At 45.3% G+C, this 143,073-nt stretch overlaps 5 protein-coding genes across 7 annotated transcripts in view; 2 read left to right on the forward strand and 3 right to left on the reverse strand.

The window, feature by feature from the left end:
- Positions 1-3,424: 3,424 nt before the first annotated feature.
- Positions 3,425-29,206, forward strand: LIN9 (lin-9 DREAM MuvB core complex component). Of its 3 annotated transcripts, none has more exons than XM_033144658.1 (15): positions 3,425-3,539; positions 13,191-13,223; positions 15,009-15,103; positions 15,476-15,580; positions 16,855-16,988; positions 18,104-18,229; positions 19,979-20,136; positions 21,686-21,819; positions 22,061-22,180; positions 22,344-22,445; positions 22,720-22,800; positions 24,433-24,558; positions 26,729-26,911; positions 27,342-27,439; positions 27,903-29,206. In XM_033144658.1, exons 1-15 carry the CDS (start codon positions 3,461-3,463, stop codon positions 28,006-28,008), a joined length of 1,680 nt encoding a protein of 559 aa, XP_033000549.1. In that variant the 5' UTR covers positions 3,425-3,460; the 3' UTR covers positions 28,009-29,206. The 3 variants fall into 3 exon arrangements, with proteins under 3 accessions (XP_033000549.1, XP_033000547.1, XP_033000548.1); XM_033144657.1 differs by lacking the exon at positions 3,425-3,539 and adding an exon at positions 4,773-4,817; XM_033144656.1 differs by lacking the exon at positions 22,344-22,445 and having other exon boundaries at positions 3,426-3,539.
- Positions 29,207-35,200: 5,994 nt separating this feature from the next.
- Positions 35,201-82,566, reverse strand: LOC117044645 (extensin-like). The gene is made up of 7 exons (XM_033145453.1): positions 82,482-82,566; positions 82,210-82,379; positions 80,377-80,940; positions 59,720-59,797; positions 38,556-38,958; positions 36,241-36,352; positions 35,201-35,369 (listed from the first exon to the last, which is right to left on the reverse strand). The coding sequence occupies exons 1-7, from the start codon at positions 82,564-82,566 to the stop codon at positions 35,201-35,203; spliced, it is 1,581 nt and encodes a 526-aa protein (XP_033001344.1).
- Positions 82,567-104,746: 22,180 nt separating this feature from the next.
- LOC117044646 (protein AMN1 homolog) lies at positions 104,747-106,254 on the reverse strand. The gene is given in 3 exon segments (XM_033145455.1): positions 104,747-104,951; positions 104,953-105,564; positions 106,237-106,254. Coding segments are annotated over 3 exon segments (798 nt in total). The 3' UTR covers positions 104,747-104,783.
- Positions 106,255-111,281: 5,027 nt separating this feature from the next.
- Positions 111,282-112,887, reverse strand: LOC117044647 (homeobox protein prophet of Pit-1-like). The gene is made up of 3 exons (XM_033145456.1): positions 112,797-112,887; positions 112,485-112,690; positions 111,282-111,529 (listed from the first exon to the last, which is right to left on the reverse strand). Exons 1-3 carry the CDS (start codon positions 112,885-112,887, stop codon positions 111,413-111,415), a joined length of 414 nt encoding a protein of 137 aa, XP_033001347.1. The 3' UTR covers positions 111,282-111,412.
- Positions 112,888-137,464: 24,577 nt separating this feature from the next.
- The window catches only part of ACBD3 (acyl-CoA binding domain containing 3), a 20,110-nt gene continuing 14,501 nt past the window's right edge, over positions 137,465-143,073 (forward strand). Inside the window, exon 1 of the mRNA XM_033144659.1 lies at positions 137,465-137,929. Within this exon, the coding sequence (XP_033000550.1) occupies positions 137,587-137,929 (343 nt within the window). The 5' untranslated portion in view covers positions 137,465-137,586. The remainder of the gene's footprint in view (positions 137,930-143,073) is intronic.

The raw sequence follows: 143,073 nt of genomic DNA on the forward strand, positions 1-143,073 counted from the left end.
GAGGGAGGTGACGTAGGTGATAGCATATGTGTCACGTGACTAATCAGGCAAAATGGCTGTGTCTGCAGTGGAGAAGGTGTGTTCTTGAACTGAGCAGAAAAGAATCTAACTTGTGCAACTGCATTTTTTAACGCGATTTGGGGAAAAAACATCCAAGCAGAAAATGTATCTGTGACTGTTTCTTAAAAAACTTTAAACATTCCCGTACAATTCTGTTACAGGTAACATAAGATATATTACATTCTTTTTTATAGTGCTTTGAAACTGTATACTTCATTATGAATCACCCTGTATAATCTTCCCCGTCACTCAACATGGGTCAACTATTGGATTTATCTTCACAACAGTAGTAGTAGCGGAAGCAGATAGCCAGAGGACATTGAACAGCTGTGATCTTATCCTTGCCTGTGCTTTAGGTTCTCATTATTAAACACTGGAAAAGCCACCACTATCTGCAAATAAGCCAACTTTCAACAAGTGATAAGTCTATGTACACTGTAAGGCATGAATGCATTCTAGTGGGCTATTTCTGATATGATGGCAAATGGTGATAGCAGTTGGATACCACACCTATATCAGTATGACCAGCAGAGTAGTCGTCCATCAGTGCTTCAGAGTCTTCTCCAGTTGTCAGCCTTTCCAGAGTTGATGGTGAAGAAAACTCATTGCCCACACAATTCAGTGTAAAGTGTTTTATTGCCTCAAGGCACAATACAATCCAAACACACTACATACATAAAGTTAAAAGATGCTGGTGCATCATAAACTATGCTACCAAGTACAGTAACCTGCTCTTAAGAGGGTAAACTAAAGAGATCCAATTTGGAGAGAGGTCCACCACTTTCACCATTTACTACCAGGTTGCTGCATGCAGCCTTGGTGGAGGGTTGATAGTCATGCCTGAACACTGGACATGGGGGAAGTGTAACTGAAGACAGGCTAAGCAGCTAGTGCAATTTCACACACATTTTCAAATTATACAAACATGAGCATCCCACTTGCCACTGTTGGCTAGGCAGGAAAATCTACATACCACAGGTGAGCTCTGTGGGAGGAGGGGTAATTTAGATTAGGAGAAATGATACAGCGGGAAAGGATTACATAATTGCCACAGCCATTCAATTAACCCCTCTTTCAGTTGTTTATTATTATTATTATTATTATTATTATTATTATTATTATTAAATAATGGAAATGGAATGAGAGTGGTAACACCTATTTCCAGAACAACCCTGTAAGGTAGGTTAGACTGAGAGATGGTGACGTCACCAAAGTGAGCTTAATGGCTGAGTGCAGCTTTTAGCCTGTGTCTCCCCAGCCTAACACAATTTGTATGAGATATTTATATAGAGGTGCAGGTATTTCAAATTTCAAGGAAATCAAATGAAAAAATCCCCACTGCTGTGACAGCAACATTAAAGGCAGAATTTGTTGTTTAAAAAATATTATTTAGGAGAGACCATCCCGGCGGTTCCCTGCCCCTGACCCTCGCAGGGCTTCCCCACTGCCTCTTCTCCTTGCAGGCATGGCTCCTTCCCGGCCCTACTTGGCGCAGAAGCAGCAGCCAAGGTTTCCTCCCATTAAAACCACATCCAGAATTATTTCAGAGACTTTGGCTGCTGCTTCTGTGCCTGGCCAGCCGGGACAGAGCTGAGACACCCGTACAGAAGAGGAGAAGTGGGGAAAGCTCATAAGATCAGCGAGGGAAAGGTTCAGCTTGGGAGCCGCTGCATCCCAGGAGGGAATGGAGCCGAGAAGAAGGCCTCTCGCCTCACAGGATCTCGCTTGTGCACTGCTGTGGTTGCTGCCGAAACCACCACACAAATAGAACAGGAAAGAACACCGGAGTTTTCTGGGTGATCAGCATGAAGATTACATGGCTGGATTTTGGGAAATGATTATCAGTGTTAGTGTAAAGTTCTGTCCTGCATATTGTTATCAGTGTGGTGTGAAGCTCTGTTCTGCATTTATTAATTAAAACTGCCTTTATGTTGCTATATAGAGAGAGTTTGATTAGATGACCCTCGGTGTTCCTTCCAACTCTACAATTCTGTGTTTAGTTACAGCTCCAATTTCTAGTTCAACTTGAAGACCACCATAGGCAAGGCCCCCAATATTCAATTGAATACCAGAAATCATTGATGTAACTCTTTCCCTTGCTCCCTATCTAGTATAAGGGAGGGAAGAGAAATACCTTGTTAAAAATATATATATATATAATGCTGTAATTGCATTCTTTATCAGATTTCTCCAAAAACGCAGAAAGCTTGTATGTTTCCCCAAGGAGATTCTGTATGCTAAATTTCATAGTGAGGACAAATTACATCCATTTTATAAGGAATAGAACTCTCATATTTTATAAACAAAGTGCTCAAATCTGGTCACATCTCAACTATGGTTACTTACTACACAGCTGCTGTCCCCTCCCATATTCCACAAAGACTGCAAATCTATAGTCACCCTAGTTGAGCGATAGGGACATTGTGTTGTTAGACTCCAACTCCCATCAGCCCCAGCCAGCAAGTCCAACGGCCAAGGATGATGGGAGTTTGAGTCTAGCAACGGAATCTGCCCTGTGACTCCCCGGAGAAGTCCTGAAGAAATGTTACTAGCATTCAATGGCAGCACGCATTGCAGAAAGATCTACTCTAGGCAGTTGTCGTTACCATGATGTTTTTCTTTCTTTCTGGGAGATGTCAGAGGAAAAAACAATGTTGGAGGGGCGATGAAGAGTGAACTGAATCGCTCCTACAGTCGGGAAATTCTTCCTCCGGATTATTCATAACATCCTTTCTTGTCATTTGAACCCAACACCTATGGGGCAGCCTTTCAACGTACCCCAAGATGGATATCATGCCGTCTCTTAATGGTCCCTCTTCTCAAGGCTAAATATATACCCAGCCTCGTCAGACACGGTCTCCAAGTCCCTCACCATCTTTGGAAAACAAAACCCCGCAGCCTCCTTAAAATGCGGTGCCTAGAAATTAATACAGTCATCCAGGACTGTACAAAAAAACCAAAATGCAACAACAAAAAGCACCCCGACGAGTACCTATAAAGGTGTTTGGGGAGGGGGCTTTTATTACGCCCCGCACCACGACACCCAACTTCCCCCGAGAGCAGAGTACGAGATGCGGAGTCCGGTGGCTCTGCGCATCATCAGCCACAACCATGCCCACGACTGCAAGACGCGTGTCGGGGGGGGGGAGCCCTTGCACCCGGGGCGACAGGGAAGCCAGCGCTCTTCCCAGTCCTGGCGCTGGGAGTTCTCACAAGCCGCTACGAAACAGACAGCCGCCCTGCCGCGCTGTGGCCAAGCGGAGCGCGCTCCCGGCTGCGCCTACCTTCGCGCGGGAACCTCGGCGGTGGCCCGGGCGGGCTGCTTGAGCGGCTAGGCGCGCCCCTGCCGCCCCGGTTCCGCCAGCCAGGCGGGCTGGAGGACTCCGTCTCCTCCCCCACAATGCACCGCGACAGGCAGCCTTTGAAAAAGCGGCGCGGCTCCTTCAAGATGGCGGAGTTGGATCAGCTGCCTGACGAGAGTGAGTAGCGACCCGCGGCGCCCCTAGCTCCGTCCCGCCGCTCGGCCCCTTCCTCCGCCGCAGCTCCTCAAAGGGCGGTCCCGGGGACAGGACCTTCCGCCTGCTCCCTTTCGCCCGGCCCTGAGCCGCCCTGGTCGCTCCTGCTGCCGGCGGCGCTCGCTGCTGCTGCTGCTTTTGCTGCTGCCGCTGCTGCTGTTGTTGTGGGAGCTGTGCGGGGCCGGAACCACAGTCTCCTCCTCCCTCAGTGCCCGGCCTAGTGCAGCTCTCCAGTGGCCTCCCCTCTGCCCGCACCCCGGCGCTGCCGTCTTCGGGAGGCGGTGGCGGGGAGAGGCCAGCAGAGCAGGGCCGGAAGCCGCTGTTATATAACCTCCACTTCTCCTGTCGGGGGTGAGCCGCACCCTGCACCCCCAGTCTTGGTGCAGGCCGGGGCAGTGCCCGGGGCTGAAAGGGAGGCTTGGAAGCTTCCCTAGGCCGGGCAGCGAAGTGTTGCGTGTAGGGCAGGTGGCTGCCACTGACATTGCACCTCTCCGGGAGAGGCAGTGGAAATAAAGGGTACAGCAACCACCACAGCGCAGTTGGGGAGGTCTCTGACCCGCCATGGGCATCCTGCTCCGGGGGTTTGACATGACACTAGCCTTCGATGCTTTGCGGGTGGTTGAGGTGCTCACCCTTTTTCACTACGGAACGTCCTGCTGCTTAGGAAGATAGTTTCTTAACTTAACCAGGATAAATAAGGCATTGTTTTTCACTCTCCTCTTGTCCATAGCAGCAGGATAGTGAAAGTGACATAGGCGAGGTCCATATTGTAGTTTCTCTTGTGTATGTCAACTAGTAATTTAGCAACCACTGAATTTGGAACCAAGGTAGTGGTGAGGCATTGTTTTGTGCAGTGCTTTTTTCTGGAGGGTACGCAGGGGTACGCATACCCCTAAACATTATGTGAATCTAAGTTTGGCCTCATTGAGGGGCAGTATTTCAATATGAGTAGGAAAATGAGAGTACCCCTAAAGATTTTTTTAGAAAAAAAGCACTGGTTTTGTGGCTGATCACTTGGCAGGGTTGAATATGCTTCCTAGAGCTGGCTTGCTATGTATGATGCACCATGGAAAATTGTGGCATGGTATATTGAGAAGTTCCATGTATGTGGGGGGGGGGGGCATTCAGGTTGTCCAGGGAAGCAAAAACAAGTATATAGCTTCATGAGGAAGCATTTTCGTTGAATCTGGCAGATGGAAGGCACAGTGTTTCTCAGCTCAAAAGTGTAAAGCAACTTCACAGGTAAACTGCTCCGAGAGTTCTACTATAGGGTGGTGTGCCAATGTAAGCAAATAAAAAAAGAGTGAGTAAGCACTCGATACAGAAGAATGGTGGCTCATATTATCAACATAAAAATAATGCATGTCCTCTGATGCATTTCTTATATGAAGGATTTGGAGCTGCCACAGAAATTCACCCTGAGACCGGTCAAGATTCACTTGACCTTTTGTTGTGTTTATGTAAAAAGGTAATCAGAGTATTAACAGGAGGTGTTACATACTGTGGATGTCACTGTAAACTTCTTTCTAAGGTATAGGAACACTTGGGTGACCTCCATATAGTGTTCTGTGTTGAATTGGTGGAAATTGATGTAGCTTTGCATGTATACATAAACTGAAAATTACTGTGTATATGAAAACAAGAAAATGAATACAAAACATGAAATCTTACTGCATATGAATTCATTTAGTAGTTATGCAGGTAGTGGCCAAAGATCTGTTCAAATGTGTGAGAAATAATGCAAGGTGATATACTGTACATACTATACACTCAAGTTCACAACTGTGTTGATGTTGCAAAAGCTGAAGCTTAAAGAAAAACAGTGAATTATATAAAACTGCATTTATGGACAAACTATCAATGACTTTGAAGTGTGTTGTGAATATAGGCTATAATAGTCAATGGTATTTGTCTAATGTGCTATACAGTAAATCATAAACTAAATCAGTATGTGGGAAAACTGTACAATATTAATAAAATTATTTTGAGTTATATTTGTACATTTGAAAGCAAGGAAGTTGGGTTATTTTGGTTACTGTTTACTATGATTGGTAAAACTTACTCAATGTATTAGGTGATATCAAATGTTAGTCATTCTCAGTAGGTCCATTGGTTCAACATGACAAGCTGTAAGGGTCATTTTGAAAGGTATTTTCTAGTCTGATATGATTTGGGGCTATCATTTAAACTTACCGGTACTCCTTTTCATAGGTCCAGTTACAGGTAAGTAGCCGTGTTGGTCTGCCATAGTCAAAACAAAACAAAAAAATCCTTCCAGTAGCACCTTAGAGACCAACTATGTTTGTGCTTGGTATGAACTTTCGTGTGCATGCACGAAATGTGTATCTGAAGAAGTGTGCATGCACACAAAAGCTCATACCAAGAACAAACTTAGTTGGTCTCTAAGGTCCTACTGGAAGGAATTTTTTTATTTTTATTTTCTTTTTCATAGGGTGAGACTAATGAGTGGGAATGCACAATGTTTATATACAAGCATTGTGTACTGGGAGATGCATGTATGAAAATGACCTGTATGATAATTCTTTAATAATGAGAACATGCAAGGCATTTGTTTGTATGTTTAATACTGAATCAGGTACCTATTATTTGCACTAACACTAACACTAATCTATTAACTTGCATGATCCCAAGTATAAACACGTGCATCAAGCAGAAGGCATCAACATCATGTGCATCAACCAGAAGGCATCAACATCATGTCAGAAATGACCACTTGCTAAGGAATTGCACAGTGCATCTATATACCAAATATCTTGAGAAACTTACCCAAATATCTTGAGAAACTTACCCAAGCCAGATGTTAGAGGAAGGCAATTACAGCTTGTTGTCTGCTCTGACATAGAAGAAATTTCCTCCCCACTCCAAGCATGATAATCAGAAAACTCAAGATATATCTTCATTAGCACATGCAACCACCTTCCAAACATCATGTCATTAACAAGGTATGAGCATATATTTAGATCATTGGCCTTCAGCTGGTAGGCCAGGACCCACTACCAGGTTGCAGCTTGATTTAAGTTAGGTCACAACAGCAGCACTACCACCATTCAAATATATGGGGGAAATTAAGATCTGGGTTTCCAAATGCATGTTTGGGTTAACGTTGGTCCTTGGTCTGAAAAAGTAGAAGACTACTGATTTAAGACTGGCTGATTTGTCAACCTATTGCACAAATCATTTGGCAGTATGGAATTGAACAACATAATGCTTTATATTTTTTTTAAAAAAATGCAGGTTTCTGCTCAGGAAACTGAAATTTATTTATAAGGACACATGGTTCCAGGCCAGATATTCCCCAAAGAGCATTCTGAAGGACACAGCCACCTGGAGGAAGTAATGTTGGTGCAGCCATGCTGATAAGTAGTTTGTGTGATGGCTGCATTCACATGAATAATAACTGCTAAGTTATGGGTAGGCAAACTAAGGCCCGGGGGCCGGATCCAGCCGAATCACCTTCTAAATCTGGCCCGCAGATGGTCCGGGAATCAGCGTGTTTTTACATGAGTAGAATGTGTCCTTTTACTGTATTTAAAATGCATCTCTGGGTTATTTGTGGGGCATAGGAATTCATTCATATTTTTTTTCCAAAATGTAGTCCGGGGCCCCCACAAGGTCTGAGGACAGTGGACCGGCCCACTGCTGAAAATTTTCCTGACCCCTGTGCTAAGTGGTACTCATAATCATTCAAGCCAAAAGTTCCTTCCTCTACAAAAGATGCATCTGTTAGGATGTTCTGCATCAACATCTGAACAAAGCTGTCAATTCCCTTTAGCCCAAGCCAAAAAAATGATGCAAAATAGGTTAAATTAAGCTACATAAACTAAACTTAATTAGTCCACTTGGGAGGAGTGGGGTTGATTTAGAATGCTTATTTTTTAAAACACAAAATGCAAACAGTGCTGAGATTGCCTTCTTATTCAATCATTTGTGGTGTAACAGCTTTCTATTAAATTTCCGCATCCCACTCTCCATCAGCTTCACAAAGTGATAGGCTTCTGTAGTTAGATAAACGTTTGTCAACCACTTTCATACCTTGACTCTAAAAACATTTATTTGGAAATAAGTCCCAATGGATCATAATCTGGTAGTGTGATTCAGTAGTGCTGGCAAATAATGACTGTTGTTCTAGTACAGTTCTTGCAGTATTGCATACCAATTGTTACTGCCTTCCTAACTGGTTTCATCTGGGTCTGAACTAGACTGGTGTGTGGACTATCTGCTCAGCCATGCTTCTAGCTCAGTGTTTCCCAACCTTGTGCCTACAGATGTTTTCAGACTACAATTCCCATCATCCCTGACCACTGGTCTTGCTAGCTAGGGATGATGAGAGTTGTAGTCCAAAAACATCTGGAGGCACAAGGTTGGGAAACACTGTTCTAGCTTACTGCTCTCTCTCTCTCTCTCTCTCTCTCTCTCTCTCTCTCTCTCTCTTCTGTTTGTGGTCTGTGAAAATACAGGTGTGTGATGTATTGCATTATAACATCTGAGTCTTGGGACCTGTGGCTAATCTTTGAGAGTAAAACCAATCTTTTATCGTTACTGTACAACATTGCATAGGGACAGTGGGAAAATCAATGTTGTCAGTAAGATTTTGCTTTGTGTCATCATCGCTTGCATCCACAGGGATCTTTACTCCGCTGTTACAGTAATGACTCTCAAGGGGTGTCCAAAGCACTGTCTAGTCCTATTGTGTTGGATGATTTTCACTTGGTAAGGCTTGAGGATGTGGACAAGTACATGGATCACTCAAGGAAGCCGCTTGAGCTCTTGCCCCTCTTGATTAATAAAAACTAGCAGAGAGGGTACTGTGATGGGCGTGGTCCCTGCCTGCTTGAAAGAAACCATTGGTAAGACCACTACTTAAGAAGCTCTCCCTGGATTCAGAAAAATCTAAGTAATTGCTGGCCAGTTGCCAGTCTCCCCTTCTTGGGCAAGGTTCTTTAGGAAATAGTCACAGACCAGATGCTCTTGGAGGAAACTGATTTTCTTGGTCCATTTCAATTGGGGTTTAGGCCTGGTTTTGGCACAGAAACTTCTTTGGTTGCCCTGTATGGTGACCTTTCTTGGGAGAGAAACAGGGGAAATATGTCCCTGTTAATTCTCCTCGACCTCTCAATGGCTTTTGATACCATAAATGATAGTATCCATCTGGAGCAACTGTCAGAGTTGGGGGTGCGTAGCACTGCTTTGCATTGGTTCTGGTCATACTTGGATGGCTATTTCCAGAGGGTGATGCTTAGGGAGTGTTCTTCTGCCCTGTGGAACCTTCAATGTGGGGTTCCTCAGGATTCAATTTTATCCCCTATGCTATTTAACATCTACTTGAAGCCGATGAGTGGGAGCATCTGGAGTTTTGGAGTGCATTGTCAGCAATAAGCGGATTGCACACAGCTCTACTTCTCCTTTACATCTGCAGGTATGGCAGTAGATGCAATTGGACTATTGTATTGCCTCAGTAACGGACTGGATGAGAGCCAACAAACTGAAACTCAATCCAGATAAGACTGAAGCACTGTTAGTGGGTGGTTCCCTAGACTGGATGGATAGAGATTGCCTGCTCCTAATGGGGTCACACTCCCTCTGAAAGAGTAGGTACGTAGCTTGGGGGTAATCCCGGATTCTTTGCTGCTACTTGAGCCTCAAGTGGCCTTGATGGCACAGGGTGCCTTCTATTAGCTTTGTCTTGTCGCCCAGCTGTGCCCCTAATCTGGACAAAGATAGCCTAACTTCTGTCTTCTATTCTCTGGTAATCTCTAAATTAGATTACTGCAATGCATTCTACATGGGGCTGCCTCTGAAAATGGTTTGGAAACTTCAGCTGATGTAGAATTTGGTGGCCAAGTTGCTCACCAGGGCAAGACGGTTTGAACATACTACACCAATCTTGGCCCAACTGCACTGGCTGCCAATTGGCTCCCGGGCCCAATTCAAAGGGCTGGTTTTGACTTGTAAAGCCTTAAATGGCTCAGGACTGCAATACTTCAAGGGTTGCCTCTCCTCATTTGAACCGACCCAGACCCTGTGATCATCATCTGAGCCCTTCTCCATGTGCCCTCTCCACGAAAGGACCAGAAGGTAGCAACACAAGAACAAGCCTTTTCTGCGGTGGTTTTGCATTTGTGGAATTCTCTCCCCAGAGAGGCTTGCCTGGTGCCTTCATTACATAACTTTAGGTGCCAGGTGAAAACATTACTCTAAAACCAGGCCATTGTGTGATTAAACATTTAATGGCCTTTTAAATGTGTCTATGATAAGGGAGGTTATTGGGGTTTTTTATGTATTATGTGTTTGCGATTTGCATTTTTGTGTTGTGAACTGTTCTGTGATCCTTGGATGTAATAACTACTACTAATAATAATAACATTTGCCGTTTTTTGCTTCTGGTGCCTACCTTCTCTACTCAGATTTGGCCCTTGTGGTCTCTTCCAACTCTATGATTCTATGATTCATGGGACACCTAAGACTTTAATTCTGTCCCACTGGAGCACACTGTCTTGAACTGCTGCATTATAGTAGAGTCTGATAGGTTTGGGGTATATTAATTTATCACAACTGTTTGCAAATTTTCTGTGGACCAGCATCCCATAGACCTGGTCCTATTCTTTAGCTTTGCACAGGCAACCATAGCACTGGACTGTTGGAGAGTTTATATGAACCCTTTTATTTTGTAAATTACAGCAGCTTTGGCAACAAAGCATTCTTTCCCCTAAAAGCTGATGTGCATCTAGAAAAGTAGCAGTTTCTTTTACTATCCTGTAAATGTACTGGGATCGCTCACTTCTTGTCCATGAAGGCAAGCAAATCAGTGATGTTATCCATCAAAATAGGTTCTTAACCGGTAGAAATATTGCCATGTTCTGTTTTTGTGTCTACCGGTATTTGGAGAACTGCAGTGGTGATGTAAAGCTTTTAAAGCATTTTCTTCTGGCAACTCACATGTCTACTGTAGTTAAGGAGGCAGTGAGGAATGTCTCCATTCTTATCACTGCTTTGCAGGACATTTTCATACATGCATCTCCTAATACAGAATGTTTATATACTGCCAAGGCCTTCTGTTAGAAAGGAATAACCTTGACTGATTCTGTCATAACTATTGTTCATAACTACAGTTCAGAATGATTGTAACACTTCGTGTTTTCATCTTACATTTGGTGATATCCTCAGGCATGGCCAAACTTGGCCCTCCAGCTGTTTTGGGACTACAATTCCCATCATCCCTGACCACTGGTCCTGTTAGCTAGGGATGATGGGAGTTGTAGTCCCAAAACAGCTGGAGGGCCAAGTTTCACCATGCCTGAGCTAAGTCATACTCATAGTAGACTTATCAAAAGCAATGGACTTAAATCCATTCAGTGACCAACTCGTAAGTAAGACTAACATTGGTTATCACCCAGTAAGTTTAGAATATGTTTTATTCACCACAGTAAATAGGTTTGCCATATGTCAGGAAAATTCCTGACATGTCTTGGTTTTCGGGTGTAAAAATGGCGTCAGGGGGAATATTGCCTAATTGGCAAAATGTCAGAGAAACCTTGAATGTATGACAACGCAATGGAAAAAGCAGCAGAAACAGCTCCCAAAACTTACAATCACTATTTTGGGGGGAGGTTTCCCCAAAAAAGCTCAATAATTTTGGTGGTGTCCTAAAATAGTAGCTGCAAATCTTGCTTTTCTTTGCAAAACATCTGAACAGCTAATGCTCCTTACTTTCTAATCTGCTACAAATATTATACTTGTAACAATTCTATTAAGCTTATTCCCTGCTGTGTGTTTGTTTTCCTGGCCTACCACCTTGTCACAGATATAATTAAAACACTTTAAAAGAATGTATATTATTTTATAGTTTTCTTACATCCTGAAGTTATAACAGGAATTGAGGTGATTATCAAAGAATAAATAACATTAATTTGCCAGTTCTCATCCTGTTAGTTGTCCTTCCTATTCTGTACATATTCTGTACATAAGACATAGTCATAAAATAAGCCATAGCATGATTTCTATGCATTTGCGAAATATAAGCCGTTCCCCGAAAATAAGCCATACCCCGAAAATAAGCCATAGTGATGCGGCACCTCCCATTAAAACAGCCTGGAGAGGTTCCTATGATATGAACTAAGACATGATCTTCATACTCACTTCTCATAGAGCGAGATGAGCGCCGCAGCCTTAGAGTCATCTGCGACTGGACCTAACGGTCAGGGGTACCTTTACCATGAAAAAATGTTCACACTGCATAAATAAACTCATTATTTCAAACTAAAGAAAACAAGGTTTGAACCGTTTCAGGTCCCTAATGCAAATTGTTTATTAGGCCAGTTTTACTGCTAGCTGCTGGTGCTGATGCTTACATATTGAAATTGTAGTAGTGAAATAATGGAACAGAGGGTTACCAGTTTAACACATCTACCAACTTAGCTGCATGAACAGTATATTACTGCTATGTTGCATTCTACTGAAAGCTTTTCCTTTTTTTTTGCTTACTTTGACTTTATAGTTGAGGAGATTGTATTCATGCAGAATAGAATATCAGGAAGTTAGTAATTAGGGGATTAGCAAAGGGACCAGGGCAACGGAGCACAGTCTGTGTTCCTTTACCATCACACAATAAATTGACATTATATGTGTGAAATAACCCTAGCGCTAATGTGCTTTTGGGCTGTATCTAGTTGGTGTTCCTCCACCAAAAGAAAATTCTTTGATCCAGTGGGAACTTAAATTAGTGGATGAGGAATTGGAGTGATTTTCAGAGATTTTCCCTTCAACCTAGGCCCATTGGCATTTACAAAGATGTCTGCAAATGTGACATGAAGACTGGCAACATTAACCCCACCATGTGGGAATCCCTTGCAGACAACCACAGTACCTGGAGACAGTCAGGTTGTGTGTCCACAGCAGTGACCAGAAGAAGAATGACAGCTGCAAGAAGCACAGAGAGAAGAAATGTCATGGTGCATCTGCAGCAGCAGCACATCATCTGCCCCAGCTGCAACAAAACATGTCTCTCCCGCATCAGTCTCTACAGCCACAGCAGGCACTGCAACCTTCCAACAGTTTGACTTCACCCCCAAAGGCACACACTCTCCATTGTCTCCCAAGACAGACAAATGCCAACCCCCTTCAGCGCCATACCTGCTCAAATCTGCTATGGATCCTTCAGTACAGTGTGAGAGATGGTGTGGAATATGCAGGGCGAATTACCAAAGATCACCTCAGTTCTTATTCTGTTGATGGCAGGTTCTGCTGGATCAAAGAGCCTTCCTCTGTGGAGGGATACCAATTGGACACAACTGGTATTTATACTTTATACTTTGAATTTGACTTAGCTGTCATAGCTACACTTCTCTGGTGAATACTTTGTGAGCGTGCTGAGGATGTTTTCACAGAGAATCCTGACCTTCCCAGAAGTACATATTCCCTGAATTAATACTTCCTGGGTTGGAAGCCATAATAGCTGATCAGACTGAAGCTTGTTTACATTTGTAAGGCATTTCCATATTAAAAAAAGAAAAATAAATTAGCTATAAATGCTGAAAGAACTGTGAATCCACTGTCAGGAAATATTGTTCACTTACTGGATTTTTTTACTTATTTCAGGTTCATCAGCAAAAGCTCTGGTTAGTTTGAAAGGTAGGACATACCATTTATTTTTAATTTCTTGTACTTGTGGGAGTAAAAGTTCAGTCATGGTGTAAATGAATATCTAAAGAACACTTCATTCTTAGGTGGGAAGTCGGATCAGATTAAAAACATTCACAGACAATGGCATTGGGTCCAAAAGGATTGAGGGGAAATTGCAAAGAAAATCCTTTGTGCAGCGCAGTCAGATTTATACATCATAATAAGGGATAGTCAACTAAGTTACAATCAACAAAGAGTCATTGAAATCAATAGATGTACGTCCATTGATTTCAATGGGTTCACTTTGCCTAACATTGAATATCACCCAATATGTGTACATAATATATTGATTTATATATTGATTTATTCTGCTGTATGTGTGCAATGAAATGTGTTTTTATCAAAACCACATGTTTCCTGCTCTTCTGTTAAAAGAAACATCCAAAGTAGCTAAGAAGAATCAAATATACATTATAGCATCCAACAAGATGAAGCAATAATAAAATAAGCCAGAATAACTAAAGAAACTACTGAGAAGTCACACATCAGCTAAAACTAACACAGGAAGCCCTCTGGTTTTAATTTTATTTTTAAGTTTCAACCTTGTCAGAAGGCATGGAGTTGTATCTGCATTTCTTGTACTTTATGGTTCTGTGCAGTTTTGCTACACAGAAGTAGAGATGTCAACCAGAAAAAACAAATGGTCCTAATTGTGGATCAATACTTTTATTTAACATCTCTTGATAGGGTGACTTTCAAACTATAGTTTTTCTATATCTCTTGTATGAATCTGTTCTTCAGTGTCAGGTCGGGAAAGAAGTGTCAGGTATCTGAAGAAGTGTGCATGCACACGAAAGCTCATACCAAGAACAAACTCAGTTGGTCTCTAAGGTGCTACTGGAAAGAATTTTCTATTTTGTTTCGAGGTCGGGAAAGAGTTATTGTTCTGTATAATACCTGTAAAAGATAAATAAAAAGTTTTAAAAAAACCAAACAAATGATCCTGAAATGGAAAAATTGGGAATTGGGAATAATATCTATTCTAAAACATTTGTATATTGAATCTAAGAGATTTGCAGCAGTGTAAATAGACTATAATTTTATTTGTTAATTTATTTTAAAAGCATTTTACTTACAAAAATTAAATTTTCCCCAAAATTTCTAATTCTCTACCCCATACTCCCAAAAAGGGGGGAGAGGAAACATATTTCCCCATGGAAGCTTTAAGTCTGAAAAGATGCAATACATCTGTAGGAAAATTGCCTCGAGCTAAGTCGTCCTTAGGTGAAATCATAAGTTGATATATTTTGATATACTGAAAGATCATGTTGAAAACTAATTAAGATAGAGTTTATCTTAGCTGGATGTTGGTCACTGTGGGGTGAAACTTAGAGACTGGTCTTTAAAATGTAGTAAAACTAAATACTATTTGAATGCTATTCTATTTTTATATTTCATTACTTTCCTATGGATTTTGGCATAGAATGCTCTGGCAGAAATGGGTTCATAGAAAGATAAAACTATTTTGAAAATGAAACATGCCAATTTGAAATTAATGGCTTTCAGCATGTAAATAATACAAATTGGCATGCTGCATTTTCAGAATAGTTTCATTTTCAAAATAGAAAGATAACATAATTTAAAAAAATTAAACAGAGGTTTTTTACAATGTGGTTATAACTTTAAGGTTAAGAATTGTAAACTTTTAAATTTTGATTTGTAAAGGATTTTTACAGAACATTATATTAATTTTACATAGGAATAATAATATTTATGATTTATAACTTAATACAGAGGGAAGTTTATCAAATACATGGAATGAAAAATTCAGTTCCTTGCAGAAAACACCCATTTGGAAAGGCAAGAATGCAGGAGCTACTGTAGAAATGGTAAGGAGTAACATTGACCTATATTAGTGGTCTTCTAATTTTCTTTTCTCTGGCCGTTAAATTATTTAAGAATAAACATTTTTCCTAGTTTCGTAAGCACACAGTAGCAGTATAAAATATGACATTACATGAATACTGTACAGTTCAACGAAAGGAAGCCAGCTGTTTAGGTAAATTTGCTTTCAGCTAAGTAAAATAAGCGAGGTGAGGGAAACTTGAGGCCACAAAAGGCTGTAACTGTGCTACATAGATCAAAGAAGATTATATTAAAGGAAGCATCTTCTGCATTTTTATCATGGGTTTGCTGTATTGCAGGAAAGCGTGTTGTGAAACTTTTCAGTTGATTGAGTCAGATTTTTCTTTCTGCTCCAGCCCTTCAGAAGTTCAAAACGAAGTCGGTCCTTTTGTGAGGAGGAGGAAAGGCAAATGAATACAAGATCACCCAAAAGAAATCAAAGAGTTGCAATGGTTCCCCAGGTATGTTAATTTGTAAAGTTTGTTGCATTCATTGATAGGTAAACTAAACCTTCTCAGTTTCCACTTTATTGCAAAAATCCAAACACATTCAAAAAGGAGAAATATAGTAGTCATTTTGGATACTTCAACTACCACAATATCTGTTAGAACTCAAACTCTGCCAAGAATGTAAGGTCCAACAAATTCCTCCATTGCCTCACTTACAAGTGGAAGAAGCAACAAGGAGGTCATCTGTCTTGGACCTGGTCCTCACCAACAGGAAGGAACTGATCGAAAAAGTGAAAGTACCTGGAAGCTTGGGAGGAACTGATTATGTCCTCTTGGGTTTCATTATACACAGGCATGCCAATTTGAACTTTAAGAAGCCTGATTTCAAAAAACTTAAGGTACTACTTGCTGAGATTCCATGGTCAGAAATACTCAAAGAGAAGGGAGTCCAAGTTGGATGGGAATCTCTTAAAGGTGAAAAATTGAAGGGACAAAGGCATATAATTCCAACAAGAAAGAAAAGTGGGCTGCACTTAAAGAAACCAGTGTGGCTGCATAAGGAGCTTACAGATGAACTGAGATTTATGAAGGGCATGTAAAAAATGGAAGAAATGAGAAATCACGAAGAAAATAGTATTCACAAATAGCCAACAATTGCAAGGAGAAGGTCAGGTGGGCCAAAGCTCAGAATGAACTCAGGTTTGCAAAGTGGATTGGTTGTATTTCTATGCTGCTTTTCATTCAGATGAATTCCACAGTGGCTTACAAACAATAAATAACAATATCATAGTAGAGCTTAACAGAACTTCATAAGTATGGCATAAAGCATATGAAATAATTAACAAATAATCAGTAAAACAATTACAATCTGTAAATCACTATTAACAAAGTAGCAGCTAAAAACTAAGGCAAACAGTTCAGCTAGGACTTGAACCAATAGATTCAAGTTACAAGAAAAATGATTCCAACTAAACATCAGGCAGAACTTTATGACAGTAAGAGCGGTTTTAGAGTGGAACAGACTCCCAAGAAGGATCGTGGACTTTCCTTTCTTGGAGGTTTTTTAAGCGCACAGCACTGCCCTTAAGACTTGTCCCAAGTTTCTTGGAGGCTTTTAAGCAGAGGTTGGGTGGCCATCTGTCATGTATGATCTACTTGAGATCCCTGCATTACAGGGGGTTGGACTAGATCACCCTCAGGGTCACTTCCCACTCTATAATTCTGTGGTTCTGTTCTTTTAGTATTTCTATTAGTAATCTCTGGTTGTTGTTTTTATTATAATCTAGAAGTTTACTGCAACAATGCCTACACCAGACAAAAAGGCATCACAGAAGATCGGTTTGCGGCTACGTAACTTACTCAAACTTCCTAAAGCACACAAATGGTGTATTTACGAGTGGTTCTACTCAAATATAGATAAGTATGTATGACTTTTCATTTGTTAGTTTAAGATTACAATCCTGTGCAGACATGGAAGCAAGTACCATTTACCTCAAAGGTGCTTTTTCTGTGTAGGCATGTATAAGATAGCATTGTAAAGCAATATACTGGCACTGTAGTCTAAACCACGGAGCCTTGGGCTTGCCAATCAGAAGGTCGGCGGTTCGAATCCCTGCGACGGGGTGAGCGCCCGTTGCTCATTCCCAGCTCCTGCCAACCTAACAGTTCGAAAGCATGTCAAAGTACAAGTAGATAAATAGGTACTACTCCGGCGGGAAGGTAAACGGCGTTTCTGTGCGCTGCTCTGGTTCGCCAGAAGCGGCTTGGTCATGCTGGCCACATGACCCAGAAGCTGTCTGCGAACAAATGCCAGCTCCCTCAGCCAGTAAAGCGAGATGAACGCCGCAACCCCAGAGTCGTCCACTACTGGACCTAATGGTCAGGGGTACCTTTACCTTTACCTTTTTATTTTCATATGGCTGCTTCATAGCTGTGCAATGAAACTTGTTTGTTTTTTTAAAGCAAAATGGGGCAAAAATGGTTTTGTCGGATTTTAATACAGTTACAATAATTAAATATTGCTCATCAGTTTCTCTGCAAAATGTTTTGCAATAGCAAGTTTTTTAAAGAGAGATAAGAAAATAGTTGCTATTTTCTTGCTAAAATATACCTTGGCCTAGTTCTTATCATCATTTTTGCCTACCATATATTGGTGACAACCTGAATAGTAGTTACTGGAGTCATAAGAGTAATAATGACTTTAATGGTTCTGTAAACTATTATGCAAGGCAGGGTTTTAAAAAATAGGAAAGTGTATTTTTTGGGGTAAAAATGCCTTGTTCATTTCTAAATTGACTGCATTAGCTTCAAAATATTTTTCAGTTATAACATTTTAGTTTTCAGTTGTAACATTTTTCCTGTAAAATGAAGAAATTAATATTAAGCCCAAGTTGACAAATGACTATAATTTAAACGTTTAAGAAGCAAAATTCTCTAGTCTTAGGTATATGGAGGTAAAATTGTGTTTGCATGTCATAATACATTTTCTGAATGTACTTGAAAATATAATGACAGAATACCAATTGTTTTTAATAGGCCACTCTTTGAAGGTGATAATGATTTCTGTGTTTGCCTGAAAGAATCTTTTCCCAATCTGAAAACCAGAAAATTAACAAGAGTTGAATGGGGAAAGATCAGACGGTTAATGGGGAAGCCACGAAGGTAAAATATTAACTTGAAAGACTGAAGGCCCATTAGCCTGTAGAGTTTTTGTGGGGAGTTGGTGGTGGTGGTTTTTGTTGAAGGGTTTCCTGAATGATTCATTTTTTAAAGTTGGTGCTTAATGGGTAATTTTAAGAACGTAAGATATGTTGCATAATCGTAATTGAGTATGTAGCCAAGTTTCAGCCTGATGATGAATGCAAAGCACTTGAGGAGTACACCTTAGCACATATAAGGACATAAGAAGAGCCTACTGGATCAGGCCACTGGCCTCCTCTAGTCCTACACCCTATTCTCAAAGTGGCTAACCAAATGCTCCACCCCTCCCCATACTGGACTGGGAGAGCACAACCATGTTAAGTATCTTGGCAGCTTTCAGTGCCATGGACCATGACATCCTTATGCATAGGGCTGAAAAATGGGAGCACAGTGTTTCCATTCATACCTAGAAGCTTGATTCCAGAAGATACCACTGGAAAACTACTTATTGGCTTCTTGACATTTATGTTACGGGGTTGTGTAGGGTTCTGTATTGCTCTCCATTTTTAAACATCTACCTGAAACCACTGAGTAAGGTAATTCTTATTTTCGGAATAGGTTCTGTCTCTTACGTTCATCTGATTCAGGTATCAAGATGAGTAATGGACTGAATGAAGACCAGTAAAGCTTTATAAGAAAGCATTACATTTTGATGTTAAATCTGTATCCAAGTCAAAAACAGTATACTAATATACATAAATAACAGACAACCAGTATAGATGCTAAAGGATTAAACCATTTTCCCTAGCTTCTTTAGGATGTGTTTTATTATTTTTATTATTATTATTATTATTATTATTATTATTATTATTATTATTATTATTATTATTATTATTCTGTTGAGCCTGGAGTTGATAAATTGTTTAAGGATGGCCCCACAAATCAACTACCGGTAGCTCCTGCTGACTTGAGGAAGAAAGCTGCAACCAAGGAACAGGGTCTGTTTGCCATATACGGCATTCAGAAAGAATTTCAGCCATGGGCAAGGCAAGGCAAAAAAAAAAAAAAAAAATGCATTACCATGGGATAACTGTTTCTTGTAACTGTAGCACGCTTCTTTCTTCTTGCAGTTGTTCTAAGACAACTATCATAGTACTTTACAGCTCTAATGGTTAGAAACCTTCTCTAGGAATTTGAATCTAGATACCTTGGGCTGCAGTTTTATGTACACATATTCTGGGAGTAATCCCCATTGAATGCAGTGGACTTACATAAACATGCATAAGATTGCACTGTTGATAGCCAAATTGTATGCATTCAACCTCATAACCACTGTCTTCTGTCTGTACAGATGTCAGTTAGCTATTACTTCTTTCTCTTCAGTGCACACTTGGTTTTGACAGGCTTCAGTTTTGCAAAGAAAGGATAAACATGTTGCATCTAACTACATTTATTACTGACAACCATCGTTTCTGTGTGTTAGTGTTTAGACACAGGGATGAACTATTATTTTCAATACTCCTGCAGGGGACCTTTCCAGTCTGTGTACCACTTGCTTTCTGTTGTGCTGATTTCCCCCCTCAATATAAAGTGTATAAAAGCAGTTGGTTTTATCCAACCAAGTCCTGTTAGTGCAAAACTCCCATTGCACAAGCGGATGTCCTTGTGTGACTGTTGGTTGCAACCCAATCTATCATACTTTTCAAGGATAAAGCTATAAGATGTTTGAATAAATGAACACAGAGTAAAGAAATTGCAATTGTTTTGCAGATGCTCTTCTGCATTCTTTGAAGAGGAAAGGTCCGCATTAAAACAGAAACGGCAAAAAATTAGACTGTTGCAACAGCGGAAGGTGGCAGATATATCCCAATTTAAAGATCTTCCAGAAGAAATTCCGTTGCCACTAGTTATAGGAACAAAGGTTACAGGTACCTTTTCCCATCTCTAAATTACACTACTGTTGAATTCTGAAGATGTACCGGTAGTTTATTAAAAGGAGTAAAGCTTTTACATCTTCACTGCTAGTACTACACCATCTGTAAACAGGATTACCTTCCCTAGGTTTGGCATTTCAAATGACCCAAGTAGTCATAAGATACAATTCACACTCTTGCAAAACTTCTCTAGTCTTTGACAGGACCATGTACTTTAAATCAAGGGCTAGCTTCCATCATTCCTTTTAACCCCCCCCCCCTGTCACTTCCATGACTGTTGTCTGCCACTATTTTCTTTAACACAGCATGATGATATTACATCATTGGGAGTTTTCTGCTTGCTGGTTCCAGCAGTCTTTCTACCAGCCATCTAGAATGGGCTGTCCCAGCCTTGTCCAGAATTATAGAACAACAAGAATGCAGCTTTGTTTTAAATGCCCACCATTTGAGGTTCTAGTTTCATTTGCTTCCTGCCATGTTTATAATAAGGGCTTTGTATTCTCTGATTCCTCAGAAGCACATAATTCCACTTCCTCATAATCTAATCTTCCATTTTGAAAAATGCAGGCTTCTAGCCTTCGTGGCTATGTGAAATCTTAGAAGCCAGAAAGGATTCTCTGGGATAGGGACAGGGGTCATAGTCCTGCACCTGCCTTTTCCTCTCCCATTTAGAAAATCAGACTAAATTGTGCAAAATAAGAAAATATATGAGTTTAAAACTTAATTTGCAATACTATACTAGCTATAGAATTCTGCTTTCCTGGTACAGAATTTGTTGATGCAGAACTCTGATTCTGTCATTAAATAGTAGATTCTATCATTAAATGATTCTTTCATTAAATAGTAGCCCTACTGTACCCATGGCTTTGGGGACAGATGTCTTGTTCTTGGGAGGAGGTAGTGTTATGATCAAACTTATCCATCCTTAAAGAAATCAGCCCTGAGTGCTCACTGGAAGGGCAGATCGTGAAGTTGAGGCTCCAGTACTTTGGCCACCTCATGAAAAGAGAAGACTCCCTGGAAAAGACCCTGATGTTGGGAAAGATGGAGGGCACAAGGAGAAGGGGACGACAAAGGATGAGATGGTTGGACAGTGTTCTCGAAGCGACTGGCATGAGTTTGGCCAAACTGCGGGAGGCAGTGAAGGATAGGGGTGCCTGGCGTGCTCTGGTCCATGGGGTCACGAAGGACTGAACAACTGAACAACAACAGTGTTATGAGATGCTGTATGCCTGAGCCACCCTTCTAATTGCTGGATCCAGCATAGGTTCAATTGTTAGAATAGCCAGCCTGGTAATGTCCTGTTAAGTATGGGTCATTAAGGAAACAAAGCAAATGGCTCTGTGCCACTTGGGTGGGCCTTTCTCGCTCAACTATCTGTTAATTAGAAGGACAAAATACCAGAGTTGAGAGTTGAGTGATGTGAGCTAGAAACTGGATGCAACTGCTGCAGGCTGGAAAGGCAGAGGGAGCCATGCCTGATTTCTATGGCATGCAACAATATTATGCTCTGATTAAGACTGGGGGTTGTTTTTTATTTTAGCACGGTTACGTGGTGCTCATGATGGACTCTTCACTGGACAGATAGATGCTGTTGACACTCTTAATGCTACTTACAGAGTAACCTTTGAGAGGTCAGGGCTTGGAACGCATACAATCCCAGATTATGAAGTTCTCGTAAGTAATATCTACTTTTTTAAAAAAAAAAGTCTGCAAACATATGAATTATTTTCTCCCAGATGAATGTCATAATTTTATTTTACAAGACAATTCAAGAATAAAAGGCATATAGTATTTTTGTCAACTTTATTAATATATCTAAAATACATGTTCTTTTTCAATATATTACTAAAACTTTAGTTCATTCTCTTAATCATAGTGAATGCTGCTTAACTTTTCTTCCTCTTTCTAACTTAAGAGTAATGAACCTCATGAAACCATGCCAATTGCTGCCTTTGGACAAAAACAGAGACCTTCTAGATTCTTTATGACTCCTCCTCGGTTACATTACACACCTTCCCTCCAGTCACCAATTACAGTAAGTATCGTGAAGTGAAATTTTTAATTCATTCAGTAAATTGCTGCATTTTAAACCATCTGAAGCAAATTAAAGTATCATTTCAATAAATTCTATAGTTAACTAATACATATATAAGAATTAATGAAATAAAGTGCTTAAGGCAACTTTCTTTGTTGTATAGGACAGTGATCCTTTACTAGGACAGTCTTCTTGGAAGAACAAATTTTCAGGCTCAGATAGTGAGACATTAGGTGGTTTTCCAGTAGAATTCCTTATCCAAGTGGTGAGTGTAAAATCCTTTTCTTTCAGTTTTATCTGTACTGATTTTGAGCATCTCCAAAAGTTAAAATCGATTTACATGACTGTCAAACATCTATAATGATGTTCCATAAATCTTTGAAAGCCAGATTACATCATCTGTACATTTAATTTGTATCTTGGTCATCTGATTTATATCTACCGTACAACAATAGTTTGCTAAGTTTCTACTTCTATAATGTATTTTACAATCCATTGATCTTACATTTATTCTGATATGCTTTCTTTGTTTTCTGCAGACCAGATTATCAAAGATTCTTATGATCAAGAAGGAACACATCAAGCAATTAAGGGAGATGAACACAGAAGCAGAAAAATTGGTAAATCTATATATACTTTTTCAGCTGTTTTGTAAAGGTTACATAGGGCTTAATGAGTTTTAAAGGTGTATGCTCCTTGTTTAAATAAGTTCAAACAAAGGAAGATCTCTAACAGAATTTGGATTGAAGGCCCCATTCCCCATCCTCCTGAACCTCCAAACCTCAGTTTGAAGGTTTTAATTCTCAGATCTATGTAAGAGTGGGAGAGTACTTGAAAATAATTTGTAATAATAATAATAATAATAATAATAATAATAATAATAATAATAATAATAATAATAATTTATTTATACCCCGCCCATCTGGCTGGGTCTCCCCGGCCACTCTGGGCAGCCTCCAACAAATATTAAAATACAATACAAAGTCACAAATTAAAAACTTCCCTAAACAGGGCTGCCTTCAGGTATTTTCTAAATGACAGGTATATCTCTCTGACCCCTGATGGGAGGGCGTTCCACAAGGCGGGCACCACTACTGAGAAGGCCCTCTGCCTGGTTCCCTGTAGCTTTGCTTCTCGCAGTGAGGGAACCGCCAGAAGGCCCTCGGCGCTGGATCTCAGTGTCCGGGCTGAACGGTGGGGGTGGAGACGCTCCTTCAGGTATACAGGACCGAGGCCATTTAGGGCTTTAAAAGTCAACACCAACACTTTGAATTGTGCTCGGAAACGTCCTGGGAGCCAATGCAGATCTCTCAGGACCGGTGTTATGTGGTCCCGGCGGCCACTCCCAGTCACCAGTCTAGCTGCCGCATTCTGGATTAATTGCAGTTTCCGGGTCACCTTCAAAGGTAGCCCCACGTAGAGTGCATTGCAGTAGTCCAAGCGGGAGATAACCAGAGCAGTAGCAGCTTTTCTAAGTATTTACATAAAGAAAGAACTATATATTTCTAAGATGTTCTTTTGTGGCTATCTTTTATTATTGTTTATTCAGTTCCTATACCATCCTTCAGCTGAGGATCGCAGGGTGGATTATGATAAAAACATACATAACATAATAACAAACAAAACCAATACTCCTTCCCCACCCCAGTGTAAAAGGCCATAATTGGCCAAGGGCCTTAGCAAAGAGGGAATGTTTTCATCTGGTGCCTAAAAAGATGTCATGAAGGTGCCAAGCGAGCCTCCCTGGGAAGAGCATTCAATGAACACGGAGCGACCTTATATTTGCTGTCACGGTTCAAATAAAAAATTGTAGCAAGTCCTGGTAGGAATCTTTCTCCATTTAAAACACCTTACAACACAACCCTATGCATGCATACTCAAAAGTAAATCCCACTGAGAACTGACAGGTAAATTGTGTGTAGCACTAAATCTGAACTCAGCCCAGGCTTATATTGGGCACCCATCAGTTAAATAGGCATGCAGTTGCTGCCCTGGACTTCTATAGGGGGAAGCGTGTAATAAACATTTAAAAAATAAGCAAAATGTAATACAGTTCAGAAAATATCTGCATCAGAAATTCAGATTTATTTGCAGGAATTGATTTTGAAAGGACCCTCTGTTTGTTTGTTGATTAAATTTTCATAGGAAAACCAAATTGTTTTGAAACCCTGCTTTAATTGCACAAGAAAGTTAATGTACAATAAACAAGTTTTTGCTTTGTGCACTTAATTCTTTCTCTTTTCTTTGCACAGAAATCCTACTCAATGCCTATTGGCATTGAATTTCAGAGAAGATACGCAACTATTGTCTTAGATCTTGAACAGCTGAACAAGGATCTAAACAAGGTTTTACATAAAGTTCAACAGTATTGTTATGAGGTAAAATGTTGCTATTCTATCTTCCCCAAATAGTGTTATAGCCATTGGGAGAACCCATAGCAACCTCAGAAACTGATGTAGTTCAGTTGTAGAGCATAAGTTTTACATGAAGGGTGTCCCTGGTTCAATTCCTGGCATTTCTGGGGAAGACTGTGAATATCTTCTGTTTTGAATCCTGGAAAGCTGCCGCAGCATGACTACCGGAGAAAAGGGTGTCTCTGAACAGATACAGAATTCAATTCACTATGTCCTCAACTCTGCCAACATCTGCAACTAGGAGTAAACACAGGGAGGCATAAACCACAGAACCTATCTCTCATTACTGAAAATTAGTGTTACATTGCACAGGGCTAAATAATTTAGGAAGCTAAATAAATATGAACCAAACATAAACCCTGCTCTCGAGGCCAAGTGAAGAGAGTGCATGTGGGCATGAGCAGAGTGCCCTTCTCACTACACAAATACCTACCTAGTATAATGCAATCAATATCTAGGTAACTAGTCTTGTTATTGCATTTACTGTATATCTCCTCTTTTCTCCAAGTTCCTCAAGGCGGCATATACATTTCCCTCCTCCATTTTATTCTCACATCAACCCTGTGAAGTAGGTTAGACAGAGATAGTGACTGGCCCAAGATAACCCAGTGGGTTTCATGTCTGAGTAGGGATTTGAACCCTGGTCTCCCAGGTCTACATCCCACACTCTGACCACTATGCCATGCTGCCATGACTTGCAGGCATGGGGAACTATTCTCTTTCATATTAGTAATTAAGGCATTGTTTCATACAGCACCACTCTCCAATGGGTAGACAGTGTTAGAAACTGAGATATGAAAGCTAGGAGCTAAATGGGACCTTAAACCTAGGTTATGGGCACAACAACGGAATGTCTAGGCATACAAAGATGAAAATGAATGAACTGCGGCTAAAATCTTATGTTCAGTTTTCACATGGTCTAGTCATCCCCCTGCCCACCCCCTAATATTCTTAAGAGGGTCTCTTCAGCAGTGTCAGTTTTAATCCAACATATTAGGCACAGTACTGCGCCCAGAGCTCAGAAACTGCTTGCGCTAATGAAATTCCCTGTCGTAAAATGCGCCTTGAACAATTGGAATTTCGGGCACTGTGGGTAGATACTACAAGCCTTGTGCTCTCCACCATCTGTAATATTTCTTGAGAAAAGAATGGGGGAGAATTAATATGGTAATAATTAAATCACTTCTGCCTGGATATCTGTTGGTATATGATTCTAAAGATTTCATTACTTTCTTTAGCAAAATTAGGCCACTGCAAAGGAAGAGAGCAGTATTGGCACACTCAGCAAAGCCTTACATTTGCAGAGGTCTTTAGTAGAAACCTTAAGAGAGTAAAAAAAAAAAACCACCCAAAACTCACAAACAGGATTGAGCATGTTCTGTAACCACAGAATACTGTCAATTGGGGGAATAGAACACAGAATCCTAGAAGAGAAGGGCATGGTCATATGAAACTAAGGGCTTGAGCATTTCTTGCTGCAACATTTACTTTTTGCAGTTCCCATTTCTCTCTCTCTCTCTCTCTCTCTCTCACACACACACACACACACACACACAGAGAGAGAGAGAGAGAGAGAGAGAGAGAGAGAGAGAGAGAGACTTCACCATGACTGATATTCCTTCAACTGTTTACAAACATCTTCACATATTTGCTACATAACTGAATGAAATACTTAACTGATATACACATGCAAGAGAATGAGGTAGCAAGTCTCTGATATGGCAGAATTGACAGTAGCAACTGAGATTGCAGGTGAGGGATGCTATTTAATTGCTTCCCCACAAATAAAAAGCTACCACAGCAAGGAGAGAGCTCCTATTCCAGCCTGCTCCATGTGAGTTTTCTGCTTGAAGGGATTTTTAAAGTGTAGGGGTCATTAAAAATTGCATGCCATATCTGCAGTCTATTCTATTCGTTTCCTACACTACCATCTTCTGCTACTGTCCCTAATGGTGTGGTGGTGTTTTTAAAATGTTCAAATGCAAAACTTGTTCAGTCATATCCTGTTATATTAGATAGCATAACCTCTCCATTTTAAACAGAATAAAAGTCATCGATAATGTTAGAATATAGAACCTGGATGAACTCTTGGCAGACGAAATCTAATTCGATCTATGTTCATTTTATCTCCCAGCTTGCCCCTGATCAGGGTCTACAGCCAGCAGACCATCCCACAGATCTGAGACGGAGATGTGAAGAAGAAGCTCAGGAAATTGTCAGACAGTCAAATACATCAACAACAGGACAGCCGTGTGTTCAGAATGAAAACCTGACAGATTTGATTGCTAGGCTTACAGCAATATTATTGCAGATTAAGGTAAATGGTACTGAATGAAAATGCATACTGTAATATGCTCACTCCCCCTGTTGAGGTGAGAGATGCTGCCAAGGCTCAGCCTGATCCCTGATGCTGAAACAGTAATGCTGGTCTCAGAAAAGTGTGGAAGTCTGCTACCCCTAATAACTAACTTCCCCCATACATACCACCCCAGCAATATTGAGAGAGGAACTTGGCTTGTCATTACATTTCCTTCTCAGAACCTAGTCTATAGTGCTCCCTTACTGTTTATGCACCCTCTGGGGACCTCATCAATGTCCAGCAACCTCCTTTAGTCTCCCATCCCACTCCCACTTTCAAGCAGGCTGCACAAAGTGGCAGAGCAATTTCCACAGTTTTTGGATTTTGTAAACAGCTGTAACATGTTTTATCTCCTGAACCTATATGTTTTTTAAAAAATTTCTTCCAGTGTCTAGCAGAAGGAGGGGATCTAAACTCCTTTGAGTTTAAGTCTTTAACAGATTCATTAAACGACATCAAGAATTCCATAGATTCCACCAACATCAGGTAATATCTTGTAGTATTTTATTTATTGGTGTGCTTATTTGTATTTATATCCATCTGCCATAAAAAGGGGCGCAGAGCCCAGGGTAGCTTATAATAAGTGAGCTGGTAACAATATTAAAATCCATACAAGCTTTCTGTAACACAACATTATAACAATAATTAGAAAAATTAAAACAGCAGCAAGAGTTAAAAAACATTTATATCCCCAAAGCCAGGACAGATTTAAAAAAGTCCTGAACACACCCAATGCTGGGGACAGTGAAATCTCACTGAGGCAGGGGCAGTAGAATATGTTTGAGATATATATGTGTGTGTGTGTGTGTGTGTGTGTGTGTGTGTGTGTGTGTGTGTGTGTGAGAGAGAGAGAGAGAGAGAGAGTACACACACACTGAAAGTCTTTAATACATTCAGTATGTTGAACATTTCAAAGATGCTGACAAATAAAAACTTTTTCTTTCTTTAGTTGCTTTCAAAATAATGTTGAGATCCACGTTGCACACATCCAGAGTGGCCTCAGCCAGATGGGAAATCTACATGCCTTTGCTGCAAATAACACCAACAGAGACTGAGAGAAACCTTCCCCTTAGTCCAAGTGTACAGAATGTAGTTATGAAAAAGCCTTCTTATATAAGCTTCACCAAATATCCTAACTGCTAGAAGAAATAGGAAAAGAGAAGGATATTTTGAGATCCATTGTACTGCTTCTGAAGAAACCAGCATAAAATTACCAGCATTGCTATAGACTTCATCACTTGCTATGCACATACAGTATCTTGTTTAACAGCTAACCTTTAGTTATAAAAATACATAGGTATGTTGTTTTTGAACTGAAAGTTATACAGACATGTTTTCTTATAATGTGAAGCAAGAATACTTTTATTTTAAACTTATTTGCAACTATTCTGTCAACTATTGAGAGCTGTTTTGAAGAAGGAAGTGACACTGAGGTTGCATAGCAATCTCTTCTTGAAAGCCTAGTATTAGTGTCTCACTGCCTTTTGATTTTAGTTTCTGAAGTGCTGTGATTGGTAAAAAGCAGTGTGTATTCCTGTTCTCGCGACGTGGCAGCAGGATATGCAAAGGAATGGGAGTGGGTAGGTAGCTATTGTACACTTGTGGATACTGGGAATCCCTGTAAATCAGTTAATATTGTTCGAATGTCTTTATTTATCATAACTTATAAAAGTAATCTAATGAAGGAGTAGAAAAGGACTGCTGAATTCCCAGAAATTGATATGACTTGCTTTCCCCCCTCCATAATGGGCAAAGTGTTCTAGTTAAGATATTTCACACAAATAACTGGTATTTTTCCATTGATTTGTTTGCACAAACTTAAACTAGATACCTGCTTATCAAGCAATTAACAGAGTTCACGATGCAGTTAGATAGCCAGTCCCCTGAACTGCCTAAAAAAAATAAAAAGCAAAGATCTGAGTACACAGAAGTATCAATCTTGTAAAAAGGGTGTATTGAGTTGTTTATTTAGAATAGACTTGTAAAGCTTCAGTGTAATAAATTGTTTCCAGATTTGAATTTTTAGATAGCTGTAGCAATGTTTTGATTCTTTCATGCCTCATAAAATGAGGTCTTTTGTATGTTAATGTAAAAAGAAAATGTAAACAATTATTTTCAATTTAAAATTTTGTATAGTTTTAAAAATGCTTCTGTATTCTGTGTATTTGTGCTGCTTCAAAACTTAACTGCAGAGTCTATATTTAGCAAAACCTGTTCTTTTAAGAAATGCATAAATCTTTTATTCTCATTGAGAGTTATGTAAGTTGTAATGTTTTACCAAAATTGCGAAACATGAGCATTAGGCCTGAAATAGTTTTAAAACGTTTTGTTAATATATTTTCAGAAATGCATTTTTGCCTGGTGATTTGAAAGGTGTGTGCACAGGTGGTGGAGAATGTTTAGATGGACTTCGAACTTCATCCAATTTGTGGGGAGTCAAAGGCTCCCCTGGTATATTTTTTACTGCAATTTATATATTTATTTCATAGAATGTATATGCTGCTAGATTGTAAAACAGCAGCAACCACATAGTAGACCTAGTACAGGGGTACCTTGGGTTACTAATGCTTCAGGTTAAGAACTTTGCTTCAGGATAAGAACAGAAATCATGCTCTGGCGGCACAGCGGCAGCGGGAGGTCCCATTAGCTAAAGTGGTGCTTCAGGTTAAGAACAGTTTCAGGTTAAGAGCGGACCTCCGGAACGAATTACCGGTAAGTACGTAACCAGAGGTACCACTGTACAATATCCCCAATTTTAGTCAGTTACCACATAACATTTTCATTATGGAAACAAAACCATTGGCGGCATAAAATAACCATAAAATTGAATTTTGTTATTGGGGTGTGTGTTTCCCTGAGCCAATGTTAGTGAATAGAACAGTAGTAAAATGCCTCTTCATTTTCTCATAGACAATGGGGTCAGGAAAAGATCAATGTGTATGTGGTTTCTTTCCAAGGTTCAGCTCCTCTCACAAAGAGGAACAATTTGTATTTTTGTACAATCCTATGGAAATCCCAGGACCTGACTCCTTATTTGGTTGTGAAATAACCTCTTTGATTTTATAGAATTTGTGCTTTTAATCTTCAATTGCTACTATAATTGCTGCTGTCGAGAGGTCTATGTCATGTACGGTATATTTCTCAAAGGTACCTCAGTATACACAATCTTGAGTCATATTCACAGTAGAATTTCTTCACTGTGTCTTTCTCCCAAGTCAACTCCAGGCAAACCAAACTGTAACATAACCACCACCAGTGGTGCTATTAACTGGAATTCCCTAACCTGGTGCTCTTGTTCTGGACTACAACTCGCATCATCCTCAGCCAGCCTCTGCATCCCCTTTTAATGGTGACAGCCTGGAACAACCCCTTTGTTTTTCAGTTATACAACACTAAAGGACTAAATGACTTGGGGGGGGGGACAGAGAAAAAGTAAGAATTTAAAGTGTATAGGCTAGACAGAATTATTTTATTATTTATCTTAAATATTTATAAGCCACACTTTCATATAAAATATCACAAGCCTAAAATCACAGTATCACAAGAAAAATATCCAACACATCAACTATGGAAAGACCTGTCTGAATATAGTTTTTACAATATTTTTGAAAAGCAAGCTAGGACAAATCATGCCAAAGCTCCCTTGAGGAGGGGGATGACCTGCCACGCTGAAGTCCCAACGCCTGCTATTATACCTCTGAAGCATCTAGGTCCACCAAATTTGCCCCATCAGAGTGTCTTAGTGACTGAAGCAGAACATAAGGAATCAGATACTCCTTAAAGTAAATTGGTCCCCAATTGGTTAGGGATCTATGAAGTAACACTTGAACCAGGCCCTGTAGCAAATTATTAAGCAAGCAATGTACCCCCTCACAGCAGTGGAGGCAAGTTAAACAGCTCAGTGTCTTCTGAAAACTTGGAACCCTATGAAGTGTTGGCAGGCTCCATCTTGTGAGGTGGCTACATGCTGCAGCTTGGAATCTCTGGAGCAGGTGGAAATTGGGTGGTTGGGGGGGCAATTCTGGGCATTGGGCCTCCACGCCTTGCCCCTCCTCTTCTTTGTCCAGCAGATTTTTTGTCCAGAGTCTTGCAGCAATTTCAAAATGCACACCTTTACTGTGGGCAGTATCATAGCCCATGAAGTCAACCCAGCTTTCCATTAACACCCCTCTAGATCTTGAAGAGAAGACTCCCTGGAAAAGACCCTGATGTTGGGAAAGCTGGAGGGCACAAGGAGATGGGGACGACAGAGGATGAGATGGTTGGACAGTGTTCTCGAAGCGACTGGCATGAGTTTGGCCAAACTGCGGGAGGCAGTGGAGGATAGGGGTGCCTGGCATGCTCTGGTCCATGGGGTCACGAAGAGCCGGGAACGACTGAACAACAACAACAAGATATTGAACAAGAGACCGCTTGCACCCTGCATCATAGGGAGACGATCGGCCCAGGGGTCCACAGTGGAGGAATCTCCTGGAGGGATCTTTCAAGACTTTTCCCTCGGCTCGATCTGCTCTGCAGTTCTGGAACCACACCTGTTGGGAGAATGGGAAAGAGAGGACCTTTGTGAGCCATGGAACCAGGACAGGGGAACTAACCCCCCCTCCCCACCCCCTGATTCACTTGCCCATTGAGCTCTGGGGGAATGACATCCCACTCCCAGGACACTGACCCACCTAGGCTTAAGGTACTGCAAGAGTCAGACCTGCCAGCTCCCAAGAGAGATGCTACCTCCCACCATGCCCCTTTATTATTTATTAAATTTGTATACTTGAGGGTGCAAGAAGAAGAACTTCCCAGCCAGGGATGCCAACGAATAAAATATGGGGGGGGCAGGTAAGCCCCGCCCTGCATAATCAGTCATATGATGCAGCATACACATCATTTGTATGGCAACGCCCATCAACTTTGGGGAAGGTCCTTATCCCATGGGTGTTGCCAAGGGGGGCAGCTGCCCCCTAAATCCAGTAAATAAAACAACTGACCAACTGTGTTGCAACTAACTCGGTTCTGTCCGCCGCTAAATGTGTTAGGGGGGCATGGGCGTGCTCAGGATTTCTGCTAGGGTGGCAGCCCAGCAGGCTTCATGTTGAGAGGGCAGAACCTCAGATAGCTAAGTATTCTTACGGATTTATTTGCGGGGGTACAGCTGCCCCCTACCCCCATGGCCACGCCCATGTAGCCGAAGGGACCTCAGCCCCTAGGAGTTGGCCCCTTGTTCCCAGCAGAACCAGGTCTTCCTCCACTGCCGGACACCCTCGCCTCGTCCCGAGTCTTCCTCACGCACCTGGATCCGGGCGTCGGCGGGGCGTGAAATCGTATTTTAGATTCTCATGTCCACGAACAGGATGAGATTGCATGATTGGAGACGGTATATCGGGCACAGAGTCAACTGTTGTATTCCGATCCTGCCTTGCAGATTCAAATTTCCCCTCTTGGGGAGCACCTTCGACTATGACCCTAAACCAGGTTAGTCAGGAGTTAATTCCCGGAAGTTCAACAGGCTTTGCTTCTCTGTACAGTATAGCTAGCTTGAGGAGCTCGCCTTTGGAGACTAGGATGCTAGGCGCGCTTACGTGGGAGGAAGGAAGCCCCTACGGACTTGCCTGCAATGAACCCCTTTGGGCTGCAAAAAAAGACACACCTGGGTGCAAAGACTGCATGGAGGAGGCAAAGCCCTCGTTCATTGATTGCATGCACAGCATCCACTTAAAGCGCCCCCCCCGCCCCAATCCTGGCACTCGGAGCTCTCGGAGGGGTCACCTGCCACTTTATCGGCCTCCCCTGAAAAACATAGGCGTCCCCTTCCTGTCTGCTGCAGGAGGGAGCCTCTCCCAGGACAAACCGGGATCCAATTTGGGTTAATCCGATTCAGCTGGAGCCTGGACCTAATTTAGGCCAATCCGGTTCAGCCCTTTATATTCTCCAGGGAGGATAGCTACAGACTCAACCAGTCTTCCGTTTGCGAAGAGGTTGCTGCGGGGGCGTCTCTAGGTTGCTGAGTGCACTGCGAGGATCCACAGTAAGTGTTGCCCGCCCCCCGCCCCTGCAATGGAAATGCTAAAGTTCTGTTTGCTGAACACTTTCGCTTTTTATTCTTGAAAATTGTGAGTTCCTCTAATCTCCATCCCTGTCAAACTATGGGGGTGTGCTAATGAATGTGGATTGGATGTGGAGTGAGTTTTCCTGCTCTAGCGTACAGCCCATCACCCTTTAAATTCCGATTTTCTTTCCCCCATGGGTTCTGTGGGGGCGCCAAGGGGGTGAGAGGAGTGGGGAGGGGAGAAATGGGGAGCTGCCTCTGAGACAGGGGTATTCGTTGGCGTATTCTGGTTCATGAAGGCGGTTGTAAGTGTGTGAGAAGGGAGTGGGGGTGTCTTAGGGAAAGTGGGACAGGATGGCTAGTTGGGGTGGTCCATTGTGGTCTAGTTGACCCCATCGCTCCCACTGGTGTGAGGGACAAGGAGGGCAGTGCGTGAATGTGGGTACAGGAGGAGAGGCTGAGGCACTGGAGTTGTAAGGGGGATCCAGGTTTTAGCTCCATGAGAAAAGTGGTGTGGCTTGGTGGCAAGATAGGGGCCCTATATTGGCATGACGACCACTAAGATTGAGGATCTGTTTGTGGAGAGGGCTCCCGTAAGGGGTCCCGAGAATGAAAGAGGGAATAAGCGAAAGTGCCAGAACAGCTTGAGGCGATACAGAAATGTGTGGTTTGATCTCCCCATCAGCAGCCACTTAGACTAACTCAAACTCTCTCTGTAGCCGTGTTGGTGACGCGGTCGATTTTTTTTTTTTAATGTCCAGTAGCACCTTAAAGACCAAGTTTGTTATTGGTACTGTATAAGCTTTCGTGTGCATGCACACTTCTTCAGATACACTGAAGAAGACCCTTATATATAGTGGGAGGATGGGGTGGGGTTTTTCTCGGGAGGGTAGTAGCAGGTGGGTGATTAACTCAATGGGTATGATAAACTGTTGACTAAACGAATGTAATTGGTCCTACAGGAAAAAGCAAGTGATAGTATGCAGATTATTAGCATATGTAATGAGACAAGAACAAACTTAGTTGGTAAGGTGCTACTGGACAATTTTATTTTTTTATATATTTCACCAAAAGAATGTGCTACTTAAAGGGAAGATCCACAGCGAAACAGACACATTGGGAACCTCACTTATGGTACAATTTAGTTCAGGTGCCTTGGACATGACAATTTAAGCAGTATGCAAAATGTCTAATTAAATACCATGTATTGATTATAGATCCCAAAGAATATGGGAAGTAAGGGTTTGTCCATCTGTTTGCATAGAAGCTAGAGATAGCTGTGAGGCTCCCAATATGCCTGTTTGTCCGATGATCTTCCCATTTTTTTTTTTTTTATTAAACTAGCTCAAACTTGGTCACTAACTTTCAAAAATTTTAAATGTTGAGGTGACCTGGATACACCTTTGGTCACTCTTCCCTGTTCTCTTTGTCGTCCTTTGCAGCATTGTCATTCTGTGACCCAAAGGAAGCAACAGAGGGTCTTGCAGCACTTTCCACCTGCACACCTTCACTTGAGGGATCAAACATGTAGTGGCAGAATCGTAGCCCTCAGCTGACTCTCAGTTATCGCGAACACAACCCCCCTCCGAAACTTTAACAAGAGGCAGCCTGCACACCCTTCCTTCATTCTTCTGGATGCGACCCTCTTGCAGCTTCAGGTGTTTTGCCAGGGTCGCCCGTTTCTCGTAGGTGGGATGCAGGTTTTTCTTGAAGGTGGATTCCAGTATTGCCCACCTAGTGGTGGCTGTAGGTCTGGATCATTTTTTCATTCCCAGCCTGACGGGAAACTGCGGCTCCCAAAAGCCCCAAGCTGCAAATTAGAGAACCTTGGATGAGCCAACACGCACCATTTTCAGTTGCTTTAAGTTGCCTGTCTTCCTTGCTCTTGAGGACTAGCAACTTACTCGGGCCATTGGCAACAGAAGGAGGGGAAAGCACGTCGGCGAAGATCTGGTGCAGGTCCTGTTGCTCCAGCGCAATGGGAAACGGAGTCTCCCAACAGCCTCCAGCTGCAGAAGAGAAGATTGGTTGGCAAACGGTGCTTTGGCTCGGTTTGGGGTTTGGCCCAGAGAACACTTTCAGAATGCAAGCGTTTATAGCAGGATTAAACAAGGTGCAGTGGTGGCATTGCAGTCCTCGAAGTTTATCAGATTCAGGCGCCATCATCATGATCTGAAAATACTCCTCTGGGGATTGAACAAGAAGAGTCAGGTTGCACCCTGGATGCTAGGGAGGCAGTTGGCCCAGGGGATCCACGTTGGAGGGATCTTCCGAGCATTTGCCTTCCGCTCTTTCACTCTTCGGTTCTCCACCAGCTGCACCAGACCAGTCTCCCTTGAAAGACTTGAACGAGGCTCTCCAGGACCGTCTGTAGACCTGTGATTATAGGAGGCCAAGGGGCAGGGTTCTTTTGGGATCTGGATCCAATGAACACACCAATGGAAGAAGAACAAATATGCTTTTATTTCTAGATACAATCAGCAGCAGACAAATATAGCATACCTGATAAAAGCCCAAGCACAATCTCCCCTTCTGCCGCCCAGGGCCCCAAAGGAGCGGTGAGAGAGACCCCTCACGCCAGGAAACCCACAGCACCCGGTACCTGGTCTGTGGCGAAGCCCCATCAGTCCCCTCCATTCCTTCGTTTATATAGTTACTAGGTTTGATTGTTTCCACCTGGCTATCAGGTACCATTCCCGACTGGTCAGGCACCTGGGTGTGGCTTGGCTAAGGTCATAGGCAGCTGAAGGTGTTCTCAACAAATTGTATCTTCCTCACCAGCAACTTTACTTGGCTAATTTCAAGACTGAGGATGGAAAAGGGAGGAGGATATGCAACCTGACTCCTCGTGATTACAAAGATCTTCCACGAGTTTCCACTACAGAGGCACTCTGTGCATCTGAGAAGCCCTAATAGGTCTGGATGGGACAGCAGACAGGAGTCATGTATTAACTGAGAAATTTGGGGGTTTGTTACATGGAAGAAATAGGAGAGACACATTGCACATAACTTTGTAAATCAAGAAAATCTTTAATAAAAAGAACAACATAAAAGCAATTTTGGGGTCTGGCTGGTTTTCACTTTCTAGACTCAGTCAGCCTCTGAGAGAAAAGGTCCTGAGTTGTTCTGGGCTGCAAAGGGGAAGAGGGGTTAGTAAAGCTCAGTTAACTGCCTTTGGAGATGAAAGGGTTTCAGGGCTCCAGGGGTCACCTCAGGATAAGCGACTCCTCCCACCCGCCCTTCTCACACTTCCTCTGTGCACCTGGAAGCAATCCTGCTAGTGAGGCCAACCGGCAGTGTGCTCTGGTGGTGATCTGGTTTGGGGACTTGCAGAATCCCTTGTTGTGGGATTCCCCGAGCTGCAGAAGAGAAGTGGGTTGTTATCAGGGTTCACTTTCCTCCCTCCCTTGACATGGAGAGGGCCAGCACTCTTGTCTTGAGGACTAGATACTGAATAGAACTGGAGGAACTCAGAGGTGGAGGGAAGAGAAACAGAGGTGAAGCCTCTTTTGGAACTGAGAAAATGTACGAATTCATTTCTCTCTCCTCTTGCCTGGTGGCAGAAGGATCGGGAATAGTGAAAGGCAACACGTAGACCAATAATTAGTAAAGGCACTAATACATTCAACATATCAAACATATGACATCAAGATCTCTGAAAATAAAGTGAGTCTTAGCCCTTTTTTAGCAATAACTGCAATAATGTTCATCTGGCGATACAATAATAAGTCTTAAGATGCACGTCGATGTACGTAGATACACGTGGAATGGTGCCAAGGTGATCGGGATAATTGCTCACAGGGCAGTTTACAAAACAGAAAACAAAAAAATACATAGCATAGTAACAAAAATAATTTACCCCAGCTCGTTACGTTACACATTTTTGTATTCTAAACCACTTTGTGATCCTTGAATAAAGGGTGGCATAGAAATTCAATAAAGTGCAAATTCTGCTGGTAATTTTTATGTCAATAAAATGGGCTTGCTTTAATAATGTTTACTACCTGTTCATTTTTGTTTCTTTTTTTGTCATGGTCATTGAGAGCTATGGAATAACAGACTGAAGTAGCTTCCTTCAGTTTCAGCGGAGGGCAGGGCGGCAGCTGGGTGGTGGGCAAGGCATGGCTTCTTGGCACATTCATTGGTACAAACAGCAACAGGGGATACAATAGCTATAGGTCATCTGCAGCCCCCTTCTCCCCGCTGTTGCCGCCATTGCAGCAGTGGGAGGAACTGGGAGTCTGGGGGCACTTTGAGGTGACAGTAGACCCAACCTTTGCCCAGTGCCTTCATTGTGGGAAGGACCTGAGCGGAGGGAAAGTTTCTGCACAGGGCGGCAGCAGCAGCAGCAGCCTTCTCTTTCGCTAGGACAGCCAGCACTTCTCCCGTGCGTTAAGTCAGGAAGGGCAAAGGAAGAGCGAGAGGTTTCTTCCCCCTCCCGTCCCGTTCACAAGCTTCTCCGGAACCCAGCCCAAAACCAAAGTTTGTCATAAAACACACAAGGAGTATCACAATATACAGGGGCTTAATAGAGAGGGGGAAAGGCAGTGTCAAAAAAAGGGGGGAAGCTGGACCAGGGGTGGTGGTGAATGACTCCATATGTGGAAATATTTCTATAAAATGTTGGCATCATCAGAAGAATAGGACACATACATAACCCAGCCTCCTGTTTCAAGGGAGGAAAGGTAAGATATGAAAGTACCAATTTTAAAGCAACATTTCAGAATCTTTGTTACGGGCTCATTGAGTTGCCTTAGGCTATTATTTCATTTCTGCCATAAATTCCCATCTCTCCCCCCCCCCCATTCTATTTTATTCACTTGTATGCTGCTTTGAGACCCTGAAAGGAAGGTCAGGTAAACAATGCAGGCAACAAAAAGCCAAGGTGTCTTAGACCCCACACCCAGCCCCTGGGATGATTATTGAGCCTCCCCTTAAAAGTTCCTCCCACCCCCCTTGAGTGCAAGATGAGGTGCTTCCTCCTCATGACCCTGCCGTGGGATGTAATCCATTGGAGCAGTCAAGTAAAACATTGTTTCCCTAGAGTGGACACACAGATAGAGGGCTGTTACTCCAGCCAAGGTAGTTTCCTGTTACACCTGGTCTGGAGCATCCTCCCCCTGCATGTGACCTTGCAGATCCTACCAGGGGGCCAGTCATGCAGCCATCTTTCTATTTTGCCACTCTCTTCCATTTTTGCCAGTGCTTCTGATGCTGGCTGCTGGTTCTGGGGTCCACCCATACAAGGATGTAAGATGCACTACAGTGTAGTGTAGTTAACTACAAGCATGCCCATTGGATTGTTTGACTAGAGAGATTCAAATGAATCAGCAACTGTTGAATCAATATATCCTCTCCCACTATCCACAACTTTCCCACACCTGCATGGTTAAAGTGGAGATGAGAACAAATAACTGCCCCAAGGACACCCACAAGATTTCTGACTGCATTTGGCCACTTCTGACATTGCTCCCCCTCTCACGCAACAAAAACATTATAGAGTCTTATGTTAGGCTAAAAATGACAAAATTTATTTTGATATAGCATTTGGGGGGAACTGACTCCATGCTTGGAACTGGTGAGATGGCTGCAGGCCAAAGCTTGGAGGCTGGACCTGGTGAGGTGGCTGCAGGCCAAAGCTTGGAGGCTGGACCTGGTGAAGTGGCTGCAGGCCAAAGCTTGGAGGCTGGACCTGGTGAAGTGGCTGCAGGCCAAAGCTTGGAGGCTGGACCGGGTGAGGTGGCTGCAGGCCAAAGCTTGGAGGCTGGACCTGGTGAGGTGGCTGCAGGCCAAAGCTTGGAGGCTGGACCTGGTGAGGTGGCTGCAGGCCAAAGCTTGGAGGCTGGACCTGGTGAGGTGGCTGCAGGCCAAAGCTTGGAGGCTGGACCTGGTGAGGTGGCTGCAGGCCAAAGCTTGGAGGCTGGACCTGGTGAGGTGGCTGCAGGCCAAAGCTTGGAGGCTGGACCTGGTGAAGTGGCTGCAGGCCAAAGCTTGGAGTCTGACAATATCTTGGCAGGTGACACGGCAGACTGCAGCTTTGAGGAATGGAAGGCACTGGCATGCCAACATTTGGAACCTGAGCAACAGGTGTGAAGCCGGCCCTGGAGGACACATCTTCTGGAGGGCAATTTTCACGATTTGCCCTCCGTGCCTTTGCCCGCCGGTTCCGGAACCAGAGCTGTGAGGAATAAGAAGAGGAGCATGACCACAGGGGTTCTCAAGAAACCAAGGATGGTAGACTTGAGCCTCTCCCCCTGCCACCATCTCTTTATGTTATTGGTCTTGGATTCCCACCAGAACGGGCCAGATCATGGGGGATCCAGTCAAGTTCCACACACTGAATTTGATCATGATAATATCCCTGGACCTTTTATCCTTTTCCCCATGTTCCCTCCTAAACCTGCCCAATTCCCCATGCGAAGAAAAAAAAAACCTGCCTTGAAATTCATCAGTCCCCCCCCCCCCACCGAAGCGAGGAAAAGACCTCGAAGGTGGCTCTGTGAGGGGGTCTCGTCAGGCCCCACAGAAAGGGGCCCTGCAGCCTTCCCGCCGCCATCTCCATGTCCTTAGAGGAGAAGCAGAGGCCTCCCTCCCGCCATATTTGCTTCTCCCTGGGCGGTTCCCCCGCTCCCCTCGAACAAAATGCCACGAGGAGCCTCATTCATTCCCCATAAGGAGGACGCTGGCCTGCAGCCCGGAAGAGGACGCGACCCCCGAGACCCAGCCGGGAGGGAGCGGGAAGGACACGCGGGGCCACGCCAGCCCTGGGAGGGAGCCTTCTTGCGAGGGAGGCGGGCCGATCGCGGAAGGAGAGCGAGCGCCACGAGAGAAGTGAGAAGGCGAGGCCGGGGGAGAGGAGCAGCCGCCCTGGGCGAGAGGAGCATCGCCTCCCCTGGAAGCTCTCCAGCCCTGCTCGCCTCGGCCAAGGAAGGTCCCCGGCGGAGTTTCCCTTGCCCGTCGAGCACAGGCAGGCCCAAACCGGGGGGGGGGGTCACATGGGCCTCCGATTCCAGAGGGGGCCTCCGGCAGCATATTCACAATCGCTCACCATTATATCAATGTTAATACTTAAAATAATCCTTTTCCCTATGTATTTTTTAAAAAGCACTATTGTATATCTATATTTTCCATTTTGTCTTTATATGCAGATAGGATTCAAGCCTTGAAACAATTTTTTTTAAAAAAGGGCCACATTATCTACCTGGCCCGGGCCTCTGCCTGGCTCTGCAAGGACCTGAGCACAGGCGACGGGCGTCCCGAGAAAGGCGCCCAGGCTCGAGGGTTGGCAAGACAAGAGGCAGACCTGGAAGATCGATTCTCCTCCTGTGCCCCCAAGTCTCTACCCGAGTCCCGAGGTCCTCCCCTCTCGCCTTTCTTGCCGGCAGAATCGGGTCCTCCCCCCCCCACCATCTCTCCCCCCGCAACGCACCTGGATGCGATCCTCAGGGATGTCAGTGAGGCATGCCAGCAACATCCTCTGGTAGTAGGTGGGGTTCGGTTGTACACCGAACCTTGTTTCCAGGACGTCCAGCTGGAAATCGGTGAACTTGAATCTCGTCCTCCGGTCCGACGAGCCAAACCGGTTGCATGGCGGGATCTCTGCAGAGGAGAAAAGCGGCGTGCATATAAGCAGGTTGCTTTCCCTAAGTTGCCCCCCCCCCCCAATCTAACGCCGCTCTTGGCCTCGAAGGTGAGATACTTACCGGAGCCGGAGGAAGAGGAGGGAAGAAAAGCAGGTGGCTCCTCCGAAGCGACGGGAAGGTCCTTCTGGAAGGCGCGGAAAGCCATCTTTTGCTGTTCTCGTCGGGTGGTGTGGATGAAATGTGGGCGCAGGCCTTGCGGTGGGTCCTTTTCTAGGCCGCCGAAAGGGCGTCGGCGGGATCTCCCGGCTCAGCCATTGGTCCCCCTTGGGTGGGGCCAAGGTGCGGGCGGGACCCCCTGGCGCTGAAGGAGAGCCTCCCTCGCCTAAGAACCCCTCGGGGAGACCTCCCCACCCCTTCCTCCTTATTTTTGAGTGTGTTTTGTGTATGTTTTGGAATCGCTGTTGGTTGAGCTGGCCTAATCAGCATCAAAGATGGCAATCTAGGAATGTAATAAATAGCAAGGATCACGCACGCACACGCATCCCTATATATCTCACACAGACACCAAAGCTAGGCTAGGTAGCTGTAAAGAAGGTGCTGCCTAGCGATGATGCTGATAAAAGCGCCGCCTGGGTTGCAACGGAATGCAAAGCGAGGTTCATGAAACCGAGCACAAACTGGCGAATGGGTTGTTGTTGTTTCTTCAAACAAACGGGGAACCTGGACTTTGGCCTTTCACTTGATGCGCCCCCGGAGTCCCGACCTGGAAGATGGGTGGGGAGGGGAGTCAGCAGAGAACAGCCCAAGGGACCAGGCTCGCTCTTTCGAGGAGGTGGCGGGGCAGCCCGTGGCAGGGATGCAGAGAGGGGGGTCTCTCCAGGTGTGCTTGGGCTAGAATTCCCATCGGGACCAGCCAGCATGACCAGTGGTCAGAGGCAATTGAGTCCCACACATCTTCAGGGCTCCAGCTTCGCCATCTCTTCCCTAGGGATTGGAAAGGGGGGGAGGTTGAGCTAAGGTTTAAATACGGAGGGGGTTACATTCTCTGTAAAAGACGCCGTGCCTTTGACTCTCAGTTTGCTGGGAATCGCCGGTGTGGTTGCTAGCTCTCTATAGGCCCCTGACTGGCCCCAGTGAGAAGAGGATGGTGCTGGCCTCGACGGGTCTTTCTTGTGAGGACAGGAAGGTGGTTTTTTTCTACCTGTCCAGGTTGGGTCAACTACTGTTGTACTTTATTCACACACTGCAATTTCATTGCTTTGGTGAAGGTTCGAGCAGTAGCAGCTCAAAAGTTTTGAAAGTTTTCCCGCTCCAATAAAGTCTAAGGCAGCAACGGGGGGTAAAATAAGGCAGGCAGGGCGAAAATGATTTTTGAAGCAAACATTCTGCCAGTACTCCCACATTTGCATTATATTCTCTCCCCCCCCCCCGCCAAAGGAGCTAAAAATTGTTCTTCCTTCTGCCATTTTATCCTCACAACAACATGGTGCGGTATACATATAAGTGGACCTTCGGGGTAATCCTTCTAAGTCACTGCTACAAAAGTCCGCCTATACTGTGTTCCCAAATTTCAGCAAGGTACAATTTACCATTTTCCTATTGGAAACAAAAAACCCACATTGGACATAAAATGCCCTCGAAATGCATATTGAGGTGTGTTTATTGAGAAGGTCAGTGAAAGTTCCATGATGGCACAAACCACATAACGTTGTTTAGGGGCAGTCTTTCAACCCACCCAGGGAAGTTCACTAACCAAGAACACATTTCTTGCAGGTTTTTAAAAATGTTAATGGTTGTTTCGTTAGTTATCAGTTGTAATAAAGATTTGTCTATTCGGTCCTGGTTTTCGGGTGTAAAATAAGCGTTGGGAGTGGGGAATATTGCCGAATCGGCTGTAGGGCAACGCGATGGAAAAAGCAGCGGAAACAACTCAAAAAGCTTAAAATCACTACAGTATTCTAAATGGGTTTCTTAAAAAACAAACAAAGCTCAACAACCTTTTGAAATATGGCAACCCTAGCTTAGTTTACAGAACATTATAACTTAAAGATATAGTTTCTGTTGTTGGTAATTTAAAATAAAACAATCGCTTATTAAAGGGATATAAATTGGGTTGTTTCTTTAGTGTGCTGTGGCAAGCGTTTACTGCACCAACTTAAGCGTCTCATCTTTTACCATATAGTCTATAAATCGGTCTCCCATATACAGGAACTATACAGTGTGTGTTCTTCCCGCGCTCCCTCCGATATTGGATGAAGGTTAAATAATACTCAAGATACTCAATAATTATTATTATTATTTTTAGTTTTCTTGTTAATAAATATTAACCAAACAAAATCAAGAGTGGGAGAGAGAACCGCCCTTTTGAATTTCTGCCTATCATCCAGGAGAGAACTCCCATTTGTGGGGCGTTTAAGTGTGGATATTTTTCGGAGGTTTGCAGCCATTTGCAATGCAGACTGCAGTTTTAAAACCACAGTTAATTGGAATAATATTCCAAGTAGACCTCTCTGAAACTGCAAATCCAGCACGTTCAAGATGGTTTTGAAGAATCACCTTTCTCTTAGAAGTTCTCTACCTAGCCCAGAAAAATAATTTGCTCTTCTCCATTGCATTTGGCATCCCTTATCCCATCACGGATCTAGATAAGACCAATTCAGGCCCATCGCCATCGTTCCATAGTCATGCAGAGATTTGGAAGTTGATTTATGTTGCAATGAGGAGTTGTTGTTGTTGTTTAGTCGTTTCCATGGAGTTAGTCAAGTACTAATTAGCAAGTCCTCAATCAGCTGCTGAGGCTTGGCAACGGGATGTGGACCATTCTGATTTGATTAGTGCAGTCTACCTCAATGAAGAGATAACAAGAGTAAAAAACCCTTCCCACCTGCTCCAAATATTCATTGACCCCTTTGATGTAGAGCTGGCTGAAATCTCTCCGGATAGACACGCCCAAGCCAATTTCATGTCCCAGAGAGAGCCGCCTAGGGCGAGAGACTTTTGAGGAGCACAGTTTTATATCGATTGCTTTTTGTTAGATCTTATAAATTTCTGACATTGTTTTATTTTTATTTTATATGAATAGGTCGAAGGCTTCGAAAGTCTATGCTGCCACAATGAGTACCACTTCTCACACTTTCAATTGGCAAGTGGTGGGCGCCGTTTCTCAAAGCTCAAACTTATAAAAACTTACATACGCTCAACAGTGTTACGAAAAAGGCTGATTGGCTTGGCAACTATATTAATGGAAAAAACAAAATAAAAAATTCTTTCCAGTAGCACCTTAGAGACCAACTGTGTTTGTTCTTGGTATGAGCTTTCGTGTGCATGCACACTTCTTCAGATACACTGAAACAGAAGTGGGGGTTTTTTAATTTAAAAATTTATTTGTTTATAAAAATACGTGCGTTGTCTCTTTTTCAAGTTGTGCTTTCTACAAATCAGTTTCTTTTGTTGTGAGACATTAGTGTTGCATACAGTGTTATGTTAGGAAAAGAATAAAAAAGAGGGGGAGGTGGGAATGGTGAGTGGGGAGTGGGGAGGGGGTCCGGCGCCTATGCTGCTATTCTTCTGCATACTGTATGTGTGGGGTTTTGTGTCAGCGTTACTTGTGTGGGTTCTTTTACTATTCGCCTGTTGTATTTTCTTGGTGGTGAGAGAGGTTGGGGGTGGCTTAGGGTGTGGTTGGTTGCCTTTGGTTTCCTTGAAGGAATCGTTTACCACATTTGCAAAGGAAAATAACATACGCAAAGAGATTTTGATATGCTTGGTAGTGAAACATTTATGAGACTTAAATTTTAACATCACAACTCACACGATTATTTGAAATTGTTCGTGCACTATTACATGTTCCTTTATGTTTGAGAAATCAAATATAATCATGATCAAAGATTGTCGTATTATTCATTATTGCAATTTAAAATACATTTAGCAGTTTCAAGTTTTGTGCTTTACATTTTTTTTCTGCAAGACCACTGTTTCTGAGAATTGAATTTCTATTTGGGGGGGGGGGCTGGGTGCAAGTAGTTAACTTTGCCTAGTAAAACAGTCTGGCATTGGTACTGAGTAACGTTCCACCCTTCCTACGAAGGGACTGCGCAAACCTCAGCATTTTTACTCCGAAGTAAGTCCGCTTGAGTTCCATGAGACTTACTCTCAGGTAAGCGCGCCTTGGGTGGCGCTGCAACCTTGACTCGTGTGCTTGTCTCCTGGTTCCTGGGGGGTCGTTTTCCCTGAGGTTAAAAGGGGGCGCTTTAAATGGGGATGAAGGAAGCCTTTTGGGAGCCCTTTCGGAAGGCTTTCATTTCAGGTGAGAGAACTTGGGTCCCCAAGGGAAAAAAATGTCAGAAGGAACCTGAAATGTTTGGCATTTGGGACAAAATGGATTTCAAGCACAGCGAGATCCAGAATTGGGGTGCAACTTCTACAGTGATCCGGTTTAAAGAAACAGAGACGGCGGTTACTACTCTAAATTATTATTATTTAACAAATTTATAAGCTGCTTCCTAGCATGAAGCCATCGCAGCGGCCTACAAGATAAAAAGAGAAAGAAACATAAAAAAACATAAGTTCTAAAAACAAAAAAACCCCTTTTATTTGGCTATGTCCTTAATATTCCATAAATGTTGGCATTTTAGAGAGAATGGGTTTCTTTCTCCTTTTTAAAAAGAGTTATTAAAAGATTTATTGGGTAACAAAAGTACATACTGCGTATTTGTTTTGAAAATGGGTTTCAAGCAAAGTGAGATCGAGAATTGGTAGTGGTTATTATTTTAAATTATTGTTAACAAATTTATAAGCTGTTTTGTAGTGTGAAGCCATCGAAGGGGCCTACAAGTTAAAAACATAAGCTCTAAATACGATAACGTTGGTTCAACAAACACCCAGGACAACAAAACCATAGCTGTTAACTTTTCCCTTTTTTAAGAGAAATTCCCTTAATCCGAATAGAATTACTCGCAAGAAAAGGGAAAAGTTGACAGCTATGAACAAAACCCTTTCTGCAGCTATGCCCTTAAAATTCCATAAATGACTGGGCCACACCGCAGGGAAAGATTCCTGAAACAAAAAGGCAGGATTCAGGCGCCTGTCTCATTTTCGTGGGTAATTCGTTGGTAAAAGAGGAAAATTCTGCACATTTCTTATTGACATTGACCCTGGGGCAGCCACCTTGTCCAGCACAGTGCAGTGGCGCTCAGAGGGTCTTCCTGCCAGATATGAGTCCTAGAAAACATGGAACTGGGGAGAACAATTAACTTCACTGGCTGATCTGGGGCCATTCCTGCTCTTCCAACCAACCCTAACTTACAGGGTCGTTGAGACTCCCGGCTTAAGGGAGGGGCGAAGGACCACACACACATACAAACACACCCCAATCTCTTTCTATCGCTCCCGACCCTCATTAAAATTCTCCTTAGGGAAATGCTACAAAGCGTTTCCAACGTAATACTGTATTGGTAAATAAAGGGGCAGCAGCCATCTTTCCTAGTACAATGCTGTCACCCTCAGAATGTCCTCCAGAGTTTATTTCATTTTCCTCCCGGGAGCTCAAGGTATAAACATGCCCTATTTTATCCATGCAACAACCCTGCAAGATGGCTGAGGCGCAGTGTCTGGCTATGGTTCACGCAGAGGGCTTCATGGCTTGGGGGGGGGGGAATTGAGCCCAGTTCCCAGTCCAGCACGCTAATAGCTACCCCACACTGTCTCAGGGAGACTGACTCCTAGGTAAAAAAGTATCATATTGCAGCCTTAGTGGTTTGGGCTGTGTGTACCGTGTCATGTGATCGATTACGCTGGGCGGGGCTTACCTGTCCCCCATATTTTATTCAATTTTACATCCCTGGTGCTGCCCCACTATTCTGAATAGAGTACTGCAGTCAGGGGTGCCAACTTGAATAAAATATTGGGGGACCCAGGTAAGCCCCGCCCCGCATAATCGATCACATGACATGGTGCACACACACTATTTGAATAGCAATGCCCATCAATTTTATTGGGACCGGCCACTTCAAATATTTCTTTCTGGGCAGAGAAAACCCCTTGACCCTAGGAGTTGGCTCCCATGACAGAAATAATTGACCCAAACTGGACAGGTATACATATAGAAGACACCTGTAGAAGAAGTTGCAGTCATGGACCTTCCTGCCTTCACAACAACCATGTCAAGTAGTCCAATGCCATTTTGCAATGGGGAACAGAGAGGCATGGCCTGGGTCAGATAGAGAAACCTTGGGGTGCACTTTCGACTACGACCCAAAACCAGGTTAGTCAGGAGTTAATCCCAGGAAGTTCAACAGACTTTGCTTCTCTGTTTAGCTAGCTGGAGAAGCTCGCCTTTGGAGACTAGGATGCTAGGCGCGCTTACCTGGGAGGAAGGAAGCCCCTACGGACTTGCCTGCAATGAACCCCTTTGGGCTGCAAAAAAGACACACCTGGGTGCAAAGACTGCAGAGAGGAGGAAAGGCCCTCGTTCATTGATTGTATGCACAGCATCCACTTAAAGCGCCCCCCCCTGCCCCAATCCTGGCACTCGGAGCTCTCGGAGGGGTCACCTGCCACTTTATCGGCGTCCGCTGAAAAACATAGGCGTCTCCTGCCTTTCTGCTGCGGGAGGGAGCCTCTCCCAGGACACACCGGGATCCAATTTGGGCTAATCCGGTTCAGCTGGACTTAATTTGGGCCAATCCGGTTCAGCCCTTTATATTCTCCAGGGAGGACACCTACAGACTCAACCGGTCCTCGGTTTGCGAAGAGGTTGCTGCTGGGGCGTCTCTAGGTTGCTGAGTACACCGCGAGGATACGCAGTAAGTGTTGATTATTTTTTTTCTCCCCGTGCTCTGCAATGGAAATGCAATAGTTGCCGCCGTTAACATTCTGTTTGTCTGCTGAATTGTTTTGCTTTTGTTTCTAAAGGAATTAATTCCTCTAATCTCCAGCCCAGTCAAACTGATGCGATAGGCCTAAGGAATGTCAGTTTTTCTTGGGGAAAACTAATTGAAATGAATGGGGATAGATGATTTAGCTTTACTGGTAGTTGCAAAGGGTCTACTATTGGAATGCAACATGCGTGTTTTCCCCAAGAACACTGTGGCTTTTGACCAAAAGTTGGAGTCGACAGGAGTTAGCTGTTGGGTTGGTATGGAAAGAGAGTGATTGACTTCTTCTGCTCTAGTGTTACGTCTTGAGCTTGGATCCCAGAACAATAGGCAGGTAGGATTCTAGAATGCAGTAACTTGATTGGCCCGTAGGAGCCGTCCAATCCGGCTCCAGGAGGGAAGTTTGAATCAGCCTATCAGGCTGACCGTTGGTGTCAATAAACTAGTATATATAACCTGGGGTTTGGGAGGGGCACGACGGACTCCTACTGGATGATTGACTGTTTTTACTATGAGTTGAAATAAACACAAGGAAACCGATGGCTCTACACTGAGTTTGTTTAATCTAGTGTACAGCCCGTCACTCTTTAAATTCCCACTTTTCCCCATGGGCTCAGTGGCGGTGCCAAGGGGGTGAGAGTAGTGGGGTGGGGAGAAATTGGGAGCTGTCAGAGACTGTGGAATTCGTTGGGGTATTTTGGTTCATTAAGTCTGTTGTAAGTGTGTAAGAAGGGAGTGGGGGTATCTTAGGGAAAGTGTTGTGGGGGGTGTATCGTTGTCTGGTTGACTCCCTCATTCACACGTGTATGCAGAAGGCAGTGAGTGAGTGTGAGAGCAGGAGGTGAGGATGAGGCATTGGCATTCCAGGTTTCACTCCTGTGAGAAAAGAGGCGTGGGTTGGGGGCAAAATATAGACCCTATATTGGCATAATGAACCCTGGACTGAGGATCTGTTGGTGGAGGAAGGGGTCCCAGGAATGAATGAGGACTGAGGGCATGGATGAAAATGCAAGAACACCTTGAGGCAATCCAGAAACCTGTGGTTTGATCTCCCAGTCAGCAGCAACTTAGTACATGTTTTTGTAAGTTTGAGCTAGTCTAGTACAACATAGGAAGATCCACAGAGAAACAGGTATATTGAGAATCTCACAGCTATTTTTAGCTTCTATGAAATCATGGACAAATCTTTACTTCCTATCTTCTTTGGCATCTATAATCAATACATAGTGACTGGAAGCCATATCCGATTCTTTTCCTTAATAATTTGTTTTCCTCTTAGGTGAACATGGAATCTCATATTCTCCTGGAATGTGCATTTAAAGGAGCACCAATTTATTTCTTCAGCAAATGCTGCTCTTCAGATGCTTCATTCCTGCTCTGCAAACTCTACTCCTTCAACTGAAGCCCAGAAGGCTGGAGACTGAGGTCTTGTGCATCTCCCAAGGCAGAGGGAGAATGAATTGCACCTCCATTCACCAGAACTGCACCCTCTGGAATCTCCACCAGCTGCACTAGTCTCCCTTGAAAGAAGTTCTCCAGGACCATCTGTGATTATAGGAGGCACTCTGCTTCTGAATATCACTAATAGGTCTGGCTGGGACAGCCATCTCTACTCACCCTTGGACAGCCATAATCTCTTTGAATACTTCCTCCAGGACATCCAGTGGGACGTAGACACTGGACCCCTCTGATTCCTGCCACTCTGGCCCAATGGGCTGTAGTGGCTCTGACTTGCCCAGAGTTGCCAGGGGCAAGCTGGGTTAGCAAGGTTGCCTTACTCTCTCTGCCTTGAGGACCAGCAGAACTGGAGGGGACTGTGTGAGGTGGATGGAGGAGGTGCTAGACTCTCCTCTAAGCAAAGGTGGACATGCTCTTCCAGCATGGGAAAGATACACAGCCGTTCCTAACTTCAGTGTCGTCAAAGGAATGGCAAACAGGAGTAATGTATTCTTAACCAGATATGTTGGGGTCCGGCTGGTGAGACTGGCTGACAATGTGCTTTTGTGGTGCTCTGCTCTGGGGACCTCCCTGAAGGTCATCTCTAAAACATCCGGCTGGAAGGGGCTGAAGGCTGTCCTCTTCCTCAGGTCAGATTATCCTGATCCACAGCAGTGCAGAATCCCTTGTTGTGGGATCCCTTGAGCTGCAGAAGTGTTGACTTTCCTCCCTCCCTTGACATGAAGGCCAGCCTCCTGTCTTGAGGACTAGATACTTGTCCGAGCTAGTGGAACCCTGTGAAGTGGAGGGAAGAGAAGCAATGTAGAGGTGGAGAGGATCCTCTGGAACTGGGAAGATGTGTGAATCCATTTCTTGCTCCTGCTGTCTAATGAAGTTCGATAGACCCCTGGAGCCTAGTTGGAAAAAAATAATTTATCTGTTGGTAGTACCAGTTGAATTAGATAAGTGGGTGGGCAACTGAATATTTACAGTTGAATTAAGATGGCAAATAAGTGGAAAATTCACAAGGTATGCAAATATGGGTGGGTAATGGAATAGTACACAGAACTTGCATGTTCACTTAGTGAGAAGAGAGAGAGGCTGATACACATTTAAAAGGGTTGTACTTGAAAGTGGATTCCTTGGAATCTCTGTACTGCACCTTCATTTTTCTGAACAACCAGGGTGCGTCTTTTGTGTGATGTGTTACTCTGAGATCAGGGACTGCCTCAAAGTTTGTTTTTAATGGCGCTAGCTTGCTAAAAGGAGGTAGGACACTTTGTATGATGCTCTGGGTCCTTGGAAAGGAAGGTGAGGAGAACAATGTAATTGACAAACAAGGTTCTTTAGACCTTCTGGGATTGAGGAATGAGCCTCCCCTTAAAAGTTCAGCCTTCCCTCCCTGTGTGCAAGATGAGGTGCTTTCTCCTCATGACCTTGTATGTTAAGCTGCAAGCAAATAACTGCCCCAGAGCACCCACCAGCTTTGTGACTGCATGGACCACATTGAGTAGTCACTTGTGACATTGCCTTTCCTCTCTCTCAGCAAAAACATCAGTCTTTGGGTAGCCTAAAAATAACTTAATTTTGATTTGAGATTTGGGGGCTTGACAGGCTCCATACTGGGATCTGGTGGGATGGTGGCAGGTTGTAGCTTTGAACAGGTACATTGGTTGAAGGCTGGAGCTTGGAAGCAGATTAGATGGTGATAGGATAGTGTTTGAAGCCAGATGTGGATGCAGACTGGAACTTGGATGAGTGTGGGATGGCAATGGGCTGGTACTTGAACCCAGGTGCGCTAGTAGCTGGCTAAAATAGGAAGCAGAGCAGTGGGTGTAAATAAGGGCCTGGAGGTGGACACCTCTTCTGGAGGACAATTTTCATGATTTGCCCTTTGTGCCTTTGCCCAGCAGGACCAGAACCAGAGCTGTTAGGGATGAAAGGAGGATGAAAGAGATTTCTCAGGAGACAGATGAGTTGATCAGGCACTCCCATTTCTTTAAGAACTTGCCATAATTTGCTGTGGCCGACACAGTCAAAGGCTTTTGCGTAGTCAATGAAGTAGAAGTAGATGTTTTTCTGGAACTCTCTAGCTTTCTCCATAATCCAGCGCATGTTTGCAATTTGGTCTCTGGTCCCTCTGCCCCTTCGAAATCCAGCTTCCACTTATGGGAGTTCTTGGTCCACTTACTGCTTAAGCCTGCCTTGTAGAATTTTAAGCATAACCTTGCTAGCGTGTGAAATGAGCGCAATTGTGTGGTAGTTGGAGCATTCTTTGGGATTGGGATGTAGACTGATCTTCTCCTATCCTCTGGCCACTGCTGAGTTTTCCAAATTTGCTGGCATATTGAGTGTAGCACCTTAACAGCACCATCTTTTAAAATTTTAAATAGATCAGCTGGATATCATCACTTCCACTGGCCTTGTTATTAGCAGTGCTTTCTAAGGCCCATTTGACTTCACTCTCCAGGATGTCTGGCTCAAGGTCAGCAGCCACACTGCCTGGGGTATACGAGACCTCCATATCTTTCTGGCATAATTCCTTTGTGTATTCTTGCCACCTCTTCATGATATCTTCTTCTTCTATTAGGTCCTTTCCACTTTTGTCCTTTATTATGGTAATCTTTGTACGAAATGTTCCTTTCATATCTCCAATTTTCTTGAGCAAATCTGTTTTTCCCCATTCTGTTGTTGTCCTCTATTTCTTTGCATTGCTCGTTTAAGAAGGCCCTCTTATCTCTCCTTGCTTTTTTTTGGAAATCTGCATTCAATTTCCTGTATCTTTCACTATCGCCCTCGCATTTTGCTTGGCTTCTCTCTCCCGCTATTTGTAAGGCCTCATTGGACAGCCACTTTGCTTTCTTCCATTTTGTTTCTTGCTTGCTTGCATTTTGTTTCTTGCATTTCCTTTTCAGGCTGTCTTTAGATGTCCTCTAAAAGCGGTGTACAGTAGTTCTTTATCACCGTGACATCTGGTGGGAGAGCGGGATGGAACAAGACCCCTATGCATCCGAGGGAGGTGGTGGGCCCAGCGGAGCCTCGTTGGAGGGATCTCCAGGAGACATCTGCCAAGCCTGTGCCCTCTTTGCCTTCGTGAAAAGAAAAAAAAAACACCTGCCCTGAAATTCACTTTTGGAAAAATACCCCCCCCCAACCAAAAGCAAACCCAAGCAAGGAAAAGACCTCAAAGGTGGGCCCTTCAAGGGATTTCCCCCTCCTTGTTCCTGAGGAGCATGCAAAGAAATGCTGCCCTGCAAACTTCCCTCTGCAACCTCCATGTCCTTGGAGGAAATCCTCTCTTATTCTGCATATCTGCTTCTCCTGGGGTAGTTTTTTTCCGACTGCATGGACCAGTTCTGACATTGCTAACCCCCTCACACAACAAAAACACTAGTCCTCCGGAAGGCTAAAAATAATGAAATTTATTTGATCTGGGGTTTGAAGGGCTGTCAAGCTCCTTGCTAGGAACTGCTGAGTTGGTGGCAGGCTGAATCTTGGAGGCACTGGAAGTGGAGCCAGGCTGAAGCTTGGAGGTTGAATATGTATTCGCAGGTGAAGTGGTAGGCCACAGCTTGGAGGAAGGGGAGGCAATGGTAGGCCGACATTTTGAACGTGAGCGGCAGGTGTAAAGACGGCTCTGGAAGACATATTATGGAGAGCAGTTCTCATGATTCTGGTTGCAGAACCAGAGCTGTTAGGAATGAGAGGAGGAGCGTGGGCACAGGTGTTCTCAAGAAAGCAGGGATGGCAGACTGGAGTCTCCCACCCCTCCATGTTAATGGACTCGGGATTCCCACCAGGACTGGCCAGATGTGTGGGAATGTTGTGGATAGTAGGAGAGGATATATTGTATTGATTCAATATTATCCTTCCTCACTAAATGCTAGTGAGGTAGTAGCAGAGCACGTTCCCTTGCATATTGCTGGAAGCAAGTTGATGGATTCGTTAGAATAATAGAAGTTGAGCAATCCAGTCTGGCTTGTTCCTGGCAAATTTCCCCATTAGTTTCCTCTTAAAACAATGATACGATGGTCGTCTTTTAAAAGTAATGGTAAAGTTGATATTGTTCAAATGTCAGGCTTTATCTTGTAGTTGCAGTTTCAGAGAAAAGAAGCCTCAAACTTTCTACCTTGTGGCTTCCATCCTCTGTAAAGGATGAGCCATGTGCTGCTGGCTAAGAGCATGATCAACAAAAGGCAGCATGTGGTGGAAAGATCAGAACTGGGCAGAACAAAATATGATTTAGGTCTAAATTGCTGTGGCTGTAGATCCTTAGTGCCAAACGTGTTACGTAAAAAATTATATAAATCTACACTAGTATGAAAGGCATTGTAATGAGGCTTAGGAACAAATCCAAGGCGTAATTGTAAGACTTGCTTTTCCTCTGTTAAAGTGTGTGAAGAATTGATAGTAGCCCGGCTTCGGTTGCAGCTCGAACTTGGTTTCTAGTACATCCAGCTGGAATTCGGTGAATGCTGTCCTAGTCCTCTGGTCCGACGAGCCAAGTCGGTTGCATGTCGGGATCTCTGTAGAGGAGAAAAGCTTTCCCTCTGTTGTTAAAGCATGTGAAGAATTGTTTACTATTAATTTGTGTGGGAATGTTCAGGGAGGCAGGGGAGAATATATAGTTTAATTATATCCTTCCCAACTTGTGTTAACAAGTTCTACAGTTTAGCAGAGTAACACCCCCCTTTTTAAACTCACACAGCGGATAACGTTTTGCCAGACTTGTTTAAGTCTCTAAAATAAGTTTCCTGGTAATTCCTTTTATTCCCTCCTTAAAAAAATAGACACGACACAGTCTTGTATAAAAGTTTACTCACACATTCTGTTCACAACTGGATCCCAGAAGGCAGACTTAAGTTACATTCCAGGTATATATATATATATAGTATCCCATAAGGAGATTGTTCCTTTGTCTTCCCTTGGCTGGAAGCATCTCTACCCGAGGTCCTCCCCTCTCGCCTTTCTTGCTGGCAGAATCGGGGTCCTCCCCCCCTGACCATCTCTGCCCCCGCAACTCACTTGGATGTGATCATCGGGGATGTCAGTGAGGCAGGCCAGCAACATCTTCTGCTAGTAGCTGGGATTCGGTTGCACGCCGAACTTTGTTTCTGGAATGTCCAGCTAGAAGTCGGTGAACTTAATCCTCATCCTCCAGTCCGACGAGCCAAGTCGGTTGCATTTCGGGATCTCTGTACAGGAGAAAAGTGGGGCATTAAGCAGGTTCCACTTTCCCTAACTTGCCCCCCCCAAATCTGGCACCACTCTTGGCCTCAAAGGTGAGATACTTACTGGAGCAGGAGGAAGGGAAGGGAAGAGGAGCAGGTGTCTCCTGGGAAGAGAGGTGGAGGTCATTCTCAAAGGTGTGGAAAGCTATCTCCTGCTCCTCGAATCCTCATCCTTCAGTCCAACGAGCCAAATCGGTTGCATGGCGGGATCTCTGCAGAGCAGAAAAACGGCGTGTTAAGTAAGCAGGTTGTTTTCCCTACGTTGCCCCCCCCCCCAATCTAACGCCGCTCTTGGCCTCGAAGGTGAGATACTTACCGGAGCCGGAGGAAGAGGAGGGAAGAAAAGCAGGTGGCTCCTCCGAAGCGACGGGAAGGTCCTTCTGGAAGGCGCGAAAAGCCATCTCCTGCTCCTCTGATCAGGTTGTGGGGATAGAATGGGGTGTAGAAGGTACAGGGGGCCCTTTTATAGGCACTGAATGATCTCCCAGCTCAGTCATTGGTGTGTGTGTCCCGCCCCCCCCCCCCAGAAAAAGGAGCAGAGCCAGTCAAGAAGCCTGCATGGCATGCGTACACACATACACCTTGGCCGCCTGAAGGTTAGGTGGCTCTGTTCAATAATTTTTGTTTTTCCTCCTCTCACTTTGAGCGTATTTTGTGTATATTTTGGTTTTAATTGTGATGCTTCTATGCATCTGTCAGTATGCCGCCTTGAGATCTATTGTATGTTAGCAGGCATTGAAATGAAATCAGATAAATAAAGATGTAAATGAATAAATATTTCTGAGTTTGGTGACTTTTGTGGGAATGTTCAGGGAGGCAGGAGAGGATATATTGTTTAATAATATCATTCCTAACTTGCACTAGCAAGTTCTATAACTTAGCAGTTTTAAACATTCCCCTTTTTAATTGCACAGCAGTTAGCTTGCTGCAGGCTTGTTTAACCTCTAAATATAAGATTCCTAGTAATCCTTATATCCCTCTTAAAACGAATGGAGTCAGAGAGAGGAAAGAGGAAGTGTGATTCCTGCCTTGCCCTTTGGTTACCTGGGCAGGTAAGGTCACACCCACCTCTAATCACATGCAGAGGAAGTTTGTCCCAGCCCAGGATGAAACAGGAATTGCCAAACACCCCTCATATTGTTCCACTCTAGGAATCTTGTACTTGGTTGCTATGTGTTTCACATCCCATAACTTTGGGGATGGAGAAATGGGAGAGTTTCTAACACTTACTGCTAAGGATGTGATCCTGTTCACAAGCTTCCCCCATGGGCAGTGCTGGTGTCAGGCTATTTTGTGCCCTAGGCAAAGGAACAACTTGTGCACGTGCCACACACTAAAAATTGCTAACTTGAGTTTTTTAAAATGGGTGTCTTGACAGGAAACCAAAGATCACTACAGCCAACCACAAATGAACAATCACACCCTACACCATCCCCGAAATTAACCCACCCATTGGACCAGAATGTGGGCTAAACCTCCCTTTAAATCTGTATCAGCGAAAGGAAAGAACTCACTTTGAAGCTCACTTACAAATGGTACCTAACACCACGGAAAATTAGTGCTAATACACCCAGGAAACTCACAAAAATGCTGGAGAGGATGCACCTCCATAGGCACATACCTCCACGTGTGGTGGGAATGTCCCAAAATGTATCTCTTGGACACCAATCATATAAGAAATATGCAAAATAACTAAGCATTATTAGACATCACCCTGGAACTGGCCCCATTAAACATCTTCCAAGATAATGCCCACTCATATCATGAAGGGCCCATAACCCAAACTACTCTCAGAAGCCAGAAGCATCATAGGCAAACACAGGAGAGACCTGTCAGGAGTAAGCATAGACCAATGGTATCAAATAGTATGGGAAAACAGCCTTATTAGTACAACTAGCCAATAAACTGAAATTGACACGGGGACAAAGAGAAGAAGATGCCTTCACCCCTGTATGGCTCCGCTTTATCATATACACAGACAAACAAGAAAACAACAAGAATCCGCCAACACCTAGTACAACTAGCCAATAAACTGAAATTGACACAGGGACAAACAGAAAAAGATCTCTTCACCCCTGTATGGCTCCCCTTTATCACACACACAGCCAACAAGAAAACAACAGAATCTGCCCATACTTTACGGATCAATCTGTAACCTGATCCAAAAACACTCTCACACAAAAACAAATCTCACTACAGTCAACCAAAGACAACCAACCACAGCCTAGTCCACCCTCAACCTCTCTCCAAGGAAAGACAACAAGCGAATAGTAAGAGAACCCACAAAAGTGGCACCGACTCAAAGTCCCACACATACACTAAGAAGAATAGAAACATTGGTGATCGGATAATTGCTCACTGGGCTGTTTACAAAACAGAAAACACAAAAATACATAGCATAGTAACAAAAAACAATTTACCCCAGCTCGTTACTACGTTACACATTTTTGTATTCTCAACCACTTTTGTGGTCCTTGAATAAAGGGTGGCATAGAAATTCAATAAAGTGCAAATTCTGCTGGTAATTTTTATGTCAATAAATGGGCTTGCTTTAATAATGTTTACTACCTGTTCATTTTTGTTTCTTTTTTTGTCAGGGTCATTGAGAGCTATGGAATACAGACTGAAGTAGCTTCCTTCAGTTCAAGCGGAGGGCAGGGCGGCAGATGGTGGTGGCAAGGCATGGTGGCTTCTTGGCACATCATTGGTACAACACAGCAACAGGGGATACAATAGCTATAGGTCATCTCCAGCCCCCTTCTCCCCGCTGTTGCCGCCATTGCAGCAGTGGGAGGAACTGGAAGTCTGGGGGCACTTTGGAGGTGACAGTAGACCCAACCTTTGCCCAGTGCCTTCATTGTGGGAAGGACCTGAGCGGAGGAAAGGTTTCTGCACAGGGCAGGCAGCAGCAAGCAGCAGCAGCCTCTCTCCCGGCGGTAAGTCAGGAAGGCAAGGAAGAGCGAGAGGTTTCTCCCCCCTCCCGTCCCGTTCACAAGCTTCTCCGGAACCAGCCCAAAACCAAAGTTTGTCATAAAACACACAAGGAGTATCACAATATACAGGGGCTTAATGGAGAAGGGGAAAAGCTTGAGTTCAAAAAAGGGGGGAAAGCTGGACCAGGGGTGGTGGTGAATGACTCCATATGTGGAAATATTTCTATAAAATGTTGGCAATATCAGAAGAATAGGACACATACATAACCAGCCTCCTGCTTCAAGGGAGGAAAGGTAAGATATAAAAGTACCAATTTTAAAGCAACATTTCAGAATCTTGTTATGGGTCATTGAGTTGCCTTAGGCTATTGCATTTCTGCCATAAATTCCCATCTCTCTCTCTCCCCCCCCCCCAATTCTATTTTATTCACTTGTATGCTGCTTTGAGACCCTGAAAGGAAGGTCAGGTAAACAATGGCAGGCAACAAAAAGCCAAGGTGTCTTAGACCCCACACCCAGCCCCTGGGATGATTATTGAGCCTCCCCTTAACACGGGGGTCTGCAACCTGCGGCTCCGGAGCCGCATTGCGGCTCTTTTGCACCTTTGCTGCGGCTCCGGGCAGGGCCGGTGCGTTTAGCGCCCAAATGTAGGGGGCGCTGCGCCGCGCTGCTGGCCCGCCTGCGCCCACCCACTTCTCTACCTTGCTGGCGACCTGTGCTGCTCATGCGTGCCTCGTTTCATGCCAGCGCAGGCGCAGCAGCAGACCGCAGCAGCTTCCCTCCTTGGTGCCTGTCCTGGCGCTTGTGTTTGGCTGCTGCTGGGTGGAGCTGCTGGCTGCTGCGATTCGACGAGGCGCGACGACTCAACGAGGTAAGGAGGCAGCTGCGGGCTGGGCCAGGGGCAGCGGGCGAGGGGGAAGCCCTCTTTTAAAAAAGTGGAAGGGCCCGGCTCCAGGGCACGTGGCAGTCTGGGAAGGAAAAGGAAGCCCACTGTTCAGCTAAGGACGGCCCAACGGGCTGATATAGGCGCGGGAAAAAGCTCGGGACGACCGGTCCCGGGCTCTGTTTCGGGGGCGCGCAGGAGACTTCCCTTAAGCAGCGTGGCGAAAGGGGCCCGAGCATGGGCGTACCGATGGGGGGGGCAGGGGGGGCAGCGCCCCCCTAGAAGCCCCCTGCCCCCCCCCTAGAAGCGGGAGTCCCATGGACTGAAAGAAGGATTTTATCCATTTGAACGAATGTTTTCCCGCGCCTGCAGGGGGGACGTGATCAGCCCCCTGCTTCAGCCCCTCTCAGCTGCCTTGCCCAGCCCCTCTGCTGGCCAATAGTGATTGGGGCAGTGTGCATGCTGTGTGCTTTTGCATAAGTTTGCTAAACTTTTAGGGTTGTATTTGTGCTGTTCATGGGGCGTAAGTATTCTGGGGGGTGGATTTCCCCTTCTAGATTTGCCCCTGCAGCGTCAGGCGTTCAGACGGTTCCTTTAATACAGTGCTTGTTGTTTGGCGGGGGGGGAGCGTTTCGTGATATTTTGCCATTTTGCCTTCATTACCTGCTCTTCATTACCTGTCTAAATTGTGCTATGAGCTTCTGGGTTTTATATTTTTGTGGGCCGCAATGGTTTTGCGGCTCCCAGTTTTTTTTTCCCTCTTCGGAAACGGGTCCAAGTGGCTCTTTTTGTCTTAAAGGTTGCAGACCCCTGCCTTAACAGTTCCTCCCACCCCCCTTGAGTGCAAGATGAGGTGCTTCCTCCTCATGACCCTGCCGTGGGATGTAATCCATTGGAGCAGTCAAGTAAAACATTGTTTCCCTAGAGTGGACACACAGATAGGGGGATGTTACTCCAGCCAAGGTAGTTTCCTGTTCCACCTGGTCTGGAGCATCCTCCCCCTGCATGTGACCTTGCAGATCCTACCAGGGGGCCAGTCATGCAGCCATCTTTCTATTTTGCCACTCTCTTCCATTTTTGCCAGTGCTTCTGATGCTGGCTGCTGGTTCTGGGGTCCACCCATACAAGGATGTAAGATGCACTACAGTGTAGTGTAGTTAACTACAAGCATGCCCATTGGATTGTTTGACTAGAGAGATTCAAATGAATCAGCAACTGTTGTGTAAAGGGGAATGAGCTCTGCTATATAACTCACTTGTGTGAGAGGGGAAGGATAATATTGAATCAATATATCCTCTCCTACTATCCACAACATTCCCACACCTGCATGGTTAAAGTGGAGATGACAACAAATAACTGCCCCAAGGACACCCACAAGATTTCTGACTGCATTTGGCCACTTCTGACATTGCTCCCCCCCTCATGCAACAAAAACAGAGTCTTATGTTAGGCTAAAAATGACAAAATTTATTTTGATATAGCATTTGGGGGGGACTGACTCCATGCTTGGAACTGGTGAGATGGCTGCAGGCCAAAGCTTGGAGGCTGGACCTGGTGAGGTGGCTGCAGGCCAAAGCTTGGAGGCTGGACCTGGTGAGGTGGCTGCAGGCCAAAGCTTGGAGGCTGGACCTGGTGAGGTGGCTGCAGGCCAAAGCTTGGAGGCTGGACCTGGTGAGGTGGCTGCAGGCCAAAGCTTGGAGGCTGGACCTGGTGAAGTGGCTGCAGGCCAAAGCTTGGAGGCTGGACCTGGTGAGTGGCTGCAGGCCAAAGCTTGGAGGCTGGACCTGGTGAGGTGGCTGCAGGCCAAAGCTTGGAGGCTGGACCTGGTGAAGTGGCTGCAGGCCAAAGCTTGGAGGCTGGACCTGGTGAAGTGGCTGCAGGCCAAAGCTTGGAGGCTGCCGGGTGAGGTGGCTGCAGGCCAAAGCTTGGAGGCTGGACCTGGTGAAGTGGCTGCAGGCCAAAGCTTGGAGTCTGACAATATCTTGGCAGGTGACACGGCAGACTGCAGCTTTGAGGAATGGAAGGCACTGGCATGCCAACATTTGGAACCTGAGCAACAGGTGTGAAGCCGGCCTGGAGGACACATTTTCTGGAGGGCAATTTTCACGATTTGCCCTCCGTGCCTTTGCCCGCCGGTTCCGGAACCAGAGCTGTGAGGAATAAGAAGAGGAGCATGACCACAGGTGTTCTCAAGAAACCAAGGATGGTAGACTTGAGCCTCTCCCCCTGCCACCATCTCTTTATGTTATTGGTCTTGGATTCCCACCAGAAAGGGCCAGATCATGGGGGATCCAGTCAAGTTCCACACACTGAATTTGATCATGATAATATCCCTGGACCTTTTATCCTTTTCCCCATGTTCCCTCCTAAACCTGCCCAATTCCCCATGCGAAGAAAAAAAAAACCTGCCTTGAAATTCATCAGTCCCCCCCCCCACCGAAGCGAGGAAAAGACCTCGAAGGTGGCTCCGTGAGGGGGTCTCGTCAGGCCCCACAGAAAGGGGCCCTGCAGCCTTCCCGCCGCCATCTCCATGTCCTTAGAGGAGAAGCAGAGGCCTCCCTCCCGCCATATTTGCTTCTCCCTGGGCGGTTCCCCCGCTCCCCTCGAACAAAATGCCACGAGGAGCCTCATTCATTCCCCATAAGGAGGACGCTGGTCTCCAGCCCGGAAGAGGACGCGACCCCCGAGACCCAGCCGGGAGGGAGCGGGAAGGACACGCGGGGCCACGCCAGCCCTGGGAGGGAGCCTTCTTGCGAGGGAGGCGGGCCGATCGCGGAAGGAGCGAGCGCCACGAGGAAGTGAGAAGGCGAGGCCGGGGGAGAGAGGAGCATCGCCTCCCCTGGAAGCTCTCCAGCCCTGCTCGCCTCGGCCAAGGAAGGTCCCCGGCGGAGTTTCCCTTGCCCGTCGAGCACAGGCAGGCCCAAACGGGGGGGGGGGGTCACATGGGCCTCCGATTCCAGAGGGGGCCTCCGCAGCATATTCACAATCGCTCACCATTATATCAATGTTAATACTTAAATAATCCTTTTCCCTATGTATTTTTAAAAAGCACTATTGTATATCTATATTTTCCATTTTGTCTTTATATGCAGATAGGATTCAAGCCTTGAAACATTTTTTTTTAAAAAGGGCCACATTATCTACCTGGCCCGGGCCTCTGCCTGGCTCTGCAAGGACCTGAGCACAGGCGACGGGCGTCCCGAGAAAGGCGCCCAGGCTCGAGGGTTGGCAAGACAAGAGGCAGACCTGGAAGGGAGCTCCCGGTCGATTCTCCTCCTGGGCCCCCCAGTCTCTACCCGAGGTCCTCCCCTCTCGCCTTTCTTTCCGGCAGAATCGGGTCCTTTCTTGTCGGCAGAATCGGGTCCTCCCCCCCAAACCATCTCTCCCCCCGCAACGCACCTGGATGCGATCCTCAGGGATGTCAGTGAGGCATGCCAGCAACATCCTCTGGTAGTAGGTGGGGTTCGGTTGTACACCGAACCTTGTTTCCAGGACGTCCAGCTGGAAATCGGTGAACTTGAATCTCGTCCTCCGGTCCGACGAGCCAAACCGGTTGCATGGCGGGATCTCTGCAGAGGAGAAAAGCGGCGTGCATATAAGCAGGTTGCTTTCCCTAAGTTGCCCCCCCCCCCAATCTAACGCCGCTCTTGGCCTCGAAGGTGAGATACTTACCGGAGCCGGAGGAAGAGGAGGGAAGAAAAGCAGGTGGCTCCTCCGAAGCGACGGGAAGGTCCTTCTGGAAGGCGCGGAAAGCCATCTTTTGCTGTTCTCGTCGGGTGGTGTGGATGAAATGTGGGCGCAGGCCTTGCGGTGGGTCCTTTTCTAGGCCGCCGAAAGGGCGTCGGCGGGATCTCCCGGCTCAGCCATTGGTCCCCCTTGGGTGGGGCCCCCTGGCGCTGAAGGAGAGCCTCCCTCGCCTAAGAACACCTCGGGGAGACCTCCCCACCCCTTCCTCCTTATTTTTGAGTGTGTTTTGTGTATGTTTTGGAATCGCTGTTGGTTGAGCTGGCCTAATCAGCATCAAAGATGGCAATCTAGGAATGTAATAAATAGCAAGGATCACGCACGCACACGCATCCCTATATATCTCACACAGACACCAAAGCTAGGCTAGGTAGCTGTAAAGAAGGTGCTGCCTAGCGATGATGCTGATAAAAGCGCCGCCTGGGTTGCAACGGAATGCAAAGCGAGGTTCATGAAACCGAGCACAAACTGGCGAATGGGTTGTTGTTTTTCTTCAAACAAACGGGGAACCTGGACTTTGGCCTTTCACTTGATGCGCCCCCGGAGTCCCGACCTGGAAGATGGGTGGGGAGGGGAGTCAGCAGAGAACAGCCCAAGGGACCAGGCTCGCTCTTTCGAGGAGGTGGCGGGGCAGCCCGTGGCAGGGATGCAGAGAGGGGGGTCTCTCCAGGTGTGCTTGGGCTAGAATTCCCATCGGGACCAGCCAGCATGACCAGTGGTCAGAGGCAATTGAGTCCCACACATCTTCAGGGCTCCAGCTTCGCCATCTCTTCCCTAGGGATTGGAAAGGGGGGAGGTTGAGCTAAGGTTTAAATACGGAGGGGGTTACATTCTCTGTAAAAGACGCCGTGCCTTTGACTCTCAGTTTGCTGGGAATCGCCGGTGTGGTTGCTAGCTCTCTATAGGCCCCTGACTGGCCCCAGTGAGAAGAGGATGGTGCTGGCCTCGACGGGTCTTTCTTGTGAGGACAGGAAGGTGGTTTTTTTTCTACCTGTCCAGGTTGGGTCAACTACTGTTGTACTTTATTCACACACTGCAATTTCATTGCTTTGGTGAAGGTTCGAGCAGTAGCAGCTCAAAAGTTTTGAAAGTTTTCCCGCTCCAATAAAGTCTAAGGCAGCAACGGGGGTAAAATAAGGCAGGCAGGGCGAAAATGATTTTTGAAGCAAACATTCTGCCAGTACTCCACATTTGCATTATATTCTCTCCCCCCCCCCAAAGGAGCTAAAAATTGTTCTTCCTTCTGCCATTTTATCCTCACAACAACATGGTGCGGTATACATATAAGTGGACCTTCGGGTAATCCTTCTAAGTCACTGCTACAAAAGTCCGCCTATACTGTGTTCCCAAATTTCAGCAAGGTACAATTTACCATTTTCCTATTGGAAACAAAAAACCCACATTGGACATAAAATGCCCTCGAAATGCATATTGAGGTGTGTTTATTGATGAAGGTCAGTGAAAGTTCCATGATGGCACAAACCACATAACGTTGTTTAGGGCAGTCTTTCAACCCACCCAGGAAGTTCCTAACCAAGAACACATTTCTTGCAGGTTTTTAAAAATGTTAATGGTTTGTTTCGTTAGTTATCAGTTGTAATAAAGATTTGTCTATTCGGTCCCTGGTTTTCGGGTGTAAAATAGCGTTGGGAGTGGGAATATTGCCGAATCGGCTGTAAGGCAACGCGATGGAAAAAGCGCGGAAACAACTCAAAAAGCTTAAAATCACTACAGTATTCTAATGGGTTTCTTAAAAAACAAACAAGCTCACAACCTTTTGAATATGGCAACCCTAGCTAGTTTACAGAACATTATACTTAAAGATATAGTTTCTGTGTTGTTGTTAATTTAAAATAAACAATCGCTTATTAAAGGGATATAAATTGGGTTGTTTTCTCTTAGTGTGCTGTGGCAAGCGTTTACTGCACCAACTTAAGCGTCTCATCTTTTACCATATAGTCTATAAATCGTCTCCCATATACAGGAACTATACAGTGTGTTTCTTCCCGCGCCGCCTCCGATATTGGATGAAGTTAAATAATACTCAAGATACTCATAAATTATTATTATTTTTAGTTTTCTTGTTAATAAATAGTAACCAAACAAATCAGAGTGGGAGAGAACCGCCCTTTGAATTTCCTGCCTATCATCCAGGAGAGAACTCCCATTTGTGGGCTTTTAAGTGTGGATATTTTTCGGAGGTTTGCAGCCATTTGCAATGCAGACTGCAGTTTTAAACCACAGTTAATTGGAATAATATTCCAGTAACCTCTCTGAAACTGCAAATCCAGCACGTTCAAGATGGTTTTGAAGAATCACCTTTCTCTTAGAAGTTTCTCTACCTAGCCCAGAAAAATAATTTGGCTCTTCCCCATTGCATTTGGCATCCCTTATCCCATCACGGATCTAGATAAGACCAATTCAGGCCCATCGCCATCGTTCCATAGTCATCAGAGATTTGGAAGTTGATTTATGTTGCAATGAGAGTTGTTGTTGTTGTTGTATCGTTTCCATGGAGTTAGTCAGTACTAATTAGCAAGTCCTCAATCAGCTGCTGAGGCTTGGCAACGGGATGTGGGACCATTCTGATTTGATTAGTGCAGTCTACCTCAATGAAGATATAACAAGAGTAAAAACCCTTCCCACCTGCTCCAAATATCATTGACCCCTTTGATGTAGAGCTGGCTGAAATCTCTCCGGATAGACACGCCCAAGCCAATTTCATGTCCCAGAGAAGCCGCCTAGGGCGAGAGACTTTTGAGGAGCACAGTTTTTATATCGATTGCTTTTTGTATAGATCTTATAATTTCTGACATTGTTTTATTTTTTTTTATATGAATAGGTCGAAGGCTTCGAAAGTCTATGCTGCCACAATGAGTACCACTTCTCACACTTTCAATTGGCAAGTGGTGGGCGCCGTTTCTCAAAGCTCAAACTTATAAAAACTTACATACGCTCAACAGTGTTACGAAAAGGCTGATTGGCTTGGCAACTATATTAATGGAAAAAACAAAATAAAAAATTCTTTCCAGTAGCACCTTAGAGACCAACTGTGTTTGTTCTTGGTATGAGCTTTCGTGTGCATGCACACTTCTTCAGATACACTGAAACAGAAGTGGGGGTTTTTTAATTTAAAATTTATTTGTTTATAAAAATACGTGCGTTGTCTCTTTTTCAAGTTGTGCTTTCTACAAATCAGTTTCTTTTGTTGTGAGACATTAGTGTTGCATACAGTGTTATGTTAGGAAAAGAATAAAAAGAGGGGTGGGAATGGTGAGTGGGGAGTGGGGAGGGGGTCCGGCCTATGCTGCTATTCTTCTGCATACTGTATGTGGGGGTTTTGTGTCAGCGTACTTTGTGTGGGTTCTTTTACTATTCGCCTGTTGTATTTTCTTGGTGGTGAGAGAGGTTGGGGGTGGCTTAGGGTGTGGTTGGTTGCCTTTGGTTTCCTTGAAGGAATCGTTTACCACATTTGCAAAGGAAAATAACATACGCAAAGAGATTTTGATATGCTTGGTAGTGAAACATTTATGAGACTTAAATTTTAACATCACAACTCACACGATTATTTGAAATTGTTCGTGCACTATTACATGTTCCTTTATGTTTGAGAAATCAAATATAATCATGATCAAAGATTGTCGTATTATTCATTATTGCAATTTAAAATACATTTAGCAGTTTCAAGTTTTGTGCTTTACATTTTTTTTCTGCAAGACCACTGTTTCTGAGAATTGAATTTCTATTTTGGGGGGGGGGCTGGGTGCAAGTAGTTAACTTTGCCTAGTAAAACAGTCTGGCATTGGTACTGAGTAACGTTCCACCCTTCCTACGAAGGGACTGCGCAAACCTCAGCATTTTTACTCCGAAGTAAGTCCGCTTGAGTTCCATGAGACTTACTCTCAGGTAAGCGCGCCTTGGGTGGCGCTGCAACCTTGACTCGTGTGCTTGTCTCCTGGTTCCTGGGGGGTCGTTTTCCCTGAGGTTAAAAGGGGGCGCTTTAAATGGGGATGAAGGAAGCCTTTTGGGAGCCCTTTCGGAAGGCTTTCATTTCAGGTGAGAGACTTGGGTCCCCAAGGGAAAAAAATGTCAGAAGGAACCTGAAATGTTTGGCATTTGGGACAAAATGGATTTCAAGCACAGCGAGATCAGAATTGGGTGCAACTTCTACAGTGATCCGGTTTAAAGAAACAGAGACGGCGGTTACTACTCTAAATTATTTATTTAACAAAATTTATAAGCTGCTTCCTAGGCATGAAGCCATCGCAGCGGCCTACAAGATAAAAGAGAAAGAAACATAAAAAAACATAAGTTCTAAAAACAAAAAACCCCTTTTATTTGGCTATGTCCTTAATATTCCATAAATGTTGGCATTTTAGAGAGAATGGTTTCTTTCTCCTTTTTAAAACGAGTTATTAAAAGATTTATTGGGTAACAAAAGTACATACTGCGTATTGTTTTGAAAATGGGTTTCAAGCAAAGTGAGATCGAGAATTGGTAGGGTTATTATTTTAAATTATTGTTAACAAATTTATAAGCTGTGTTTGTAGTGTGAAGCCATCGAAGGGGCCTACAAGTAAAAAACATAAGCTCTAAATACGATAACGTTGGTTCAACAAACACCCCAGGACAACAAACCATAGCTGTTAACTTTTCCCTTTTTTAAGAGAAATTCCCCTTAATCCGAATAGAATTACTCGCAAGAAAAGGGAAAAGTTGACAGCTATGAACAAAAACCCTTTCTGCAGCTATGCCCTTAAAATTCCATAACTGACTGGGCCACACCGCAGGGAAAGATTCCTGAAACAAAAAGGGCAGGATTCAGGCGCCTGTCTCATTTTCGTGGGTAATTCGTTGGTAAAAGAGGAAAATTCTGCACATTTCTTATTGAATTGACCCTGGGGCAAGCACCTGTCCAGCACAGTGCAGTGGCGCTCAGAGGGTCTTCCTGCCAGATATGAGTCCTAGAAAACATGGAACTGGGGGGAGAACAATTAACTTCACTGGCTGATCTGGGGCCATTCCTGCTCTTCCAACCAACCCTAACTTACAGGGTCGTTGAGACTCCCGGCTTAAGGGAGGGGCGAAGGACCACCCACACATACAAACACACCCCAATCTCTTTCTATCGCTCCCGACCCTCATTAAAAATTCTCTTAGGGAAATGCTACAAAGCGTTTCCAACGTAATACTGTATTGGTAAATAAAGGGGCAGCAGCCATCTTTCCTAGTACAATGCTGTCACCCTCAGAATGTCCTCCAGAGTTTATTTCATTTTCCTCCCGGGAGCTCAAGGTATAAACATGCCCTATTTTAATCCATGCAACAACCCTGCAAGATGGCTGAGGCGCAGTGTCTGGCTATGGTTCACTCGCAGAGGGCTTCATGGCTTGGGGGGGGGGAATTGACCCAGTTCCCAGTCCAGCACGCTAATTAGCTACCCCACACTGTCTCAGGGAGACTGACTCCTAGGTAAAAAGTATCATATTGCAGCCTTAGTGGTTTGGGCTGTGTGTACCGTGTCATGTGATCGATTACGCTGGGCGGGGCTTACCTGTCCCCCATATTTTATTCAATTTTACATCCCTGGTGCTGCCCACTATTCTGAATAGAGTACTGCAGTCAGGGGTGCCAACTTGAATAAAATATTGGGGGACCCAGGTAAGCCCCGCCCCGCATAATCGATCACATGACATGGTGCACACACACTATTGAATAGCAATGCCCATCATTTTATTGGGACCGGGCCACTTCAAATATTTCTTTCTGGGCAGAGAAAACCCCTTGACCCTAGGAGTTGGCTCCCATGACAGAAATAATTGACCCAAACTGGACAGGTATACATATAGAAGACACCTGTAGAAGAAGTTGCAGTCATGGACCTTCCTGCCTTCACAACAACCATGTCAAGTAGTCCAATGCCATTTTGCAATGGGGAACAGAGAGGCATGGCCTGGGTCAGATAGAGAAACCTTGGGGTGCACTTTCGACTACGACCCAAAACCAGGTTAGTCAGGAGTTTAATCCCAGGAAGTTCAACAGACTTTGCTTCTCTGTTTAGCTAGCTGGAGAAGCTCGCCTTTGGAGACTAGGATGCTAGGCGCGCTTACCTGGGAGGAAGGGAAGCCCTACGGACTTGCCTGCAATGAACCCCTTTGGGCTGCAAAAAAGACACACCTGGGTGCAAAGACTGCAGAGAGGAGGAAAGGCCCTCGTTCATTGATTGTATGCACAGCATCCACTTAAAGCGCCCCCCCCTGCCCCAATCCTGGCACTCGGAGCTCTCGGAGGGGTCACCTGCCACTTTATCGGCGTCCGCTGAAAAAACATAGGCGTCTCCTGCCTTTCTGCTGCGGGAGGGAGCCTCTCCCAGGACACACCGGGATCCAATTTGGGCTAATCCGGTTCAGCTGGACTTAATTTGGGCCAATCCGGTTCAGCCCTTTATATGCTCCAGGGAGGACACCTACAGACTCAACCGGTCCTCGGTTTGCGAAGAGGTTGCTGCTGGGGCGTCTCTAGGTTGCTGAGTACACCGCGAGGATACGCAGTAAGTGTTGATTATTTTTTTTCTCCCCGTGCTCTGCAATGGAAATGCAATAGTTGCCGCCGTTAACATTCTGTTTGTCTGCTGAATTGTTTTGCTTTTTGTTTCTAAAGGAATTAATTCCTCTAATCTCCAGCCCAGTCAAACTGATGCGATAGGCCTAAGGAATGTCAGTTTTTCTTGGGGAAAACTAATTGAAATGAATGGGGATAGATGATTTAGCTTTACTGGTAGTTGCAAAGGGTCTACTATTGGAATGCAACATGCGTGTTTTCCCCAAGAACACTGTGGCTTTTGACCAAAAGTTGGAGTCGACAGGAGTTAGCTGTTGGGTTGGTATGGAAAGAGAGTGATTGACTTCTTCTGCTCTAGTGTTACGTCTTGAGCTTGGATCCCAGAACAATAGGCAGGTAGGATTCTAGAATGCAGTAACTTGATTGGCCCGTAGGAGCCGTCCAATCCGGCTCCAGGAGGGAAGTTTGAATCAGCCTATCAGGCTGACCGTTGGTGTCAATAAACTAGTATATATAACCTGGGGTTTGGGAGGGGCACGACGGACTCCTACTGGATGATTGACTGTTTTTACTATGAGTTGAAATAAACACAAGGAAACCGATGGCTCTACACTGAGTTTGTTTAATCTAGTGTACAGCCCGTCACTCTTTAAATTCCCACTTTTCCCATGGGCTCAGTGGCGGTGCCAAGGGGTGAGAGTAGTGGGGTGGGGAGAAATTGGGAGCTGTCAGAGACTGTGGAATTCGTTGGGGTATTTTGGTTCATTAAGTCTGTTGTAAGTGTGTAAGAAGGGAGTGGGGGTATCTTAGGGAAAGTGTTGTGGGGGGGTGTATCGTTGTCTGGTTGACTCCCTCATTCACACGTGTATGCAGAAGGCAGTGAGTGAGTGTGAGAGCAGGAGGTGAGGATGAGGCATTGGCATTCCAGGTTTCACTCCTGTGAGAAAAGAGGCGTGGGTTGGGGGCAAAATATAGACCCTATATTGGCATAATGAACCCTGGACTGAGGATCTGTTGGTGGAGGAAGGGGTCCCAGGAATGAATGAGGACTGAGGGCATGGATGAAAATGCAAGAACACCTTGAGGCAATCCAGAAACCTGTGGTTTGATCTCCCAGTCAGCAGCAACTTAGTACATGTTTTTGTAAGTTTGAGCTAGTCTAGTACAACATAGGAAGATCCACAGAGAAACAGGTATATTGAGAATCTCACAGCTATTTTTAGCTTCTATGAAATCATGGACAAATCTTTACTTCCTATCTTCTTTGGCATCTATAATCAATACATAGTGACTGGAAGCCATATCCGATTCTTTTCCTTAATAATTTGTTTTCCTCTTAGGTGAACATGGAATCTCATATTCTCCTGGAATGTGCATTTAAAGGAGCACCAATTTATTTCTTCAGCAAATGCTGCTCTTCAGATGCTTCATTCCTGCTCTGCAAACTCTACTCCTTCAACTGAAGCCCAGAAGGCTGGAGACTGAGGTCTTGTGCATCTCCCAAGGCAGAGGGAGAATGAATTGCACCTCCATTCACCAGAACTGCACCCTCTGGAATCTCCACCAGCTGCACTAGTCTCCCTTGAAAGAAGTTCTCCAGGACCATCTGTGATTATAGGAGGCACTCTGCTTCTGAATATCACTAATAGGTCTGGCTGGGACAGCCATCTCTACTCACCCTTGGACAGCCATAATCTCTTTGAATACTTCCTCCAGGACATCCAGTGGGACGTAGACACTGGACCCCTCTGATTCCTGCCACTCTGGCCCAATGGGCTGTAGTGGCTCTGACTTGCCCAGAGTTGCCAGGGGCAAGCTGGGTTAGCAAGGTTGCCTTACTCTCTCTGCCTTGAGGACCAGCAGAACTGGAGGGGACTGTGTGAGGTGGATGGAGGAGGTGCTAGACTCTCCTCTAAGCAAAGGTGGACATGCTCTTCCAGCATGGGAAAGATACACAGCCGTTCCTAACTTCAGTGTCGTCAAAGGAATGGCAAACAGGAGTAATGTATTCTTAACCAGATATGTTGGGGTCCGGCTGGTGAGACTGGCTGACAATGTGCTTTTGTGGTGCTCTGCTCTGGGGACCTCCCTGAAGGTCATCTCTAAAACATCCGGCTGGAAGGGGCTGAAGGCTGTCCTCTTCCTCAGGTCAGATTATCCTGATCCACAGCAGTGCAGAATCCCTTGTTGTGGGATCCCTTGAGCTGCAGAAGTGTTGACTTTCCTCCCTCCCTTGACATGAAGGCCAGCCTCCTGTCTTGAGGACTAGATACTTGTCCGAGCTAGTGGAACCCTGTGAAGTGGAGGGAAGAGAAGCAATGTAGAGGTGGAGAGGATCCTCTGGAACTGGGAAGATGTGTGAATCCATTTCTTGCTCCTGCTGTCTAATGAAGTTCGATAGACCCCTGGAGCCTAGTTGGAAAAAAATAATTTATCTGTTGGTAGTACCAGTTGAATTAGATAAGTGGGTGGGCAACTGAATATTTACAGTTGAATTAAGATGGCAAATAAGTGGAAAATTCACAAGGTATGCAAATATGGGTGGGTAATGGAATAGTACACAGAACTTGCATGTTCACTTAGTGAGAAGAGAGAGAGGCTGATACACATTTAAAAGGGTTGTACTTGAAAGTGGATTCCTTGGAATCTCTGTACTGCACCTTCATTTTTCTGAACAACCAGGGTGCGTCTTTTGTGTGATGTGTTACTCTGAGATCAGGGACTGCCTCAAAGTTTGTTTTTAATGGCGCTAGCTTGCTAAAAGGAGGTAGGACACTTTGTATGATGCTCTGGGTCCTTGGAAAGGAAGGTGAGGAGAACAATGTAATTGACAAACAAGGTTCTTTAGACCTTCTGGGATTGAGGAATGAGCCTCCCCTTAAAAGTTCAGCCTTCCCTCCCTGTGTGCAAGATGAGGTGCTTTCTCCTCATGACCTTGTATGTTAAGCTGCAAGCAAATAACTGCCCCAAGAGCACCCACCAGCTTTGTGACTGCATGGACCACATTGAGTAGTCACTTGTGACATTGCCTTTCCTCTCTCTCAGCAAAAACATCAGTCTTTGGGTAGCCTAAAAATAACTTAATTTTGATTTGAGATTTGGGGGCTTGACAGGCTCCATACTGGGATCTGGTGGGATGGTGGCAGGTTGTAGCTTTGAACAGGTACATTGGTTGAAGGCTGGAGCTTGGAAGCAGATTAGATGGTGATAGGATAGTGTTTGAAGCCAGATGTGGATGCAGACTGGAACTTGGATGAGTGTGGGATGGCAATGGGCTGGTACTTGAACCCAGGTGCGCTAGTAGCTGGCTAAAATAGGAAGCAGAGCAGTGGGTGTAAATAAGGGCCTGGAGGTGGACACCTCTTCTGGAGGACAATTTTCATGATTTGCCCTTTGTGCCTTTGCCCAGCAGGACCAGAACCAGAGCTGTTAGGGATGAAAGGAGGATGAAAGAGATTTCTCAGGAGACAGATGAGTTGATCAGGCACTCCCATTTCTTTAAGAACTTGCCATAATTTGCTGTGGCCGACACAGTCAAAGGCTTTTGCGTAGTCAATGAAGTAGAAGTAGATGTTTTTCTGGAACTCTCTAGCTTTCTCCATAATCCAGCGCATGTTTGCAATTTGGTCTCTGGTCCCTCTGCCCCTTCGAAATCCAGCTTCCACTTATGGGAGTTCTTGGTCCACTTACTGCTTAAGCCTGCCTTGTAGAATTTAAGCATAACCTTGCTAGCGTGTGAAATGAGCGCAATTGTGTGGTAGTTGGAGCATTCTTTGGGATTGGGATGTAGACTGATCTTCTCCTATCCTCTGGCCACTGCTGAGTTTTCCAAATTTGCTGGCATATTGAGTGTAGCACCTTAACAGCACCATCTTTTAAAATTTTAAATAGATCAGCTGGAATATCATCACTTCCACTGGCCTTGTTATTAGCAGTGCTTTCTAAGGCCCATTTGACTTCACTCTCCAGGATGTCTGGCTCAAGGTCAGCAGCCACACTGCCTGGGGTATACGAGACCTCCATATCTTTCTGGCATAATTCCTTTGTGTATTCTTGCCACCTCTTCATGATATCTTCTTCTTCTATTAGGTCCTTTCCACTTTTGTCCTTTATTATGGTAATCTTTGTACGAAATGTTCCTTTCATATCTCCAATTTTCTTGAGCAAATCTGTTTTTCCCCATTCTGTTGTTGTCCTCTATTTCTTTGCATTGCTCGTTTAAGAAGGCCCTCTTATCTCTCCTTGCTTTTTTTTGGAAATCTGCATTCAATTTCCTGTATCTTTCACTATCGCCCTCGCATTTTGCTTGGCTTCTCTCTCCCGCTATTTGTAAGGCCTCATTGGACAGCCACTTTGCTTTCTTCCATTTTGTTTCTTGCTTGCTTGCATTTTGTTTCTTGCATTTCCTTTTCAGGCTGTCTTTAGATGTCCTCTAAAAGCGGTGTACAGTAGTTCTTTATCACCGTGACATCTGGTGGGAGAGCGGGATGGAACAAGACCCCTATGCATCCGAGGGAGGTGGTGGGCCCAGCGGAGCCTCGTTGGAGGGATCTCCAGGAGACATCTGCCAAGCCTGTGCCCTCTTTGCCTTCGTGAAAAGAAAAAAAAAAACACCTGCCCTGAAATTCACTTTGGAAAAATACCCCCCCCCAACCAAAAGCAAACCCAAGCAAGGAAAAGACCTCAAAGGTGGGCCCTTCAAGGGATTTCCCCCTCCTTGTTCCTGAGGAGCATGCAAAGAAATGCTGCCCTGCAAACTTCCCTCTGCAACCTCCATGTCCTTGGAGGAAATCCTCTCTTATTCTGCATATCTGCTTCTCCTGGGGTAGTTTTTTTCCGACTGCATGGACCAGTTCTGACATTGCTAACCCCCTCACACAACAAAAACACTAGTCCTCCGGAAGGCTAAAAATAATGAAATTTATTTTGATCTGGGGTTTGAAGGGCTGTCAAGCTCCTTGCTAGGAACTGCTGAGTTGGTGGCAGGCTGAATCTTGGAGGCACTGGAAGTGGAGCCAGGCTGAAGCTTGGAGGTTGAATATGTATTCGCAGGTGAAGTGGTAGGCCACAGCTTGGAGGAAGGGGAGGCAATGGTAGGCCGACATTTTGAACGTGAGCGGCAGGTGTAAAGACGGCTCTGGAAGACATATTATGGAGAGCAGTTCTCATGATTCTGGTTGCAGAACCAGAGCTGTTAGGAATGAGAGGAGGAGCGTGGGCACAGGTGTTCTCAAGAAAGCAGGGATGGCAGACTGGAGTCTCCCACCCCTCCATGTTAATGGACTCGGGATTCCCACCAGGACTGGCCAGATGTGTGGGAATGTTGTGGATAGTAGGAGAGGATATATTGTATTGATTCAATATTATCCTTCCTCACTAAATGCTAGTGAGGTAGTAGCAGAGCACGTTCCCTTGCATATTGCTGGAAGCAAGTTGATGGATTCGTTAGAATAATAGAAGTTGAGCAATCCAGTCTGGCTTGTTCCTGGCAAATTTCCCCATTAGTTTCCTCTTAAAAACAATGATACGATGGTCGTCTTTTAAAAGTAATGGTAAAGTTGATATTGTTCAAATGTCAGGCTTTATCTTGTAGTTGCAGTTTCAGAGAAAAGAAGCCTCAAACTTTCTACCTTGTGGCTTCCATCCTCTGTAAAGGATGAGCCATGTGCTGCTGGCTAAGAGCATGATCAACAAAAGGCAGCATGTGGTGGAAAGATCAGAACTGGGCAGAACAAAATATGATTTAGGTCTAAATTGCTGTGGCTGTAGATCCTTAGTGCCAAACGTGTTACGTAAAAAATTATATAAATCTACACTAGTATGAAAGGCATTGTAATGAGGCTTAGGAACAAATCCAAGGCGTAATTGTAAGACTTGCTTTTCCTCTGTTAAAGTGTGTGAAGAATTGATAGTAGCCCGGCTTCGGTTGCAGCTCGAACTTGGTTTCTAGTACATCCAGCTGGAATTCGGTGAATGCTGTCCTAGTCCTCTGGTCCGACGAGCCAAGTCGGTTGCATGTCGGGATCTCTGTAGAGGAGAAAAGCTTTCCCTCTGTTGTTAAAGCATGTGAAGAATTGTTTACTATTAATTTGTGTGGGAATGTTCAGGGAGGCAGGGGAGAATATATAGTTTAATTATATCCTTCCCAACTTGTGTTAACAAGTTCTACAGTTTAGCAGAGTAACACCCCCCTTTTTAAACTCACACAGCGGATAACGTTTTTGCCAGACTTGTTTAAGTCTCTAAAATAAGTTTCCTGGTAATTCCTTTTATTCCCTCCTTAAAAAAATAGACACGACACAGTCTTGTATAAAAGTTTACTCACACATTCTGTTCACAACTGGATCCCAGAAGGCAGACTTAAGTTACATTCCAGGTATATATATATATATATAGTATCCCATAAGGAGATTGTTCCTTTGTCTTCCCTTGGCTGGAAGCATCTCTACCCGAGGTCCTCCCCTCTCGCCTTTCTTGCTGGCAGAATCGGGTCCTCCCCCCCTGACCATCTCTGCCCCCGCAACTCACTTGGATGTGATCATCGGGGATGTCAGTGAGGCAGGCCAGCAACATCTTCTGCTAGTAGCTGGGATTCGGTTGCACGCCGAACTTTGTTTCTGGAATGTCCAGCTAGAAGTCGGTGAACTTAATCCTCATCCTCCAGTCCGACGAGCCAAGTCGGTTGCATTTCGGGATCTCTGTACAGGAGAAAAGTGGGGCATTAAGCAGGTTCCACTTTCCCTAACTTGCCCCCCCCAAATCTGGCACCACTCTTGGCCTCAAAGGTGAGATACTTACTGGAGCAGGAGGAAGGGAAGGGAAGAGGAGCAGGTGTCTCCTGGGAAGAGAGGTGGAGGTCATTCTCAAAGGTGTGGAAAGCTATCTCCTGCTCCTCGAATCCTCATCCTTCAGTCCAACGAGCCAAATCGGTTGCATGGCGGGATCTCTGCAGAGCAGAAAAACGGCGTGTTAAGTAAGCAGGTTGTTTTCCCTACGTTGCCCCCCCCCCCCAATCTAACGCCGCTCTTGGCCTCGAAGGTGAGATACTTACCGGAGCCGGAGGAAGAGGAGGGAAGAAAAGCAGGTGGCTCCTCCGAAGCGACGGGAAGGTCCTTCTGGAAGGCGCGAAAAGCCATCTCCTGCTCCTCTGATCAGGTTGTGGGGATAGAATGGGGTGTAGAAGGTACAGGGGGCCCTTTTATAGGCACTGAATGATCTCCCAGCTCAGTCATTGGTGTGTGTGTCCCGCCCCCCCCCCCCAGAAAAAGGAGCAGAGCCAGTCAAGAAGCCTGCATGGCATGCGTACACACATACACCTTGGCCGCCTGAAGGTTAGGTGGCTCTGTTCAATAATTTTTGTTTTTTCCTCCTCTCACTTTTGAGCGTATTTTGTGTATATTTTGGTTTTAATTGTGATGCTTCTATGCATCTGTCAGTATGCCGCCTTGAGATCTATTGTATGTTAGCAGGCATTGAAATGAAATCAGATAAATAAAGATGTAAATGAATAAAATATTTCTGAGTTTGGTGACTTTTGTGGGAATGTTCAGGGAGGCAGGAGAGGATATATTGTTTAATAATATCATTCCTAACTTGCACTAGCAAGTTCTATAACTTAGCAGTTTTAAACATTCCCTTTTTAAATTGCACAGCAGTTAGCTTGCTGCAGGCTTGTTTTAACCTCTAAATATAAGATTCCTAGTAATCCCTTATATCCCTCTTAAAACGAATGGAGTCAGAGAGAGGAAAGAGGAAGTGTGATTCCTGCCTTGCCCTTTGGTTACCTGGGCAGGTAAGGTCACACCCACCTCTAATCACATGCAGAGGAAGTTTTGTCCCAGCCCAGGATGAAACAGGAATTGCCAAACACCCCTCCTATTGTCCACTCTAGGAATCTTGTACTTGGTTGCTATGTGTTTCACATCCCATAACTTTGGGGATGGAGAAAATGGGAGAGTTTCTAACACTTACTGCTAAGGATGTGATCCTGTTCACAAGCTTCCCCCATGGGCAGTGCTGGTGTCAGGCTATTTTGTGCCCTAGGCAAAGGAACAACTTGTGCACGTGCACACACTAAAAATTGCTAACTTGAGTTTTTAAAAATGGGTGTCTTGACAGGAAACCAAAGATCACTACAGCCAACCACAAATGAACAATCACACCCTACACCAGCCCCGAAATTAACCCCACCCATTGGACCAGAATGTGGGCTAAACCTCCCTTTAAATCTGTATCAGCGAAAAGGAAAGAACTCACTTTGAAGCTCACTTACAAATGGTACCTAACACCACGGAAATTAGTGCTAATACACCCAGGAAACTCACAAAAATGCTGGAGAGGATGCACCTCCATAGGCACATACCTCCACGTGTGGTGGGAATGTCCCAAAATGTATCTCTTGGACACCAATCATATAAGAAATATGCAAAATAACTAAGCAATTATTAGACATCACCCTGGAACTGGCCCCATTAAACATCTTCCAAGATAATGCCCACTCATATCATGAAGGGCCCATAACCCAACTACTCTCAGAAGCCAGAAGCATCATAGGCAAACACAGGAGAGACCTGTCAGGAGTAAGCATAGACCAATGGTATCAAATAGTATGGGAAACAGCCTTATTAGTACAACTAGCCAATAAACTGAAATTGACACGGGGACAAAGAGAAGAAGATGCCTTCACCCCTGTATGGCTCCGCTTTATCATATACACAGACAAACAAGAAAACAACAAGAATCCGCCAACACCTAGTACAACTAGCCAATAAACTGAAATTGACACAGGGACAAACAGAAAAAGATCTCTTCACCCCTGTATGGCTCCCCTTTATCACACACACAGCCAAACAAGAAAACAACAAGAATCTGCCCATACTTTACGGATCAATCTGTAACCTGATCCAAAAACACTCTCACACAAAAACAAATCTCACTACAGTCAACCAAAGACAACCAACCACAGCCTAGTCCACCCTCAACCTCTCTCCAAGGAAAGACAACAAGCGAATAGTAAGAGAACCCACAAAAGTGGCACCGACTCAAAGTCCCACACATACACTAAGAAGAATAGAAACATTGGTGATCGGGATAATTGCTCACTGGGCTGTTTACAAAACAGAAAACACAAAAATACATAGCATAGTAACAAAAACAATTTACCCCAGCTCGTTACTACGTTACACATTTTTGTATTCTAAACCACTTTGTGGTCCTTGAATAAAGGGTGGCATAGAAATTCAATAAAGTGCAAATTCTGCTGGTAATTTTTATGTCAATAAAATGGGCTTGCTTTAATAATGTTTACTACCTGTTCATTTTTGTTTCTTTTTTTGTCATGGTCATTGAGAGCTATGGAATAACAGACTGAAGTAGCTTCCTTCAGTTTCAGCGGAGGGCAGGGCGGCAGCTGGGTGGTGGGCAAGGCATGGTGGCTTCTTGGCACATTCATTGGTACAAACAGCAACAGGGGATACAATAGCTATAGGTCATCTCCAGCCCCCTTCTCCCCGCTGTTGCCGCCATTGCAGCAGTGGGAGGAACTGGAAGTCTGGGGGCACTTTGAGGTGACAGTAGACCCAACCTTTGCCCAGTGCCTTCATTGTGGGAAGGACCTGAGCGGAGGGAAAGTTTCTGCACAGGGCGGCAGCAGCAGCAGCAGCCTTCTCTTTCGCTAGGACAGCCAGCACTTCTCCCGTGCGTTAAGTCAGGAAGGGCAAAGGAAGAGCGAGAGGTTTCTCCCCCCTCCCGTCCCGTTCACAAGCTTCTCCGGAACCCAGCCCAAAACCAAAGTTTGTCATAAAACACACAAGGAGTATCACAATATACAGGGGCTTAATGGAGAAGGGGAAAAGCAGTGTCAAAAAAGGGGGGAAAGCTGGACCAGGGGTGGTGGTGAATGACTCCATATGTGGAAATATTTCTATAAAATGTTGGCAATATCAGAAGAATAGGACACATACATAACCCAGCCTCCTGCTTCAAGGGAGGAAAGGTAAGATATAAAAGTACCAATTTTAAAGCAACATTTCAGAATCTTTGTTATGGGTCATTGAGTTGCCTTAGGCTATTGCATTTCTGCCATAAATTCCCATCTCTCTCTCTCCCCCCCCCCCAATTCTATTTTATTCACTTGTATGCTGCTTTGAGACCCTGAAAGGAAGGTCAGGTAAACAATGCAGGCAACAAAAAGCCAAGGTGTCTTAGACCCCACACCCAGCCCCTGGGATGATTATTGAGCCTCCCCTTAACACGGGGGTCTGCAACCTGCGGCTCCGGAGCCGCATGCGGCTCTTTTGCACCTTTGCTGCGGCTCCGGGCAGGGCCGGTGCGTTTAGCGCCCAAATGTAGGGGGCGCTGCGCCGCGCTGCTGGCCCGCCTGCGCCCACCCACTTCTCTACCTTGCTGGCGACTGTGCTGCTCATGCGTGCCTCGTTTCATGCCAGCGCAGGCGCAGCAGCAGACCGCAGCAGCTTCCCTCCTTGGTGCCTGTCCTGGCGCTTGTGTTTGGCTGCTGCTGGTGGAGCTGCTGGCTGCTGCGATTCGACGAGGCGCGACGACTCAACGAGGTAAGGAGGCAGCTGCGGGCTGGGCCAGGGGCAGCGGGCGAGGGGGAAGCCCTCTTTTAAAAAAGTGGAAGGGCCCGGCTCCAGGGCACGTGGCAGTCTGGGAAGGAAAAGGAAGCCCGGCTGTTCAGCTAAGGACGGCCCAACGGGCTGAGATAGGCGCGGGAAAAAGCTCGGGACGACCGGTCCCGGGCTCTGTTTCGGGGGCGCGCAGGAGACTTCCCTTAAGCAGCGTGGCGAAAGGGGCCCGAGCATGGGCGTACCGATGGGGGGGGCAGGAGGGGGCAGCGCCCCCCTAGAAGCCCCCTGCCCCCCTAGAAGCGGGAGTCCCATGGACTGAAAGAAGGATTTTATCCATTCTGAACGAATGTTTTCCCGCGCCTGCAGGGGGGACGTGATCAGCCCCCTGCTTCAGCCCCTCTCAGCTGCCTTGCCCAGCCCCTCTGCTGGCCAATAGTGATTGGGGCAGTGTGCATGCTGTGTGCTTTTGCATAAGTTTGCTAAACTTTTAGGGTTGTATTTGTGCTGTTCATGGGGCGTAAGTATTCTGGGGGGGTGGATTTCCCCTTCTAGATTTGCCCCTGCAGCGTCAGGCGTTCAGACGGTTCCTTTAATACAGTGCTTGTTGTTTGGCGGGGGGGGGGGAGCGTTTCGTGATATTTTGCCATTTTGCCTTCATTACCTGCTCTTCATTACCTGTCTAAATTGTGCTATGAGCTTCTGGGTGTTTATATTTTTGTGGGCCGCAATGGTTTTGCGGCTCCCAGTTTTTTTTTCCCTCTTCGGAAACGGGTCCAAGTGGCTCTTTTTGTCTTAAAGGTTGCAGACCCCTGCCTTAACAGTTCCTCCCACCCCCCCTTGAGTGCAAGATGAGGTGCTTCCTCCTCATGACCCTGCCGTGGGATGTAATCCATTGGAGCAGTCAAGTAAAACATTGTTTCCCTAGAGTGGACACACAGATAGGGGGATGTTACTCCAGCCAAGGTAGTTTCCTGTTCCACCTGGTCTGGAGCATCCTCCCCCTGCATGTGACCTTGCAGATCCTACCAGGGGGCCAGTCATGCAGCCATCTTTCTATTTTGCCACTCTCTTCCATTTTTGCCAGTGCTTCTGATGCTGGCTGCTGGTTCTGGGGTCCACCCATACAAGGATGTAAGATGCACTACAGTGTAGTGTAGTTAACTACAAGCATGCCCATTGGATTGTTTGACTAGAGAGATTCAAATGAATCAGCAACTGTTGTGTAAAGGGGAATGAGCTCTGCTATATAACTCACTTGTGTGAGAGGGGAAGGATAATATTGAATCAATATATCCTCTCCTACTATCCACAACATTCCCACACCTGCATGGTTAAAGTGGAGATGACAACAAATAACTGCCCCAAGGACACCCACAAGATTTCTGACTGCATTTGGCCACTTCTGACATTGCTCCCCCCCTCATGCAACAAAAACAGAGTCTTATGTTAGGCTAAAAATGACAAAATTTATTTGATATAGCATTTGGGGGGGACTGACTCCATGCTTGGAACTGGTGAGATGGCTGCAGGCCAAAGCTTGGAGGCTGGACCTGGTGAGGTGGCTGCAGGCCAAAGCTTGGAGGCTGGACCTGGTGAGGTGGCTGCAGGCCAAAGCTTGGAGGCTGGACCTGGTGAGGTGGCTGCAGGCCAAAGCTTGGAGGCTGGACCTGGTGAGGTGGCTGCAGGCCAAAGCTTGGAGGCTGGACCTGGTGAAGTGGCTGCAGGCCAAAGCTTGGAGGCTGGACCTGGTGAGGTGGCTGCAGGCCAAAGCTTGGAGGCTGGACCTGGTGAAGTGGCTGCAGGCCAAAGCTTGGAGGCTGGACCTGGTGAAGTGGCTGCAGGCCAAAGCTTGGAGGCTGGACCTGGTGAGGTGGCTGCAGGCCAAAGCTTGGAGGCTGGACCTGGTGAAGTGGCTGCAGGCCAAAGCTTGGAGTCTGACAATATCTTGGCAGGTGACACGGCAGACTGCAGCTTTGAGGAATGGAAGGCACTGGCATGCCAACATTTGGAACCTGAGCAACAGGTGTGAAGCCGGCCCTGGAGGACACATTTTCTGGAGGGCAATTTTCACGATTTGCCCTCCGTGCCTTTGCCCGCCGGTTCCGGAACCAGAGCTGTGAGGAATAAGAAGAGGAGCATGACCACAGGTGTTCTCAAGAAACCAAGGATGGTAGACTTGAGCCTCTCCCCCTGCCACCATCTCTTTATGTTATTGGTCTTGGATTCCCACCAGAACGGGCCAGATCATGGGGGATCCAGTCAAGTTCCACACACTGAATTTGATCATGATAATATCCCTGGACCTTTTATCCTTTTCCCCATGTTCCCTCCTAAACCTGCCCAATTCCCCATGCGAAGAAAAAAAAAACCTGCCTTGAAATTCATCAGTCCCCCCCCCCCACCGAAGCGAGGAAAAGACCTCGAAGGTGGCTCCGTGAGGGGGTCTCGTCAGGCCCCACAGAAAGGGGCCCTGCAGCCTTCCCGCCGCCATCTCCATGTCCTTAGAGGAGAAGCAGAGGCCTCCCTCCCGCCATATTTGCTTCTCCCTGGGCGGTTCCCCCGCTCCCCTCGAACAAAATGCCACGAGGAGCCTCATTCATTCCCCATAAGAAGGACGCTGGTCTCCAGCCTGGAAGAGGACGCGACCCCCGAGACCCAGCCGGGAGGGAGCGGGAAGGACACGCGGGGCCACGCCAGCCCTGGGAGGGAGCCTTCTTGCGAGGGAGGCGGGCCGATCGCGGAAGGAGAGCGAGCGCCACGAGAGAAGTGAGAAGGCGAGGCCGGGGGAGAGGAGCAGCCGCCCTGGGCGAGAGGAGCATCGCCTCCCCTGGAAGCTCTCCAGCCCTGCTCGCCTCGGCCAAGGAAGGTCCCCGGCGGAGTTTCCCTTGCCCGTCGAGCACAGGCAGGCCCAAACAGGGGGGGGGGGGTCACATCATGGGCCACTTGGCCCGGGCCTCCGATTCCAAAGGGGGCCTCGGTCAGCATATTCACAATCGCTCACCATTATATCAATGTTAATACTTAAAACAATCCTTTTCCCTATGTATTTTTTAAAAAAGCACTATTGTATATCTATATTTTCCATTTTGTCTTTATATGCAGATAGGATTCAAGCCTTGAAACAATTTTTTTTTAAAAAGGGCCACATTATCTACCTGGCCCGGGCCACTGCCTGGCTCTGCAAGGACCTGAGCACAGGCGACGGGCGTCCCGAGAAAGGCGCCCAGGCTCGAGGGTTGGCAAGACAAGAGGCAGACCTGGAAGGGAGCTCCCGGTCGATTCTCCTCCTGGGCCCCCCAGTCTCTACCCGAGGTCCTCCCCTCTCGCCTTTCTTGCCGGCAGAATCGGGTCCTCCCCCCCCCATCTCTCCCCCCGCAACGCACCTGGATGCGATCCTCAGGGATGTCAGTGAGGCATGCCAGCAACATCCTCTGGTAGTAGGTGGGGTTCGGTTGTACACCGAACCTTGTTTCCAGGACGTCCAGCTGGAAATCGGTGAACTTGAATCTCGTCCTCCGGTCCGACGAGCCAAACCGGTTGCATGGCGGGATCTCTGCAGAGGAGAAAAGCGGCGTGCATATAAGCAGGTTGCTTTCCCTAAGTTGCCCCCCCCCCAATCTAACGCCGCTCTTGGCCTCGAAGGTGAGATACTTACCGGAGCCGGAGGAAGAGGAGGGAAGAAAAGCAGGTGGCTCCTCCGAAGCGACGGGAAGGTCCTTCTGGAAGGCGCGGAAAGCCATCTTTTGCTGTTCTCGTCGGGTGGTGTGGATGAAATGTGGGCGCAGGCCTTGCGGTGGGTCCTTTTCTAGGCCGCCGAAAGGGCGTCGGCGGGATCTCCCGGCTCAGCCATTGGTCCCCCTTGGGTGGGGCCAAGGTGCGGGCGGGACCCCCTGGCGCTGAAGGAGAGCCTCCCTCGCCTAAGAACACCTCGGGGAGACCTCCCCACCCCTTCCTCCTTATTTTTGAGTGTGTTTTGTGTATGTTTTGGAATCGCTGTTGGTTGAGCTGGCCTGATCAGCATCAAAGATGGCAATCTAGGAATGTAATAAATAGCAAGGATCACGCACGCACACGCATCCCTATATATCTCACACAGACACCAAAGCTAGGCTAGGTAGCTGTAAAGAAGGTGCTGCCTAGCGATGATGCTGATAAAAGCGCCGCCTGGGTTGCAACGGAGTGCAAAGCGAGGTTCATGAAACCGAGCACAAACTGTCGAATGGGTTGTTGTTGTTGTTTCTTCAAACAAACGGGGGACCTGGACTTTGGCCTTTCACTTGATGCGCCCCCGGAGTCCCGACCTGGAAGATGGGTGGGGAGGGGAGTCAGCAGAGAACAGCCCAAGGGACCAGGCTCGCTCTTTCGAGGAGGTGGCGGGGCAGCCCGTGGCAGGGATGCAGAGAGGGGGGTCTCTCCAGGTGTGGTTGGGCTAGAATTCCCATCGGGACCAGCCAGCATGACCAGTGGTCAGAGGCAATTGAGTCCCACACATCTTCAGGGCTCCAGCTTCGCCACCTCTTCCCTAGGGATTGGAAAGGGGGGAAGGTTGAGCTAAGGTTTAAATAGGGAGGGGGTTACATTCTCTGTAAAAGGCCGTGCCTTTGACTCTCAGTTTGCTGGGAATCGCCGGAAGGTTGTTTTTTTTCTACCTGTCCAGGTTGGGTCAACTACTGTTGTACTTTATTCACACACTGCAATTTCATTGCTTTGGTGAAGGTTCGAGCAGTAGCAGCTCAAAAGTTTTGAAAGTTCTCCTGCTCCAATAAAGTCCAAGGCAGCAACGGGGGGTAAAATAAGGCAGGCAGGGCGAGAATGATTTTTGAAGCAAACATTCTGCCAGTACTCCCACATTTGCATTATATTCCCCCCCCCCAAAGGAGCTAAAAATGGTTCTTCCTTCTGCCATTTTATCCTCACAACAACATGGTGCGGTACATATAAGTGGACCTTCAGGGTAATCCTTCTAAGGCACTGCTACAAAAGTCCGCCTATACTGTGTTCCCAAATTTCAGCAAGGTACAATTTACCATTTTCCTATTGGAAACAAAAAAAACCACATTGGACATAAAATGCCCTCGAAATGCATATTGAGGTGTGTTTATTGATAAGGTCAGTGAAAGTTCTAGGATGGCACAAACCACATAACGTTGTTTACGGGCAGTCTTTTAACCCACCCAGGGAAGTTCACTAACCAATAACACATTTCTTGCAGGTTTTTAAAAATGTGAATGGTTGTTTCGTTAGTTATCAGTTGTAATAAAGATTTGTCTATTCGGTCCTGGTTTTCGGGTGTAAAATTGGCGTTGGGAGTGGGGAATATTGCCGAATCGGCTGTAGGGCAACGCGATGGAAAAAGCAGCGGAAACAACTCAAAAAGCTTAAAATCACTACAGTATTCAAATTTGGGTTTCTTTAAAAAAAAACAAAGCTCTAAAACATTTTGAAATATGGCAACCCTAGCTTAGTTTACAGAACATTATACCTTAAAGATACAGTTTCTGTTGTTGGTAATTTAAAATAAAACAATCGCTTATTAAAGGGATATAAATTGGGTTGTTTCTTTAGTGTGCTGTGGCAAGCGTTTACTGCACAAACTTAAGCGTCTCATCTTTTACCATATAGTCTAATCGGTCTCCCATATACAGGAACTATACAGTGTGTGTTCTTCCCGCGCTCCCTCCGATATTGGATGAAGGTTAAATAATACTCAAGATACTCAATAATTTTTTTGTTTTAGTTTTCTTGTTAATAAATATTAACCAAACAAAATCAAGAGTGGGAGAGAGAACCGCCCTTTTGAATTTCTGCCTATCATCCAGGAGAGAACTCCCATATTGTGGGGCGTTTAAGTGTGGATATTTTTCGGAGGTTTGCAGCCATTTGCAATGCACACTGCAGTTTTAAAACCACAGTTAATTAGAATAATATTCCAAGTAGACCTCTCTGAAACTGCAAATCCAGCACGTTCAAGATGGTTTTGAAGAATCACCTTTCTCTTAGAAGTTCTCTACCTAGCCCAGAAAAATAATTTGCTCTTCTCCATTGCATTTGGCATCCCTTATCCCATCACGGATCTAGATAAGACCAATTCAGGCCCATCGCCATCGTTCCATAGCCATGCAGAGATTTGGAAGTTGATTTATGTTGCAATGAGGAGTTGTTGTTGTTGTTTAGTCGTTTCCATGGAGTTAGCCAAGTACTAATTAGCAAGTCCTCAATCAGCTGCTGAGGCTTGGCAACGGGATGTGGACCATTCTGATTTGATTAGTGCAGTCTACCTCAATGAAGAGATAACAAGAGTAAAAACCCCTTCCCACCTGCTCCAAATATTCATTGACCCCTTTGATGTAGAGCTGGCTGAAATCTCTCCGGATAGACACGCCCAAGCTAAGTTCATGTCACAGAGGGAGCCGCCTAGGGCGAGAAATTTTTGAGGAGCACAGTTTTATATCGATTGGTTTTTGTTAGATCTTATAAATTTCTGACATTGTTTTATTTTTATTTTATATGAATAGGTCGAAGGCTTCGAAAGTCTATGCTGCCACAATGAATACCACTTCTCACACTTTCAATTGGCAAGTGGTGGGCGCCGTTTCTCAAAGCTCAAACTTATAAAAACTTACATACGCTCAACAGTGTTACGAAAAAGGCTGATTGGCTTGGCAACTATATTAATGGAAAAAACAAAATAAAAATTTCTTTCCAGTAGCACCTTAGAGACCAACTAAGTTTGTTCTTGGTATGAGCTTTCGTGTGCATGCACGCTTCTTCAGATACATTGAAACAGAAGTGGGTTTTTTTTAATTTAAAAATTTATTTGTTTACAAAAATACGTGCGTTGTCTCTTTTTCAAGTTGTGCTTTCTACAAATCAGTTTCATTTGTTGGGAGACATTAGTGTTGCATACAGTGTTATGTTAGGAAAAGAATAAAAAAGAGGGGGAGGTGGGAATGGTGAGTGGGGTGGGGGTCCGGCGGCTATGCTGCTATTCGTCTGCATACTGTATGTGTGGGGTTTTGTGTCAGCGTTACTTGTGTGGGTTCTTTTACTATTCGCCTGTTGTATTTTCTTGGTGGTGAGAGAGGTTGGGGGTGGCTTAGGGTGTGGTTGGTTGTCTTTGGTTGCCTTGAAGGAATCGTTTACCACATTTGCAAAGGAAAATAAAACACGCAAAGAGATTTTGATATGCTTGGTAATGAAACATTTATGAGACTTACATTTTAACATCACAACTCACACGATTATTTGAAATTGTTCGTGCACTATTACATGTTCTTTTATGTTTGAGTAATCAAATATAATCATGATCAAAGATTGTCGTATTATTCATTATTGCAATTTAAAATACATTTAGCAGTTTTAAGTTTTGTGCTTTACATTTTTTCTGCAAGACCACTGTTTCTGAGAATTGAATTTCTATTTTTTTTGGGGGGGGGGGGGCAGGGTGCAAGTAGTTAACTTTGCCTAGTAAAACAGTCTGGCATTGATACTGAGTAACCTTCCACCCTTCCTACGAAGGGACTGCGCAAACCTCAGCATTTTTACTCCGAAGTAAGTCCGCTTGAGTTCCATGAGACTTACTCTCAGGTAAGCGCGCCTTGGGTGGCGCTGCAACCTTGACTCGTGTGCTTGTCTCCTGGTTCCTGGGGGGGGGGTCGTTTTCCCTGAGGTTAAAAGGGGGCGCTTTAAATGGGGATGAAGGAAGCCTTTTGGGAGCCCTTTCGGAAGGCTTTCATTTCAGGTGAGAGAACTTGGGTCCCCAAGGGAAGAAAATGTCAGAAGGAACCTGAAATGTTTGGCATTTGGGACAAAATGGATTTCAAGCACAGCGAGATCCAGAATTGGGGTGCAACTTCTACAGTGATCCGGTTTAAAGAAACAGAGACGGCGGTTACTATTCTAAATTATTATTATTTAACAAATTTATAAGCTGCTTCCTAGCATGAAGCCATCGCAGCGGCCTACAAGATAAAAAGAGGAAGAAACATAAAAAACATAAGTTCTAAAAACAAAAAAACCCCTTTTATTTGGCTATGTCCTTAATATTCCATAAATGTTGGCATTTTAGAGAGAATGGGTTTCTTTCTCCTTTTTAAAAAGAGTTATTAAAAGATTTTATTGGGTAACAAAAGTACATACTGCGTATTTGTTTTGAAAATGGGTTTCAAGCAAAGTGAGATCGAGAATTGGTAGTGGTTATTATTTTAAATTATTGTTAACAAATTTATAAGCTGTTTTGTAGTGTGAAGCCATCGAAGGGGCCTACAAGTTAAAAACATAAGCTCTAAATACGATAACGTTGGTCCAAAAAACACCCAGGACAACAAAACCATAGCTGTGAACTTTTCCCTTTTTTAAGGGAAATCCCTTATTCCGAATAGAATTACTCGCAAGAAAAGGGAAAAGTTGACAGCTATGAACAAAACCCTTTCTGCAGCTGTGCCCTTAATATTCAATAAATGACTGGGCTACACCGCAGGGAAAGATTCCTGAAACAAAAAGGCAGGATTCAGGCGCCTGTCTCATTTTCGTGGGTAATTCGTTGGTAAAAGAGGAAAATTCTGCACATTTCTTATTGACATTGACCCTGGGGCAGCCACCTTGTCCAGCACAGTGCAGTGGCGCTCAGAGGGTCTTCCTGCCAGATATGCGTCCTAGAAAACATGGAACTGGGGAGAACCATTAACTTCACTGGCTGATCTGGGGCCATTCCTGCTCTTCCAACCAACCCTAGCTTACAGGGTCGTTGAGACTCCCGGCTTAAGGGAGGGGCGAAGGACAACCCACCCACCCACACCTCTCTCTATCGCTCCCGACCCTCATTAAAACTTCTCCTTAGGGAAATGCTACAAAGCGTTTCCAACATAATACTGTATTGGTAAATAAAGGGGCAGCAGCCACCTTTCCTAGTACAATGCTGTCACCCTCAGAATGTCCTCCAGAGTTTATTTCATTTTCCTCCCGGGAGCTCAAGGTGCTGTATAAACATGCCCTATTTTATCCATGCAACAACCCTGCAAGGTTGGTTAGGCTGAGGCGCAGTGTCTGGCTATGGTTCACCCAGGGGGCTTCACGGCTTGGGGGGGGGGATTGAGCCCAGTTTTTAGTCCAGCACGCTAATCGCTACCCCACACTGTCTCAGGGAGACTGACTCCTAGGTTAAAAAGTATCATATTGCACCCTTAGTGGTTTGATAAAGGGGAACTGGATAGAATTATGAACCTCATAGCCTGGCCTTGACCCATTCCTGCTCTTTCAGCCAAGCCTACCTTACAGGTCTCGGCAATAAAATATTGGAGGGGGCTGCCCCCCAAAGTTGATGGGCACTGCCATTCAAATGGGGTGTGTGTACCGTGTCATGTGATCGATTACGCTGGGCGGGGTTTACCTGTCCCCCATATTTTATTCAATTTTACATCCCTGGTGCTGCCCCACTATTCTGAATAGAGTACTGCAGTCAGGGGTGCCAACTTGAATAAAATATTGGGGGACCCAGGTAAGCCCCGCCCCGCATAATCGATCACATGACATGGTGCACACACACTATTTGAATAGCAATGCCCATCAATTTTATTGGGACCGGCCACTTCAAATATTTCTTTCTGGGCAGAGAAAACCCCTTGACCCTAGGAGTTGGCTCCCATGACAGAAATAATTGACCCAAACTGGACAGGTATACATATAGAAGACACCTGTAGAAGAAGTTGCAGTCATGGACCTTCCTGCCTTCACAACAACCATGTCAAGTAGTCCAATGCCATTTTGCAATGGGGAACAGAGAGGCATGGCCTGGGTCAGATAGAGAAACCTTGGGGTGCACTTTCGACTACGACCCAAAACCAGGTTAGTCAGGAGTTAATCCCAGGAAGTTCAACAGACTTTGCTTCTCTGTTTAGCTAGCTGGAGAAGCTCGCCTTTGGAGACTAGGATGCTAGGCGCGCTTACCTGGGAGGAAGGAAGCCCCTACGGACTTGCCTGCAATGAACCCCTTTGGGCTGCAAAAAAGACACACCTGGGTGCAAAGACTGCAGAGAGGAGGAAAGGCCCTCGTTCATTGATTGTATGCACAGCATCCACTTAAAGCGCCCCCCTGCCCCAATCCTGGCACTCGGAGCTCTCGGAGGGGTCACCTGCCACTTTATCGGCGTCCCCTGAAAAACATAGGCGTCTCCTGCCTTTCTGCTGCGGGAGGGAGCCTCTCCCAGGACACACCGGGATCCAATTTGGGCTAATCCGGTTCAGCTGGACTTAATTTGGGCCAATCCGGTTCAGCCCTTTATATTCTCCAGGGAGGACACCTACAGACTCAACCGGTCCTCGGTTTGCGAAGAGGTTGCTGCTGGGGCGTCTCTAGGTTGCTGAGTACACCGCGAGGATACGCAGTAAGTGTTGATTTTTTTTCCTCCCCGTGCTCTGCAATGGAAATGCAATAGTTGCCGCCGTTAACATTCTGTTTGTCTGCTGAATTGTTTTGCTTTTTGTTTCTAAAGGAATTAATTCCTCTAATCTCCAGACCAAACTATGATGCGATAGGCCTAAAATGTCAGTTTTTCTTGGGGAAAACTCATTGAAATGAATGGGGATGGATGATTTAGCTTTACTAGTTGCAAAGGGTCTACTATTGGAATGCAACCTGCGTGTTTTCCACAAGAACACTGTGGCTTTTGACCAAAAGTTGGAGTCGACAAGAGTTAGCTGTTTGTTGGGTTGGTATGGAAAGAGAGTGATTGACTTCTTCTGCTCTAGTGTTACGTCTTGAGCTTGAATCCCGGAACAATAGGCAGGTAGGATTCTAGAATGCAGTAACTTGATTGGCCCGTAGGAGCCGTCCAATCCGGCTCCAGGAGGGAAGTTTGAATCAGCCTATCAGGCTGACCGTTACTGTCAATAAACTAGTATATATAACCTGGGGTTTGGGAGGGGCACGACGGACTCCTACTGGATGATTGACTGTTTTTACTATGAGTTGAAATAAACACAAGGAAACCGATGGCTCTACACTGAGTTTGTTTAATCTAGTGTACAGCCCGTCACTCTTTAAATTCCCACTTTTTCCCCATGGGCTCAGTGGCGGTGCCAAGGGGGTGAGAGTAGTGGGGTGGGGAGAAATTGGGAGCTGTCAGAGACTGTGGAATTCGTTGGGGTATTTTGGTTCATTAAGTCTGTTGTAAGTGTGTAAGAAGGGAGTGGGGGTGTATCGTTGTCTGGTTGACTCCCTCATTCACACATGTATGCGGAAGGCAGTGAGTGAGTGTGAGAGCAGGAGGTGAGGATGAGGCATTGGCATTCCAGGTTTCACTCCTGTGAGAAAAGAGGCGTGGGTTGGGGGCAAAATATAGACCCTATATTGGCATAATGAACCCTGGACTGAGGATCTGTTGGTGGAGGAAGGGGTCCCAGGAATGAATGAGGACTGAGGGCGTGGATGAAAATGCAAGAACACCTTGAGGCAATCCAGAAACCTGTGGTTTTATCTCCCAGTCAGCAGCAACTTAGTACATGTTTTTGTAAGTTTGAGCTAGTCTAGTACAACATAGGAAGATCCACAGAGAAACAGGTATATTGAGAATCTCACAGCTATTTTTAGCTTCTATGAAATCATGGACAAATCTTTACTTCCTATCTTCTTTGGCATCTATAATCAATACATAGTGACTGGAAGCCATATCCGATTCTTTTCCTTAATAATTTGTTTTCCTCTTAGGTGAACATGGAATCTCATATTCTCCTGGAATGTGCATTTAAAGGAGCACCAATTTATTTCTTCAGCAAATGCTGCTCTTCAGATGCTTCATTCCTGCTCTGCAAACTCTACTCCTTCAACTGAAGCCCAGAAGGCTGGAGACTGAGGTCTTGTGCATCTCCCAAGGCAGAGGGAGAATGAATTGCACCTCCATTCACCAGAACTGCACCCTCTGGAATCTCCACCAGCTGCACTAGTCTCCCTTGAAAGAAGTTCTCCAGGACCATCTGTGATTATAGGAGGCACTCTGCTTCTGAATATCACTAATAGGTCTGGCTGGGACAGCCATCTCTACTCACCCTTGGACAGCCATAATCTCTTTGAATACTTCCTCCAGGACATCCAGTGGGACGTAGACACTGGACCCCTCTGATTCCTGCCACTCTGGCCCAATGGGCTGTAGTGGCTCTGACTTGCCCAGAGTTGCCAGGGGCAAGCTGGGTTAGCAAGGTTGCCTTACTCTCTCTGCCTTGAGGACCAGCAGAACTGGAGGGGACTGTGTGAGGTGGATGGAGGAGGTGCTAGACTCTCCTCTAAGCAAAGGTGGACATGCTCTTCCAGCATGGGAAAGATACACAGCCGTTCCTAACTTCAGTGTCGTCAAAGGAATGGCAAACAGGAGTAATGTATTCTTAACCAGATATGTTGGGGTCCGGCTGGTGAGACTGGCTGACAATGTGCTTTTGTGGTGCTCTGCTCTGGGGACCTCCCTGAAGGTCATCTCTAAAACATCCGGCTGGAAGGGGCTGAAGGCTGTCCTCTTCCTCAGGTCAGATTATCCTGATCCACAGCAGTGCAGAATCCCTTGTTGTGGGATCCCTTGAGCTGCAGAAGTGTTGACTTTCCTCCCTCCCTTGACATGAAGGCCAGCCTCCTGTCTTGAGGACTAGATACTTGTCCGAGCTAGTGGAACCCTGTGAAGTAGAGGGAAGAGAAGCAATGTAGAGGTGGAGAGGATCCTCTGGAACTGGGAAGATGTGTGAATCCATTTCTTGCTCCTGCTGTCTAATGAAGTTCGATAGACCCCTGGAGCCTAGTTGGAAAAAAATAATTTATCTGTTGGTAGTACCAGTTGAATTAGATAAGTGGGTGGGCAACTGAATATTTACAGTTGAATTAAGATGGCAAATAAGTGGAAAATTCACAAGGTATGCAAATATGGGTGGGTAATGGAATAGTACACAGAACTTGCATGTTCACTTAGTGAGAAGAGAGAGAGGCTGATACACATTTAAAAGGGTTGTACTTGAAAGTGGATTCCTTGGAATCTCTGTACTGCACCTTCATTTTTCTGAACAACCAGGGTGCGTCTTTTGTGTGATGTGTTACTCTGAGATCAGGGACTGCCTCAAAGTTTGTTTTTAATGGCGCTAGCTTGCTAAAAGGAGGTAGGACACTTTGTATGCTGCTCTGGGTCCTTGGAAAGGAAGGTGAGGAGAACAATGTAATTGACAAACAAGGTTCTTTAGACCTTCTGGGATTGAGGAATGAGCCTCCCCTTAAAAGTTCAGCCTTCCCTCCCTGTGTGCAAGATGAGGTGCTTTCTCCTCATGACCTTGTATGTTAAGCTGCAAGCAAATAACTGCCCCAAGAGCACCCACCAGCTTTGTGACTGCATGGACCACATTGAGTAGTCACTTGTGACATTGCCTTTCCTCTCTCTCAGACTGATCTTCTCCAATCCTCTGGCCACTGCTGAGTTTTCCAAACTTGCTGGCATATTGAGTGTAGCACCATAACAGCACCATCTTTTAAAATTTTAAATAGATCAGCTGGAATATCATCACTTCCACTGGCCTTGTTATTAGCAGTGCTTTCTAAGGCCCACTTGACTTCACTCTCCCGGATGTCTGGCTCAAGGTCAGCAACCACACTACCTGGGGTATACGAGACCTCCATATCTTTCTGGCATAATTCCTTTGTGTATTCTTGCCACCTCTTCTTGATAACTTCTGCTTCTGTTAGGTCCTTTCCACTTTTGTCCTTTATTATGGTAATCTTTGTACGAAATGTTCCTTTCATATCTCCAATTTTCTTGAACAAATCTGTTTTCCCCCATTCTGTTGTTGTTCTCTATTTCTTTGCATTGCTCGTTTAAGAAGGCCCTCTTATCTCTCCTTGCTATAGGCTGTCTTTAGATGTCCTCTAAAAGTGGTGTAGTTCTTTATCACCGTGACATCTGGTGGGAGAGCGGGATGGAACAAGACCCCTATGCATCTGAGGGAGGCGGTGGGCCCAGCGGAGCCTCGTTGGTGGGATCTCCAGGAGGCATCTGCCAAGCCTGTGCCCTCTTTGCCTTTGTGAAAAAAGAAAAAAAACCACCTGCCCTGAAATTCACTTTTGAAACCCCCCCCCCCAAACGAAAAGCAAACCCAAGCAAGGAAAGGACCTCAAAGGTGGGCCCTTCAAGGGATTTCCCCCTCCTTGTTCCTGAGGAGCATGCAAAGAAATGCTGCCCTGCAAACTTCCCTCTGCAACCTCCATGTCCTTGGAGGAAATGGTCTCTTATTCTGCATATCTGCTTCTCCTGGGGTAGTTTTTTCCGACTGCATGGACCAGTTCTGACATTGCTAACCCCCTCACACAACAAAAACACTAGTCCTCCGGAAGGCTAAAAATAATGAAATTTATTTTGATCTGGGGTTTGAAGGGCTGTCAAGCTCCTTGCTAGGAACTGCTGAGTTGGTGGCAGGCTGAATCTTGGAGGCACTGGAAGTGGAGCCAGGCTGAAGCTTGGAGTCTGAACATGTATTGGCAGGTGAAGTGGTAGGCCACAGCTTGGAGGAAGGGGAGGCAATGGTAGGCCGACATTTTGAACGTGAGCGGCAGGTGTAAAGACGGCTCTGGAAGACATATTATGGAGAGCAGTTCTCATGATTCTGGTTGCAGAACCAGAGCTGTTAGGAATGAGAGGAGGAGCGTGGGCACAGGTGTTCTCAAGAAAGCAGGGATGGCAGACTGGAGTCTCCCACCCCTCCATGTTAATGGACTCAGGATTCCCACCAGGACTGGCCAGATGTGTGGGAATGTTGTGGATAGTAGGAGAGGATATATTGTATTGATTCAATATTATCCTTCCTCACTAAATGCTAGTGAGGTAGTAGCAGAGCACGTTCCCTTGCATATTGCTGGAAGCAAGTTGATGGATTCGTTAGAATAATAGAAGTTGAGCAATCCAGTCTGGCTTGTTCCTGGCAAATTTCCCCATTAGTTTCCTCTTAAAAACAATGATACGATGGTCGTCTTTTAAAAGTAATGGTAAAGTTGATATTGTTCAAATGTCAGGCTTTATCTTGTAGTTGCAGTTTCAGAGAAAAGAAGCCTCAAACTTTCTACCTTGTGGCTTCCATCCTCTGTAAAGGATGAGCCATGTGCTGCTGGCTAAGAGCATGGTCAACAAAAGGCAACATGTGGTGGAAAAATCGGAACTGGGCAGAACAAAATATGATTTAGGTCTAAATTGCTGTGGCTGTAGATCCTTAGTGCCAAACGTGTTACGTAAAAAATTATATAAATCTACACTAGTATGAAAGGCATTGTAATGAGGCTTAGGAACAAATCCAAGGCGTAATTGTAAGACTTGCTTTTCCTCTGTTAAAGTGTGTGAAGAATTGATAGTAGCCCGGCTTCGGTTGCAGCTCGAACTTGGTTTCTAGTACATCCAGCTGGAATTCGGTGAATGCTGTCCTAGTCCTCTGGTCCGACGAGCCAAGTCGGTTGCATGTCGGGATCTCTGTAGAGGAGAAAAGCTTTCCCTCTGTTGTTAAAGCATGTGAAGAATTGTTTACTATTAATTTGTGTGGGAATGTTCAGGGAGGCAGGGGAGAATATATAGTTTAATTATATCCTTCCCAACTTGTGTTAACAAGTTCTACAGTTTAGCAGAGTAACACCCCCCTTTTTAAACTCACACAGCGGATAACGTTTTTGCCAGACTTGTTTAAGTCTCTAAAATAAGTTTCCTGGTAATTCCTTTTATTCCCTCCTTAAAAAAATAGACACGACACAGTCTTGTATAAAAGTTTACTCACACATTCTGTTCACAACTGGATCCCAGAAGGCAGACTTAAGTTACTATATATATATATATATACCTGGAATGTATCCCATAAGGAGATTGTTCCTTTATCTTCCCTGGGCTGGAAGCATCTCTACCCGAGGTCCTCCCCCAGTCTCTACCCAAGGTCCTCCCCTCTCGCCTTTCTTGCTGGCAGAATCGGGTCCTCCCCCCCTGACCATCTCTGCCCCCGCAACTCACTTGGATGTGATCATCGGGGATGTCAGTGAGGCAGGCCAGCAACATCTTCTGCTAGTAGCTGGGATTCGGTTGCACGCCGAACTTTGTTTCTGGAATGTCCAGCTAGAAGTCGGTGAACTTAATCCTCATCCTCCAGTCCGACGAGCCAAGTCGGTTGCATGTCGGGATCTCTGTAGAGGAGAAAAGTGGGGCATTAAGCAGGTTCCACTTTCCCTAACTTGCCCCCCCCCCCAAATCTGGCACCACTCTTGGCCTCAAAGGTGAGATACTTACTGGAGCAGGAGGAAGGGAAGGGAAGAGGAGCAGGTGTCTCCTGGGAAGAGAGGTGGAGGTCATTCTCAAAGGTGTGGAAAGCTATCTCCTGCTCCTCGAATCCTCATCCTTCAGTCCGACGAGCCAAATCGGTTGCATGGCGGGATCTCTGCAGAGCAGAAAAACGGCGTGTTAAGTAAGCAGGTTGTTTTCCCTACATTGCCCCCCCCCCAATCTAACGCCGCTCTTGGTCTCGAAGGTGAGATACTTACCGGAGCCGGAGGAAGAGGAGGGAAGAAAAGCAGGTGGCTCCTCCGAAGCAATGGGAAGGTCGTTCTGGAAGGCGCGAAAAGCCATCTCCTGCTCCTCTGATCAGGTTGTGGGGATAGAATGGGGTGTAGAAGGTACAGGGGGCCCTTTTATAGGCACTGAATGATCTCCCAGCTCAGTCATTGGTGTGTGTGTCCCGCCCCCCGCCCCCCAGAAAAAGGAGCAGAGCCAGTCAAGAAGCCTGCATGGCATGCGTACACACACACACCTTGGCCGCCTGAAGGTTAGGTGGCTCTGTTCAATAATTTTTGTTTTTTCCTCCTCTCACTTTTGAGCGTATTTTGTGTATATTTTGGTTTTAATTGTGATGCTTCTATGCATCTGTCAGTATGCCGCCTTGAGATCTATTGTATGTTAGCAGGCATTGAAATGAAATCAGATAAATAAAGATGTAAATGAATAAAATATTTCTGAGTTTGGTGACTTTTGTGGGAATGTTCAGGGAGGCAGGAGAGGATATATTGTTTAATAATATCATTCCTAACTTGCACTAGCAAGTTCTATAACTTAGCAGTTTTAAACATTCCCTTTTTAAATTGCACAGCAGTTAGCTTGCTGCAGGCTTGTTTTAACCTCTAAATATAAGATTCCTAGTAATCCCTTATATCCCTCTTAAAACGAATGGAGTCAGAGAGAGGAAAGAGGAAGTGTGATTCCTGCCTTGCCCTTTGGTTACCTGGGCAGGTAAGGTCACACCCACCTCTAATCACATGCAGAGGAAGTTTTGTCCCAGCCCAGGATGAAACAGGAATTGCCAAACACCCCTCCTATTGTCCACTCTAGGAATCTTGTACTTGGTTGCTATGTGTTTCACATCCCATAACTTTGGAGATGGAGAAAATGGGAGAGTTTCTAACACTTACTGCTAAGGATGTGATCCTGTTCACAAGCTTCCCCCATGGGCAGTGCTGGTGTCAGGCTATTTTGTGCCCTAGGCAAAGGAACAACTTGTGCACGTGCACACACTAAAAATTGCTAACTTGAGTTTTTAAAAATGGGTGTCTTGACAGGAAACCAAAGATCACTACAGCCAACCACAAATGAACAATCACACCCTACACCAGCCCCGAAATTAACCCCACCCATTGGACCAGAATGTGGGCTAAACCTCCCTTTAAATCTGTATCAGCGAAAAGGAAAGAACTCACTTTGAAGCTCACTTACAAATGGTACCTAACACCACGGAAATTAGTGCTAATACACCCAGGAAACTCACAAAAATGCTGGAGAGGATGCACCTCCATAGGCACATACCTCCACGTGTGGTGGGAATGTCCCAAAATGTATCTCTTGGACACCAATCATATAAGAAATATGCAAAATAACTAAGCAATTATTAGACATCACCCTGGAACTGGCCCCATTAAACATCTTCCAAGATAATGCCCACTCATATCATGAAGGGCCCATAACCCAACTACTCTCAGAAGCCAGAAGCATCATAGGCAAACACAGGAGAGACCTGTCAGGAGTAAGCATAGACCAATGGTATCAAATAGTATGGGAAACAGCCTTATTAGTACAACTAGCCAATAAACTGAAATTGACACGGGGACAAATAGAAGAAGATGCCTTCACCCCTGTATGGCTCCGCTTTATCATATACACAGACAAACAAGAAAACAACAAGAATCCGCCAACACCTTACGAATCAATCTGTAACCTGATCCAAAAACACTCTCACACACAAAAATCTCACTATAGACAACCAACCACAGCCTAGGCCACCCTTAACCCTCTCTCCAAGAAAATACAAGTGAATACTAAGAGAACCCACACAAGTGGCGCATTCTCAAATTCCCACACATACACTAAGAAGAATAGAAACATTGGCACCCCATCCGACCTCACTCACCACTCCCCCTCTTTCCCCTTAGAATCATAGAGTTGGGCCATCCAGTCCAACCCCCTGCCAAGCAGGAAACACCATCAAAGCATTCCTGACAGATGGCTGTCAAGCCTCTACTTAAAGACCTCCAAAGAAGGAGACTCCACCACACTCCTTGGTAGCAAATTCCACTGCCAAACAGCTCTCACTGTCAGGAAGTTCTTCCTAATGTTTAGGTGGAATCTTCTTTCTTGTAGTTTGAATCCATTGCCCCGTGTCCGCTTCTCTGGAGCAGCAGAAAACAACCTTTCACCCTCCTCTATATGACATCCTTTTATATATTTGAACATGGCTATCATATCACCCCTCAACCTTCTCTTCTCCAGGCTAAACATACCCAGCTCCCTAAGCCGTTCCTCATAAGGCATTGTTTCCAGGCCTTTGACCATTTTGGTTGCCCTCTTCTGGACACGTTCCAGCTTGTCAGTATCCTTCTTGAACTGTGGTGCCCAGAACTGGACACAGTATTCCAGGTGGGGTCTGACCAGAGGGGAATACAATGGTACTATTACTTGCCTTGATCTAGATGCTATACTCCTATTGATGCAGCCCAGAATTGCATTGGCTTTTTTAGCTGCCGCATCACACTGTTTCTCCAATCTCCAGCCACAGTAATCTGAAGCTGCAAGTGGTTCAAGTCCTTTTCCACAGGATTTTTGCAGTCTTCCTGTGGGATGTGAAACACGGGAGCAATCAAATACAACATCCCTAGAGTGGATATAGAAAGCGGATGTCTGATCCGGCCACAAAGGGGGTGCTACAGCAGCGGCTTCGGGACTCTTTGCAGCCCAAAAAGGCTCCCCAAGTTCCCACCCGGCATCCCCAGGGGCGGGGCATCGCGGCGTGTGCGTCGTGACGCATGCACACACGGCGACGCCCCGCCCCCGGGGGTGCCGGGCGCAGGCTTTTGGAGCCTTTTTGGGCTGCAAAGAGTCCTGAAGCCGCTGCTGTAGCACAAAGGGGGTGCTACAGCAGCGGCTTCGGGACTCTTTGCAGCCCAAAAAGGCTCCCCAAGTTCCCGCCCGGCATCCCCGGGGCGGGGCATCGCGGCGTGTGCGTCATGACGCACGCACACACGGCGACGCCCCGCCCCCGGGGGTGCCGGGCGCAGGCTTTTGGAGCCTCTGCAGCCCGCGAAAAGCTGCTGGAGGGCGGGGGCTATTTTGGGTGCTGCCGGGGCAGAGCCGCAGGAGCGGCCAGCGAGGGGGGTGACACCCCGACTCGCTGGCGGCCCCTGCGGCTCCACCCCGGCAGTGCCGAAAATAACCTAAAAAGAATTTTAAAAAAAAATTGTAGAAAAAAAGCCCAGTGGGCGGGCCAGCCCCCATGTGTCACCCCCAGCAGGGGCGCTGCCCGGGGCCCCCCGCCCCCTCCGCCCCCCCTGCGACGCCCCTGCCGGCCAGTCAGAACTTCCTGTTTCTGTTTCCTCGCTTTGCTTGAAACCCTTTCTCACAACAGAGACACTGCCTGTATTTTGGTTACCCAATAAAATATTTTCATAAAAGCCATTTAAAAGAAAGAGAGTGACACCCATTTTCTCTCTAATGCCAAAAATTTCCGGAGATGTCAGGTTCACACTGCTGCTCTTCAGCTTTTTTTTTCTTCCTGGGATACATGGTCAAAGGATCGCGCTATTGTGGATGCAAGAGAGGACCTGTACACCAGAGAGGCTTGCTTCCCTCCATTTACTGAATTCAAGTTTAGTAAGCGTAGTTGGTTTCTCAGACCATCACATTGTAGCAAGAGTTTTTCTCTAACATTGTGCACTACACATAAGCAGACCCTCAGGGCATTGTTACAAAATTTCACCTACACTATGTTCCCATATTCCAACAAGTTGCAATTTACCATGTTCTTTTTGGAAACAAAAACCCCCGCATTTGGCATAAAATGCCCTCGAAATTGCAACTTGAGGTGTGTGCATTAACCCGCAGAGGGTTAATAAAATATGCCGACTTTTCTTCTTAGAGAGATGGTCAGTGAAAGTTCAAGAAAGTGTCGGTAGGTTAGAACAAACCATATATAAATTTGTTTGAAGACAGTCCTCTAACACAGTGTTTTTCAACCACTGTTCCGCGGCACACTAGTGTGCCGCGAGATGTTGCCTGGTGTGCCGTGGGAAAAATTGTGTTTATTTTATTCCTATTCAAGAGAATTACTTTATATATAGTCAATATAGGCACAGAGTTAATTTTTTTAACATTTTCTAATGGTGGTGTGCCTCGTGATTTTTTTCATAAAACAAGTGTGCCCTTGCCCAAAAAAGGTTGAAAAACACTGCTCTAACAAATAGCACTTTCCTTGCAGGTTTTTTTTAATGTTAGTTCTCAGTTGTAATACAGCTTTGCCATTTCAATTTACAGAACATTATTACTTAAATATATAGTTTCTGTTGGTAATTGAAAATAAAAATAATCGTTGAAGGAATAGAAACTGTGTCAGTTCCTTAATATTGTGGGAATGTTTAGGAAGATAGGAGAGGATTTAGATTAGGCCAATTCAGGCCCTTCACCATCAGTTCTATAGCCATGCAGATTTGGAATCTGATTTGTGTTAATCAAGTATAATTAGCAAGAGGCTGCCAATCATTCTGATTCGATTGTCTTCCTCAATGAAGAGATAACATGAGTTAAGCCCTCTTCCTACATGCTCCAAATACAGCAAGCTGAAATATCTCCGGATGGGATGGACTCCCCAAGCAAAGTTCAAATTAATTGCCGAGGGGCAGCTGCCTAGGACTACAGACCTCAAAGGGCCACACCCAGACCTTTGAGGAGCACATTTTTATATCGATTGGCTTTTCTTACACAGTATCTTATAAATTTCTCACAATGTTTTGCTTTTATATAAATAGCTGGAAGGCTTCCAAAGTCTATGCTGCCACAAAGATTACTTCTCACACTTTCAGTTGGCAAGTGGTGAACGCAGTTTCTCAAAGCTTATAAACTTATAAAAACTTTGTTGCAAAAAAAAAGGCTGATTGAAGGAATTGTTGACCACATTTGCAAAGGAAAAGAAAACACTCAAAGAGATTTTTGGTGTGCTTGGAATTGAAACTTTTAAGAGACTTAAATTTTAACATCACAATTCACAAGATTATTCAAAATCATTTGTGCGCCAATACATGCTCTTTTATCTTTGAGAAACATAATCAAAGATTGTTGTATTATTTATTATTGCAATTTAAAATACCGGTACATTTACCAGCTTCAGTTTTTGTGCTTTGCATTTTTTCTACAGGACAACTCTTTTTGAAAATTGAATTTTGCCATTTTGGGGGCGTCATGGTGGTGCAACTAGTTAGTTAGCCTTGCCTAGGGTGCAAAATGCCCAGCATTTGCAATAAAATGTATATGTGCCTATTCAGAAGTCAGTCCCATTGAAGTCAATTGGCTTACAGCCAGGAAAGTGAGTACAGGATTGCAGTCGGAGTGATATAAAGTGGACATGGGTAAAAATGTATACTGCTCTTCATCTGTAGATCTCAGGGCGGTTCACAACATAAAAATACAATATAAAAAAATGTGAAATACATAATAAAAACAAGAACAAAAAAAAAACCCTCAATAACCCCCCCTCCCACAAACACATGTAAAAGGGGCAGAATATGTTAACCAACCAAAGGCCAGGTTGAAGAGAAATGTTTTTGCCTGGCACCTAAAGGTATACAATGAAGGCACCAGGTGAACCTCCCTGGGGAGAGTATTCCATAAATGGGGAGCCACTACAGTGGACGCTCGGGTAGTGAACATGATCCATGCGGGAGGTGAGTTTGCAACCTGCACCGCTGTGTCTGCACACACGCGTGACACAATTCAGCGCTTCTGTGCATGTGCAGAGAGTGATTTAGTGCTTCTTTGCATGCGCGAGCACCAAAACCCGGAAGTAACCTGTTCCATTACTTCTGGGTTTGACCCAGTGCACAAACCGAAATCGCGCAACCTGAAGCGGTCGTAAACCGAGGTATGACTGTATTCTTGTGTTGCTGCAACCTTCCAGATCTCCTGCGTAGGAGGTACATGAAGAAGGGCCTCAGAGGATGATTGCAGGGTCCGGGTTGAAGGGGGGGGGTCCTTGAGGTATTGTGATCCTGAGCCATTTAAAGCTTTATGGGTCAAAACCAGCACTTTGAATGGGACCCATAAACTAATTGGCAGCCAGTGCAGTTGGGCCAGGATTGGTGTAATATGCTCAAACTGTCTTGCCAATTTGTGAGCACCCTGGCTGCTGACTTCTGCACTAGCTGAAGTTTCCAAACCATCTTCAGAGGCAGCCCTATGTGGAACACATTGAAATAAACCTAGAGGTTATCACAGCACAGAAGACAGAAGGTAAGCTATCTCTGTCCAAATATGGATGCAGCCAAAGCTGATAGAAGACACTTGGTGTCACTGAGTTCACCTGAGCATCAGGCAACAACAAAGGAACCAGAAATACCCCTAAGCTACATACTTGCTCCTTGAGAGAGAGTATAATCCCATCAAGAGCAGGGCCACCTCCCATCCAACCATTTTGCTCCCTCAAATTCATGTGGTGGCATTTGAAATTTAAATGCATCATCAGACATTGAACTTCACAGTAAATACCTGCTTGGAGGATCAAGAAGATAGCCAAGTTGATTAAAGAAAATAGATACATGTTTGAGCTAACAAAAATGGAGATGGAAAGAGCCATGTTTGCTCTTTGCAGGTCTCACTTGCTGATAAACAAAGATGCCTTATCTCTGAATGACAAAGAAGTAAGAAAGAGGAAATTAGATCAGTGCCAGAAGTGTCAGGGACTGCTGAGGAGGGCTTTGGTCAGGCACCTCTTTTTAAACTAGATCACTAAGTGGGTGCACACCAATTATAGAACTCATTTTGTGTGAAATAATTTTTTATGGAATGCTAAAAATGTGTGGACTGTCCCATTTGCACCCCTGCCCTTGACCCCCCCCCATTGGAGGTTGTTTTTCCTAATCAAATGAAAGCTTCCTGCATTGAGAAAGGGCTCAAGATGCTTCCTCCATCATCATCCAAAGTGACCCATTCTTTCTCCAACCAAGTGAGAAGGCCCAACCAGGAGGCAGAACAAACTCATTGGCAGACAGGCTTACCAAGTTACCACAGTGCAAATCAGAGCAGGCTTACGTGGGAGGAAGTTTCAATGAACTCAGTGGGGCTTACTTTAGAGTAGACATGTCCTGGATTGTGATACAATACAGTCTCCCTATCAAGTGCTCTTTCCAAAAGCAGTTTGATAAATAATCTTCCCAGAAGGACCATCATATTATCCAGCAGTAGTCATAACTCTAAGTAATTCCATTGATAGGTAGGTAGCCGTGTTGGTCTGCCATAGTCAACATAAAATAAAAAATAAAAAAATCCCTTCCAGTAGCACCTTAGAGACCAACTAAGTTTGTTCTTGGTATGAGCTTTCGTGTGCATGCACACTTCTTCAGATACACTGAAACAGAAGTCACCAGTCCCTTATATATAGTGAGAGAGTGGGGAGGGGTATTACTCAGAAGGGTGGTGGGGATGGGTAATTCCATTGATATTAATGTGCATCACTAGCTTACGTCCATTAATTTCAGTGGGTCAGTTCAGAATAAAACTTAAGTTTCCCCAAACAGCAATTTTGTTTTGGGAAAACATGAATCTCCAAGGTAGGAGCGGAACACAAAAGTTGACTCTGCACCTGATATTTTTTCCCCAAATTATGCAATCCTGGCTTCTTTCCGCAAAAGATACTGTAAATATCGATTCAACTCAATTAAAGGTGTATTTATTAAAAGTAGGACTGCAATCAGCAGAACAATAATGATCTTCAGTGTTCCTCTGAAGAAGCAGGAATTCTCAGTTAAGTGCAAGTAAATCACATTGACTGCAGTTGATTTGTTCTGCAACCCTTCCAAGGCTTACTTACTCCGAAGCTGGTGCCTCCTTCTCCTCACAGCCAGCAAAGAGACACCCACCACTAGGTGGAACACCCACCCGCTAGTGCCCAGACTTTCCCCAGGTCCTTCTCCAGGGTCTCCCTTTCAGAATGTGTCCTTGGGCATGGCATGTACCCTGTGATGAGAGTATGGAAAGGAGAGCTGTCCGCTTGCCCAGGACCCACCAGTGCCCATCCTTGCACTGTGCAGCCAAGGAGAGGCAGCTGGGGAAGGGCTGCGCTTGGCACCTCAAGCTGCTCTCCACCACCCTCCTCCTAGGCCTGCTCCAGCTGAAGCTCTGGCACTGCTGGGACGTCACCAAACCCACCAAGGAGCGCGAGCCACAGCTCACACTGGGAGCTCTCTGAGCTGAGAGGATGAACACAATGACTGGCAGGTGACCTCCATGAGGAACGACCTCCGCATGATCCCCACAAATAGGTTAGGAAGCACCATCCTTGCCTTGACCCAGGTATTATCAACGCACGCTATGCCACTGGCTTGGAACCTGCATTTTGTGAGCTGGTGAGAGACCTTGCACACCAGATCTCCCCTCCAGCTCCAGACTCGCTTCTCTCCATTGATGGAATTCAAGTTCAGTAGTTTGCTACAGAGCATCACATTGCAGCAAAAGCTTTTCCTACATGTTTGGAAGCTGTGAAGGAAATAATCTGAGATCAAAGCTCTGCCCTCACCTTGGGCACTTTGGCCTAGCTGGAATGTACCCTTGAGCTTTGACCGTTACCATTGCTTCCCTTGCATGGAGGCTGAAGAAATGTGCATTGAAGCTCTGAGTGTGCAGAAGGTTTGGCTTTTTCTGAGTCCTGTACTGGATTATCCAGTAGACAGGCTAAGCACATGCTGAGAGTACCAAGCAATGCAGGAGCAGCTGGGAAAATTTATTTTTGAACTAATCTGATATAGATAGATAGATAGAAAGAAAGAAAGAAAGAAAGAAAGAAAGAAAGAAAGAAAGAAAGAAGTCATCATGGGGGAAGTCAGAAATTCATTAGATGTCATTACACACTCTTTCCACTATTTTTCTGTTCTCTCTCTCTTTTTTTAAAAAAAAGATGGTAGGAGCATTTATTGCAAAACTAGAACCAGCATGCAGTAAACAAACCCTCACGTCTCCAATTATAATGGCTACCTTGAAACATAACTGACCCTCCCCAAAGTGATGGCTGAGCAGGTGACCTTATAAAATGCTTAGATGAAATAGTGGCTGTCAAGTCTTGCTGGCTCACCACCTGCTACATCACATTTTCCTGTTAGTTCTTCACTGCCACAGAACTTAACATTTGAACATATTGATTCCTGAATTACAGTTCTGACCTGTTGCTCTTATATAAACACTAACAACTTCCTATTCGTAATCCATCATGTGGAGTGGGAGAAAGAGCAACATTCTCGTTAATCAAGAAAATAAACACAGCATTAGTGCCACTACCTTTGGCAGTTGAAATAGAAACGAAGCATGTCAGTGGGAGACAGTACAACACCAGAGACACGCAGTTCCAGGCATGGTTCTTTCTTGAAAAAGAGAGCCCATCAACAACTAAAGAAAAATCAATAAACAGTCCATGAAACCTGCTTAAACTTAATTGGTCCAACCAACTGTTCCAGGGCTTCTCGAGAACGATCTGTTATCAGTGGGCATCCATGGAACAGATAAATGTATATCCTTGGACAGCAAGTGAGAACAGCTTCCACAGCTATGTCAGTCAGATTCACACACACACCGCTCCATATGGATCTCCTTTAAATTCTTTGAACACATTCCACTAACAAGTGCTATTACACCATCATCAGTAACCTGGGTAGATGAAAAATCCACACTATGTAGGGATTGGCAGTTCTGTCCAAGAGCTTGCAGTGATGTATCTGTAATGCTGGAACATCCACCTATGTTAACTACTTGCAAAAGTGGGCAGTGGAGGGCAAGGGCAAGGACTCCACAATCTGTAATGTTGCTACATCTTTTAAAAGAGACTTCACGTAAATAAGGGCATGACAAGGCCAGTGCTGCAACCCCTTCTGAAGTGACTGTTAGTCTGTTGCCTTTCCAAATGTTTAAGTTAATTTTCTTAAGCTGTTTGCAGTTACAAAGCTGTTGCAAGGCATTATCTGAAACATCACAGCCCCGAAGGTCGAGTGCCTCTACTGCAGGGTGCAAAACCATATTAATATTTGAAACACTTATCCACCCATGGACACTCAATGATTTGATCAGTTTATCTTTGATGTTGGGAGGCAAAGGCTTAATATCTTCCGCATATCTGGATATGTTCCTTGTTAAGCAATGAAGACTTCTGTCACAGGAGTTACATTTTGCAGCAGGTTTCCTCACCTACTCTCCACCCCACAGCATCTTGAAATAGGTCAGGACTTTCTGTTCTCTTTTTATAAGGTATCCTACTAAAGAAATAATGTGTGGAAATCAGAACCTGACATGTGTTGGAACAAATCATGGTTTTTATTTTATTCTACGGTTCAGTATTGAGTTTATTTTGAATTGCCTATAGAGAGGTAGTAAAATCTAGCCGTAGAGCTGATCGCCGTAGAATTGATGCTTTTGAATTATGGTGCTGGAGGAGACTCTTGAGAGTCCCATGGACTGCAAGAAGATCAAACCTATCCATTCTCAAAGAAATCAGCCCTGAGTGCTCACTAGAAGGACAGATCCTGAAGTTGAGGCTCCAGTACTTTGGCCACCTCATGAGAAGAGAAGAATCCCTAGAAAAGACCCTGATGCTGGGAAAGATGGAGGGCACAAGGAGAAGGGGACGACAGAGGATGAGATGGTTGGACAGTGTTCTCGAAGTGACTAGCATGAGTTTGGCCAAACTGCGAGAGGCAGTGAAGGATAGGCGTGCCTGGCGTGCTCTGGTCCATGGGGTCACGAAGAGTCGGACACGACTGAACGACTGAACAACAACAACAACAACAACAAAATCTTTATAACCCAGCCCTGGTTGAGTATGGTCTTTCTGTCTTATCTCTGCCAGGAAGGCAGCCTAACCTGGAACCTGAGACACATGGCACTCTCCCTTGGCATTGTCATGAGTGTGAAATGCCTCCAAGCAACAGTCTCAATAGGTGGCTAATTGGAAATAAGGGGATAATGGGCCATAGAAATGTAGATGATGTCAGAGCTCAATGGGCTAGTCTCTGTGTAATGCACTTCACCTGGAAGAGTCTGTACAGAGAAAGTTCAGCCTGCGCCAGATCAAAGGGGTCACGGAGTATTTTGTTACAAAGAGAGCTCATAGGAAGGGTGGGAGTTTACTCAGTGTCAGTGCCAGGCTATTTTGCGCCCTAGGCAAGGCTAATCAACTTCCAAATCTGCATGGCTATGGAACTGGGGGTGAAGGGCCTGAATTGGCCTAATCTAGATCCTCTCCATGGGGTCCATGGGGTCACGAAGAGTCGGACACGACTGAACGACTGAACAACAACAACAACAGATCCTCTCCTATCTTCCTAAACGTTCCCACAATATTAAGGAACCGACACAATTTCTATTCCTTCAACGAGAGATTTTTATTTTCAATTACCAACAACAGAAACTATATATTTAAGGAATAATGTTCTGTAAACTGAAATGGCAAAGCTGTATTACAACTGAGGACTAACATAAACTACCGTACACATTAAAAAAAAAAAAAACCTGCAAGGAAAGTGCTATTTGTTAGAGAACTGTCTTCAAACAACTTTATATATGGTTTGTTCTAACCTACCGACACTTTCTTGAACTTTCACTGACCATCTCTCTAAGAAGAAAAGTCGGCGTGTTTTATTAACTCTCTCCGGGTTAATGCACACACCCCAAGATGCAATTCCGAGGGCATTTTATGCCAAATGTGGGGGTTTTCGTTTCCAAAAAGAACATGGTAAATTGCAACTTGTTGGAATCTGGCAACATAGTATAGGTGAAATTTTGTAACAATGCCCTGAAGGTCTGCTTATGTGTACTTAGTGCACAACGTTAGATAAAAAACACTTGCTACAATGTGATGGTCTGAGGAAACAAACAACGCTTACTAAACTTGAATTCAATAAATGGAGGGAAGCGAGCCTCTCTGGCGTACAAGTCCTCTCTTGCGTCCACAATAGCGCGATCCTTTGACCGCGTCTTTCAGGAAGGGAAAAAAAAAGCTGAAGAGCAGCAGTGTGAACCTGACATCTCCGGAAATTTTTGGCATTAGAGAGAAAATGGGTGTCACTGTCTTTCTTTCTTTCTTTCTTTCTTTCTTTCATTTCTTTCTTTCATTTACAGTATTTATTTATTTATTTATTTATTAAAATACATTTTATTTATTCAAATTCAAATTCATACAGAAAGTAAAAAGTAAAAACAAGACAAACACAAAAATCCAACACATAAATTACATCTATCAAACCCATCATTCCTGATATATTCCCTGTTCCCATTATCCCACCCTCCCCACTCCCCCTGGCCCATGCGTGATCTCATTAACTCAATATTTTGCTTTCTTTTCTTTAGCTGTGTTACTAATTTCAATGTTATTATCCTATACCTTTTGTTTTCCTTCTTATTTTCCCCTGCACGTTTCACTCCATATCCACCAAAATGTCAATTCCGGAGCAATGTACAGTCATATAATCCTTCACTCCTTCCCATTCCTTTATTATTTCTTGATTTGAACGACCTCTTGTATTTGCAGTTAGTTTTGCCATCTCTACCAACTCACACATTTTACTTCTCCATTTTGGTATTGTTGGGATTTTCTCCCCTTTCCAATTTTTTGCAAGTAATAATCCGGCCGCAGCTGTGGCATATAGGAATACACTTGTATTATTTTTGGGGATCTCATCCGAGATTAACCCTAATAGAAAGGATTCTGGTTTCTTTGTGAATGTGATCTTAAATAATTTTTTTAACTCCTCATATATCTCATTCCAGAATCTTTTTATGACTTTACATCCCCACCATAAATTATAAAATGTGCCCATTTCAGTTTTACATTTCCAGCACAGAATGGATTGGTTTTTATATATTTTTGATAATTTTTCTGGAGTGATGTACCAATGATAGAACATCTTCAACATGTTTTCTTTTCTTGTTGAGCAGGCCATGAAATGCATATCTCTCCTTCATAACCTCTCCCAACTTTCAAACTCAATTACATGACCAACATCCCTTGCCCATTTGATCATCACATCTTTAGTTTTGTTTCATCTTTCAGCTCCCATTCTAGCAACAATCTATACATTCTGGAAATAATCTTTTTCTTGGGTTGTATTAACTCATTCTGTAATTTAGATATATTTTGTTCGAATCCCTTCTTTTTATCTTGTTCAAATCTATGAACTAATTGATGATATTGTAACCAGCCACTACAATAATTTCTAATTTCCTCATATGATTTTAATTTAATATCTCCCTCTTCCTCAACTACTAATTGTTGATATGTGGGCAATCTTATTTTGGAATTGGTTTTCTTTATTGACATAGCTTCTAGTGGTGACACCCATTTTAGTATTTTCGGCTCTAAAAGCAATTTGTACTTTATCCATATTTTATATAGAGCTTTTCTTATTGTATGATTTAAAAACTCTTTATGGACTGATACTTTTTCATAAATCAAATACGCGTGCCACATATAAGAGTTGTTACAGCCTTCCAGATCCAAGATTCCACTGTTATTTAAATTTATCCAATCTTTTATCCATTCTAGACAACATGCTTCATAGTACAATCTTAGATCTGGTTTCTCTTCAGATCATATAAATCTTTCGCCTTTCACTCTCTTTCTTTTAAATGGCTTTTATGAAAAAATTTTATCAGCTAACCAAAGTACAGGCAGCGTCTCTGTTGTGAGAAAGGGTTTCAAGCAAAGCGAGGTCGAGAACTGGGGTGCAAGCTCTATCGGGTTTAAAGAGGAGAGGCCAGATGGTGGTTATTAGTTTTAATTATTGTTACTTAATAAATTTATAAGATGCTTTGTACCATGAAGCCGTCGAAGGGGCATACAAATTTAAAGAAGAAGAAAACACACAGATAAGCTCTGAAAATGATAACATTGTTTCAACAAACTCCCAGGACAACAAAACCTTTTCTCCGGCTATGCCCTTAATATTCCATAAATGACTGGGCCACACCGCAGGGAAAGATTCCTGAAACAAAAAGGCAGGACCCAGGTGCCTGTCTCATTTCCGTGGGTAATTTGTTGGTAAAAGGGGAATATTCTGCACACTTATCGACATTAACCCTGTGGCAGCCACCTTTTCCAGCACAGTGCAGTGGTGCTCAGAGGGTCTTCCTGCTAGATATGCATTCTAGAAAACATGGAACTGGGGAGAACCATTAACTTCACTAGCTGATCTGGGGCCATTCCTGCTCTTCCAACCAACCCTAACTTACAGGGTCGTTGTGAGGATAAAATGACAGAAGGAAGAACCATTTTGAGCTCTTTTGGGGAGGGGAGCGGGAATATAATGGAAATGATGGCGTACTGGCAGAAGGTTTGCTTCATAAACCATCCTCATCCTGCCCTGCCTTCTTTTGCCCATGGTTGCTGCCTTAGAGCAGGGGTTCCCCAACTTGGGTCTCCAGCTACTGTTGCTCTACAACACCCAGTATCCCTAGTTGGCTTGACTAGTGGTCAGGGATGATGAGAGTTGCAGTCCAAAAACAGCTGGAGACCCAAGTAAAGAACCCCTGCCTTATACTTTATTGGGGCAGGAAAACCTTCAAGAATTTGGAGCTGCTGCTCAGATCTTCCCCAAAGCAATGTACGGTAAGTGTGTGTGTGTGTGTGTGTGTGTGTGTGTCTACTAGTGTGAAGAAAACAAAGCAGTAGTTAACCCAAACTGGACCTTCCTGCCCTTACAGCAACCCTGTTGGGTAGTCCACTGCCATTTTATATATTGAAATAGGCTTGCCCTGAATGTGTCCGGCCTGGGGAGAGTACCGTGGGCCACAGAGAGGAGAAGGGCTGCCAATTCCCCCTCCAGCACAGTTCCAAGCCCCGCGGAGTACAGCAGAGGCCGCCCAAGCCTGCTTGGGCAGGAGTTGGTCCCAGAAAGTTCAACAGGGTTTGCTTCCCTTATTAAGTGAGCTTCGAATGGCAGCTTCAGAGGTTCCGGGACTCGCTGATGCGGGAGAAAGCCCTGCTTAGGGGACTTCTCCCCAGCAGCAAACACTTTTTGGGGGCTGCAGAAAGACACACCTGGTTGCAGCAGATTAAAGGAGAGGCGAAGGAGCCCCCCCCCCATCTCTCTCTCTCTCTCGACCCCTATTAAAACTTCTCCTAGGCTTGACGCAGGACGTGGTCCCAGCTAAAACCCCGCCTCCAATTTATCCGAGTCCCTCTGGCTAAGCCAAGGCAGGACAGGAAAAGCAACGCAAATTTCTTCCCCGCCCAAAAGCAGCAGCAGGGAAATAGGGAGGATGGGGGTGGGGTGGGGTTGCCAATGCCCCGCCAGCCTACTTGTTAAATTGCTGCTTACCATTTGGGGGCATCTACCTAATGCCACCGAACACAAACCACCTTTGGGAAAAAGTGGATTCCTTTTCGTTCTCTTCTCTCTTCCCCCCTCCAAAATAAACTATAAAGGTGCCCCGCCTAAGTCCAGAACCCATTTCTCTTAAATGCTGCAGGAATTTGGAACCCAGTTTGGAAAAAAAAATCAATTTTTCAGGATGCCTATCTACAAAGGAGGTGATGGTTTCACTGAGCACATTCTCTGGCATACTTTTCTTTTTCATGTCCCCACTGATTTATTTACCATATTTCTGTAAATGGAGGAGCAGATTTGGATATGGCCCAAAATGTGCGCATGTGTCGTGCAGATCTCTATTCTCCCATCTCCTCTTACACTATATTCTGGGTCTTTTCCTGTGAGGAAGACCTGCTTAAGTGATTTATTATTATTACTAAATTGGTTGCCACTAGCAGCATTGCCATTCCCGAACCCCATAGAACCAGCACAGAATCTTGCGGTGTACTTTAAAAAATCCAGACATTTATTTAATAAACAACAACAACAATAATACCCCGTCCATGTTACTGGGTTTCCCCAGCCACTCTGGGTGGCTTCCAAATATATTAAAAAAATAAAAACATTTTAAAACTCCTTGATACAAGGCTGTCTTTAGATGTCCTCCAAAGTGGTGTTGTTCTTTATCACCCCGACATCTGCTGGGAGAGCGGGATGGAACAAGTCCCCTATTATGCATGATCCGCGGGAGGCGGTGGGCCCAGCGGAACCGCGTTGAAGGGATCTCCGGGGGGCATCTGCAGAGCCTGTGCCCTCCTCGCCTTCGCTCTGCGGTTTAGGAACCACACCTGTTTGGGAAGCGAGAAAGAGAAGACCCGTGAGCTCAGGTGTACTCAATAAATCCCCGCCCTAGAAGACGCAGGGGAATTGAGACTTCTTCAGAGCCAGCCAGCACGACCAATGGTTGCAGCTGATGGGAGCTCCATCTCAGCAACGGCCACGAGGTCTGAACCCTCCGTTTCCTTTCGGAAGCGGCTTTTAGAGTGAGGAACAGAGAAGGGCGCTTCGTTCGCGGCCACCGGTTTGTCCCTTCAAATTTATTCTCTCCCCCTTAACAAGTGGGGAAGGAGGGGTTGTCCTTCCCAAGAGGTAAAAGAAGCAGGATCCCGCTTGCTGGGTAATAATCCCTCCTGCCAGGGCTCAGGCTACTCCAAGGCTTCCCAGCCCCATCTCAGGAGGGACCAGCTGCTGCGCCAGCACTTGAGATCCAGCAGGGACGCCCAGCCCCCTAAAAAAAAGCATCCCTGGCCAGACTCCCTGGCCCTCGAGGCCGGGAAGTGAACGAAAAGCCGACGGGAGCCGAATTTCGAGGGAGGAGGCGGCACGCCCGGTACTGAATGAGAGAGAGCTCTTGGTCCAACCCCGAAGAGAGCGCAAAAGGAAGAGGTCTCTCCCAGCCGGATGGCGCGGATGCCTCTTCGTTCGCGCCTTGGCTTTTGAGGAGGAACTTGGCTCCCCCTTCGGAGTCAGTCCCGGGAAGCTCCCCGGTTGTTGGGCGAGATGCCCCTTGGCGGTCCCTCCGATTCCCCCTGGAGCTTCAGAGGCCCGAGTCCGGGTCAACCCGACGAGAGGCACGCCTGGCGTCGACCGGTCCCCGCCCGGGAAATTCCTCCCAAGGAGCACCCACCTGCTCGCAACCCCTTTCACCCGTCGGGGCGCAAAGGTTCCCCTGGGAGGAGGAGGAGGAGGAGGAGAGGGTCCTGGTCCTCGCCCCCTCCCCGTCGGGTTTCTTCCTTCACTCACCTGGATGCGCCCCTCCTCGAGCATCAGGTCTTTGGCCAGCTCCACCCGTTCCACATAGAGGGGATACGGGTTTTTCTTGAAGGTGGCTTCAAGTACAGCCACCTGCTGCTCACTGAAGTGGGTCCGGTGTCTTCGGTCCTGCGCCGGCCCCTTCGGGTGCTGTCGCTGCAGCCCGACTGGGAGCGGAGGCTCCCGAAAGCCTTCAGCTGCAAAAGAGAAGAAAATCTAGATCAGCAAACAGTGCCTTCGCTCGCTTTGGCCCAGAGAGCGCCCTGCTTGCTCTTGGGGACTGACTAGTCACTAGCGACTTACCAGGGCGGTTGGCAGCCGGAGGAGGGGGAAGTAGGTCAGCGAAGAACTGTTGCAGGTCCTCGTCGCAAAGGGGAAAGACTGGAGAAGCCATCGTCGTCTTCTGCGTCCAAGGATTGGGGGCAGAGGAGCCGCGGGCTCCCTTAAATAGGTCTCCCAAACGGCTGCCCTTGGCTCACTCATTGGCCCCCTGGGTCCCAGGGCCTGGGAGTGTGGGCGGAGCCTAGAGGGGCGGGGCCTATCCCCCCAGCCGCCGAAGACTTTTACTTGCTTATTTGGCTTCGGATGGGGATTTTGATTTTTCTCCAGTCCTGGCTTCATTTGGAAAATTTCGGCTCTATTTTTGATGCTTATTTATTGCACGCCATCTCTAGTAGTATCCTACTAGTCCAGCAGTTACAGGTAGTTACAGGTGGTTTCAGTGTATCTGAAGAAGTGTGCATGCACACGAAAGCTCATACCAAGAACTCTAGTCTAAGGTGCTGCTGGAAGGAATTTTTTTATTTTTTATTTTGTTTCGAGTTGTAGTAGTAGTAGTTGTTGTTGTAGTAGCAGTAGTAATAAATTAGTATCCCGCCCATCTGACTGCGTTGTCCCAACATGTATCAGACATAATAAAACGCTAAACCGTAAAACGGCTTGGATGTTAGTGGGGACAGAAATGAATCACAGAGATAAAACTGAGTTTGGTGACGATTTCGAGGATCAGGAAAACAGGAGAGCCGCTGGCCGTGCGATCTTGCATGCCAGCTTCCCAAAGGGACACAGTGAAGCTTGCTTCTGAGTATAGGATAGCAAATGGAAAAACTAAAGGAACGTTGAAATAAAATGCCGGACGGGAAAGAAAGAATTCCTCAGGGGGCATCTTCCAAAGAAGGGGCTTATTCTGAGCGAAGCTTTCCTGAGCCATAATTCCTTTGCACCTGACCACAAAAGCTTCTGCCACAAATCCCTCATTTTCCCCCATTTAAAATATCTGTCTCCCTTTGCATACCTTTTAATAAAATATTAAGAAATAATTCGACCCCCCCAATAAAATATTTAAGGAGGCTACCCCCACCACCCAAGTTGATGGGCATTGCCATTCAAAGGGGGGATGTGAGCACACCACATCATTCATGTTATTGATTATGTAGGGTAGGGCTTACCTCCCCCCCCCTCCAATATTTTATTCAAGTTGGCACCCTTGTTGAGAGGAGGATTAAGCGGCTACAATAGAGATACTTAAAGAAGCCTTCCATGTATGGATACAAGGAGGGTTTCTCAGATGATGCTTTCAGGTTTCCATATCTGCATCTGAAGAGAAGGCTGGATGGTGCAGGTGCTTTTTAAAAGTTAAAAATAAATAAATCTCCATGTAGCCTAAACGTGGAGAGTGAGCAATTTGGTGGGCCATCTCTCGACAATCTTCTACAGCTGGGTTAGTTGAAGGCAGTACTTTCGGATGACGCGGCGGAATACTCCTTTTACAGCATTTTATCAACATAGTTCAATGTCTTCCACGTCTGCTGGTCCATAATGAGCTCCCTCTTTCTTTAAATGAACAGGAATTTTCTGGAGGCGTGGCTTGACCAATAATGCACATGTGCCTGAAAATAATAAATGACTCATTCTCCACAGTTGCCTAAGAGCAATCCTAAAACCAGCTTAGAAAATATACAGTATTTACTTTCAGATTTTCACTTTATTTATAGTAGCTGTCTCTTTTTTGTCTTTTTTTTTTGCATTGCCTGCTGCAAGAATCCAGGACAAGGAGCATTCAAGCCTTACTCAGGCTGCTCTTTGAACCAATCCTACACTGCAGGCTTGCTGTGAAGGTAACATGCGCAGGTCAGATCCAGACACCCTACAGAGGAATACAAGACTCTTACACAGGCTCACAACAAATGTAATTATTCTTCTTTTTTAAAAAAATATTTTTCTTAACGATTTCTTAGTTTACAAAAATATGTGCATTGTCTCCGGGAGGGAGGAGGAAAAGGAAAGTGCAAATGAGTTCCTGAAGCTACAGGTCTCATAATGCAGTTATATTGGTGAAATACAATTTACATAATTAATAAATACTAATAATATATTATTATCTTGCAATTTTATTCTTCCTGCTTTTATGACTGTTTTTACTATTACTTTGAACTTGTTTGTTTGAAAAAAAATGTTATACAATTTTTACAACTGGATATAATTTATACACATTCATATGAATAGACAAGGCTTCCAATAAAAACAGGCAGAGCACATGGCACTTTTTTGATAGCGACAGTTATGCTTTCTGTTAGTCTTAAAAGTACAGTTCTTTGCAGAATAATTGTTTGGGTTTTGGAAAGGGGCTGCCCTCTTGTGGCAAACTTAATCTCTAGCAAGTGAATTCTGTGAACAATTTTCATCTTTAGACTTTTTTACAAAGTCATTTTGGTAGGCAGAATGCCCTCAAATGCCTTGCTTGGCTGTGTTATGGACTGTGCAACCCACTCACCCGATTCTGCAGTATCTCAAAACCTGGAAATAAATATTGTGTAAGAATAATGGAAGCATTTGAACTGAACTTGTATGGATACTGGTAGAAAATGTTGAGCCCACTGAAAAGGGATTGGGAACCCATGGTCCTCCAAGAGAGTGTCATTCCTAGCTAACAGAACCAGTGGTCAGGGATGATGGGAGTTGTAGTCCTAAAACATCTGGAGGGCCGAGTTTGCCTGTGCCTGGACTACAACTTCCATCATCCCTGACCATTGGCCATGTTAACTGGGGCTGAGGGGTGTCGGTGTACAACAACATTTGGTGGGCCACAGAATGGTATAGAAACAACACATTTGTTGTACATAAGGCATATTTGATCATACTCCTGAACATACGTGGGCCCTTGGCTTTTAAGAGCTAAAGAGGCAAGCCTTCTTCATTCCAAGAGTGGCCATTTAGACTAGGGTATATGGCAAACAAAAGACAAATATGGCTGGAATGATTTCCAGAAGATACTATTGAAATAGCTTGGCTTTTGCAGCTGGTGCAATTTTCTGTAAGACTGAATCACAGAGCTTTTCTGGATATGTTCCAACTAGAATAGCCCTTATTTCTCAATCCTGCACCTTGATGTCAGGAACCATAATCAAATAAAATTTGGTTACAGGAGGGGTCCAAATGCATAGCGAACAAACAACTTTCCACTATATCTCTGTGTGTGTTTATATGTGTGTGTGTGTGTGTGTATACACACACACCGTAGATTTTATTTATATCCCACCATTGCTCCAAGAAGCTCAAGATGGCATATTATGTCACCACTCTTCCCTATTTCATCACCTCAACAACCCTGTGAGGTCGGTTAGGCAGAGAGCTTCATGGCTGTTTGCGGATTTGAACCCTAGTCTCCCAGGTTCTATGGATGCAGGTGGCACTGTTGGTTAAACCACAGAGTCTAGGGCTTGCCAATCAGAAGGTTGGTGGTTCGAATCCCCAGAACGGGGTGAGCTCCAGTTGCTCGGTCCCTGCTCCTACCAACCTAGCAGTTCGAAAGCATGTCAAAGTGCAAGTAGATAAATAGGTACCACTCCGGTGGGAAGGTAAACAGCATTTCCGTGCGCTACTCTCGTTCACCAGAAGCGGCTTTGTCATGCTGGCCACATGACCCGGAAGCTGTACGCTGGCTCCCTCAGCCAATAAAGCGAGATGAATGCCGCAACTCCAGAGTCGTCTGTGACTGGACCTAATGGTCAGGGGTACTTTTACCTTTAACTCCCAGGTTCTATCATTTGTGTGAGGCAGCAAAATGTATTGGGATAGCCTTGATTCCCTACGCCTGCTGAAATTCCCTCTTGTACTCCATTCTTAAGGGTACAGGAACCCTGTTCCCCTTTTCAAAAGGCCAGCACCACCTAAGACATAGTCAAGAATATTCCTGTTTTCTGCTGCAAAATACAGTACTGGAGAATGATAGGGAGGCAACCCCCCCCCATTTGACAATTCTTATCCTCTGTCTGCCCAGTGTTCTTGCTTGTTGCCGCTGACACTAAGGGGGAAAGGACAGGTTCAAAAAATAAGGCAGGGGGCACAGGGGAGGTTAGGGAACAAGGCTTTGGAGAATAATTCCAACCAGTCCAGGGTTTACAACTACAGGACAGGAGCAAATCCCAACTTTCCCTCCTCCCACCCCACCTCTTAAGGGTGACCTTTAATGTTCAGTCCTTCCTGCAGCATGCTCAGCCCACATCATGCTCCTCTGGTTTTTTCTTTCCTTAATTTACAAATGGATTGTTTTCCTGCCTACCGGTACCTGTGGAGTCCCCAAATTGTGCAGAAACCACCTGTGTTATCTGTAGGCAGCGTTGTTTGTCTGCTAGCTGATAGGTGCTGACTATTGAGTTCAGCATTAAAAGGAACAAGTGTGTTGGGCAGGAACAACGAGAGCTCACCCCGTTGCAGGGATTTGAACCACTGACCTTCTGATCGGCAAGCCCTAGGCTCTGTGGTTTAGAACACAGCACCATCTGTGTCCCATACATCAGAGGTAGAAGTGTAGAAAATAAAACTCTGCCAGATGGCGCTGAATGACTGTGGTTTCTCTTTGCTAGATTGCAGTAGTCCAAATGCTCCTACATAGGGCTGCCATACATTTGGGATTTCCCAGATGCGTCTGGGAATCGGACTGTCAAAATGGTGTCCCGGTGGATTTTTACCAAATTGGCGAAATGTCCAGGATAACCTGGACATATGGCAAATAGGGTGATTTTTTAAAAAGAAAAATGCTGTAAAAATATAAAGCCCAAAGACTTTTTTTGGGGGGGGGGTAGATGTTTGCTTTTGTAACTGCAAATTATCCAAAGTTTTCAGCTGTTGAACCACAGTTTGATGAGCAGCAATTAAAAGAAACAACAAAAGTCCTTTGACTTTAGCACAGTTGTGAAATGGTGATAATAAAAACAAATCAGGCACACTTCTCTGCCACCCTGGTCCTGATGTGGATAATGGGAGGCACTGCAGATGCTTCTCCAGCTGTTGCCACTGGATACAGACTCCAAGTGACAGACCAGAAACAAGACCTTGGAGTGATAGTTAATAGCTCAATGAAGTTGTCAACCCAGTGTGCTAGGGCTGTCGAAAAGACAGATGCCATGCTAGGGATCATTAGGAATGGAATGGAAAATAAAACTGCCAGTATCATGATGCCGTTATACAAATCTATGGTGCCATTGCATTTGGAATACCATGTACAGTTGAATGGCAACATTCAAATTTCAAGAGCAAACTGAAATTCCAAAATCTAAATATTTAAATGCTTTGTAACGGTTCCTTTTTAAAAATGTCTTTTAAAAATATTTCCAATGCCCAGCATGTGCAATAAAATGTATATGTGCCTATTCAGAAGTCAGTCTCATTGAAGTCCAGAGGAGCATGATGTGGGCTGAGCATGCTGCAGGAAGGACTGAACATTAAAGTTACAGGTGGGTAGCCGTGTTGGTCTGCCATAGTCAAAACAAAATCGAAAATTCTTTCTAGTAGCACCTTAGAGACCAACTGAGTTAGTTGCTGGTATGAGCTTTCGTGTGCACACGAAAGCTCATACCAGCAACTAACTCAGTTGGTCTCTAAGGTGCTACTAGAAAGAATTTTCGATTTTGTTTTGAACATTAAAGGTCACCCTTAAGAGATTGGGTGGGAGGAGGGAAAGTTGGGATTTGCTCCTGTCCTGTAGTTGTAAACCCTGGACTGGTTGGAATTATTCTCCAAAGCCTTGTTCCCTAACCTCCCCTGTGCCCCTTGCCTTATTTTTTGGACCTGTCCTTTCCCCCTTAGTGTCAGCGGCAACAAGCAAGAACACTGGGCAGACAGTGGATAAGAATTGTCACATTTTGGGGGGGGGGGTTGCTGTGAGGGATCCTATTCCCTCCCCTGTAGATACTTCCCCAACCGTGACTCTCCGTAAGTTTCACTGACAACTAGGATGAATCCTTCAGTGTTCATATGGGAGTTGTCTCTGGGGTACCTCAGGGCTCTACGGTTGAAAACCGTTTGCTACCTATGGGATCTCCCTACCAGGGTTCCCAACTACTGCAGTTTGCCTTCCCTTTAGGCAACTATGTGGCACACTTGGCTTCACTGTCCAGCCCTCTGTATGACAGGAGAATAAGCAAACAGTTTCCTCTTCCACAGGAAAGCTTTGTTCTCTCCTCTTAGTCACACCTCTTAAGGTACTGATCCACTGCCACAGTCAGCGAACGTTTAAGCACATTTAACTTTATTAGGTAACTTGAAAACATGGATTTCTCGGTTTCTTACTGGTACAAATCTTCTTCACATGTAATTCAGCTTAGTTATAATATTTCCTGCATCCCTTTAGCAATGGTAATGACCTTTCCTCCCATTCCCCAAAGCATAACCTCGCAGTTTTCTCTTTCTAAACCTCCACACCCAACTGCCAAACCCCCAACTGCCTTTCAACCCTTGTTCCCCCTCCTTTTAGAATGCCAACTAGCTCCGCCTCACAGGGAACACCTACCTAACATGGGAGTGATAGGTTAACCCATGATGAACCAGGCATTATTCCGCCACAGTTGCCCCCTATCATTCTCCAGTATTTTGCAGCAGAAAACAGGAATATTCTTGTGAAATAAAAAATTTCAAGGTCTTATATATATATAATAAATGTTCATAAATGTACAAGGCAAATACATGTTGTTGTAGTTCAGTCGTGTCCGACTCTTCGGGACCCCATGGACCAGAGCACGCCAGGCATGCCTATCTTTCACTGCCTCCCGCAGTTTGGAGGCAAACACATACATAAGTATATAAACCATGTGTCTGAAATAGTGCAGGAGGACAATCCCAAAGCCGTTTAGACTCTTCCAAATTGATCTCAAATATTTCTCTGCAAGGAGAAAGGAAATGGGAAAAGCTTTCCCATTGTCCTTGGACTGTAGGGACTTACACCTCCCTGTAAATACACTATCAATATGCTGTAAAAGATTCAGGAACTATTTACCATCTCAAAGGAATGGCCAGGCTACCCAGAGAAGGCAATTTGATAAGGCATTATCAAGATAACCTGGCAGACAGGAGATAAACAACGCACTCAGATTTCTGTAGACCACCTCTTCTGTGATGTAGGTATGATGTTTCTGGGGGTGGTCTTGGACTCCAGGGCAGGTAATTTTAATGTCTATATAAGGGCAGGCACACCTTGGTTTGGGGTCCTCCTCCAATTTCCTGTGTGTGAGGGGAGCACCTGGTTGCAACTGCTTTAATGAAGATCAAGCTTACTAGCTGCTTAGCTTCTCAATATTCTCTGGTTGGCCTCTGTTATTTTCTCCTACCCATGGAGAACCTACAAAGGACTCTATAAGGGCTCTTGTGTACCCATAAGGGAATAAGGGCAGATTTCTGTTTACAACACTTGACTGTGTCTTAGGTGGTGCTGGCCTTTTGAAAAAGGGAACAGGGCTCCTGTAGCCTTAAGAATGGTGTAGAAGAGGGAATTTCAGCAGGCATAGGGAATCAAGGCTATCCCAGTACACTTTGCTGCCTCACGCAAATAATAGAACATGGGAGACTAGGGTTCAAATCTGCAAACAGCCATGAAGCTCTCCACCTAACCTACCTCACAGGGTTGTTGAGGGGATGAAATAGGGAAGAGTGGGGACATAATATGCCATCTTGAGCTTCTTGGAGGAATGGTGGGATATAAATGAAATATATATAGTGGAAAGTTGTTTGTTCGCTATGCATTTGTACGCCTCTTGTAACCACATTTTGTTTGATGATGGTTCCTGACATCAAGGAACAGAACTGAGAAATAAGGGCTATTCTAGTTGGAACATATGCAGAAAAGCTCTGTGATTCAGTCTTACTGAAAATTGCACCAGCTGCAAAAGCCAAGCAACTTCAATATTATCTTCTGGACATCATTCCAACCATATTTGTCTTTTGTTTGCCACTAAATGGCCACTCTTGGAATGAAGAAGGCCTGCCTCTTTAGCTCTTAAAAGGCAAGGGCCCAGGTATGTTCAGGAGTATGATCAAATATGACTTATGTACAACAAATGTGTTGTTTTTATAACATTCTGTGGCCCACCAAATGTTGTTGTACACCAACACCCCTCAGCCCCAGTTAACATGGCCAATGCTCAGGGATGATGGAAGTTGTAGTCCAACACTCCCTTGGAGGAACATGGGTTCCCAGTTCCTTTTCAGTGGGCTCAACATTTTCTACCAGCATCCATACAAGTTCAATTCAAACGCTTCCATTATTCTTACACAATATTTATTTCCAGGTTTTGATACATTGCGGAATTGGGTGAGTGGGTTGCACAGTCCATAACGCAGCCAAGCCAGGCATTTGAGGGCATTCTGCCTACCAAAATGACTTTGTAAAAAAGTCTAAAGAGAAAAATTGTTCACAGAATTCACTTGCTAGAGATTAAGTTTGCCACAAGAGGGCAGCCCCTTTCCAAAACCCAAACAATTATTCTGCAAAGAACTGTACTTTTAAGAATAACAGAAAGTATAACTGTCACTATCAAAAAAGTGCCATGTGCTCTGCCTGTTTTTATTGGAAGCCTTGTCTATTAATATGAATGTGTATAAAGTTATATCAAATTTTATAAATTGTATGTAATTTTTTATTCAAACAAACAAGTTCAAATAGTAAAAAGAGTCATAAAAGCAGGAAGAATAAAATTGCAAGATAATAAAATATTATTAGTATTTATTATGTAAATTTTATTTCACCAATATAACTGCATTATGAGACCTGTAGATTAAGGAACTCGTTTGCACTTTCTTTTCCCTCCTCTCTCCCATTCATGTATTTTTAGGCTGTGTAAATACTATATCTTTGAAGCACCTTTGAAGCTCATTTTCCCCCTTCAAAGCATTCTGGCCACTGTAGTTTGTTAAGGGTTGCTGCGAACTGTAACTCTGTGACCAGTAAATTACAGTGCCTAGAATGTTTTTAGGGAAATAATGTGTTTTGAATGTGCTTTGAAGTTGTTGTGTGTTGTAAATCATAGAATCATAGTGTTGGAAGGGACCACTAGGATCATCTAGTCCAACCCCCTGCAATGCAGGAATCTTTTGCCCTATGTGGAGCTTGAACCCATGACCCCAAGATTAAGAGTCGCATGCTCTACTGACCCAGCTATCCACAAGTGCATATACATGACATTTGATTCTAGAATCAATGTAGAGCAGGTGCAGTGGAACCTTGGTTCTCGAAAGTAATCCAGTTCAGAAGTCCATTCGACTCCCAAAACATTTGAAAACCAAGGCGCGGCTTCTGATTGGCGAAGGCGCCCTAGAAACCATACACTGAAATAAATATAATTAAGAACTCTGGCCAGAAGATTCAACCAAAAAGATGCATTTACTCATAAGTAAATACAAATATAGTATCAATCCTGTTAAGAATTACAGTCTTAAATGAAGGAATAGTTTCACATTGAAAAATCCCTTGAAAGTCTTTTAGAAGTTGATGTAAGGGCTTCTACGATGCGTGTCAGCTGTATAATGAGACAACTGGAGACCAGGACAGGGCCCCGTTTCGGCGTAGATGCCTTCTTCAGCTGGCAATAGCCAATAACCGCATTGAACATTTGGCTGCTGAAAAACGTTCGAAAACTGGAACACTTACTTCCGGGTCTTCGGCGTTCAGGAGCCGATTTGATCTTCAACTAAGCCGTTCGAGAACCAAGGTTCCACTGCACTTGCTTTTTTCTATGTGATCCACAGACCTTCTAGATCACTTTCCAAACCCACAAGAGTCTATTTTTTAAAGGGAGGAGGAATTGTTCTTTGAGGCTGTGTACACACTACGTCTTTAAAGCACATTCAAAGTACCGGTACATTCTTTTGCTCAAAGAATTCTGGGCACTGTAGTTTAGGTCTCACAGAATTATAATTCCCCCTGCAATAGACTATAGATGCTTTAAAAGTATAGAGTGCATACAGCCTCAGACTGTTTTAGAACCAATTTTTGTAAACCACTCTTGAGATCATTTTGGGATAAAGGGTGTAGAGGTTTGGAGCTTTTAGAGTTAACAAGCTCAACCGGTTGTCCCACCCACAGGAGGAAGAGCGTCACCGGATGCTCTGTGTACTGTTGTACTTTGTAATGTGATACTTTCTTTTTCTTTGTCCGGAGAACGGAGAGAAGGGAGAAGCCACCAACATGGCTTGCGACTCTCCAGGAATGTAGATTTATGCCTTGTAAAATAAAGCTTCTAGATTAGAAAGAAGCCGGACTCTGTTGTCTGTAATATGCTGGCATACACAACCCCGCTGCGTGAGAGAAGATAAGAGAAGATAACTCTGCTGATAGCACAGGAGACGGCAGCAAGGAAAGGCGCTTCAGTAAGGTACGCGCAGAGGAAACGTGCCGGGCTCCAAGAAGTGCAGAAGTTGGTTTGAAGCGTTTCCAACAATCAAAAACACTTCAGGTTATGGTCCCATATTTGCGCTTGTTTATTATTCTGGACTGGTTCAGGAGCGGGTCTGAAGAGTTCCAGACTGTGTGTGCTTTGCCTCCCTGGTTTGGACTGTGATGGAGCATCCAGGGAAGTTTGCTTTGCCAGCAGGAGCATTCAGCAGTCTGCTGAATGGCTCAGAAGCCTAAAACCTGCTGCCAGAGGTTGGAAGGCAGCAGGAAAGCCCAGATTGAGGTGTGCCCAAGCAGTGTACCCTCTCTGGTGAAACCCCCATCTGTGGAGCCGGGTGAGAAGCTACAGATTCGTAAGTACGCTACCCCTGGGCAAGATGGAGGGAGCCATAGCATTCCCAGCAAGGAGGAGGGAAGCTTTTGTTTGCAAGCACCTCCAGCCTCACAGCTTCAATGCAGAGGGCTGTTCCCTGAGAGCATTGATGTTTTGGCCAACGCCTGTGAGGAGGAAGGTCTGGCCAGTGCTTGTGAAGCCTGGAAGAAGACCCTAGCCCAGTTTCATGGGGCTGAGGGACTGGCTGAAGTGGCTTTGGAAAGCTCGCCCCCAGCTCGGCTTATGGCTGTTGTGCAGCAACAGTGCCATGGAAAGCAGGAGGGGGGCCAGATCGCCGTGGGCTTTGCTCCCAGAAAGGGAGGGGCTGTTTCCAAGTCTGAAGCCAGTGTAAAAAGTTTTGACTGTGGACCTGTGTTTTGGCACGTAGCCTGCACCTGGTTTTTTGTTGACGTGCATGGCTGAAGATAAGGCCAAGGACATGACGTGTGGTACTGGCCATGAGAATCGCAACAGCTCTACCACAGCCCAGGCGGAAGAGGACGCCTACTGTTGTGATGCAGTTGCCGTGGCAACGAAGGCCAACCCTGGTGAGCTGCGTGTGATGGTTGCCATCGTCATCGTCATCGTTCCTCCTGGTGGACATGTGAGGAACTGCGAGTCTCCTATAGAGCAGTTTGGAGAACTGACTGTTGGAGGCAAGAAAAGGCTTGACTTTTTGCTAACAGTCAAGGGACAGATCCAAGGGACAGAATTGGCGTTTTCTGTGGCTGTTGACATAACTCTGTATTGTTTGTTTATGTCAAACCTTCTGTCCAATGTTTTTGCTGTTTGTTTTGTGCTTATCACCTGTTCTGCTTGCAGGGGCCAGAAGATGCTTCTACGCATGGAATGCAGCCAGGACGGGCTGTTTGCTGTTAAGAAGTCTCAATCCAGAACAGGGGGAGGTGGCACTGATGGAATGCTTGCTCAGTGCACCAATGTGCCCGTGCACCACTTATGTTTGTGTCAGTGGTACCAAAGGCTGGCAAGTCGCCACTGGGACAGTGTGCTGAAGCAGCCTGAGTTCTCTGAAGGGTGCAAGTTAAGGGCATGTAACAGCTTTCTTGATTGCAGGGTTTGCAAGGTCGAGGAGTCGACATCCTGCTACCCCGCGTCTGACAGGGAAACCACGCGTCCCTTTTCCCTGGTTCATGTGGCTATTTCTGAAGGGATGCCAGAAGCTAACCTGGGGGGAGCGTGTTGTTCTGAGTGTTTGGCTGATGCTTTCTCTCACCACATGTGGTCTGCATTGCTCAAGGAGGCAACTGAGGCAGCACCACTGGTTGCAGTGGAACAGCAGGTTTCTACTGGAGTAGGCTGTTCCCAGGTCCTCAGTGAGAGGGGGAGTAAGCACAGTGTGACTAACCTGCTTTCTTCACAGGTATGTGGTCTTGCAGAGAGGCAGCAAAGGATGCTGCATGCTGCCACTGAAGACATGCTCTTGGATGCAGAGCTTCCACAAGGGTTCTGGGTGGAACTGGGTGGTACCAAGGTTCTGAAAGTGTCTTTCTGTGGGTACGAACCCAGCTTGCGTAGCTGGAGGTTAGTTAGCCCAGATAGTGACCAGACCCAGGTTCTAGTCAGCAGGAGTGCTGAATTTTGTGAGCAGAATGGATTGGAACACATCCCTAGAAGCCCTGATGTTTTGGATGGTCCTGTCAGTGCTGGACAGGATGCGCCACCTGCTGGTGGTGATGGTCCAGGTGGATCAGCCCCAAGAGGGGGTATTGCTGTGGCTTTAGCACCTGCTGGTGGCTCGGGCCGAGTTCCCGGCCATCACCAGGGTGCAGCGCAGCTAGGGGCAACTCCAAGGCAGCAGCCTGGGAGTGCACCCGCAACTCCTATGTCACGGACTAGGAGGCAGGCCACGCTTGGCGACTCTTTGTGTGGCAACTCTTCTCCAGGAGAGCCTGGCGCAGGTCTCGTCCTGGTGCAAGAGGGGGGTTCTTTGGCAGTGGAGCAGGAGCCCAAAGGCGCGCCAACGTCATCCTTAGGTGGTTCAGTTAGGATGCACAGGCGCAGCAAGTCTGTAGGTGAGATGCCTGACGTCAAGGACGTGCAGGTGGAATCCAGTGCAACTGGAGCAGAGGGAGAACCTGACGTGGTATCACAGCGGTCTGCACGATCCACTGAAGGGATTCTGCCCGAAAGGTTCACGGCCACTAGCGTGAGTGCTTGTTTGGTTCAGTGTGAACCGGAGAGCCTTGTGAAGGTTCAATGGGTATCTCAAGGTGAGGCCCAGAAATGGCAGGATGCCATGGTAGAGCAGGTAAGCTCAATGAGGTCTTTGGGTGTGTGCACAACCACGACGCTGTCAGAAGGTCGTTGGGTGTGCAGACTCAAGACGGCAGCAACTGGCGAGTTGCAGTGCAAGGCTAGGTCAGTAGCCAGAGGTTTCACTCAGGAGGAGGGGGTCCATTGTTCCGAGGTACTGGACGCGCCCTCTCTCAGAAGCGGAACCACGCGCATGCTGTTAGCGGTCGCGACTCAAAGCAGCTTTGAGGCAAGCCACTTTGGTTTGGATGCCTGTTTGGATTCCGACCTGGATGAGGAGAGGTACGAGGTACCTCCGCCAGGGTTCGAGGACAACGGGCCAAATCAAGTGTGGAGTTTGCACGAGGCAATCACTGGCTTGAAGGAGTCAGCCAGAGATTGGTCCTCAGGCGTGCAAGAAGCTTTGAGTAAGCTAAGTGTCAGCCAGAGTTGTGCTGATAGCTGCCTGTTTCTGGCAGGAGTAAGTCCAGAGCAGGAGCTAGTTCTGCAGTCCGGTGCGGACATGCTTTACCTGGTGAAGACCAGGGGACAGGTGCAACGGTTCGCAGAGGAGCTTGGTCAGTCTTTCCAGCTCAGGAACCTAAGCCCTGTTGCTGTTTACCTAGGTGTGCAGGTAGACAGAGCCGAAGACGGTAGTGTCTTGCTCAATCAGACTGGCAAGATAGTGCAGTTGTTGAAGAAGTGCAGAGTGTCTGAATGTGCTAGTGTCAGAACACCCATGGAGACGTGTCTAGGTGAGGACAGTCAGACCGGGGAACGCTCTGAGTTCGAGAGCCCCGAGGTGTTTAGGTCAGCTCCTGGGAGGCTGTTGTTTCCTTCCTAGTTGAGCAAAACTGACATAGCAGTTGCTGTGGATCTGTTCAGCAAGGAGGCTGCAAATCCCAGCATGCATGCCTGGAATGGCATGGTGAGAGTGCTCCAGAGTTTGCAGGAGACTAAGGAGTTTTGCCCGGAGTTGTCAGCTACCGGTGAGCCCCAGCTCACGCGCTGGTGCGACGGCGGTTAGGCAAATTCCGAGGACAGGAAATCTGTGTCTGAAATGGTTGTACAGTGTGGAGGAGCTCTAGGCGGGCTGAAGTCCCGGTGCCAGAGCCTCATTGCTCGTTCTCGTGCAGAAGCCAGGTACAGTGTGTTGTCAGTGCTTTGCAGGGAACTGGAGTTCTATAGGTGTTTGGTCCAAGAGATCTGCGTTCAGAGTTGCCTGCCCGTGATGGTTTGGGAGGACAACCAACTCTGTTTGTTGGTGGCAGAGTCTGGACAAGTCAAGGCCAGACCCAAACACCTAGACGTTCTCTTTCGACACGTGTGCGTTCAGACCGGCTTGGAGAAGCTGAAGTACTGTCCTGGTCAGGTGAACCAGATGGTTGGGTTCACGAAGCCCAGGAACTTCCAACGTCATGGGTAGTTCTGTGAGGGTTTGTGTGAGGTAAGCTGCAAGCTTACAACGCCCCTGTGTGCGGGACAAGAGGGGGTGTAGAGGTTTGGAGCTTTTAGAGTTAACAAGCTCAACCGGTTGTCCCACCCACAGGAGGAAGAGCGTCACCGGATGCTCTGTGTACTGTTGTACTTTGTAATGTGATACTTTCTTTTTCTTTGTCCGGAGAACGGAGAGAAGGGAGAAGCCACCAACATGGCTTGCGACTCTCCAGGAATGTAGATTTATGCCTTGTAAAATAAAGCTTCTAGATTAGAAAGAAGCCGGACTCTGTTGTCTGTAATATGCTGGCATACACAACCCCGCTGCGTGAGAGAAGATAAGAGAAGATAACTCTGCTGATAGCACAGGAGACGGCAGCAAGGAAAGGCGCTTCAGTAAGGTACGCGCAGAGGAAACGTGCCGGGCTCCAAGAAGTGCAGAAGTTGGTTTGAAGCGTTTCCAACAATCAAAAACACTTCAAAGGGCGTGGTACAAATGTGATAAATAAACACATAAAGTGGCTACAAGCATCCCCAGAAGTGATGGGCGATACGTTTTCTTGTGTCGAGAGCAGGAAGTAGGAAAATGCATTGTTATGTGTCATAATAAAAATATCAAAAAAGGAAGGGGAGGGAGAAAGAGAGGGAGGGAGATGTATGGCAATCTGCCTGTGTAAATACCTTCAGGATTGTTGGGCAAGTCATGGCAGCTTAGAGTTTACTTTGAGGGCAAGTCAAGAAAAAGCCAGTATTCTATGGAGACAAATAAAATACTGTATTGTTTCATTCTAATTTCTGGGCTTTCAAGCCAACTTTGCACAGGACTGAGCACCACCTGGGAGATTCCTGCAGGCAGCTTCAGAAATTCATGCAATGCCTGGAGGTTTCTCTTTCCACCCACCCCCTTCCTTTTGTTCCAGGCAGGAAGTATAACTAGCAGTTTGCCCAGTCTGCACACAATGCCATCTCCTTTCCCAGTTATGTATTAGACTGCACTGAAATTAGAACTTGTTGTTGTTGTTGTTGTTGTTTAGTCGTTTAGTTGTGTCCAACTCTTCGTGACCCCATGGACCAGAGCACACCAGGCACTCCTGTCTTCCACTGCCTCCTGCAGTTTGGTCAAACTCAAGTTAGTAGCTTCGAGAACACTGTCCAACCATCTTGCCTTCTGTCGTCCCCTCCTCCTTGTGCCCTCAATCTTTCCCAACATCAGAGTCTTTTCCAGGGAGTCTTCTCTTCTCAAGATGTGGCCAAAGTACTGGAGCCTCAGCTTCAGGATCTGCCCTTTCAGTGAGCACTCAGGCCTGATTTCCTTAAGAATGGATAGGTTTGATCTTCTTGCAGTCCATGGGACTCTCAAGAGTCTCCTCCAGCACCATAATTCAAAAGCATCAATTCTTCAGCGATCAGCCTTTTTTATGGTTCAGCTCTCCCTTCCATACATTACTACTGGGAAAACCATATATGGACCTTTGTCAGCAAGGTGATGTCTCTGCTTTTTGAGCTGCTGTCTAGGTTTGTCATTGCTTTTCTCCCAAGAAGCAGGTGTGTTTTACTTTCGTGACTGCTGTCACCATCTGCAGTGATCATGGAACCCAAGAAAGTGAAATCTCTCACTGCCTCCATTTCTTCCCCTTCTATTTGCCAGGAGGTGTTGGGACCTGTGGCCATGATCTTAGGTTTTTTGATGTTGAGCTTCAGACCATATTTAGCGCTCTCCTCTTTCACCATAATTAAAAGGTCCTTTAATTCCTCCTCACTTTCTGCCATCAAGGTAGTATCATTAGCATATCTGAGGTTGTTGATATTTCTTCCGGCAATCTTAATTCCAGTTTGGGATTCTTCCAGCCCAGCCTTTCGCATGATGAATTCTGCATATAAGTTAAATAAGCAGGGAGACAATATACAGCCTTGTCGTACTCCTTTCCCAATTTTGAACCAATCAGTTATTCCATATCCAGTTCTAACTGTAGCTTCTTTTCCCACATAGAGGAGACAGATGAGGCGATCCGGCACTTCCATTTCTTTAAGAACTTGCCATAGTTTGCTGTGGTCGACACAGCCAAATGCTTTTGCGTAGGCAATGAAGCAGAAGTAGATGTTTTTCTGGAACTCTCTAGCTTTCTCCATAATCCAGTGCATGTTTGCAATTTGGTCTCTGGTTCCTCTGCCCCTTCGAAATCCAGCTTGCACTTATGGGAGTTCTTGGTCCACTTACTGCTTAAGCCTGCCTTGTAGAATTTTAAGCATAACCTTGCTAGCGTGTGAAATGAGCGCAATTGTGCGGTAGTTGGAGCATTCTTTGGCACTGCCCTTCTTTGGGACTGGGATGTAGACTGATCTTCTCCAATCCTCTGGCCACTGCTGAGTTTTCCAAACTTGCTGAATTTTCAGAGAACAGGCTAAGAAGCATTCAAATCGGGTGGGGAAATTGTGCCGTCTCCCCCCACGTTCTTGGACTATGGCTACCATCATCTCCGCTCATTGGCCGTGCTGGATGAGACTGGCAGTTGATGGCTGGTCCATTAGGGTGAATTGGATGCTGCCCCACCAACCTCAGGGTGATTCTTGACTATCATTAGTTTGTGGGGTTGATTCAAGTGCCTATCAGTGGTGTGGGGGACCTTTGACCCTCCAGATGTTGATGAACTACAACTCATAAGAACATAAGAGCAGCTCTGCTGGATGATGCCAACAGCCCATATGGTCCAGCATCCTGTTCCCATGGGGGCCAACCAGATACCTGTGGGAAACCCACAACCAGGGCCTGAGTGTACCAGCACTCTGTCCAACTGTGATTCCCAGCAAATGGCATCCAGTGGCTTATTGCATCCAACAGTAGAGATAAAACATAGCCAGTGTGGTTAGTGGTCATCCTCTCTGACCACTGGTCATGCTTGCTGGAGTTGATGGGAGTTGTAGTTCAGTAACATTTGGAGAACTAAAGGTTCCCTGGCATAACAGATCTTTACGCTTGAACAACTAAAGTGGATTAAAGTGTGTCTGTTGCCCTAAGGCTGCATGCCCACTATGCCTTTAAGACACATTCAAAGCACATTCTTTCATTCAAATAATTCTGGGCACTGTAGTTTAACTCTCATATAGTATAGCTACAGTTCCCAGCAACCTTTAAGTACACTGCCCATAATTCTTTGAGGGAAAGAATGTGTTTTAAAGGTATAGTGTGTGCACAACCTCAGTCTCCCCCTCTTGTGGAACTAATTGGGGATAAAATGAGAATTAGTTGCTTTGCCATTGGTTCTGGCTCCACTACAGTTGGTACCCCTGCCTTCTGCACCAGCTGTCCCCAGTGGGCACCAGCCACAAACTGGACACAGGTCCCCCACCCCTACATTAGGAGCACTCCATGAATAAAGGGAAATAGCTATTAAAGTCATTCCCAAAGTTACATCTAAGGAAGGCTAACTGTTGCAAGAAATGTGGGTAGATAGAATCATAGAATCATAGAGTTGGAAGAGACCACAAGGGCCATCCAGTCCAACCCCTTGCCAAGCATAAATCAGGGTCTCTGCTCCTTCATGTTAACTTTTTCTCTCTTCTTTAGAAAGCAGTAGATTGTGGTTTTAGATAGTGATCCAATCACCCAGAGAGCATTTGAGGCTGCATGCTGATTTGAACTCAAGTCCTAGTCCTACATCACACACAACACTGTCTCTCTTTTAGAATCGCATTTAGCTATTCCAACAAAAATACATGAGGTAGGAATTCCTACCTCATATGACTTCAGAGGCCTGGGTTTGATGATTCGCGAGTTCCTTTCCACATTTTGTCGCAACCATATTGTTAGGTACAGCAACAGCCACCTTTAACATAGCTTGACAGTAGATGATGAATCAGCGGTGCTATTTGACTGCAGTTTCTGTCAAGCCGCCTTGGAATGGAGTGTGAGCCACACCCATCTGCAAGATGATGGAACTGGAACAAGTGTAAATGTTTTGAGTCTAGGGTGTGCAAACAAAGAAGCTTGTCCACAGGCTTCAGTTTTGGTTTCACCAGTTTCTTGGTAATAATAATAAAAAAACCACAACCCAAAACATAAAGAGCATTTAGCTGATGAAAGGGTAAAGGAAAGGGCAAAGGATTAGAAGCATATTAGAAATGCTGCGACTTATTTCTAAAATAAATTGCATGCCTAGCTAAAGACTTAAGAGTGCATCTTGATAGGATATTTGCAGACACAACTAAACAACTAAACAACAACAACAACAACAGTGCACTGGATATAACATAGCACCGCAATGGTCATTAATCTTGGCAAAACTGACCCCAAACTGCTCTTCTTGTCTCTGAAAATCAACCACGAAGAAGGTATAATCCAATTCTAATTAAAAGGGGAAGAGGCCAAAGAGCAGCAACTGAAGACAAACAAGGAAAATGTACGGGAAGCCACAGGGTAAAAGTTAAAGGGACTCCTGACTGTTAGGTCCAGTTGTGGACGACTCTGGGGTTGTGGCGCTCATCTCACTTTACTGGCCAAGAGAGCCGGCGTACAGCTTCTGGGTCATGTGGCCAGCATGACTAAGCCGCTTCTGGTGTACCATAACAGCGCCCGGAAACGCCGTTTACCTTCCCGCTGGAGCAGTACCTATTTATTTACTTGCACTTTGACGTGCTTTCGAACTGCTAGGTTGGCAGGAGCAGGGACTGAGCAATGGGAGTTCACCCTGTCGAGGGGATTCGAACCGCCGACCTTTGAAGCATTAAATATTTGGCATTATGTGTTGGTGGAAGCACCAGACTTTCAAATGAGTATGGTAATTTGGGTAACATTTCTCCCACTGTGAAATTTAGGGCTTCAGTCTGGCTGACACATTTCAGGATAGCCCAGCAATATATCCAGAGAAACAATTCATAAACTGGAAGGTGATGGCTGTAGTTTTTCAGTCACAAGAGAGTGAAATAGTGTAAACATACTTTTGTCTGAAACATCTGCACTGCCATTTTTGTCTCACTCATTTCCTCCCTTATTTGCTTTCATGCAGATGGTCCAGGATTAATTGCATGAGATATGAAGGACATATTTCCTGAATCGTAAAACTGATACTACACAGAAGACTTAATAAACTGTCCCAGAGGAGCTGAAGATGGCATTACATCACCTCCATAAAGCCTGAGGCTTGTTTTTGTACAAAAGAGAAAAGGGGTGGGGGAGACTCTTTCCCCCAGGCACTGCAGTATCACCCACAAACAATAACAGAAGCTGTAGCTTGCTAAAGGATTGCAAGTTCATATCAATGGAAAACCAGCAAGAATGTAAATTGGAAACATCAAGCCACTGGTTCTAGAGCTATGCTGTAACTGGGGAGGGTTTGCATTTAACTACCATCAAGATCTGTTCCCATGGGATGCGTGCCACTGCTCTCAATTTGGAAAGAACTTAGAACAAAAAAAACAAAAAATATCCTGTCAAAATTGAAACTGGCTGTGTGGTTTAAAGACCACTGGTTTAAATCCTGTCAAAATTGAACCTGGCTGTGTGGTTCAAAGACCATCCATCTGTCAGGAATGCTTTGATGGTGTTTCCTGCTTGGCAGGAAGAGACCCTTGTGGTCTCCTCCAACTCTATGATTCTATGATTCTATGGTCTTTCCACATAGTAAGTACCTGTACTGTAGTTTTTGATGTTTTTGCATGAGATACAGATTCCCTACTATGCCAATAGATCACAATTTGCTGGAAACCACAGGAAGGAGGAGTGCAGCTGCTCAGGTCCTCTTTGCAGATTCTTATAGGCATCTGGTTGGCCTGATCCAGTAGGCTTTTCTTACAGTTTTATAGCACTTCTGTTGCTGGAATACAGGACGGGCGTCAACACCTGATATTCTTGGACAACTGCTAGAGCCCAGAGGCCACTGCTGTTGCCTGGCCTAGGTTTCCCTTCATTCCTTGCCCCCAACCCAGACCTCTAAGCGGTCAGTACCAGGTAGCTGGCTCTAGCCACATTTTAAAGTTTACCAGCATGCCCTCCACCTAGCATTCATCAGTTTTAAAACACGAATGAGGAACTGGATCCTTATCTCCTCTAGCCTCTGTGTGCTATGTCTGAAGGTCAGATGCACCCAGGGGCGTAGCAAGGTAAATTGGTACCTGGGGCAAAAAATTTTTTTGTCACCCCCCCCCTAGAGGAATAGGAAGGTCAGATGGTACCCAGTGCAGGAAATTTCTTGTCACCACCCCCCATTGATTCCCCCCCTGCAAAAATGGTTTTACGTTATTTCATATTTTCTTACAAAGGAATAATAACAAGTAATAATAATAAAAAACTTTTATTTATATCCCACCCTCCCCGGCTGAAGTCGGGTTCAGGGTGGCTAACATCAGATACATAACATTGATATAACATCAAACAATAATTAAATTGCCTCCTAAAAACATCTCAAAATCAAATTAAAGTCTAATTAGATGGCTTTCCACAGGGTTAGGGAACAGTAAGTGCTCCACTGAACTGAAATTTCAGCCTCCACGACATAGGAAAACAGCCAAGTAAACAGCTATTTTGGTGGAGGAGGGTCAAGATATTAACCAATATGCATGAAATTTCATATATAGCTATATAATCCCTAGTATAGTAAGATAAGACCTTTGGAGCAGGCATTTTTTTTAAAATTAAAAAAAGGGTTTTTATGAACCGCCCTAGTAGGGCAGTAATTGTTCCTTGATAATTTGTCACCACGACAGAGGATGAGATGGTTGGACAGTGTTCTTGAAGCTACTAACATGAGTTTGGCCAAACTGCGAGAGGCAGTGAAGGATAGGCGTGCCTGGCGTGCTCTGGTCCATGGGGTCACGAAGAGTCGGACACGACTGAACGACTGAACAACAACAAAAAATTTGTCACCCCCTCCATTATGGAACATGGGGCAGATCGCCCCTACGCCCCCCCCCCTTGCTACGCCCCTGGATGCATCTAGCCATCCATTTAATTTCTTCCAGGCCAAATTAGGCCCGCAATACCATCATGTGTAGAGTGGGTGGGCATGGCTTGGCTTGGCCAAAGGCCTCACAGACCAAACAGAGGCCTGGCAGACCTAACTAAGGCTGCAGACTGGAAGTTGGACTTCCGGCGGCTGGCGCCATTATGGACGGTCCTGGGTTGCTTCGGCTGCGAAGCACCCAGTTCATTCCGGGGGTTAGGAGCCCTGCAGCCGCATAGCGGGGCTTCGGTGGGGGCACGGGAAGAGCGTCCCGTGCCCTGGGCTCCCCGGCTGTGCCCGTTGCGCTCCGAACCCTTCCCCCGCTCCCCCTGTAAAGGGGGAGTGGGGGTGAAGGGACCACGGAGCCGGGCTCTAGGGGAAATGCCCCAACCGGGATGTTTACATGCGGCGGCAAAGTCCGTGATGAGCGTCTCTGTTCTACCTGTCATTAAGGAGTTGCTAAGAAACCAGAAGCTGTGAGTAATTAACTGACTCTTTGTATTCCGGGAAAGCTCTGGGATTAAGAAGAAGAAAGGCAGCCCGCCTCTCTCCCTTCGGGTGGTGAAAGAAATTAACTCTTTAAGTGACTGCTGTTACAACAATCAATAGAAAGTATTTGGAATTTGAGAACTGAGTCTGTTGAGATCTCCTTTTGGGGGTTAACTGAGGAAAAAATATCTCCATTTGAAGTTTTGATCTTTATACTCCGGGATCGGAAGAAATGGCGGCGATTTGGACTTGCGTAGGAAAAAATTGAGACAAAGGAAGGAAAAGACAGGAAACGCAACTTGATACCCACCTCCCCCCCGAAGATGTTGGGCTTCGCGCTTACGTTGGCATTGAGGGACTGGGAGGAGGAGGAAAAACTCACTGTCTTTCAACTGGAACTGCTTGATCGAAAACTACAAGTCTTGAGTGGAATTGTAAATGGAAAGAATATGTTTTCCACAGAGGAGGCTTTTCGAAAGTTTTATTCAATGGAAACAGACTTCTGCAAAGAGTTGGAAGATGTGTTGGAACGATGGTTGGAGATGGCTGAGCAAATCCGAATGGAACAGGGACTGATTTCAGGGGGTGGCAGTAGCCCTGGAACGGAAAGATTTTTAATATCCAGACTCCGAGGTGGCAGCTCGGGGTCGAGGGACATAGAATTAAGATTTCTACAGGAAGAAGAAGCATGGCACAAAGGCACGGAGAAACTCAGAATGGAGAGGACGAACATCTTGGAGCTCGATGCAGGGTTTGTTGTGGTTGCAACCTGGATCTGTGGATATTTAGAAGAATATAATTGGAGATCTGGTTCTGGTGAAGGACAGGAGAAGATAATGGACAGAAGGGGAGTGGGTTGAACTAATTAATGTATAATATAGATGGTCTGCCATGGTATCCGAAATCGGAGTGTGAAGTTTGTTAATTATAAGTCTATGTTAAATAAGTAAGGAGATATTGAGCCTAAGTTAAAAGCAGCATGATAAATGATAGAAGAAATAAGTTTAGCTGTAAGAATATTTGGTTAAGTTTTAGGTTATAATGCAAAGAATAAGACAAAGGTGTTTTTTCTTTTTTAAGTAAAGTTAAATTTTCATAGAGAAAAGCTGTTAAGGAAATAGTGTATTATTTTAAAACCGAAGGTGTACAGGCGGGGGAAGTCAAACGTCAAGATTTGGAACTAGAATTTTTTTTTTTTTAATAAGGTATACAGATAAGAAGAAGAATCCTGACATTATGTGTATTTGTATTTGTTTTGATATTTGTAGGTGTGGGTTGGGTTTGTGTTATTTTGTGAAAATGTCAATAAATTCTGATAAAAAAAAAAAAAAAGGCTGCAGACTGGAAGTTTCCCTGCTCTCAAGCATTGTGGGGAATTAAGAGATTACTTGATGCATCTATTTGGTGCTATCAAGAGAGCTGCCACCAAGGGCAGACCACCAACAGAAGAGGGGATCCCCTCTTTACCCAGGGTATCTTCAAACTGGCCTGAGTGGGACATCTCAACTTCCAAGAGCTTAGAATCATAGAATTGTAGAGTTGGAAGGGATCCTGAGGATCATCTAGTTCAGCCCTCTGCAATGCAGGAATATACAGCTATCTCATATGGGGATCGAACCTGCAACCTTGGCTTAATCAGCACCGCAATCCGCCCAACTGAGCTATCTACTTGAATGATATTTGAATGTATTCACAGAAATTGCCAATCTGCTTCTCACTGCTCCAAGAGCATGTTTTAGCATGGCTTTACAATCAGAGAACTATAAGGCACCTTTGTGGTCATCCAGGCCAACCCCCTCACTCAAGGCAGGATCTGCAGTGAAGGTTGTTAACAACACCCCTGTCACATGGATGATATACGGCCAGTGCCCAAGCATGGAGCGGTAAAAAGGATAATTATTTTAAGTCCCAGACTAGGAGATGTGTAGCCTGGGCTGTAAGCTTTATCAGTACTGGGTGGCGGAGCAGGGAGACAAAGGTTATTTATTTCACTGTATCTGGAAGTCTCGGATGGGGAATGAGAGTGCTACTTCCCAGATGCTGCTGCAGTACAACTTCCATCATGCATTACTATTGGCCCTGTTTACTGCGATTCATGGGAGCCGAAGCATGGATGGAATGCAACACCTGGAGGGCCACAGGATCTCCCCATCCCTGGGAGCATCCAGCTCTTGCAAGATTTTTCTGAAGCAAATCCAGTGTTAAGAAGTTGCCCCCTCCTCCCTCCCCACTCAAAGGAAGCTGCCTTACACTGGAGTCAATTTCACTGGCCCCTCTAGCTCAGCTTTGCCTCCAGCGGCTCCCCAGGGCTTCGGGCGGGAATCTCTCCCAGTTCCAGCCCTACCTGAATATGCGTGTGTGTGTGTGTGTGCGCGCGTGTTGCACCAGAGACATTTTGCATGCAAAACAGGCGCCCTGCCGCCGAGCTCCCTTTCCCGGTGCTTTTGTGGAGCATACCAACAGGTGCGGGCTGCTTCCTGTTTCCCAATGCAAAAAAAAAAAAAGGAAGGTTGACAGCTTTGGGTGCTTCCCCTTTCTGCAGAGCCGGCGAGGGCAGCAGCAGCACCTGTTGAATGCCCGCTTTACACGCGGCTGCCGGACGTCACAGAGACGCCGCCGCCGCCGCCTCCCGGAAATGAAGAAGGCAGCCCTGCGCTTGCTTACTCGCAAGCAAGCCTCGCCGCTCTCAGCGGAGCCCGCGCCTCGCTAAGGCCTCTGGCGCAGCAGCTTCTGGAGCCGGTCCCTTGGGGAGGCCGAGGACTCCCCCCCCCTTTTTTTTTGCGAGGCCCACCGGAAGCCTCGGCTCCAGAAGCAGCGACTCCTGCTCCTCCCTTGCCTCCGCCCTGCCAGGCCCTTTCGGGTGCCGGAAGATCCGGGTCGCCGGGCGGCAGCAGGAAGTCGAGACGTGGCCGCCCTGCGGAGCAGCGGGGGGCGAGGCAGGCGATGGCGGCCGCGGCGGCGCTGAGTTCCGAGCGGCTGGAGGTCTCCATTGACGGCCTGACCCTGAGCCCGGATTCGGAGGACGCCCGGCCGGGCCAGGCGGAGGCGAGGCCGCTGCTCGCCCCGGGGGCCCGCGGAGGAGGCCGGGCGGGGACAGCCGGAGCCCAGCCGGGGCAGCAGCAGCAGCAGCAGCAGCGGGAGGACGAGGCCGGCGGCGGGGACAGCGACGGGGAGGTTGGCGGCGGCGGCGGCGATGGCGACGACGATGGCGGGGTGCTGAGCCTGGAGCGGCGCTGGGGCTTCGGCCTGGAAGAGCTGTACGGCCTGGCGCTGCGCTTCTTCAAAGGTGACCGCGCATGAGGCGGGAAGGGAGCTGGAAGTCCTGCGACCCCCCCGCTCCCGACCCCCGTTCCCGGCCATCCTTCAAGGAGCGGCGGGGGGGGGGGATTTCTCTCTCCTTCCTTCTCCCTCACCACCCCGGTCCCCGAAGCTTTACAGAGTCCATTCCCAAAGTCTTCTTTAATCTCCCCTCGTAACCTCGAGCCCTGGTTTGCAGGCTCGCCTAGTTTCTCTGTGCCTTGTGCACATTTGAGGTGAGAAGGGTTGCTGTGAAGAAACGCCAGCGTTTTACTTTGCAGTAAAAGGGGAGTTGCTTTCTACAGATCGAGTTGGTGGGGTTTAAAAAAAAGGGAGAACACACACACACACACACACACACACACACACACCTGTCTGTCTGTCTATGGGGCTGTTAATAGGTGAGCTGTGGTTGCAAACCGTGTTTCTTCTGTGAAGGAGTAGCCTTTGAAAATTAGGCTCCGGTATGTTGAGTGGTATGTGGAATATGAACTCTGTTTTAGGAGAAATGGTCTATTCTTAAAGAAAGATGGTAGCTTAGGGCCTCATAACATTCATTCATTCATTCATAGAGCTTGATGGCTGTTTGCCTGAAAACGTCATCAAATGTGAAACTGGTTCTGTGTGGTCCTGGGCAACAACTCAGTCTCTGCAGGATGTTTTATGACAAAGTATGTCCTTAAGTAAAGTTGAAGGAAACCATGAGAAGTGCAGTGGGTAATATAAATTTGAGGATGAGTCAGATAAGCACATGTTTCAATGAAAGAGGGGATCACTTACTGATTTTGTTTGCTCAATTTAGCTTTTCTTCGAGGCACTAATGGCAGTGATTGGGACTACTCAATGTTAAAGCTCTTAAGATTATTTTGTGAAATGGAAGCAACTTTGAGCTAATCAAGGCAATATAAGGTGCTATGGTTCTCTTAATAAAAGCACTGCTTATATCATGCTTGTTCAGATTCTGCCCTCAATTAAACTGTCTTGCCATGGGGAAAAATATCATTTTATCAGTGGTGGCTTAAGTTTTAAAAAAAGAAATTTCTTGTACTCATGAGCCTCCTATTTTGCATGAAAAGCAAAAGAGCGTTACTCCGCTGCAGTGTTACTGCTCTCCACTTCTCCCACAGTTTGGGTGAGGTGCTCATGAATGAAATAAAGGCAATGTGAGTTGCCTTTTTCAGACTGAGTTTGCCCATCTGATGGGTGGATAAAATAACCTAAATAAAAAACCCTTCTCTAGGCCCTGCTTCGTTTTATTTTAATTTTAATAACTTCTCTTCTCTTCTCCTTTTGCATAAAAAATGGACCCAAAGCAGCTCACAGAATAAAAAATGAAGCATCAAAACCACAAGTACAGCATACCTAACAACAAATTACTGTTGTGGACTCATTTCTGCAACTCATATTACATTTGCAAGCACAGCAGCCTTTTCTGCTATATTGCTATTCCTGGATGTTCTCTTGGAAATAGATATTGTGGCTTTCACATTAATAGTTGTCTTCCCAGGAGATATGATTAATAGAATGCACTTGTAATATCTAAATGAAACCCAAGAAGGACTCTTTCTAAAGGAATGGGGAGTCAACATCTTGTTATCAAGTGATCTGCAAAATCTTTTTTTTTTAAGATGCCAGTTTGCAATATCCTTCAGAGAGAACTTCAAAAAGAATTAAGTACTATTGGTGTTGGTGTGAGTGGAAAGGGGTGTGCATGTTTGTGTATGCATGCATATGAATATATGTGTGCAAGAATGTGGAGTGGCCACACCCACTGGCATGTGGCTTCTAGAAGGTTGGCCATGGCCATAGGCCAAAAAATGTTAGGCATCCCAGGTTAAGACAGTCATGAGTACACTCAAGAAATATGAATTGCCCCTTTCATCTTCTGTCTAGATAGTGTTCTTCTGTGAGACAACACAATCCTGTGCCTTTTCTATTTGCAAAGCAGGCTACTAAACAAAGGATATAGGATTGCCACCATGAGCTAGCCCTAGACAGAAAATGTGCTATTTCTTTCAAAATATGGTTTTAAAATGCATTTATTTAATATGTCAACAATCCACAGATGGTCAGATCTGGGGTATTGTATTTTGGATAAATGTTCAGGCTCTTGCCACAACTGTCACTTGCTGAACTAAAAAAAAATTGTTTTGTTTGCCCTAACCATTTGCACAGCAATATTCAGCTGCCTCACTCTCCATGATGAGAGTTTTGTATGCATTAGTATCCATTGTTCAGAAGCAGCATGGCCTGAGCTGTCATTTTAGATCATTTGTCATGAATCAATTAATACTATAATTCAGACGATATGGTAGGGCATTGATATAAGATCCTACCCTACTATAGATATATTAGGGTGAGATCTTATAAGAAATGCTATTGCATTTAATCAAATAGGCTATTGCATTTGAAACTTCATACTTTACTACATTAATTCAGGATCCTGTGTTGCTTTTACAGAAATTAATATGAATACTTTCCTGGTGTGAATAAAGTTATTTGAAAAGGACACAGTTCTCTGATACCTTGTTTGTTCCTTATCAATGTTCTAACCAACAGTGTATGTGTGGTCATTGGGAGTTTGGAAATGCATTAGTTTAACTTCCTTGATAACATATTATCAACATAATGCAGTGTATGTATAAAACATTCCTTATCTTCTCTTAGATAGTTTTGTGTACTAAATAGACACTTGTCATTCTATTTTCATACAGAGTCAAAATTGGATTTACAGTTTGTAGCCAGGGTAGTTTTCCATGACTCAGCAGTAAAGTACCAAGTTTAGGAACTGTGCCATTTCCTCTTAGAGTCGGGGTAGCCCAATGTGGTGTTCTCCAGTTCTTAAGGATTACAGTTTGCGATCTTTGGCCATGCTGGCTGGAGCATCCGACTTAGAAAATCTCTGGTACTAGGGCAAGGAAAGGAGGTAGGTGGGGGAGGCTGTTGCCATCATTCTCCCAGAATTGTCTTGGGGCGTATTCTAATTTCGTCTGACCTAGTTCCTAAAAATATTGAACTAGGTATAAAGAGCTCCCAACATTTTGAGAACACTCTCTATACTTTGTGGCGACAGTGGAGTAAACCCAGATCTGGACAAGTTGGATAAATCAGCACAAGGCCTTAATGCACAAACCAGCTACAGCGTAAGCAAGCTTGAATAGATGAGGCATGGTCACTGTTCAGTGAACACAATGGAATATGTGGAATGGCACTGAGTGTTCCTTAGATGGGGCTGATTTTTAACAGCCAAGGTAAAGATGGTGTTTCTGTAAACATGTGAGTGAGAGGTCTGTAAACATGTGAGTGAGTTTATGGGGAAGACCTGAATGGGACTGGAATGAAATGTAGGGCAGAAATTTTACCACTGGCTGCTTTTCCTCCATAAATATGGATTGCTTCATAATGTTAATAACAGTGAATGGACTCAAGACCAGCAAAATTGGGCAGTTTCAAACTTGTAATCTTTTTTAGCAGATAATGCCAATGAAATGTACAGTGCTTTGGGCATCCTACAACCAGTATGTTAACATATCTCAGTGCCTTAATTTATTATTTTTAAATGTAACAGCATTATTTGAGGAATTGTGCCTTAAAATATTTACAAGCATTCTAATGAAAGCAAATTTCCAAAGAACGCTTTACATGTACGGTAATTCAGATTTTTTTTTAAACACATGCTATCAGATATTTCATTTCTACTATGTAGTTTTGACTACTTGAAAAATTACTCAAAATTTATATAAAATAAACATACTGTATTTTCTTTCTACATAAAATACATATTCTAGATGGGATCAGAGTCGGTTGTAGGACATGAGGATATTTTCAAATTTGATTCCTCCGTCTGTCCCTCCCAAAAAACCCAACACAGTGTAATGTCTCCAGAAACACATGAGGTATCTTTGCATTAAAATACTGAACTTTGGGAGACAGGAGCATTTAGGAGATTCATGTGTGTTAATGAATTCAAATAATATACAGTAGGTTGTAATCTAGAAGCCTCTTCTAAGGGGCACAAAAAGATGCCATTTAGAAAGTACACTTTGTTAGATACAAGCCCTTGAAGTTTGCATTCTCTCTCATCGGATTACCTTTATCTGTTCTCAGCGAAGGTCTTCCTTTCTTAATTGATTCTGTCTCTTGTTTCCTCCTCTCAAGCATCTTTCTGGTGAAAAAGAACTTGAACCTCACATTCTTTGTAGAGCTTGTTTACACTGCAACTTTCAGTTGTGTTGGTCCTGATGATATTTATTCTTCGAAAAATAAAACTTTAGTGAGTTAATCCAAATTTCATTTAAGCAAAGTATCCAATAGAGGACATGATGCAGGCCAAGGAGAGTGAAGCCTCTTTATTGCTATCCAAATCCTAATTTACTGTTCAATACAAACTGTGTCTAAACCACAGAGCCTAGGGCTTGCTGATCAGAAGGTCGGTGGCTCGAATCCCCGCGACAGGGTGAGTTCCCATTGCTCGGTCCCTGCTCCTGCCAACCTAGCAGTTTGAAAGCATGTCAAAGTGCAAGTAGATAAATAGGTACCGCTCTGGCAGGAAGGAAAACGGTGTTTCCGTGCGCTGCTCTAGTTCGCCAGAAGCGGCTTAGTCATGCTGGCCACACGACCCGGAAGCTGTACGCCGGCTCCCTTGGCCAGTAAAGCGAGATGAGCGCCGCAACCCCAGAGTCGTTCGCAACTGGACCTAACGGTTAGGGGTCCCTTTACCTTTACAACCTTAGTATGACAAGGTCATTCAGGATCTCATGTTGGCAGTCATCCGGCAGTTAATAGTTACTTTCAAATATGACCTAAGACAAAAGGATAGTTTGGGGAGTTTCTTCAGACTGGTGAACATTCTTACAGCATTATGAGGAACGGGTTAGGCAGCTGGGTATGTTTAGCCTGGAGAAGAGAAGGTTAAGGGGTGATATGATAGCCATGTTCAAATATATAAAAGGATGTCATATAGAGGAGGGAGAAAGGCTGTTTTCTGTTGCTCCAGAGAAGCGGACACGGGGCAATGGATTCAAACTACAAGAAAGAAGATTCCACCTAAACATTAGGAAGAACTTCCTGACAGTGAGAGCTGTTCGGCAGTGGAATTTGCTACCAAGGAGTGTGGTGGAGTCTCCTTCTTTG

Source organism: Lacerta agilis, chromosome 3 (genome assembly GCF_009819535.1).
Source record: "Lacerta agilis isolate rLacAgi1 chromosome 3, rLacAgi1.pri, whole genome shotgun sequence".
NCBI lineage: Eukaryota > Metazoa > Chordata > Lepidosauria > Squamata > Lacertidae > Lacerta > Lacerta agilis.

Excerpts from the sequence above, each read along its gene's own strand:
- LIN9 (XM_033144658.1), top strand. The coding sequence starts at position 3,461 with ATGCACCGCGACAGGCAGCCTTTGAAAAAGCGGCGCGGCTCCTTCAAG. Across the intron at positions 20,137-21,685 it reads TATAGGAACAAAGGTTACAG|CACGGTTACGTGGTGCTCAT; the intron begins GTACCTTTTCCC and ends TTTTTATTTTAG. Across the intron at positions 24,559-26,728 it reads TTCAACAGTATTGTTATGAG|CTTGCCCCTGATCAGGGTCT; the intron begins GTAAAATGTTGC and ends TTTATCTCCCAG.
- LOC117044645 (XM_033145453.1), bottom strand. The coding sequence starts at position 82,566 with ATGGCTTTCCGCGCCTTCCAGAAGGACCTTCCCGTCGCTTCGGAGGAG. Across the intron at positions 80,941-82,209 it reads TCCCTGAGGATCGCATCCAG|CTCTGGTTCCGGAACCGGCG; the intron begins GTGCGTTGCGGG and ends TATTCCTCACAG. Across the intron at positions 59,798-80,376 it reads GCCTGCAGCCACCTCACCAG|GTCCAGCCTCCAAGCTTTGG; the intron begins GTCCAGCCTCCA and ends CCACTTCACCAG.
- LOC117044647 (XM_033145456.1), bottom strand. The coding sequence starts at position 112,887 with ATGGCTTCTCCAGTCTTTCCCCTTTGCGACGAGGACCTGCAACAGTTC. Across the intron at positions 112,691-112,796 it reads TCCGGCTGCCAACCGCCCTG|CTGAAGGCTTTCGGGAGCCT; the intron begins GTAAGTCGCTAG and ends TCTCTTTTGCAG. Across the intron at positions 111,530-112,484 it reads TCGAGGAGGGGCGCATCCAG|GTGTGGTTCCTAAACCGCAG; the intron begins GTGAGTGAAGGA and ends CTTCCCAAACAG.